This window comes from Mauremys reevesii, linkage group 9, assembly GCF_016161935.1.
Source record: "Mauremys reevesii isolate NIE-2019 linkage group 9, ASM1616193v1, whole genome shotgun sequence".
NCBI lineage: Eukaryota > Metazoa > Chordata > Testudines > Geoemydidae > Mauremys > Mauremys reevesii.
The window spans coordinates 27,667,914-27,779,040 of record NC_052631.1 but is presented as its reverse complement, the minus strand read 5'-3'; the positions used below and the strand labels follow the sequence as shown (position 1 = coordinate 27,779,040).

Here is a 111,127-nt window from a genome sequence, read left to right as displayed (position 1 = left end):
TTGCACCTTGGGCTATAGGAACCCACCCCTCATGGATTAGATTTTTAGTCTACTATGAACATAAAACAGTTAGATTAATGGGCCCAGCTGATTCCCTCCACTTAGGGGAATGGAGAAAATCCAACGTGGGTGGAATTAGGATGACCAGATAGCAAATGTGAAAAATCAGGACAGGAGGTGGGGGGTAATAGGTGCCTATATAAGAAAAATCCCCTAAAATCGGGACTGTCCCTATAAAACTGGGACATCTGGTCACCCTACGTGGAGTGGAGCCCCCTCACTGTTGGAGTTAGGGAGAATCATCTCCCCAGCATGGGACACGGTGGAAACTGTTACACTAGTGTACCGGGGGTGCTGAGCTCCTTGGGTTTTGGGAGGGAACAGCTGGGACAAAGATGCTTTCACCAACACCACTCTCTGTTGGCCCTGTGAATAACCACATGAATATCCCATTGAGAGTTAATGCTGCCTCAGGCAATGTAAGATTTCGGGGCTATTTTGGTTTGCGTTTGGTTGGTCGATGGAAGGGGAGCACTTCAAAAACAATGAGTAAACTGTATCAGCTTTGAGACACGCCCCCGCCTCCCTGCAGCTGTCCACCCAGCCTGGTGTCTGTGCTGGGGAGACAGAACAGTCACCCACATACAGGAAGCCAACACAAACACAAGAGTAAATGTAGAAGAAATCAGACCAAATGAGTACGGAGCATACAGCTCACTGCAGTGCTCTTTACCCTGGCACCCCAGGATCTCATCTAGTGGAGCAGGACGTGTGATATGCTAGGAACAAATCACTGAGCACATGCAGCCAAGTGCAGTAACAGCAGGGGGAGTTGCTCCCTCAGGTATGTCCATGTTTTCAGTTGCTTTGTTACTGAAGTATTAGCTATAAGAGAGAGACAAGGTGGGTGAGGTAATATCTTTTCTTGGAACAACTTCTGTTGGTGAGAGAGACCAGCTTTGGAGCTTACACAGAGCTCTTCTTCAGCCTGGGAAACTAACTCAAGTGAGGGAGGGCAGGTGGCTGCAGCCCCCCGAACCCCAGAGCACCGGGAGGGTGGGCGGCACGTGGCCCCCGTCTCCTCAGCCCCAGCTAGAGCACTGGGGGCTAGAAGATTAGAGCCAAAGGGAGCGGTGGTAAGCAGGGGATGGGGCTGCGCCTGGCTGTTTGGGGAGGAACAGCCTCCCCCGGCCTATGTGACCCGCTGCCCATGGCTGGGGGGTTGTTTGAATGTTCACCAGACACTGTCAGAACAACAGATGCAAAACCTGCAGACATAGCTCCACTGTTCAATGATCAACGCACACACCCCCAACACACCTTTCAAGATCCGTGGCTCCTACACACACCTAGAACAACATGTGGGGCACCTCATTCAGTGCACTAAATGCACCAATAGCAACTATGTGGGTGAAACCAGACAATCACTACGCTCTTGTCCCCCTTGTCTGTCTAATATCCTGGGACCAACAAAGCTACAACAACTCTCCATATTAGCTATAATAGCAGAATCGTGGCAACTGTATGATGGACAAGTTTACTTGCATATGTCATACAAGCACTTGATGGGCCTTATTCTGCAGCCACTGACCTCAGTGGGAGTTGTGCTCTCAAGTGCACATACAGCATCAAGCTTAATGAGATCTGGCAAATCTGTTACACAGCTATACACACCATTTTCATTAGAACACCGTTCTGGAAAGCCATAGGCTTTGAACAAGAAGAATTCTAAGGTGCTTATAATGGGGGAGCAGCACATTTGGGAACCAACGTTCAACAGACATTTATCACACAGAGTCCAAGAGGAGGTCTTGAGAGTTCAGGTGACGACTGACACAAGAAATATTTCATAATTTTGCTTCTACTTATATATCTTCCACTGCCAGAGAATAGTCTAAATTGGATCAACAGTGACACTCTGTGGGCAGGTTTTGCCACAACAGCCTAAGTTGTTAGGAATGGTGCTCTCTCAGATGCTTTCAGACATGTATATATACTGAAGACCAGTTACTATAATTCCAAGGCTAACGAAGGCCCACTTCCTCTGTTTTCATGCTCAGATACCATGACAACCTACTGTGCCATAAATACATAGAGATAAAAAAAATAAACAGGTAAATTATTCATGGGGCTGAAGCTGCATAGAGGTGTCACCAGCTATGAGTATACAAGTTCAGTGATTTTTGCAGTCAGGATTCAATCATCCAAATCCTTCTTATGATTTATTACATTTTAATCTAATACATGGATTTAAATTTTAGATTTACACCCAGTATAGACTTCTGCCCTTCCTCTTTAGCACCGTTTCATGTCTCCTTCTGCTATGGCCCTTACCCCTAGCTGCCCCAGATGTTACAGGTTAGATTTTTCCAAAGCCCCAAAATTTACTTGATTGCCGCATCAGCTCTAAGCTCCCTCTTGCGGTGATGGCTGCCACTTCAGAATACCTCTCAGCCCCTGTTCTCAAATCTTTTATAGGCTGGCATGAAAATGCAGCAAAGGAGGTGGTGAGGAAGCCATTGGGTGGCGAGACAACTCTACGGCTGGCTGACTTGAGTCCTAGTCTCTTGTGAGCTGTAATATTTTGGTCTAATTTCAGTTGTCGGATTTACTGTGCAGGCGTTGGGTAGTGTTGGTGTTCTGTGATATATAGGAAGTCGGGCTAGATGATCTGGTAGTCCCTCTTGGCCTTAAAGTCCTTGACTCTATGTGCAGAAGTGAAGCAGGCAACTTCTCCCCTATTCTTGGGCTACAGGAAATAGTGGTTGCCCATTATATTAAAGTAAGGGAGACAACAGTGTTCCCTCAGCAACAAGGGATGGTCTACCCTGGCTGGACATCACTGAAATAGTTGGTTTGAAATTACTTCAGTTGGCAGGAAGCAGCAAAGCTGCAGTGGGGAGAGAGTGTGGGATCTAGAAGTAGAAAGGACAAAATAGTCTGCTTTCCTGCCCTGCCTGTTCTCATGGACTAGAAAATGGTTGGAGACAGAAGTAGACCAGGGAAAAAAGGGAACATACAGCTCAATCAGGCCAGCTGAGTCCAGGAAGTCTAGGCAAGAGAAGAGTTAGCAAGTGAAACTATTTGTATTCTGGCTTATCAAAAAGAAGGGGCCAAGACAGATCTGGTACAGAAATTTAGCTAATAGACAGTGGGTCCAGATGGGCTAACATCGATCAGATGTCTGGCCTCAGGAGAAGGGGCCCTCTGAATACAGACAGCGAGTAGCACACAGCCCACAGCCAGGCCTAATCTTGACTTTCAGAAGAGGATCCAGACAATAGGTCTAACTGGCAATGGAATCTAGAGCATTGCAGACTAATCAGATAGAGCAGAATCTTAGATACAGCAACCAATTTACCTGAGACCAAAATCAGCTGCAAAACCCCAGCAAGTTTCTGCTCCAGAATTCATCAAAACCCCTAAGGGTAGATGTACCAGTACTAGGGACTGTGACTGGAAGAGCAGTTTGGACTGTATTTGTGATATGAGTTGGAGTCCTTGCTTGTTAGATAAGAATCTAAAGTCAATTATGTTTATCCTGTTCTATTATGACGGCGCCACCTCTGTATGTGTGTCTGACATGAACTTCCCTTGAGAGCATGTTACATACGCAATCAGATGGGTGTCAGTAAACTCCTCAATGGTCATTAGTGCATAGAGCTAGTCAAAAACAAAAGGAAAGGGATTTGCAAGAAAAATAAAATAAAAGTGTTTTAACATTCAAAATTTCAAAATCTGAAAAAAATTGACCAGCACCATAGTGGGTTAAAAATGAAGGGAGAAATTTTTCGTTTTTTATTTTTCTCTTCAAAATTTCAACATTTTGAAGTTCTGAAATTTTGACTCTCTCTGTTACTGATAATCCCTCATCATCATACATGTGTAATTTCCTCATTGTTCACTAGATACCTCACAGAAGAGCTTGACCACATCCCTTGGGTTGTAAGAGACTGTCTCTTCCAAAGGGAGAGAAGGGGCCCAAGTAGGTTAAGTAGAATACAGAAACATTTCTCACTCCTTAAGTTTGGTGAGTGGGAGACAGCCAATGATGACAGCCAGGGGAGCCCCCATCATAAGTCAAGTCACAGTGCTCTCAAGTTTTAATGGGATATTTTTAATAGTCAGACTCTTAGTGAGTTAAGTGCCTTCAGGACATTATACAAACCAGCAGTCTCAACTCATGATAAGACAATAGAAGCCACCAGCATTAGCCTGGTTAAATGACAGACAGTCATATGCAGGTTTGAGAGTTATAAATTAGGTTATTTCAGCATCAGAGAGGTAGCCGTGTTAGTCTGGTTCTGTAGAAGCAGCAAAGAATCCTGTGGCACCTTATACGTTTTGCAGCATGAGCTTTCGTGGGTGAATGCCCACTTCGTCGGAAGTGCTCTTCCTATCATTGTGAAGCAGAATTCACCAAGCGTTGGATTGTTCACCCACTAATAGGGAACGTGAGCTGGGTTTAGACCGTCATGAGACAGGTTAGTTTTACCCTACTGATGATGTGTTGTTGCAATAGTAATCCTGCTCAGTATGAGAGGAACCGCAGGTTCAGACATTTGGTGTATGTGCTTGGCTGAGGAGCCAATGGGGTGAAGCTACCATCTGTGGGATTATGACTGAACGCCTCTAAGTCAGAATCCCCCCTAAACGTAACGATACGGCAGCGCCGCGGAGCAGGTGCTGAAAGCAAAGCAAATCGTAAGTTCCTGGTTTGGCTGGAAGATTTAAAGATAAACTCTGGCTCTTGGCTTTAGGGATCAGCAAACAGAGACTTCTTCATGTTAGTAGAGATGTTCTGCATCTCATCAGAAGAAGCCCAGCCCCACCAGGGACTTCTCTATTGCTAACAATTTTACGTGGAAGGTGCTCAGATACTATGATGATTGATGGGCAGTAGCATAAAACCCTAAGATAGTAATCATCTCTGCTTTTATACCTGATCCTTAATAGCTCCCATTTAAGTATGCTCTTTCCAGGGCTGGCAACTCAAGGAGATTCTTCAGGATGGGGCAAATTGTCTTGCAATCTCCAGACACAAATTTTATCCCCAGCCTTGCTCTGCTGCTATGGAGTATGTACACTCCATCACTGCAGACTTCCCCATGCTGCCCTGCCTCTACTCTGATCCAGGACTCGTCTACCACACAAACACTCATGGCAAACTGGAGTGTAAATCTCCCGCACACTAAGTGTCCATGCAGACCCTGTTGCCAGTCATTAAAAGTTCTTTCGTGCGCTTAGATCTACCCTGCTTTGAAATTACGGGGACAAATTAAAGCACAGTAGGAAACTTTCAGTGCATGGCAGCAGAGTCCACATGGACACTTGGCACACAGCAGGTTAGTGCAGGGTAGATTTAAACCCCAGCTTGCTGCAACTATTTGTGTAGCCAAGCCTCCAGAGGAATCAGCTCATGGACTGAGAAGATAGGTTGGTCACTACTGACCTTTCAGTCCTGGGTTAAATCTTCCTGCGAGTGGTTAGTAATAGTGTTTTGATGCTGTTATCTAGGAGTTGGACAGAGACCCCTCAGCTCTGTTTGCACAGCCAGGAGATAGGAAAGGTTTTGCCAGTTTTGTTGATAACTATTATTTCAGCTTTATCTTGCTAAAGCAGCTTTGTGCATCACCTTCTACCATGACGTCAGCACAGCTCTGAGTAAAGTGCTTAGCTGCTGCTACACAGCCAGAAAGGGAGTAAAAAACATTATCAAATAGCAAAATTACTGGACTGTTTTCTGTTATTTCTCCACAGTGGGGTCCTGGTTTAAATATATATATGCTTAAATTAGAGGGCTCTTCCCATTCAATTAGTAATGAGACTGTAGGTCAGATCTGGAGCCAAAATCAACACAGTATCACATAAAAGAAGCAGGTTGCTTGCCTGGACCATTACTGAAAAAGCAAGACAGCATATATATGAAAAGAAGCCAGCAGAGCACACTCTTACTTCATACTGACCTCATCTCAACTTTTAGTCCCTGATCCTCAACAAAATCTCCACAGATTCCTTCCTAGACAGCTCACAGCTATTTCAGCCACACTGTGTGGGAAGAGGGGAGTGACTTAGAGAAAAAAAAATTAGAGCAATGGCCATATTAAGGGGATAGAAGGGCCTGTGCTTACAGTCACAGGCAGCTTTTGAAACTCAAAACACAGATCCAGGGATGGAAGACACCTGAATTTGTGGGAATAGCATTGAATTTAATGCCAAGCTGAGGGGTCTGCTCATCTGCTACCTATGTCTAGCCTAAAAGCACAACTAGGAAAGGCAAGCATGGGTGGCAGGTTTGTAGAAATGTTGGTGGTGACCAGAACCCACCCCCCCGTCTGCCCCCCCCCCAACTCCACCCCCCCACCTACCTAAGGCTCTGGGAGGAGGGTTGGGTGGGGGGAGGAGGTCTGGGGTGCAGGTCCTGGGCTGGGGATTAGGGTGCAGGAGGGGTGCAGGGTGCAGGCTCCGGGCTGGGGCAGGGGGTGGGTGTGCAGGAGGGGGTGAGGGGTGCAGGCTCTGGGATAGAGTTTGGGGGTGGGAGGTGGTGCTGGCTTTGGGAGGAAGTTTGGGGATAGGAGGAGGTGCAGGGGTGAGGGCTGTGGGGCTGAGGATGAGGGGTTCATGATGCAGGAGGAGGCTCAGGGCTGGAGCAGAGGATTAGGGTGCAGGGGGATGACATCTCTGGCTGGGGCTGAGGATGAGCGGTTCATGATGCAGGAGGGCGCTCAGGGCTGGGGCAGAGGATTAGGGTGCAGGGGGATGAGGGCTCTGGCTGGGAATGAGGGTTTGGGGCATTGGAGAGGCTCAGGGCTAGGGCGGAAGGGCAGGGGAAGGGCAGCCTGCCTTGCCATTAGTGAATGGGGGCACTAGGACTCTGGGGCAGCAGACAGCAGTTGCTGCCAGGAGCGGGGCTCCGGCTAGGAATGTGCTACTCCGGCAGCACAAGCAGGCACGGGAACGGCGCACGCTGCTTTCTTTCAGGCAGGGACGTGGGGGGGGAGCGGAGACCCACGATGGAGGGACGCACGGGGGGGTGGGGGGGAAGTTGGCAGGCGGAGGCCAGGACCCGCTCCAGGCAGGGACGCGGTGGAGCAGCGGGGGGAGAGCCACAGGGGCCGGGCCCGCTCCAGGCAGGGCCGGGGGAGAGACCCAGCTCCAAATATTATTGGAGCAGGGCCCCCAGCCCTGAATATTGCTGGAGCTTGGGCACCACAAAAGAATATAACCCGCCGCCTATGGAGGCAAGGTCAGGACACTCTATGCGAACCTACCTCCTTCTGCCCCCCTAAGGGGCACGATGCTTTATCATCACTCCCTCACCTGCTTAGGGAGTTGATGATGGTAAATAGAAGAGTGGGGATAAGGCAGAGGAGAGTGTGAGGGGAGTTATGGGAAGGAGTTTGAGCAGAATAACCTCTGGGGATGGGTAAGTAAAAGATAGCACAGTGTGCAGTGTGTACCAAGTGGGATTTGATGGTACTTCTAAAGGGCTTACAGCATCATTCTCAGTAGAGACTTTAAAATCGTAGATTAGCCAAACTCAGGAAGGCTGATCAAAGCAGTTATCACCATTTTTTAAAGTGTCACCTCCTGAATCCTCCGTTCCATACAGTCTTCCATTAATTATGTAATAATCAAAATATGGTGCAATCCTGTTCCTCAGGACTGGCCACTACAATGCTGGCTACTGGTGAAATTCCTGTAGGGGCCTTGATAAGAGCCAGGGAGTCTCTATTTGGCCCATCTCAACTCAAAGGACCAAATGGTCACATGACTGTGAGCGCCATGCCATTCAGCAGCATTGCTGAACACAGACCAGAAGCAACCCACTGACACAGAGCCTGAAGTCTGTTCAGGAGGCACAACGCAGCTGGAAAGGTAGATAGCTGTGTATCCAAGGGCTCCCATAGTTAAAGTGGAATCCCAGTGTGGCATATGAGCAGCACAGTGCCTGCCCCCAGCATAGGAGACATTTGCCAGGAGAAGGAGATGTGCAGCCCTGTGCCCCAGCAATCCCTCGCTGCTGAAATAGACACATTTGGCCATGGTGTACTTTAGAGCAGGATTGAGGCTGGATTGATCCCTGGCTGGCCCCAGAAGTGGGGAAGCATAAAGTGGCATACAGCCATATTTATATCTCCCCACACTCCTTGTAAACTAAAGTCAGTGCAGCTTGGATGCAGCCCAGGATAAGGCCAAAGTTACTATGCTGAGGTGACTCTCCATCAAAATTGTAAGTGGGTCACTCTGGTTCTCCTTAGCTACCTTAGCCCCTCATCATCTGCTCTGGCTGGTGTGCTGTTCTCTGAATTACAGATATTCTCCCTGAGTTTCTGTTGTTGCTTTTATAGATTCATAGATTCCAAGGCCAGAAGGGACCATTATGATCATCTAGTCTGATCTGCTGCATAACAGGCCAGAGAACTTCCCCAAAATAATTCCTAGAAAAATATCCAATCTTGATTTTAAAATTGTCAGTGATGGAGACTCCACCATGACCCTTGGTAAATTGTTACAGTATTTACTCTCACCATTAAAAATTTACACCTTATTTCCAGTCTGAGTTTGTCTAGCTTCAGCTTCCAGCCATTGGATTGTGTTATACCTTTCACTGCGAGACTGAAGAACTCATTATTGAATATTTGTTCCCTATATAGATACTTATAGATTGAATCATGTCACCCTTTAACCTTCTCATTAAACTAAACAGATTGAGTATCATTATAAGGCATGTTTTCTAATCCCTTTAGAATTCTTGTGGCTCTTCTCTGAACCCTCTACAACAGTGGTTCTCAAAGCCGGTCCGCAGCTTGTTCAGGGAAAGCCCCTGGTGGGCCAGGCTGTTTTGTTTACTTGCCGCGTCCACAGGTGCAGCCAACCGCAGCTCCCACTGACCATGGTTCGCTGCTCCAGGCCAATGGGGGCTGCGGGAAGCAGCGTGGGATGTACTGGCCGCTGTTCCCGCAGTCCCCATTGGCCTGGAGCGGCGAACCACGGCCAGTGGAAGCCGCAATCGGCTGAACCTGCCGACGCGGCCAGTAAACAATCTAGCCCGGCCCGCCAGGGGCTTTCCCTGAACAAGTGGTGGACCGGCTTTGAGAATCACTGCTCTACAACATATCAGCATCCTTCTTGAATTGCAGGCACCAGAATTGGACACAGTATTCCAGCTGTGGTCACACCAGTGCCAATAGAGAGGAAAAATAACCTCTCTCCTCCTATTCGAGATTCCCCCATTTATCCCAGAATCGCATTCTCTCTTTTGGCCACAGCATCACGTTGGGAGCTCATATTCAGCTGATTATTCACTACAACTCCCAAGTTCTTTTCAGAGTCACTGCTTCCCAGAATAGAATGCCCCATCCTGTAAGTATGGCCTAGAGTCTTCTCCCCCCAGATGTATATATGGCACAGCATGCCATATTCTTCATAGTGATATTATTATATGATTGTGGCACAATTATGATGCATTTTATGCAAGATGGGTCATGTGAGAGGTCTTTGGAAAAGTTATGATTTGCCAAATATGATTATCCTATTTATGTGCATGTATCATTTTTGTATCTGAAGTGACGAATATTGACTATGTATCTGTATTTCAAATGTAGTTAAACCGGGATAACACCCACTAGACAAGATGATTTCAGTCTAGATAGCTGGTTGGGAAGGGCTTATTCAGGGCAATGAGCCATTAGGGAAAACAATAGGCCCTAGGAGAAGCTTATCTCCCACCTGGTGAGTCTTCCTGAGAATGCCACAAAAGCCTGTGAGTGATGGCTGCTATAACTCTACAAGGACATGTTGTAGTAAGAGGAGGCCCTAAGATATAAACCTTGGTATCAGAGGCCTGGTATAAAGTAATGATCAAGACTTTGCTAACATAAAGCAAAGTTAAGCTGTGAGCCAGAGGCAGGCCCTGCTCACAAAAGCTGGCAAGGAAAGGGCTGATGCTGCAAGAAGATACGTACCTAAAAAGGTACTGAACACTAGATATCAGAACATTCACATACTTGCACATTCCACACAGATAACAAAGAACAGGCTGGCCAATCCCAATGACAGGGGCAAAAGGGTAAAATGATGGATAGAGTTGTTTTGATCGAACCAACATGTACAAGGTAGAAGGCGGCACTTTAATACGTAGAGGGATTGTACCGTGCTACGTAGAGGGGTTGCACCTCAATACGTCAGGTGTGATGTGTAACTTGTTTGTATCTGTGTATAAGAATGCATCTCTGGGGCGGTGCCTTTGTCCAGCCGAAGGGGGAGTGGAAAGTCCCGCCACTGAGCCAGGTCCTTGCCAAGAAGCACTCTCTCGCAGTATGCCCGGTAGACTAAGTAATCTACGGGGACCCTGCACGGGTGTCCGAGGTCGCAATAAACCTAGCCGACGTGGCTTTGCATCTTACTGGACTCTGTGGTTATTGGGGGTTCTCGTCAGGTCTGCTGTGTCAGCTATCTGCAAAGCTGGGGCAGCACACAGAGGGAACTCACGCACACAGCCAAGTGATATCAACAAGGAGAAAGCAGAGCACCATACCGGTACTGCTCTGACAACACGTGACCAGGCCATATGATGCTGGACTCCATCTTGGGATGTCAGTATTTTTCCACAGACTGGTCTGGGAACCAAGCTTTGGAACAAAGAGTTCCCGCCCTATGCAAAAGCTATATAAGGCAGGGAGTGACATCTTCTGTGGTTCTTCACTCCCCACACTAGAAGACTCCTGGAAACACCTGAGGAACAAAGACTGAACTGGGGGAATTGTTGGACCCAGGCTAATGGGATTTCTAGCCTGTGTATCAAACACCTGGGGATTCCAAGCTGTAAAGCAAGTGAAGCTTACCCTTTAAGAATCTGCGGCCTGTTGTACCATCAGTTAGGGTGAGAATCTGCTATTCATATACAATCTATTGAGTATATTAAGCTTAGTTTATGTTTTTGTTTGTTTGCTAGGTAATCTGCTTTGATCTAGTTACTGTCACTTAAAATTTATCTTTTGTAGTTAATAAACTTGTTTTTGTTTTAATCAGTGAGCTTTGACTGGAGTGCTTGGGGGAAATCTCTGCTAAGTTACCACAAATGTGCATTGTCCTCATCACACTGAGGGAGAGGTAGACCAGGTATTAAACCCATATACTGGCCTGATTTGACCAGGATAGGACGGTACAGCTCTGGGGTCCTAAACTGGGCAGCTGGTGGTTACAGAGCCTGCATCTAATTGCAGCTGGGTATGTCCCTACCTGGGTGAATGCTGGTGAAAGCGCAGGCTGGAGGGCTTTGCAGCTTGTCACAGCAGTACAGTGTGATAGGGAGCCCAGGCTGGTGGGTCAGGGGGCATAGTGGTACCCAAGTTCCAGCTCACACCCCAGGGGGAACCAGTCACAGTGTATGTTTACATTTAGCCATATTAAAACACATTGTTTGCTTGCACCTAGTTTATCAAGTGATCCAGATCACTCTGAATCTGTGGCCTGTCACCTACATTATCTACCACTCTCCCAATTTTTGTGTCATCTGAAAACTTTATCAATGATGATTTTATGTTTTCTTCTAGATCATTGATAAAAATATTAAATAGCATAGGGTCAAGAACTAATCCGTGTGAGACCCCACTGGAAACACATCCATTCAATGACAATTCCCTGTTTACAAGTCCATTTTAAGACCTATCAATTAGCCAGTTTTAAATCCATTTAATGTCTTCCATGTTAATTTTATATTGTTCGAGGTTTTTTTTAATCAAAATGTCATGCAGTAGCACTCAAACGCCTTAGAGAAGTCTAGATAGATTACATCACCACTATTACTTTTTTCAGCCAAGCTTGTAATCTCATAAAAACAGGATAGCAATTTAGTTTTACATTACCCCCCCTTTAATTCTTTATTAATCAAGTCCTGTTTTAACTGCTCCATTATCTTGCCCAGGATCCAAGTCAGGCTGACAGGCCTATAAATTACATGGGTGATTCAGTTTACCATTTTTAAAAAACCGGAACAACATTAGCTTTCTTCCAGTCTTCTGGAATTTCCCCAGTGCTCCAAAATTTATTGAAAACCAACATTAATGATCCAGCAAGCTCAGACAGCTCTTCTAAAACTCTTGGATGTAAGTTATCTAGACCTCCTGATTTTAAAATGTCTAATGTTCATAGTGCTGTTTAATATCCCCCAGAGCTACTAGTGGAATGAAAAGAGTGTTATCAGCACGAGCTGTATCTCCCTGCTGGAACGTGTGCTACACAGTCTGGGGCACTGCATTGCTGCTGTCCCCAAATGGACACTTCTACATGGTTAAATAGCTGTGAATGATATATCGACTTGGGGAGTTAAAATAAAAGAAAACACATTTTGTTTCACTTAGTGGGAGAGGGCCCCAGGTGTTCTAAGGGAAGAACTGCCACTGGTTCTAGCAATGAACTTAGAAAAAAATATTTTACAAAAATTGGTACATCAAGATCAGAGACACCATTGAAAAGAGAGGCTGATGGTGTAAGATAATTTTACATGGCAAACAACCAGAGTGGTAATGATTGTGTAGATTACAGTGTACAGCACCAGTCATATACAAAGGAAGTGTGAAGTGCCTGGGGACAGTAACTCCTTTATTCTCCCACACTGTACCCCCATCATTCCTCTTACGCCCAGAAGCTCAACAAAAAAATGTTGCTTTATAGCTGCCTCTGGGGTACAATGTCAAAGGCTGGCATGTCCCTGGGACTGGCTCTGCTGCAAAGCACTGTAGAGTTAAGCTGTCCATTTTGAGCTTTAAACAAATAGGACTTGGTCCAAACTATATTGAGATTGTTCTGTTCTCATATAAGCAATGGCCGTATGCCAGTTCCCATCATCCGGTGCAAGCCAAGGATACCCTTTGTCATCTACGCCTTATGTTCTGTCTCCAAGATGTCTGAATTACCCTCCCCTGGGCTATATGCCTACAGTTTTCCAATCAATAAGGCAATGCAGTTTTTAAAAGAACAAAATAACTTTGTAGAGAACTACTATTAACTTTTAGCAAATCTGGTAGGAGGATCAGCACCGTTACTTTCCCTGATTATTAATTTACTGAGTGCCAACAGTGTGCATGGTGCTGTACAAGGCATGGTCCCTGACCTAAGAAATATACATTCTAAAATTACACAGAAAATACAGTTTAGATACAGTGCACCAGACTTCCCAGGAGATGCTGCAATCCCAAAGAAGTACTAATGTTTTTAACGTTCTTCTGACTTTGGTAGATTAAAGAGGGTAGGCTTTGAAGACAAATGTGTTAAGGAACAATTGGAATAAAAACAAGGTGGTCATTTGACCAATGAAAGGGAGAGAGTTCCAAGGGTAATGTGTGACATGGAAGAAGGCACCACGATGAGAATGGCAGAAGGAAACAAACAGTAAGTTAAGGAAGGAGGCATGGGTGAAACTGTGGCAGTGGGTGGGGAGAAGGAGGATATGAGAACTAGAAACTCCCCAACAGACTGCCTTTCCAAAGCAATTTTAACAATACTCAATGAAAGCAGGAAAGGCTTTCTTAGGACTCATCAAGCTTGAATGTAAGAAAGGGGTTGACTGGTGCAGCAAAACGCTACCCTGAGTTGGGGTGATGCAGACTCACACCCCCTCAGTAGAAACTCCAGAGGGGATTGAGCCTTGGGAAGGTACAGTCCCACCCAAAACACTCAGGTGCCCAGGGTAGTATGCTTATTGCATCATCCCGTAGTGCAGCATACTCCCATCTCCACAGCCAGATAGTGCTGCTGATCTCGAGGTGGGGAAGGGGCTCCCCTGCCCATTTTGGGATAACATGCTTCTAGAAGTGCTAGGACACACAGGGAGTGAAATTGCGCTAGGACACTGCACAAGGGGAACCGCATGGGGAAAAGCTTCTTCCCGCTTGTGCGGCTGGTGAGCAGCAAGCTACTTGACCCAAAGAATTTACACATGCCTTCTGGAGGGCTTTCACTGGAATAACAGCATACAAAATACACTAGTACTAGACTAGAGTACAAGCTGCAGAGCAGTTCTAGAAAGTGGGTGTGATGTCTCAATAAAGGGAGCTTTCAGGTTCTCAACCTAATTTAACAGAGAACATTCTTCAGGGACCAGTAGAGAAAGAACATACTACCTGCCGCACACACTCTTTAAAAGAGAAAATTAGAACATTAAATACTTGTGAGTGAACATATCTAAATCTCATAAGGAACTTTGGTCCCTTCATTATAAACCTCTCATAGCCCAAACTAAAGCCAATTTGTCAACAGAATTTATCCTTGCCCTGTCTGCAGTTGGCTGGCTTAGTGTGATAAAAATGAATGTGCTGCCAGTGTTTCTCCCTCTCTCGCCACTGATCTGCACAGACAATTTCTAATACACCTCTACTCCGATATAATGTGAGCTGATAGAACACAAATTAGGATATAACGCGGTATAGCAGTGCTCGGGGGAGGGGTGGGGCGGTGCACTCCAGTGGATCAAAGCAAGTTCGATATAACACGGTTTCACTTATAACGCAGTAAGATTTTTTGGCTCCCGAGGACAGCGTTATATCGGGGTAGAGGTATACAATTTTTTGGTCAGTTTTATTTGGAATAATTGAGCTCCTGTTCCAGAGAGACAAAGAGCAAGTCTCACATTTTTGAGGGGAGTCTCTGTTCATAGCTGGCTGTAGGAGCTGAAATCTAACTGGAGTTTGTGGGGCTTTACTCTGGGGGATGATACAAGTCTTCTGCAGTGAATAAAACCAAGAGTTTGTAAAAACTGAATCCTGAGGAAAAAAAATGTGACAATTGAGGATCTGATTCTGGCTATAAAGGGACCCACTCTACACCTACTTTACAGCTCCTTTACACTGCCAGTGCGGTATAAAGTAGCTAGGCTCTTTTTTGTACTGCTTTGCCAGTTAAAACATTTAATGTGCCTTTCTCTCCCCACCACCACTTGACCAACGTTAGAATTCACTACAGTTCACACCACTGGACACCAGACTGCAGTGCCCTGTTAGGATAAGGTCAGAAAAATAAAAAGATACACATATTGTGGGTTTTTGGTGTAAAATGTTTCTCTAAAACATTTTTGTAATAAATTAGCAATAGTCGGCACTAGGGCACTTTGTGTTGGCAGTGGGTCGCCAGATGTTGTTTTTTCTGTGTCTCAAAGGTGGCAGCCCTGACAGCAGCCTTAGTACAAATGAGAATCAGGACCTAGGTCTGCTGGAGAAAGTGTAGAGAAAGGGGAAGAAATACAGTTTTATCAACTGAGATCTATAGCAGGACCCTTAGCCCGGTTAACTAGTTTAAAGGATTTCACAAATGTCACTTCATTTATCTTTGGCCAGAAGATTATATATTCGAAATTTGTCTTAAAATGATTCAGCAAGTCACTGACCTCACTTCAGTGGAGTTACATCAGGGATGAATTTAGCCCACTGGGCTTAAGCAATTTTTACACAGTAAACCACAAGGGCATATAAATACTTCTCCATTAAAAAAAAAAAATTGGCAACATGTTCTGTTGCAACCCAAGAGTCATTTTCCATAAACAACACTAGTATACACAGTAACCACTGCATCAATGGCGCCCTTGATCCCTCCAAGCAAAACATTAACGTAAAAATATCCATTTATTTTTACGTTTTCTGAATGTCGATTATGGACAGAAAGGGCCTGTATTAATTTCTTAGAAAGTATAGACTTCACCGCTCCACCCCTCAGCAAACAGTGGGTGCATTTTACTTTATCCTGTTTGATGATTTCTTAAGTATTTACATGTTATCACCAATATCCCATAGGTATGATTTGGGGTTTTCTTTTACATACAGTGTCCAATGTTTAAATCTATAATCCTATAAAAAGATAGATAAAAAAAGAAATCCGAGCTGAATCCTCTTTTTGTATCACCCATACAAGACTCTTCCAGTGATGAAGACTCTCTGTGTATACATTTTCTAGTTTTCAACATGAACATGGCTCAGACAGTTTTAAATAATGTTATCATCCATGCAAAGGAGGCAGGACTATGGAAAAGATAAGATGACCGCAGCAAGAGAACACTTTGAATAAAATCACTTTTATATAATAAGATTTTTATTCTTTCAAATCTTCATACTAATCAAGGGGAGAAAAAAAGACCAGAAATCCAACAAGACATGTGCATTTTGAATGACTCTACTTTTGTGCACAACTTTGCAAATCTGACCCATCCTTAACGTTCTCCTGGATATTCAAAGCCAAGTCCCAGTCACTGAACAATTTACATTATTCATCATTTCAAAGGAAAACAAAGGGCAAAGAACACTAGTAGCAGATGAATATCTCAGACCCTGAGACAATGGCTCTGTTAAGGAAAGATGGTTTCACAAAAGTTGGACTGAACAAAGCCACTCTCGTGAAGCACCATTAAGACACACAAAACCACATGGAGGTTGCCAACACAAATTACTTCCTTCTCTCTTGCCTTCCACAAATTATTTGGGCTCACTTTGGTCTCTCCAGCTTCTCCTCCCAAAGAAGAGTCTTTGGCTGACTGCCATCCTTCCTTCACAGGTCTTTCCTGGCAGTTGTTTTTGGAAGCCACAACAAGTTTCCAGCCACTGGAAAAGCACTCCAGGCCTCCTCTTCTTCCCTTCTAGACTTCTCTCGGTTTAAAATCCCTTCCCCACCCCTACTTCCCTTGAATTTATCTAATTTCTCATTCCCCCAAACTTCTCTCTCTCTCTCTCTGCCCTCAGCACCCATCTCTTTTCTGAAATTCACCTAATTCCCTCCCTTCCCCCAAACACCTAGTTCTCTCCTCCCTAGCTCTCTAAATAAGTCTCTCCTTCCCCAACGGCCCTTTCCCATTTCTCACCTTCTCCAGCCCCAACCCCTCCCCACTTTCTCTCTTCTATTTCTGCATATTCCCCAGGCCTAAAATGTTGCCACTTTCTCCTTCCCCTCCTTTATAATCTTCCTTAGTCTCTTCTCTCAATTGCTAGTGCCTATGCCCTCTCCCAAAAATCTAGTCTCCTGCATCTCACTAAATTCCCCCATTCCCTCCCTTTCCCAAACTCACCTCATTTTCTCTCACCCCAAATCACTTCAGAACTTGTGTTTTCCTTCCTGTATGCATTCTCCCTTCCCCTAAGGCTCTTCCTGCAATGGCAGAAAAGTTGGCTACAGACCTGGCAGCTGAATACATCTCCTCTCAATTCACTCCCTTACTGGCCTAGTTGCTCTCTCTGTTCTGTCCTGTAATAGAGCAGAATACACCCTATTGCCACCGTTTGGGCCTCCAGCAGCAGCCAGCCAAACACTGCCTTTGCACAAGTGCTCGTGGGTGCACGCACCCCCCACCCTTCCCTGGACTGACCCCTTCCCCTCTGCAACAGGCCCCCTAGCTTTGCCCCTTGTTGCCCGCCCCATTTGCCCCTCCTAGCCTGTGTTCCCCCCGCCCCAAAAAAAAAAAAAAAGGCAGAATGCTGCAGTGTGGCCCAGAGAGGTTGCTGTCTGAAGACAGACCTAGCTGCCTCTCTTTGCCCAGCCAGCAGGGGACCAGAGTGGACTATAATGGCTTGATGGAGGTCACTCAGAAATCTAAAAAACAGTCAGCATCAGCTGAGAATGGAAAAATGGGAGCTATCAGGTAACAATTAGAGTTGGGCAAATAAGGGGTTTTTCAGTTTGCTGGCAATTCCAGAAAGAAAAACTAAAAAACATTTTGTTTTAGATTGAACTGAAATCGTTTTTTTTTTTTAATTTTGGCAACAAAAGGTTACACAAAAAATCAAGTGAGGCTGAACAAAATGTTTTGTTTGACGCAACACAAACATTTTCATTTTGATTTTGGGTATTTTAACAAAAGCAAACAAGGACTAGGTTCACAAAACGGCTGCAGGAAGAGTTTAAAGTTTCCCTGTAACTTTTAGGCCAGTGGTTAGGGTACTCACCTGGGAGGCAGAAGACCAAGGTTTAGTTCTCCCTTTGCCTGATATGGAGAATGGAGATGAACTTAAGTCTCCTACATGGCAAAAGGGCATGTTAGTCACTGAGCTATGGAATATTTTGAGGTGTGCTTTTTCTCTCAAGCTCCCCACAACCTATAAACTTGGGTCTCCAATTTACTGGGTAGGTGCCTGAACCACCAGGCTACAGCATCAGTCTTAGTACTGCTCTCTGGCCCAATGACTAATCATTGTCACTATGAATTACAGTACTATGATTTGTAATGATGAATGACTATGAAGTACCACTATGAAAGACAATGAATAGCTATTGAGTGAGAGAGAAAGAGTAACAATTGTTATAATTCAAGGGTGTTACGATGCTTACCTAGAATGTGAGGTACCCAAGTTTATAGCTTGTGAGGATGAATGTTTGTGAAGTACTCAGATACTACGGTGATGACCACCACAGAAAGGCCTGAAGATATGGGCCAAATTCTATGATCCTTTATTAAGAAAAACTCCCACTAACTTCAGTTTTCAAGCTGGCAGTTTTGTTCAATGAAGGACTATTAAATTTGACCCTAAATATATACTGCAAATACAGATGGGGGCATGACATTCCTCTTACAAATACAGTATAGGTATTTTTAATCAATATCAGAACATAACAAGGGTGGGTTGGGTTTTTTTCCCCAAATCTTAACCAACTGACTAAATGGGGTCCAACCCCAACTTTCCAAAATATTGAAAATAAAATATTCTCACTCAACCCAGTGAAAGGCCTGCTCTGAACCTCAGGACATTAGCAAACTTTTCAACGTCACTGACCAGCTTTTCTAGAGAATACTCGGAACTCACTAGATCTTATAGGTAAGTAACCCTCCCTATGAACTCAGTATGATCTCAGTCTATTCAAATGTTCTCAGTGTTTCCCAATCTCTAAGAATTAAAAATATCATTTTGAAATCATCAGTAAGTATAGAATGCAAAGTCTTTCATAAATTTACCTTTTTCAGAGGCTGACTGTAATATGTTATTCATAGTCTGTAGGAAAAACTACCTTTAGCTCAGGGGTTCCCAAACTTGGCTCGTGGCTTGTTCAGGGGAAGACACTTTGTTTACCTGAGCATCCGCAGGTACGGCTGCTCACAGCTCCCAGTGGCCACGGTTCGCCGTGCCTGGCCAGTGGGAGCTGCGGGAAGCAGTGGCCTGGCCCGAGCTGCAAGCGGACGTACCTGTGGACGCTCAGGTAAACAAAGCATCTCATGGCCCGCCAGGGGCTTACACTGAACAAGCTGCAAACCAAGTTTGGGAACCCCTGCTTCAGCTAAGCTAAAGATGCATCTGACTCTGACCCACAAAGTTTGTTTAGCTTTGGATTTTGGTTTAGGCAATTTTAGAAATGAAGCAAATTTCAAATCAATATATAAATTTCTCCAATCTTCAGGGATATCAGATTTGGTATTTTGGCTGGGCTCAATTCTAATCTAATAGATTCTGAAAACATAACCATTTGAGCATGTAGCAGAGGGGTAGCCGTGTTAGTCTGGATCTGTAAAAGCAGCAAAGAGTCCTGTGGCACCTTATAGACTAACAGACATATTGGAGCATGAGCTTTCGTGGGTGAATACAATGCATCCGACGAAGTGGGTATTCACCCATGAAAGCTCATGCTCCAATACATCTGAGCATGACATTTTCTTTCATGAGTTGTCACTTTAATTTCCTTTGAAGACATACAGCTTTTTAAATGTGGGGTTAAATTCTTTGTCAAGAATAAGAAGCTGTAAGCCTGCCAAACAAAAGAAATACAGATCTGAACTGTAACAAGCATAAGTGTTTCCAATATTTTTTCTAAAGCTGCATTAATAATTTTCATTAAAGATTTCTTAAACCAGTGATCAGCCAAGAACATTTGCTTTGGGAATGAAACTGGATACCAGAGGGCCATGATTTTTTTTAATCTTCTTTTCTCTGCATCTGTACATCAAATGCTGCTTACTACCCAGCTCTGTACTAAGGTATGGAAACTGAATATATTTGCACTCTGTAAATGTTGGCTGTGTATAAAGTTGGTTTTCTGTTTCTCTGCCTTGTTATTCCCTCAAAAATAATAAAAAATATTTGTATTTTAATTACTTTTACATGTACATAACAAATACACTTTCCTTTCCACACATGTGACGTGGCACAATTAAAGTCTTTCCACGTGTAACTCAAATCTTAGCTGTGGCCCCCAAACCAACCTAAAATGTATCTATAATGAGGAAGGGAGGGAACAGCAGTAATTTAAATGGAGATACTGATATTAAAGGCAATTCCAGAACTAAAATATATCATCTTTCTTCAGAACTGTAGTTTTCTGGACCAACTGAAGTCGACTTTCTGTTTATTTTTACTGCTAGAACAAAACATTTCCCCAATCCATGTTCACGTAAGTGATGCTCAGCTCTATCTATCCAAATGGTCTTCCTGAATATAAGCCATATCAGAATTAAGTGCTTAATACAATACATGTTAAAATCTGTGCTCTCTCAGCTGGACAAGTATATCCATTAACATTTAATGAAACAGCTTTAACTTTATCTATAAATGTATTCCATCTTATTTTTCTAGCAACATTCATAACACAAATCAGCCAGTATTAGAAGCAATAAAATAAACTTAGATTTAAAATAATGGCTGTGAAACTTCCTAGCTATAAATTATTTTTATAAAGAACTTCAGTAAAGTAGGCATACTCTCAGTGGAAGATGGGATTATTTTAAAGACATTTTGATCTAAACTAGGCAGTGTGTACTTTGTAAACAAGACTGTTTCAAGGTTATAGAGCGCCCCCTCCAAATACCAAAACAGGGGCCTCTGAACCATTCAGAAGGCAGTGAAAACTATTCCCACTTTAAATGGTGCTTCTGTTGAGAGATACTGGAGAATTGTGAAGTGGGAGGATTTCTACAATCTATAGTTACTATTTTACACAATGTAAAATTAACCTTTAGAACTCACTATTACAAGACAGTACGGCGGCCAAGACTTTAGCAGGATTCCAAAATGGATTAGACATTTAATTTAAATAATAAAAACACTCACAGTTACAACAGACAGGATTCAAAAATTATCAAAGACTAAAAAATACTCAAAGCCACAGGCCTCAGAGAATAAGCACTGACTGCAGAACTTTTATGCAGAAACTTTCACAAAAAACATGGTCTTTGAAACTTGTCCATTATAGGATTTCTTGCATCTTCTTCTGAATCCCCTGGAACTGGCCAGATACAGGGTACTGGACTAGATGGACCACGAGTTTGATTTGGCACCAGATCCAAACTTCCACAGAGTTTGTATTCAGGTTTTGGTTCATTCCATTATAGAGCTATGGCCCAGCCATCTAAGGTTAACCAAACCTTCACGCAAAATTCACTGTGTTCAGATCTGAGGGTTTGCTTTAGGCCCATCTAGGATTTTGACATTGTTCAAAGCAGGAAACAAAACATGTTGTGAAAGACATTGTCTTGAACTTCAACAAATAATTCATAAATTTCAGTAAATATATATGCATAGAACAACATGTGGAACTACCATTCAGCAACATGTATGTTACCACTGATCCTCTCACACCTACACTATTCCCAAGCAAACTGTTTCTCTCCATAACTCTATGAAAAACTGCACAAATCAGTTTCTTGAAGTATGTTACAACTGTGAAGTTTATTTCACAATTTGGTGATATCAAAATAATATTTATAAAGCCTCTACTCAACCACTTCGGACACTGTGCAATACTGTAACTACACTATGAAACATAAAAAAACATGGTATTAAAGAAAAACTTTATCAAAATTCAACGGAGTCAAAAAAAAAAAAAGGACTAAAAATGGGGAAAATATGCAGGGAGTAAGATTAGAACCATGGGGCCAACAGCAGTCAACATAAATAACATCTCAGAAAAGAAAAAAGTGAAGGAGGGGTTTTTTTTTGTTTGTTTGTTTTTTTAAGCGGGGCGATATGAACTGAAACAGAGGAGTGAGTTACATTCATTATGGGCCTGTCACTTTACGCATGGCAAAGAAAGGTCACATAAGCGTGCAAATAGCCATCAAGCCAAGTCATGAAAGAGAGTGCAAATGTAGGCTAGGTCTACACCATTAAGGGATTTAAAAATCAACAACTTAAATTCAATCTGCCACTTTATAAACAGCTAATGCAGAGGAAAGAGGGCAGGTGTAATATGACTGCAATTGCTCACCCCAGTGAGAAAACACACTGCTTCATTCTGAACAATATGCGAGCAATAGAGATGCTGAAAACCTGATAAGAAGGAATTAAGTCGTGCAGCGAAAAGGGCATGAGCTGCTGTTGTGAGGTTGTCATGAGATAAACAATTGTGTGGTCTGCGCAAACCATGTGGAAAAACACCTTTACACCATCTCTGACACATGGGGGCTAATCGGTGGAAAGGGCATGGTCAAAAATGATACCAACTTTCTTAACTTGACTCACTATTTTAAAGAGACAAGGTGGGTGAGGTAATATCTTTTATTGGACCAACTTCTGTTGGTGAGAGAGACCAGCTAAGGAGCTGCACAGAATTCTGAAGAAGAAGAAGAGTTCTACATAGCTCAAAAGCTTGTCTCTTTCACCAAAAGAAATTCACCCAATAAAAGATCTTCTCTCACCCACTTTGTCGCTCTAATATCCTGGGACCAACACCACTACAACATTGCTATCTTGAAAGCGTTTTTAAAATTGCATTGGATGTATGCAAGACTCTTAACTACAGCTAACAGATGTGAGGACTGTGACACAGGGAGTAAATTTAGATATTGCACAGTTAATGTAGGGGGAATTATTTGGAGTGATACAGCTGAGATGGCAAAGATACTTGGTACAGCTATTATGGAAGCTGTAAATGTGACAGTCCGAAGTTGTTTTCTATATTTTGAAGCAAAAGAACAATTATTTATCTTATAAGAGCTATACTACTACTATAATCTGATTTAGGAGGGAATCCTTGGGGCCTGGTTTAGTTAACATTTGCTTCTGACCCATGTAGTCATCACTATGGCAGGACATCTTCCCTTCAGTGTATATGTGCTGCTTACATAGTAGGCTTTAAATTCCATCTGTGCAGCCCGTTTGCACTGCTATACAGATGATAAAAGGGATCTCTCTCCAATCATCACTCTAGTTTAAGCCTTGACTAATGAATGGCAGCTTTTATGTGCAGACCTGCAGGTCCTAGAGATTTCAACTTTATGAAACTGAACTCCTATAAAAAGGAAGCCTTATTAATCTGCCTCCATGCAGACACACCTAGGTCAAGAACCCAGGAGTATCTACCTGCAGGCTCACACTACGTCTACTGTGTTATATGATGAATAAAGGCTTGATGACGGAGTACAGATCAGGGAGTGGGTTCTTCTGAATTCTGATTCTAGCTGTGCCACTGATTTGCTGTATAGTCTCGGGCAAATCACTTAGGGCCAATGCCGCTCTAATTTACACCCGTATAAGACTGAAGTAACTCCCTTAAAGTCAATTAAGGAAAACTCCAGATTAATGCCACTGTATTTTTACACTACCATAAATGAGTAAAAATTATGCTCTTTAATCTCTATGAGCCTCATTTGCTTCCTCTATAAAATAGGGGTGATAATACCTGCCTCATAGCTCTGAGGATTAACTGATTAATGTTTATAGAGCCCTTTGAAAAAGGTAACTGCTAAGCACTATTCTTACTGTACTCTCGATCTTGCAACACTGAAGCTGTTTGCACTTTTGGGGCATGAAATGAGTGGACGTCTCTCGACTTGACTACAGTAAATGAGTTTTCTCAGTGGGGTGCAACTGACAGAGTCAAATTAGTACAGTCAGAAACAAAACTGCTCAAACCTTCATTGGGTCAATCATTTCCAGCATGTCACCCCTTTTCTCAATCACTGCACCAGCCCTTAGTAAAATCCAGGAATGGCCAAACTGGGTAGGGAAAAAAAAAACAAGAAAGTCTCAGCACAAATATTAAATCAAAGCCTTTTCTTAGGTTTGATAACTATGGGTAAGTATCACTCCTGCTTCTTCCCAAACCTTAGCAAGATGCCTACACTTCCTGATCTTGAAATTTCAGAGAATCTCACCACTTTCTGTGCTGTCTGTTGTCTTCAAATCTTGTGAATTTCAGGGCTTCCTGGCAGGAGGGGTGCAATACATTCTAAAATGCAGGATGCTTTACAGTTCATTCAATGCTAAGACAACAGCACAACAATGCTCACCAGAGAGAATATAAGACTTTAATATTATTATTCGTAGCACCTAGAGACCACAACTAAAGGAGAGGATAAACTAAAGCTTGCTGAGTAGTCTGGGGCAAAGTTGGTTCAGATTATAAATGGTGGTTAAAATAAAGCATAAAAGTACAACTAAACCATACAATATGACTCTTTAACAATCACAGCTGATTATGGAACAGAATAGCTCATACTCCCTTCAGGATCAGAAAGTAAAATACTGAAGAGAAAATATTTGCATTTTAAATACAAAGAACTACATTATGGTAGCCCCAGTGCAGGGGAAGTGCAAGGTTCAGCAACTGTGGAACAAAGTTACTAAAGATTTGAAATAAAAAAAATTTGTTGAACATTGTGCGCACTCTGTAGTAAGGACAAATTGTTATAGCAGTTGCACGGTTGTAAAATCTGGAGGAATAGCAGTGAAGTCAGTAGAGTTACTCCAGATTACACTTGTGTAAACTTTAGCAAAATCAAGGGAGTTACTCCAGATCTAGATTTACATCAGCGTAAAACTCCAGTGGTATCACTGGAACTATTCCACATTTTACATATTTCAGGTGCAACTGAAATAAGAACCTTGCCCATAGAAAATAGGCTGTGGTGGACTGAAGTGAATAGTTGTGAACATAGAAAGACCAAATAAATAGTTTGAACATTTATTACTTAAAAGTTTAGTGTGCACAGAAAACTTAAATCAGTGCACTACTTTAACTCTGATAGGGTTTCAAGTTTGGATGAGTCTATGGGAGATCTGAAAAAAAAAAGTCAAAAAATTCTGTTTAGACAGTCAAAAAATTTAGATGCTTATTCTCTCTTATTCAAACATTTTTAAGGCTCCCTTCTTCTACCAATGAACCTTCTCCCTCCCTCCTTCAAAGTCAGTTATATTCTTCTCATTCCCTTCAAAAACCCCATCCTTCCCCAGAACTCTACTATCTCCTTCCCAACAGCCACAGTTCCCTCTCCAAGGCCTTGTTTTCATTCGGAAAACAGATGGGTTTTTTTTTACTACGTTAGCTAACATGTGATAACTGAAACATGGTAGAATATTAGCGTGGACAAGTCAGGTACAGTTTTAACATAAGTTAGCACATTGAGGTAAACATTAGGCTGTCTCCAACTAATGTGGTTTAAAAAATTACCTTTTTTCTTAGTATGGATCTACCCCAACTCTGCCAAGCCCCTCTGTATAATCCCTACCTTTGGTGATGCTCCAAATGGGTGATAGTATAATCCAGTTCAGAGATGGACAAACCGTGGCTCACAAGCCACATGCGGCTCTTTTACAGTTCAAGTATGGCTCATGGAGCTCCCCCTCTCCCCATTCCATTCTCCACCAGACTGGGGTAGGGGGAACTCAGGGATTCTGTCCTGTGGCAGGGTGGTGGGGCGGCTTCTGCCCTGCGGAGAGGGCGGTCTTGGGCCTTCAGACCTGAGGGAGGCACCTGAAGCCCCAAACCCCAGCTGCCACACCCCATAAGGCTGAAGCCCTAAGCCCCATCTGCCATGCCCAGCTCTCAAAACTTCTAAAGATTATCATATGCAGCTCAGCAAGTCAATAAGTTTGGCCACCCCAATCTAGCAGCTAGGTCACTTGGGTAGGACCCAGAAGACCTGCATTCTAAACCCAGCTATGCCACTGATTTGCTATGTGGCCTTGGGCAAGTTGCTTCACTTTTCTCTGTCTTTGTTTCTTCTCATCTTATATATTTAGACTATAAATGATTTGGGGAAGGAACTATCTCTCACTATGTGTCTGAACATCACCTAGCAGTGTATCAGTGCTCATCCCTAGCCTAAAAAAAAAGTTTTTCCATCCTCAGTACAGTGTCTGTGGGTTAGCTGATCTGAGCAATTTCATCAGGCTCCTGTGGAAATTTATTGTACTTCTAGTCAGAAAAATGACTGTAAAAATGTTAGGCAAATTTACTTACTGTAGCTGCTCACCTTACTGAATCAAATAAGATTGTATTTGTGTTATCCCTGCAGAGCCAACACAGCTTTGGGATAGGCCGCTGGATTCTCTCTCTCATATACACCATCAACAGAATCTTTTAGTGGAGAGTTGTGATTGCTGAATATTTATTAGCAGCAGTGATGCAAGCAACAGGCAAAATCCAGCTTGACTCTCAGATCCCAGGTGGAGATTGCAGCACTCGGAAGTAGAAAACATTTTATTTGTAAGGTGAACAAACTGGACCTGGAAGTTGCTGAGAAAGAACAATACAAAAAATTTTCACGGGGTCACTTATCAGAACATAACCCCTGGCTGGCCATAAGCACAAGCAAAGTGCAGAAGCTGCTTGGGGTCACATCCTCTGTGGGAGTCTTGCACCCCACACAAACCCAGCAACTTAGGCTACAAAACTCTTCCTAGCAGTGGGAAAGGAAGAGGCGGCAATGCCACATTCACCACCACCCCCCTTCAGCAAAGCAGGCGGCAACCCTGTCAGCTACGCCAGCAACGAACGCCGCCTAACACTCTTCATAGCCGAGAATCCCCAGCGAGGCCGTCGGGGCGGCTTTCCGGCAGCACAGCGCACCGGGGAAGGGAAGGGAGGATCTGGCTTACAGCACACGGTACCCAGAGACCACGGGGCGGGGTGCGTGCGAAGCAGACACAGGGAATGGAAGGAAGGAAGGAATTAGCCCGAGGAAAGGCTGGTCTCAGGCAGCCCTGGCCCGGGGGCCACCCCTGGCCACTCCTCGCCCCGCGCCGGGAGCCCCAGCCCGGCGAGTCTCCCCGCGCCGGCGCTAGCGGGAGGCTGCGGACAGCGTACGTGCCCCGCGTGACTCCGCCCGCCCGCCCGCCCGCATATAAACGGCGGCTCCGGCAGCGGCTCACGAGTAGCCGGCGGCCGCAGCACCTGTCCGGGGCGGAGGGACCAGCAGCAGCAGCAGCACCGGCACCATGGCTGGTAAGTGCGCCCTGCCCGAGCCGGGCCCGCCCGCCCGCGGGCGCTGAGCGGCGCAGCCCCTGCCCGGCTGGGCGATGCTGACGGAGCTGCGGGAGCGTGACCGGGGGCGGCTCCTGCGGCCGGGGCTGCGCCGAGGCCCCTGCCCGCACTGCCGCTGCCCCCGGCTCGGGCCGGCTAGCGGGACAGCCGCCCTCCCCCAGAGCGGGAGCTGCCGCCGGAGGCTCGCGGAGCAGGAAGGAAGCGGAGCTCGGCCTAGCGCGGACCCCGGCGCTCGCTTGCTTATGGCGGCTCCTATTTTTAGGTAGCTGTGCTGCCTGCCTGGCCCGGTGCCCCCCGGCCGAGGGGCGCGTCTCCTGCCCGGCTGGACAAGCCGCGCGCCCCCACTTGCATCTCCTCCCCGCCCGGGCCCTGCAGCGCCACTGCCCGTCACCCCGGGCCACCCCCAGGAGGAGGTCTAGGAGCTGGGGCGACCCCTACCCCGTGTGCACGCAGCTGGTTCAGCTTCCCGGGCACGGTACTTACAGAGCAGATGGGCCTGGCCCTGAACTTTGGGGGTGGGAAGTCAGGTCTGGACCTGACGCCTATGCCTTGAAGTAGAATCCAGGGGGAGCATCTCCAGGAAGTGAAAGTCCTGTTCGGCTTCTTGATCGGGGCTTGTCAAACAGCTCAAGTTTAAATGTAAAAAAAAAAAAGACAACTCGAAATCTAGTTGCCCTAAAACGACTTAAAGCCACCTTCTAGTGCTGTGCCTGTCCCTGGGGTCCTTGGCAAATTCCTTGTGTTGTGCTCTTAAAGACCGCGCCGCCGCCGCCCAGCGTAACACCCCTATACATGGTGGAAACTGACAAGACCAGGTACTCTCAACTGCATGAAATTTAACAACTCTGATCCTTCAGCTATAATAATATTAGCTCTCCTAATAGCAGGTATCTCTGAGAAGTGCAACTAACAAAAAACGGAGATCCTTCTAAATAGGTCGAAAGATGTTCCTTTGACTGCCTTTCAAATGCTGAAGGGACGCTGTCCATTCAAAACCTCTATTAATCGTTCCTAGTAACACTTGTCATCCCAAGAATTTTCTTAAAACTTGCCACGTATAGATGATCTTCTGTCATCTCTGATGGCCCAGGCCAAGAGAAGTGGAATGAGGAAGTCAGTTTTGCTTTCAGAGTACTAGTACTGCTATGTCTGAGTTAAATACACTTCTTGGTAATTATTTAAACAACTTTCCTTGCATTTTTTCCAACAGCTCATACAGATGCCCCTATTGCTCTTACATAGATTCTAATGGAACTTTTATTTGCAGAATTAAAACTTGCTACTGTCTGAAACTCAGTCTGAACTCCTCCCTCTCAAAAAGAAATTACCTAGAATGGAAACAAAGGGCAAGCATAGACTTGTAAATATAGTGCCCTCAGGCATATGTGGAAGGTGTTGGGCCAGTCACAATTGCTTAGTAACAGGTCAGTCACACACAAGACAACCTTTTGGTAGGAGTCAGAAGCTTTATGTTCAGGCAAGTAAAGCAGGTGGCCCAGGCTATAGATTTGCACGTGTCCACAGTACCTCTCTGACAGGTGTGTGAAGGGTACTCCCCTGTTCAGCGGCTGTAGCCTATAAATAGAACAAAGTGGGGGGGAGGAGGGTGGTAGAAATGATAGCTAGGGGATGGAGTTAATGGAAGGATGTTACCAAAAAGTCAATTGACAACGCTGACAGCACAGTTTGGAGCAACTTCATTGTTTCTGATAACTGTTGTGTGTTCAAATTTAAAAGAAGTGGCCTGAATCTTCCACACCAATACAAAGCATAATAACCATCTAGGCTCGGTGCTCGGTAGTGTTAATAAGGAATGTACCCTCCCTAACATGTCCTGTTTCATACTGCATAGACTTGAACCATGTCAAATGACCCTCCTCTGAAGGGGTTGCCAGCACCACACTTCCCTTAAGCAAAAGTAAATAAAGCCTTGCTGTCCCAAGGGAACAAAACTATCAAGTAACTCAGAAGGGATTTGCCTTATATTTCTAGCTTTCCCCATGCTTTCTCTGTTGCTCATCCTCAACCTTAATTTAATGTTTCAGTCTGACCATAAACCCTCATACATGTTACATTGGCCACTCTAAGAATTTCCTGTCTTGCTCAGTGGTGTTAGGCTAGTAAATCCAGCAATGTGGTACTTGAAAATGCAGTTTCAAAAAGGTCATGCAAAGGTCTTAACAAGTAAACAACAAGGGTGTTAGATCACTGGAAGAGCCTTGTACCCTAGAAAACATCTGGACAAAGACTTTAGTTTGAATGATGGCACAAGCGATGCAGTCACTAGTTTGTAAGACTAGTATTGTCTGTACAATCTCTGTTTTTAAGTGTAATAGACTAGTGGCTCACTGAGTCAGGCCTAGTGAATTCTTAGCTTTTCAAGGCAAAACTCTTCATTCAGTTGGAAAGTGAGAAGAGTAACTTGCAAATCCAGGGACAAGAACACAAGTGTTTGCTACTAGAGGAATGTTTACACTGCTTAAGACACTAACAACTTGCTTGTCTGATACAGTTCATGCAAGCCATTTATATAACTTCTGCATTCATACTGGCTCCTTGGGGACAGAATGGAAAAATAGTTCTTCAGAGCCAGGCAGTGTGAGTGCCACTGAAAATCAGCTCATGTGCTGCCTTCGGCACGCGTGCCATAGGTTGCCTACCCCTGGCTTACAGTTTGCCATATAGACAACTGCTGCTGTAGTTGGAAAAAAAATTAATATGTATGCCTTAAAGAGGACCCTTTAACATCTCACTTGTAATATTAAAGATGTGGCCCACCCTTATGAGATTAATACCAGTTTCTTCATCTACAGCAACTTGGTTACACTAGTCAAGATTGACTCCACATAAAATTTTAATGCAAAAATATAAATAGTTGCAATATTAGATAGAAGCTAAATGTGAACTCTCATTTCAGGTGCAAGGGCTGGCTTTGATTGCAATAAGAATCTTAATTTGCTTCATAACTAATGTGGCCAATTTACTATAACTTTCCACTAAAATTTTAAGGCGTGGTGGTGGTTGCAGGGAAGAAGTGGGGGGAAGAATCCCCGGTTGCTATTTTGAGGCTAAGACATAGCTGCAGACCTCAGGTTCTAATTCAACCATTCTTGCATAAGAACTATCACAGCAATATGCACTACACACTCCGGCAACTCTCTGGATGGCTCCATAAATCGGCAGTTTGCATTGTGGACTGCGGAAAGTGAATGATACCTGCCACAGGGTTGCTCCACGTGGCACTCCAAAAGCATGGCCTCTCTGTGCAGAACTAACTCCTGCAAGACTGTGGCCCTTTGACAGCGTTAGTCTACCTCAGCTTGTTGCACCTTAGAGGTTTGTGTCAAAGCTGTTGCCCTGGCAAATTTCTTAAATATAGAATAAAATAAATGGTGACCACTTAAGTAAAATGTGCAATCACCTGAGGTGCTCAGAAGTCTCTGGTTACTAAAAAGACACGAAGAACAGCTCTGTGAATGCTTGTCTCTCACCAACATAAGTTGGTCCAATAAAAGATATTACTTCACCCACCTTGTTGCTCTAAAAATACCTGCAGTATCATTCAAAATATGAACTAAATTGATATAATCTAGCTAAATCTCCTCAAAGCAAAATAAAAATTCTGAAACTTGTTTCAGTAAACACAGTTCTCAGCACAGCTACCCATCTTCCTTGGAAGCAACCAGGGTGGACTTGAAATTGGTGGTTTAAACTGATTTAAATCAGTGGTTTGATCATTGGCCTGCTAAACCCAGGGTTGTGAGTTCAGTCCTTGAGGGGGCCATTTAGGGATTGGTCCTGCTTTGAGCAGGGGGTTGGACTAGATGACCTCTTGAGGTCCCTTCCAACCCTAATTATGTATGATTCTGTGAAGAGCTGGTTTGGCATGTGATACCCTGGTTACATGTGCTTGTTTTTAGGCAGTGATTTTCACCAGTTCAATGCATTTTTTCTTTAAAACTTGGCAGCAAATATGTACTAATTAAGATTTTTTTAATTTAATTTTAATTTTAGGCTGTTTTAGGTTGTCTCTTATTTCAAATTTAATTTTAAATAGGTTTATTTCCAAAACTTTAATGTTGATTTAAAATCTGATTTATTCATCCACCTTGGAAACAACTTTCGTAGAAATCTGTGAGCATGCTTCTTTGCAAAGCATCTTAACCTTCAAAGGATAGGTCAACTGCACAAACATGACTAAATTGCAAAATTTGTTTGGTCAATAGTGATTCTATGGTAGGATTGGTAGAGATAGCTTGGCAGCTAAAATATGCATTAGCTAAACATCACTTTTAAATTAAGTTCTTGTTGCTGAGTCACCTGACTTGATATAGGGTAAATGACAGGGGTATGTTAGTGTATTTAAGATGGTTGGGGCACCAGAGTGATGGATAGATGGATGGTCTTACTGTAGTTTATAATAATCCAGATATTGTTCATGGTAGAGAACAATGTGAAATACAACACTGTAAGTAACTCCTACAAGCTTAACTGTTGCCACAATTCAAGTTGTAATTCACTCCTTTTCATATTACTAGATAGAAGCTAACAAGACACTTCCCATTAAAAGCTTGCATTCTCATTGTAGTTTTGCAACAGTCTTGCTAAACAAATCTGCAAGTTCTTATAGAATTTCAGAATACTGTTACTCAATATGTAGATCTCCCATGTTACAGCAGGAGTGAAATATCAAATGTACTAACACAACTCCCTGAATATTCAGTTTTAAACACCTTACTGAGAGACTGACACTAAAACTAAAGTAGTACTATCTGGCAGACAGATACTGCAGGCTGGCCAGTACAAAAACACCTTACATTTGCAACTGATACCTACTTACCCAGTTAGCAGTCCATGGTGTAGATTTTGAGTTCCTTCTGGATGAGGAACTTGCATCCAGGTCTTAGCTGAGTTGTATCCAAAGTGTAAACTAGAATGAAGCTTCTACTTGATAAAAACTAGAGGGTTGGATGTGGCAGTTGGATTTCTCTCCACACAATATGGAATGTGCTTCCTTCTACATTTAGGACCATGTCTGTCAATACACTGGCTGATCTAATCAGGACATGTTGCTGTAGCATACCTCAACTGTGCCAACCTCTTCCATAAATGTTGTGCATGCCTACTAATGTACAAGGGATCTTAAACACAGTGAGTGGTTTATTTACTCTTTTGAGGCTCCTCAACATAACTCTCTGCCTAGCACCTTCTGGCGTGAAATGCTATGGTGGAGCTGAATAATTTTAGCAAGCACACTTCGATTTAAAACTAAATGTGAATACTAACACAACTTCTCTTCCTTTTCAAGATCAGTCTTTTGTGACTCTAGCTACGAATGACTCATATGTTAAAGGAGCACTGGTCTTGGGTTCATCTCTGCAACACCACAGAACAATAAAGAAACTAACTGTGCTCATAACGCCTCAAGTCTCTGCTCCCATGAGGTATGTCACTTCATGAATATTTTCACCTAGTTGTTCATTGAATGCTTCTGTTGCAATAATTTTTAACCCCCAAATGAAAGCTCTCTGTAGTGACCTTCTAAAGCTGGTCAGAATATTACAAAATGCTAAGGACAGTAGATGCCAATCGGTATTCCATGAGCTTCTATACACTTGCTGCTTTCAGCAATAAACTATCCAGTCAGAGCATACTGGTTGACAAATCGTACACTGAAGAGACTGACAAATAGCTAAATTTAATCCACTAGCCAACGAGAGAAAGGATGGTCTTGTGGTTAAGGCACTGGTCTGGGACTCAGATGAAAGTTCAATGTCTGGATCTACCACAGACTTTCTGGGCAAGTCGTATAATCTTTCTCTGCATCCCTTCATCAGTAAAATAGAGAGAACGCTTCCTCTCCTACCCCTTGTCTGTGTTGTATTTTAAGGCGCTGTCTATGCTACCACTTATGTTGATATAACGTATGTTGCTCGAGGCTGTGAATAAACCACCCCTGAGTGACATAAGCTACACCGACATAAACGCCAGCGTGAACAGCACTATGTCCACAGGAAAGTTTCTCCCACCAACACAGCTACCACCACTCATTGGGGGTGGATTAATTATGTTGACAGGAGAGCGCGCTCCCATTGGCATAGAGCAGCTACATTAGAGAGCTAACAACAGTGCAGCTGCGCTACTGTAAGATCTCCAGTGTAGACATAGCCTTAGACTACAGGTTCTTCAAGATAGGTTCTCTTTTGCTGCCTAGCACAATGGCACAGTAGTTTAGGGCACTAGCCTGACACTCAGATCAAGGCTGAGTACCCTGCTCTTCTACAAGGCTTCTTGTGACCTTGTTCAAGTCTTAATCTCTCTGCCTTTGTTACCCATGTGTAAAATGGGGGAAACTAGACTCTCTAACTCATAGGTGTTTTGAGGATAAATGCATCAAAAGCTGAGGCACCTGGATAATCTAGTAACAGAGGTCATAAGTAAATTAGATAGCATTTCAAATTTGAAACAACTCATCCATCCCTGCAAACTTTAATACTTATCTTTCATATTAAATTCCCCATGAAGGCAGGAAATAGGCAAGCTATAGCTCATCCTTTGAGCTTCTCAGTCTTATCTGTCATTGAATATACTAATGTAACAAGCCTTTGCTACAAAAAAACCTAAACTTCGGCATGGAACAGAGCTTCAAAGTCTTTGACTAGATGAGAGTTTAACTTCAGGCCATGACTTCCCTTTGAACTTGGGAGTGGGAAGTAACTAGCTGAACTAGTTACATGATCCTTGTTATCTAATCCACAGGAAGCTGTCTTGGCCAAATACTGCTTGCTATAATGACAGGTGATTCCAGGTTTATCTCTACTATCTAACACAAAATGGGCTACTTAATCAGTCTCAAGGCTCTCAACTCTAGTGCCTCACTTATACAACAGCATTCTATTCAGATGAATAGTCTTCCTGTCCACCAGGCTAGCAGTTTCCTTCTGAAGAGGAGGGCGTGAAAGTACAAACTCCAACATAACAATTAAAACAAATCTATTTGGACAGCCACTGGAATGTGGCATGAATAGAACTTGCAGATTTTATTATTGATCTGCAATATTCGTGTATATTTTAGAAGTAATTTTTTTTAACTTCCCCTGGGACTATAATAGTATTGAATATCACTTAAAGTACAACCATTGACAATCTAGAGGGTAAGGTTGTAGTTCAAGACCATTCAACTTGTAGAAATATACAATTTAACTCCCTGATAGCAGCTCAAAATACTCAGGACACTTATGGGTTGTCCAGCCCAACCTGCACTACTGGTATTAAACGTAAAATGTCAAGAAATCTGAAACCATAAGCATTAGTCCCTCAAAGTAGTCTGTAGAAATCAAGATACCTCTACGGATACTGATGTTTAATTTTAGTGGGTAGACTAAACGATGATAAAAACTGGAGTTGCATAACTGCCAAGAGCTTTAAGAACTCATAGTATATCTTATTTCAGTTTAGCTCTTCAGAGTTAATATGATGCTTTTCACTTACAGTGGACACAACATTGCTCCAAGAGACCATTTCCAACTAAAAGGAAGTAAACTAAACTACCTAGAAGTCTACTGCACTCAGTGCCACATGAAGAGCCATGGCTAAGTAAACACTCTCTTGATGAGCTAGATAAACTAGCAGCAGTTGGGTCTGTTCCTTGTGGCTTTAAAAGGTCAACAAGAACTGTTCAGGATTCAGCTGCTGTCCAGAGTCCTGCACAGACCAGTCTAATAGCTTCTTGTTTCTTAGCTATAAGCTTAAAATAGTCTGTCACCTCACCAAGAGGCAGTGTTCTCAGGTCTGGCTGAGACAAACTCTGTGGGAGGCTCAAACTACAAGACCTGATCTGCCTGACTTGTGTATATACACAGGGTTTCAGTTTTCATTGCTACTACTCCAGCACCAGTCAGGAGCACTAACTGGTAACTAAGGTATTTCTATGCTAGAAACTTGACAAGACTCTTGCACACCTGTTTAAATAAAAGACTAAATACAAGACAGTCTAGGCTTCAACTCCTTATTGTGCACTAAGAGTCTAGGCAATACAAAACTATCTTGGGGTTGGGGATATTGGAAAGACTATCTTGCAAAAATAAATCAACAATTACTACTTTCCACAGGAAAGTGCTAGAAAAAGTCTTCGATGAAATCTTATTGGTAGATGTCTTGGACAGTGGAGATTCAGCCCATCTAGCACTAATGAAAAGACCAGAGCTGGGTGTCACACTAACAAAACTCCACTGCTGGGAACTGACTCAGTATTCAAAATGTGTGTTCATGGATGCAGACACAATGGTAAGTTATATATTTGCTATTCAGAATACAGTTCCTTCTTGTGGCTTGCAATAGAAATCTTTTCTTATTGGGGACCTGTAACTTGGTATGCAGGGAAGTGCTCTTAAGCCTACAAAACAACTTGTAAATGGCATATCCATGTCAAAGCTGTCCTCCATAAAATGAGACCTTTGATATGAACACTTACCTTCATATCTTGGGGTGGATGGCAAAATCAACAAAACATAATGCTATGAAGCATTGGAAAGCCTAGAAAACAGAAAGCAATTTTTCCCCCCCTACAACTAGGTTTTATCAAATATTGATGAGCTTTTTGAGAAAGAAGAGCTATCCGCAGCACCAGATCCAGGCTGGCCAGACTGTTTTAATTCTGGAGTTTTTGTTTATCGACCTTCCATTGAAACATACAATCATCTGTTACAACTTGCCACAGAGAAAGGCAGCTTTGATGGTATGTATTGACTCCAACTCCAATATTTGACTTTAGATTGTTTAAAATGCTGAGGAGGGGAGGAATGTCTCAGATGAGCATGCCTTAGGGGACACCACTTACATTAGAATTCTAAAATTCCAGCACCTCATTGGAAAGAGTACTCATGTTTACAGGAAACGCATATGCATGGACTCCTATAGATTGAGTCTGACTTCATTATAGTCAGAAATCTAACATCAAACATTAATAAGCTTATCTTGTATTAAAAGCCTAGATGGACTTCAGAGGGACTTTCGTTTGGCCTACCTTTCCCACTTAAGACTCATTAAACAGCCATTTCCAAAACTTTCTCTGTAGCTCTCAACTAAAAAAATTTTCATTCTTCAGATTATAATCCAGTATCCTGCATTTTAGATACAAACTAGTCACTAATGGATTGATTATATTGGTCATTACTGATTAAATCAGTGAAAATAAGCTCCCATCAACTCAACTTTTCACAAAAATCATTTGTGGATATCCTTAGAGATAAAGTGAACATGATGTTTCCAAAGTTGGATTGTTCTAAGTGGCTTTTTGAAATGATTTATTCTGAAACATATTCTTCTACTCTCAGTAGCTAGACAAATAGCTGAGTAAAATTAGGTGTTTTTATTAATCAGTAGCATCATTTCCTCAAAAAGAAAAGGGTTGGGGGGGGGGATTTGTCTCTATGGAGACAACAGTGGTATTACTCAGAGGCAATGCGTGTGGGGAAGCATGTAGGGTCATGTGCTCCTCCCCCTTCCCTATTCCCCCCATTTGCTGCTTGGCTTGTACTGAGCATGCTTGGTAACACACATACACGCTATTGGCAAGCACGGGTTATCTCTGGTGTTACTAACTAGTTTTAACAACCTTGTTTATGCTGATTGAGTAGCAAACTGTCTTGCAGGCTTCTTATCTCCAAAGAGAGTTCAGACCTAATAGTCCCAGGAGTAAATTTCCTGGCCCAGGCAGTTACTTGCTTTTTTATATTCATTCTGGCAAGTACTGCTAATGGGCCCCTTAGTCTAGAATGGTGGCTAAATGAGATTCTACAAGTGGCCTTCTGATTGTAGATGACCTCTGTGTTAACTTCCTTTGAAGCACCATTTTCAAGTAAGTTGGTAGTACAGTTGAATTTGCTGCCTCACTGAATAACTGGACATGCCAAAAAAAGGGCCTCTGGTTCAGTCCAGAAATCCCATACAGTTGCTACATTGTGGACCAGCAAACTAAACTGGACTATCACCATGAGGGTTACAAGGTAAGACTTGCCATAGGTAGTACTTAATGGTGAAGAAACTCTGCCCGTACTCAGGTTTTAGCCCTCAACAGCAATAAAAAGCAGGAATTTAGCCTTTGAATTAGTCAGTGGTAATCCCTATTAGAATTCTAGTAAAAAGAAACTTTACAGACTGAAGATGTATTAATCACAGCCAGTGCTAATGAGTATAGAACTTGGTTACAAGATACGCAAGTACACAATTACCTGATTTATCAGCCATACAAGAATACACTGAAGTTAGACTAATCAGCTACTAGAAACTGCTTTTAGTATTTATGTAGGACTCATGTGGCTGCATTAAGTTCATGTTCATGAGGAAAATAGCATATCAAAAAGGATAACTTCAAGGCTGTGGGTTGAATAACCCCATGTTGTCACTTGGCTCTACTTTAGGTCCTACTGCATTGATGTTTTTACATATGCCATAGGCATTTTGTTTGACATGGTTATAAAATGGCAGTCAAGCAATATGCCTGTGGCATATGTAAAAACATGAGTAAACAGGCTTTTGATCTAATTTAGTATCAAGAAATACCTCTCAAATCTAGTTGGGACAAATTCCTGACAACTGGTCTCCCACTAACTTGGTAGTACCTTTTAAAACCTTAGAGGAGCTGTGGTTCACTTTAAGCATAAGACTCTTCCTGAGAATAGTATAGCTTCCTAATCTACAGATATCATAAAATACTATTTCAAATTAGGTTAGCTTGACAAACTGGTGTCAGACAGGAAGTTTATGACTTCAGTCTCGATCATGCAAACTCCCCAGTGTAGCCATAAAGAGCTTGATAAAGCAACTAGTGTAGCACATAATAAACTTAACAGAATAAATCATGTTTGTGCTTCTTTGGGGTCAGACAATAACTTCATCTGATGGCACTGACAATGATACAATGGCCAAGGATCTAAAAGTGCTACTAACCAGCCTGTCTGTCCCAAATTATTTCAGTGAGTGCTAAACTCAAGCATTCTTCCAACATGCAGCTAGTCCCATGTTTATAAAGAAGCGGTTCTCAACCCGCGGCCCATGAGCCACTTGCAGCTCAATCAGCACGCAGCTGCAGCCCATGTGACAGCCTCAGGGCCATACAGGTAGTATTTGTTGTGTTATGTGGGCCGCATCCACACAACACAGACTAGAGAGCTGCATATGGGGCCCTCAATGGTAAATAAGTTGAGGAGCAGTGTTATAAAGCAAAACCTACATTATTGCTATGATAAGGACTCTAATGTGGTTGTCAAAAATCTCACTCCTAAACATGGGAAACAAATTGTTAGTACACCGCTACCCCGATATAACGCGGTTGTGGGGAGCCAAAAATCCCTACTGCGTTATAAGTGAAATGCCGTTATATCTGGGCAGCGGTGATTTAAAGAGCCCAGGGCTCCTCGCAGCAGCCAGGGCCCCGGACCCTTTAAAGCACTGCCTGAGCCCCACTGCAGCAGCCCCAGGGTAGCAGCAGCAGGGCTCCAGCACTGATTTAAAGGGCCCGGGGCTCCCTGCAGCAGCCGGAGCCCCGTACCCTTTAAAGCGCTGGCTGAGCCCCACTGCCGGAGCCCCGGGGTAGCAGCAGCAGGGCTCCAGCACTGATTTAAAGAGCTCCAGGCTCTGGCCGCTGCAGGGAGCCCAGGCCCTTTAAATCGCCGGCCGAGCCCTGCTGCCACAGCCCTGGGGTAGCAGCAGTAGGGCTCCGGCGGTGATTTAAAGAGCTCCGGGCTTCCTGCAACAGCTGGAGCCCAGGACCCTTTAAAGTGCCGCCGGAGCCCCGCTGCTATCGCGCTATATGCGAACCCGTGTTATATCGGGTCGTGTTACAGCGGGGTAGTGGTGTATGTCATTGTACCATCTTAAACTTTGTGCATAAGCATTATTAGATCAGTAGGTTTTGATGTAATTGTATAATGTATAAAAAAAAAAAGCTGTTTTTTTTGCAGACCTAGTTATAAGAATTGAATCTAGTAACAAAAAAAGAAGCAAGCCTAAGGCTGACCTATAAGGATAGTGGACAAGCACTGTTCATGTTTTAACTCTATTCATACTGTTTCCACCACTGGGTCTGTTATACTCCTAGACCAGTCACTATCTAAAACAGGAGCCTTTATTAAATTTCTGTCATCCTAAAAAAGCTTGCACGTGCCCACTGCTAAAGTCTTACAGTAGCATGCCATTCTGCTGTGATCATATCTGCTCACCAGAGCTATCGTCAGCAGAACACCAATCCTTAAGGGATAGGGTACAAGAAAATATAGCTCAGGCATTCCACCCTGGTAAACAAGATTCACACTACATTTTAACTCTGTGCCACTTTCTACAGTAAGAAAGCAATTGTCAGTGGCCATAAGACTTGCTGAATATTTTAATACAGCACACAGTGGTCACAACTCTTGGATACTAATTCTTTCTTAGGCTCCCAAGAAGTTTGTGAAAATATCTTCCACTATAATACTGCTTGCCTCAAATATTGGTATACATGACTACAAAGTAGTCAAAATGTCTATTTTGTAAGACTGACTAAAAATGTCTACTAGTTTGTCATTTCCCAGAAATGGAAAACAAATTGATCTTATCTGTGAACTCAGCTGCCCTAAAGGTTTAGGATAACATGATGCAGTAATCTTGGTCCACGCTACTGTATCTAATGGGGAGGGAGAAGGGAAACTGAACTTCGTAACTGGAATGTCTGATGCTTGCCTTAGACAAGACTTCAGTGTTTCTAGCAAACTTCTAAATTTAAAAGCAAGACTAGCTAGAATAAAAAGTCTGCCTATTTTATAGTTTAGAAGAGTGCAAGGGAAACTGGTTCCGTAGGTTACATAATCTACTAGACTTTCTTCTAGCCTGGAATTCAAGCTGGTATTCTAGCAGTTAATAGTTTTAGATCTAAACCAACATGTATATGTAAAATATTGATTATACCTGCAACTATAGTAGCATGTTGCACAATTATTATACAATACTAACTTGAACTGGCATTCCACTTTGGTGGGATTGGAGGGGCTCTTGGTTTTCGGTAAGACTAGGACACAAACAGTCCATAACATAAGGAGTGAAGAACATGCAGTGGAGGGGAAGTATTGGATGATGGTGTTTGGGAAGAATATAGTAACCTGTACTATGCAGGAGAACTAGTTTTATGATGCAAAACATACAGCTGTTCTTTATGCCTACATGCAAATCTATTCCAAACAATCACTCAGGATAGTAGAATCACTTAGTCTAAACTTACAGACAAACACAAAACATGAGAGGTCTGGCTCCTCTACTTCAAACTGTTTTTGTAACAGAACTGTATTAAGATGTGTTCAGTTGGTAGAACACCATAGGAATATGGAGAGAGACTTTCTAATACGGTAGAAGTCTTACAAAATAAAGACATGCAAGTTCCCAATATATAGTAATAGTTGCATCTCTCTTGACTTGGAAGAGCTTTCTTAACATCAGATGACAAATTCACTTAGTTTCTGTGCTCTCTCAAATTTATCCCACATGTCTGGGGTCCTACCAAATTCATAGCTATGAAAAATGCGTCACGGACCATGAAATCTGGTCTCCCCCTGTGAAATCTGGCCTTTTGTGGGCTTTACCCTATACTATACAGATTTCACAGAGAAGACCAGTGTCTCTCAAATTGGGGGTCCTGAGTCTCTAGCCCAAAAGGGAGTTGTGGGGAGGGTCGCAAGGTTATTTTAGGGGGGGCTGCAGTATTGCTACTCTTACTTTTGCGCTGCCTTCAGAGCGGGCAGCCAGAGTATGGCAGCTGTTGGCTGGGCACCCAGTTCTGAAGGCAGTGCCCCATCAGCAGCAGCGCAGAATGGTGGCAGTACTATACCAGGTCACCCTTACTTCTGCATTGCTGCCTTCAGCGCTGGGAGGCTGGAGAGTGGCAGCTTCTGACTGAGGGCCCAGCTCTGCAGGCAGCAGCGCAGAAGTAAGCGGGGCAATACCATACCAAGCCATTTTGCTTCTGCTGGTGGCGATAGTTCTGCCTTCAGAGCTGAACTTCCGGCCAGCAGCCGCCGCTCTCCGGCTGCCCAGTTCTCAAGGCAGTGCCACCACCAGCACAAAAGTAAGGGTAGCAGTTCCACCCGTCATCCCCTCACAATAACCTTGGGATCCCCCACAACTCCTTCTTGGGTCAGGACTCCTAAATTACAACACTGAAATTTCAGATTTCAATAGCTGAAATCATGAAATTTACTATTTTTAAAATCCTATGACTGTGAAATTGATCAAAATGGACCCTGAATTTGGTAGGGCCTTATACCTGTCACTTCTAACTTACTGCTCTATCAATTGGCTGCTTGGCAAAAAGCTAATAGTAAAACACTGCCCTGATGTCTTCAGAATTGTTATATATTACCTCTTGGCTCTGCTAGTGGTGATTTCATTCTGACAAGTGATAGTCTGGTTTCTCATACACCTTTTTTGCCCTGGCTGGTTGGAATAAATATAGTGGAATTGTTAGTCATACTAACAGTGGGGGGGAGAATAATAATGTAGTAATTTTAATACTACCTTAATCCAAAAGCATACATCAGGAATCTCACTTGTGTGTCAAAGCTGTCTACTCTTTACCAACATTATAAGATCAAATTCAGAATAGTACTATCATGTCCTAAAACAGAAATGGCCCAGTTAGAGGGGGGCTTGCATAGTTCTTGGTCTGGAAAAGTGCTGAGGCTGTTTCTGTAAGTAGAGAACAAATGTCAAAGTGAACAACACAAGCAAAGCCAGTTTCTCTAACTAATCCACTTTCTTGTCAAATTCCTACATTCTGTTCAGCATTCCAAGTCTCTTAGGAAAACACACATCATAATGGCTCTGCATCCAGGCTATTGTTCACTGACTTCTGCTGTTGTAAACTAGCCTACATTGAAAATGGGTGTCTGAACACTTTTTGCAGGCATCAACTGAAACACACAACTTCTAGTTTCACATAAGCTTATGAAGCTAACTAGGTGCTTTAATATAGTTGACTTCTAGTATGACATCTCTCAGAAAATGTAATTAAGGCCTAGACTGCTTCTAACAAACCAATCAGTCCTTGAGTCAAAAAAGCAGCCTCATTATGTACAGGATTGCTGAGCCACATGTGGGCCTCTGATAATCAACCAGCGGTCAGAGTTGTCTTGGTTACATGTGTAAATCTGGAATGACAGATCGTAATCTAGTCTACTGTATTTGCCTCACTGCAACTGGAATAACAAATCTGACACTTCCAATGTTTACTACTCCAATTTAACTCAACTTCAAGTTGTGAATGGAAACTGAGTTGCATCATGCAAGACCAAATGCATGTTCACGTGTAAATTATACCAGTAGGGATTCTAAGCTTTTGGCAGTCTTCTGATAAGTCATACTTTAGGCTATTTTACCTAAGTTTACAAATCTATAGCTGCCCCTGGCGAGAGGAAGAGGGCTAATGTGCCCTCCCAAGGGTGAAAATGTTATAGTTTAAGAATTCTAACTTCTATAAATAGAATGCTACTGTATTGCTGGTTCCTACTAGGTATGCTAGCTCACATGATTAAACTCAGTCTTGAATCAGTGATTTAGTGAAGAAACTTAAAACAGGAATACTGATCATTTTCATGCAACCTGCTAACTCTCCATCTTTCCCTTTCAGGTGGGGACCAGGGCTTATTAAACACCTTCTTCAGCAGCTGGGCAACAACAGATATCAACAAACACTTGCCATTTATTTATAACTTAAGCAGCATTTCTCTATACTCCTACCTTCCAGCATTTAAAGCGTAAGTTCAACATTCTTTCCTGTAGAAAAATTATTCATCATCTAGTGTAGCTATTATAGGGGCCAAATTTACTAGAGCTTTTGTGAAGCTGACCCATCTCTTACTAGATGATGATGATAAGGCTGTATAAAATCAGTTCTTTGACTCAATTTCAGTGTGGAGATCCAAGGTTAGGCCAAATGAAGGCTATGTGATAGCTAGTGCAAGCTCTTATTTCACTTTGAACCAGGTAATGGTTTAATTTCAATTAAAAAACTAAAATAGAAGTATTCTTTACACATCTGTGGCCTAAACTACCTCGGTCAGTGGCAGCAGCTCATTCTTTGAATTAATTTACCTAGGATAGGTGCATTTGCCAAGGACCTGTTCTATTGCAAGAGTACAACTCAACACACTTTTAATCACAGGTATACTACTGTGACCAAAGAGGCATTATCTGCACTGCAGTTGTCCTTGCTAAAGAGTTTGGTTGAGTGAGGTTTAGCCCAAGACAATGTGGGCTGGGTATGGTGACAACATCTATATAGATTATAATTTCTCTCCTCCTTTTTTGACCTTCCTGTTACTAAAACTAATCACGATACAAACATGGTTATTGGGTTGCCCCTTTTTTGGGGCTGTCATCGGTGGCATAAATATTTGACTCAAAACAAAAGTGCTGCAGAGACAATCATGTTATGTATCCTGCAAATAAACAGACCTGGGTGTCATCAGACATGAGGTTTTTCCTCTGTTGCTTACACTCGACCTCACAGCAATCTTCCTAAACCTGCAATAGCCAGCTCCTAGGGCAGCAAGTAACAAAGTTTGTTTTTGTCCTTCTGAGCACAACGCCTCCGCAGTTCCCTGCCATTTCAGGTAACGTTTTTCCCATGTAATGGTACTTTGCGTTGTTACCAGCCTAATTCTGATCTAAACTCTAGGACTGTTACAGCATAAAGTGTGTAAAACTATTCAAATATGGTTGCAGTTTACAATCTTTTTATTACAACTGGGCCATGTTAACTGCTAGCTTCAAAAGCAAGTGAGGAGCAATTGCATGAAAACGCCAACTGATCTTTAGATGACGTCAAGTTGCTAGAGATTAATGGAGCAGCTAACATAAGCAGTATTGTTGCTGGCTCAAGTTCAAACCATGTCTTGTGATCTGAACGTCTGAAATATTGTCAGGTTAAAATTAGAACACTTATTTTAAGAAGAAATACATGCAAGCCAGAGTGAATACTCACTACTGAGTAGTCAGAATAAACAGCATTCAGTAAGCTGAAAGTTATTGTGATGTACACCATAGTCTCCTCGGCTACTCCCTTCCTGAGATTAGTCATGTCGCAAAAAAAAACCTTTTATAATTGACCTTGTTTTGCCATGAGAGGTCAGCTGGATCTGCCTGGCCCAGGCAAAAACTTCCTTCAGACTGAACGGAGTTAGATGCACATAATGAGCTGTTAAAGCTAGTGGTATTTGGATTTTGCAAGTAACACATGGGCTGTCAGAGTAGGCATTCTAGATGAACATCTTTTTGATGTAGATGCCTATATCCACTAGACACAGTTCAATAGTTGTAATGAACCAAACTTTAAACCTACTCTGACATCAATATCTAACCCTTCAGAGTCTCCGTACCATGAGGCTAAGATTCACACCTGCATAGAAAGTCTTACATGCTGGGTACCCCTGCTTTTGAGGGGTGGGGGGAGGAATACAACTAGTGATTGCAATTCATTTGAACATACTTAACAGTTTTTTATAGAAAATAAAGGCACTTTCATCCTGACTGATTCCAGAATGAGTGGCAGCAGAGAACAATCCAGGAATGCATAGAATGTGCTAGTTACACTATTGTAGAAGACCAGTTTCCTTTACAAGTCTAATCTTATTCACACAACAGAAAGGATCAGCCTAAACCAGCATTTCTCAAATGTGGCCACCATAGCTACATGTAGCCACTTTTTGTGCAGCCACAGCCTCCTGGGTAGTGATTGAGGGGGCAAAGCAGTGTTAACAAACAAATATCAGTTTTCACAGAAACAGATTTGCTAGCTAGCAAGTCTTATCTTAAAAAAAAAAAAAAAAAAAAAAAAAAGAAATCCACCAAAAAAGCAAAAGAAACAACAAAAGACAAGAATGTGCAAAGCGCATTATTTGTTTCTATTCTCTTTAGGTCCGATGTAGTGCTGTAGTGTAGACTTGCTCTGAAACAGATCCAATTGAGGGAAGATTGTCCTCAAGAGGACAAAATGGAATTGCTTAATTCCATTAAAGTGATCTTGACTAGCTTAAAAACTAAACTTGGCCATCTATTCTGATCCCTTTAGCCTCTCAGGCACTGCACTTAAAGCCTGAAAACAACGTTCTTCAAAGCAATCTCTTGTATGTTCCTTGTATTTAACAGCGAATTTGACCTAAACTCTGGCAGCAAGATTCCTCCTGCTGATCATACAGCCTCACATCACTTTCAGACATATATGTTGACACATGAAAACATACAATTTAATAAAATTTAGTTTTAAACTACCACACAACACTAAACTTTTAAAATGCTGCATATTTTCTCAATGGAGTTATGTTTACCCCAAGAGCTGAGGAAACTGGGAGCATTTCCCAGCTGCCGAGGAGAGAGCCAGGGCATCTGGCACGGTAACCTGGGCTTGTTGAATGATCTGATTTCCGCTGACATGATCAGAAGTGAAATGGGGAATATCGATATCAAAAACCACTGATTTAAAGTTTTCACTAAAATGAAAATGAGGCAGTTCACTGTTGGGAAGATTTCTGCCTGCAGACTTGATAAGACAGTGTACTACTTGATTAGGTTCCTGATAGAAAGCTTCTTCTGCAACCAGAAGGGCTAGAAACTCTAAGGGCTTGTCTACACTGGCACTTCACAGTGCTGCAACTTTCTTGCTCAGGGGTGTGAAAAAACACCCCCCTGAGCACAGCAAGTTTCAGTGCTGTAAAGCGCCAATGTAAACAGTGCCCCAGAGCTGGAAGCCACGCCCCTTGTGGAGGTGTTTTGTTTTTTTTAAGAGCGCTGGGAGACCTCTCTCCCAGCGCTCTGCCTTGACTACACTACGTTGCCAGTGTAGACTAGCCCTAACTCATACTTTGAGTGGAGGCAAACTCTATAGCAGTGGTCCCCAAACTTTTTCATCTGGCGGGCACCAGACGACGAGCCACGGAGGACCATGGGGGCGGACGAGCATCCGCCGAAATTCCGCTGACAAGCGGCAACATCGATAGGCGTCACGGCTGAAATGCTGCCGACAAGCTGCATCATCCAGAGGTGTCACCGCTGAAAATCAGCGGCATTTCGGTGGCGACGCCTCTGGATGACGCAGCTTGTCGGCAGCATTTGGGTGGATGCTCGTCTGCCGGCCAGTACACGGGTGTCATGGTGCCTGCGGGCACCGCGTTGGGGACCTCTGCTCTATAGCAGTGCAACACCAAGAGTTCACTGGGGTGGGGTCTCTGATCCTACTAGACTACTACTAGCAAGGTAAAGGGACTTTAAAAAGTACACCCACTGTAGCTGCATGATGATTTATGTAGCCCTTCCATAAAAACTAAGTGTAATCAGACACTCTTGATCTACCTGGAGAGCTGAGATTTTAAAGGGTTCTGAACAGCCATGTAATTGAAGAAAGAAATTTGTCGAGGCAGCGGTGGCGTGGGGGTGAGGGAGAATCGTTAAAACACTTCCATGCAGTCTCACCATGGCAGGTGAGACCGACTATCCTTCTAGGATGCCTGAACTACCCGCTGCAGTGGCAGAAGCTTTCTGAAGCTGGATATTCTGACCAACTCGAACGTCCCCTTCTGTAGGGCTGAAGACTAAAAAACCAGTGATCGTGTCACTGATGGCTGATTAGGCTAAGTGTATATGGTGTCTAGCTATTTGGATCATTGAATCTGTAGTGGAAACTCTCACTCTTAAAACTTGTTCTGATTGCAACTGCTGCTTGAGACTGTTCGATCCTGAGCTCTCATGGACACCAACTACCAAGAGACTGTCTGCTGTAAGTACTGAAATGGCCCAAACCACTAGGTTTTGGCTATTTTCAATCTGAATAAGCTATTTGAGGTAGAATTCTATCTGCATTCTCCTGTTGCATAGTGATGCTTTCAGTGCCAGTAGGCAGTTGCAATTTCTTAGCTTTTTCTTTAGGAGATGGAACGCTATCATGTATGTTCTTTTCCTGGACATCTAGTATCTAATTCAAATTCCCTTTTTTGGCAGGTTTGGTTCAAATGCTAAAGTAGTGCATTTCCTAGGAAGAATGAAACCATGGAATTACACATATGACTCTAAAACCAAAAGCATAAAAGGTGACACAAGTGATCCCACAATGGTTCACCCAGAATTCCTCAACATGTGGTGGCATACCTTCATCACCAACATCTTACCACTACTAGAACAACATGGAATTGTTAAAGACGCCACTACAGGTGTAAAGGCGGTATGTCATCTTATCTCTTAAATACCTGCATTGAAACATCCTAAATGCAGATGTTCTGTACTTCCCCCATCCCAGATGTCAAATTACTGAAGGCTTCAGGGATAATCCATTGAATTGAAGCATAGCTTTCTTCAACTCCTTGTTTAAGGCTTGAAATAAAGTAGAACAGAGGAAATAACTGGGTTAGTCTGGTCACTGGTGTACTATTTACCCACCTCCCTTTCTAAATAACTACTGTGAACTGCAAAGAATTACTGAAAAAGTGACTACTAACAATGGTGTAGAAACCAAATTGGGTAAAAAAAATTTCCCCAACTACATACAGAGGCCTGACTCTCACTGGCTTCAAGTGAACAGACTTCGTCTTCTAGCTCAAGCAGTAAAGGCTCATTGTTTTGGGGGTCAGTCCCCACAGATGATACCCAAACGTTGTATGACAAAACAAGGAGTCAGGATCCTGAAGTCCTTAAGTAATTTGTAGCAACCTAACATTTGTACTAACTAATAGGAATTACCTGGCTGTTAACCAGCTTGCAGCTCACCAGATTAAATTCGAATAGTTCTACAACAGGTGTTCCCAAATATGCTGAACTAAGTGTCTCTAACTTTCCAAAGTCAGCACATCCCAAGTTGGAAAGTGCTTGAACCTATTTATGAGACTAAACTTTGTCTCAGTTTACTTCTAGTACTGAAGTTCTGCTAATGCTGCAGAAATATTAACCCACTTATCTTTTTTAAAAGGATTTTTGTCTTGTAACAAAATACCGAATTTTTACTGAATATCAAGACTTACTCCAGATATTCTGGAAATGATTCTATTCAGTAGAAAAGACCATACAGAAATATCTTGCAACCCACCCTTTACTGGCCAGAGCAAACCCCCATTTTATGCTCCCTAAAGACTGATGAAGAGCAAAATGTCGATGCTGAATGGCCTAAAATTAAAACTAGGATTGAGCAGAGACCTCCTGTGTTAGAGGTTCCCCCTTATCACAAAACTGAATTCTGAACATTAGGTGAGAACAAGCAATCTCATACAGTGGTTAAGATCTCTCCCTGGATGACTGTGTGCGCAATGATGGTCACCACTACAGTGATATTATATATGGGTGTGATCAGCCTTGCAGTTCAGAAGCTACTCTGTAGAAGTAACGTAACTGCACTAATATTCATGCATCTCAGATTGAGGCTGCAGATAGTTATAAGCATAACTAAAAGAGTACTTGGCATACTAGAAGTGCTCCTGCGACACTCCACAAGCTGGTATTGACAGTCTCTATAGGAGGGAGGGGAGAGAAAGTGAATCCTATATCTCTAGGGATTCAGTCAGACTCATCTACAAGAAGCCAGAAAAGCTAGTCTAGGAAGATTCCATCTGTAGAGTAAGTGGAAAGTATAGGTTAAGGCAACTTTTTATCTTTATTTTAACCTTATACATGGAGTTTAATAGCATGTATGGAATGCAGCTTTGCAGTAACTTTATACTAAATTTAGTATAACAGAAAATATAGTAGTTTTAAGTTCTCAACCTTTCAAAGCCCAAAGTTACTGATCTATTTTAGAGTATGCTTTCTCTTGTCCATTTACACCTTTCTAATGAACTATTTGCAGCTATCGGGCTTGGTCTATTCTCTGGCTTTCTCTTGTGGCTTCTGTAGAGAGGTATGAAGAACTTAAACCAATATTGACCAGTACTTTCCTGTGCGTTCTCCATTGATTTCTCAATTTGTTCATTTTTATTTTTGGCTAGGAAAGTTGTATAACCCTGCTTTTTTTTTTTTTTCCAAACTGTGCTTGCTGCTTTGCATGAGAACATCTCATTGGTTCTCCCACCCTCTACTGCTTGCTTAGAAATAGGCTCTATAACTCTTATACAGTCTACTTACTATGCTCTCCTTCCAGGAAGAGGTTACGGAGGCAGTGTCCCACATGTCACTTTCAGCAGCAGCACCAACTTCGCCACTATCTCCCCCACCAGCTGAATCTTCAGAAGAACGGAAGGAGAGGTGGGAGCAAGGCCAGGCTGACTACATGGGAGCAGACTCCTTTGACAATATCAAGAAAAAACTTGACACTTACCTCCAATAGAAGCACTTCTATTGCCGATGTTCACAGAGATACAAGGACTTGTTCCAGAGCTATCGCAGCTAGGAAAGTGTTGAATATGGTCAGTTAAGCTTGCCTAGTAGCTTGATAACTCATCAGGCTGAAGATCTTTGCAGTACTACAGGTGAGAACTGAGCAAAAGCTATAAAGTAGAAATCCTTGTGCTGGCTGTACCTGCACAATCATGAAGTCTTCCCTTTTAAGTAAGACTGCTGGATATGCCTATTTAAAAATAAAAACAAAACTGGGGAACAGGGCACTAAACTGGCTTGACACTTATTCCTTTAAACCTGTAGGGCTGTGCTTTACCTCTTAAAAGTTGAATGGCATTACTCCTTTTGCTTGCTATCTTATATAGGAGACCCTATATTTTTTGGGATTGTTTAGAAGTTGAAGTGGTTGCAACACTGCCTTACTGTAAATGTTAGTACTAAACTGTTAGCATACATACAAACTTGATACAACTTCTAACAGCAAGGGCACTGCTTTACGGTATTAGTCTCACACTGAAGATCTTGACCAGGTTTTTATGTACAGTACATACAGCATGGTAGAATGTCTTAGTTCTGTGTACTAGAGGACTAGTAAAACTGAGTTTTACCTGTAATATTGCACTCATTGCAAAATAAAAAACTCGTGATGCATTTCTGGCTTCCCTACCTCATAATCTTGAGCCATTCCAAGTAAAATATTGGAGAAATCTGCAGTGGTTTCAAAGTTCTGACTGTTAGAGATGGGTGACTACTAAACTGTACGGTTAGTGATACACCTATTCCAAATCTTAAATTCACAAGCTATTCTATGAGCCTACAACTTAATGGACATCTTTATTTTGGGGACACTGTAAGAGTGTTCCAAAAAAAGTGAGTCCACTAGCCAGCTGCCTGGGGCAAGCTCCCTAGTTAGTTTCCAGGTAGCACACATCTGGTGTAGTTGCTACTGGATGGAGAGATAGTGATGAGTAAAGACACTCACATTTCTGCTCATCAGACTAGGAGCAGAGGAGTCCTGTAGGGAGTACCTCTTGAAACAAACTAGTCAGCTAAGCAGACCTGAGATCCAGAGGATCTCATCCCTCAAAGATCAACCAAAAGTGCTTCAAGGAGATGGAACATACAGGAGCTCTGCCTGCTGGAGGGGAGGGGGGGGGCAAATAAGCAATCTAGTATACAGCAGCTGGGAGAGACTAGACAGGTTTACTCCCCAGCTTTCAAAAAAAAAAATCTCTCTAACCCTACAGCAACCTTAAAGGGTGATCTAAGGAACACTTTCAGTAGAAGTTGACATCTCTGCCTTGAGCAAACCCATGGCTTAAAAGTCCAATACACCAGGTTCCAGCATAGCACCCTGGTACTTAATGTACTGCCGATGGGGAAGAAGGGTTACGTAATAATCATGCATGGAGTAAGACAAGGTACTGTGGCTTGCCTCCTCACCTACTCCATTGTTAGTTGCTGGCCTGAATAGCAAGGCAACAAGAGGTGAGGCAGTATGTGGCAGGAGCACAGGCACTGCAATAAAGCCTAGTATAGCTCCAAATACATGCCAGCTTCATGAAGTGTGTAGCAGGGGTAGGGTGAGGAGGATATTCTACATCTGTGATAAAAGAATCACACTCATTGTGAAGGTTCAAGGGTTTAACCATCACTCCCAGAACTTTCCATTGCCTACCCTTCAGCTAGTCCATATCAGCCTGTATCTTTGGATGCAGCCAATGGCATTAACTTGCAGTCACCAATTCATCCTACTATGCTAGTGCCTGATCACTGCTCTAATATTGCCTGTGCACATGTTTAAAGGGGCATGTTATCTTACTCAAGATGTAATGAAGAGTCCATGCTAATAACTGTATTGACAGGGTTCCAGCTGCTAGTTCTGAGTTTAACATCCTACTTAGCAGGACTAGCAAGCCTGGAGTTTGCCATTGTATGTAGCAGGACTAGCATCATTACCACCACTCCCCTACTACCAGTAAACAGTCCTCCAGAGGATCTTCCATGGAGGCACACAATCAGTAGTATTGCAACAGCATCCATCTCTGCACACTAATTCATTTACTGCCTGAATACCGCAACACTGACATACTGGGCCTGTGCATACAGCTTGTGGTAGCATGTTTGTCAAATGTACTCTTGCCCAACTATGGGTGCACAGTAGCTAGAGCAATTGGTCTGCTTTTAAATAGAACACTCTCTACCAAGACTGTTTACATAGCTTTCATTACATGAATCTGAAATGACTTAAAACTCAGCCAGTGCTTTATGACATAGTATTATGCTCCCTTTTTAATGGCAGTCTGGTTTGGGCCCTAGTGGTATATGAAGGTCTGTACAAAAGCATCTAGATGTTCAGTTAAGAAAGATTTCCCATATCCTCTGAAAAACAAGGGCCAGATAGCTGAGCGGACTGTATGCATTTTAATTTAATTTTTCTTTTTTCAGTATAAGGAAACTGCCAGTTAAAATGAACTTGATATAAATGAATCTCAGCACTCCTTGGGGATCCAATTCACTGAGGGCAAGGTGTTTTTCCTTCCAAAGGAGTTAACAAAGAGCTGCACTCTCACTTCTCTAGCTGTGTTCATGCTACATTTACTATAGATCTCAATACCACCTTTGCTAAGAAAGCTGAGGCTTCACTCGTTTTCCACAGAAAAGACAGTCGCCATTTTCTGTTAAGTGCTTCCACTGTTTGGAAGAGAAAAAAAATATCCCTAACCCTGTTAGGTGGAGGATATACAATCAGAATTAAGATTGTACATGAAACCATACTACTGAATTAACAGTTTAAGGACCTCATCTTTTAGTGAGAGTTTAAAGTGTATTATTTCCAACTGGATAACTAATGAAGCTTTTGGCGTAAAAGCTAACATGGAGTTCTAAATTTAGGAGAGATTCTTCCCTGAAAAATATTTAGTGGCTACAACTATTTTAAGTAAATGTTTTATTAAGCAGAAAGGCTATACATCACTGCTCGAGAGAGCTGGGGAGCAGAAGCAGTCTGTTTAATTGCCTCCATTTGTACCTGAGAGAAGATACAGTCAGTTCAGGAGAGTAGTCTGAAAATTTCTTAGGTATGAGCTAGTTTGATCTCAGAACTTACAAGCATCCGCTACCATTGCTGTAGACTGCAACTTCTTCAATCCATAGTTATAGTTCAGTGAAACTTAAAAGGTCTATTGGGCCAGCCTTGGAAGAAAACCATAGCTATTTAGCATGTAGAGCTTAAATTCCATACAACATGCCAATAAAACAATTTTCAATTCTTTAAAAGTAGGGGAAGGTCATTCAAAATTGACACTTGCTACAAACTTTTATCTCGACTACCATGGTTTTAGTTTGACCAACCACACCATGTGAGCAGACAGCTACATTCCCAACCTCTGCTGGTTCATTAAATATTTCCAAGCTGCAGAGAGATGAAGAAAATACCTATTCCCACTACTCTGATCTTTTGGGTGTTACTAAAGTTACACCCTTCCTATCTCTACTTCAATTTCTGCAGTGAGATAGGGTCTCAAAATACAATGCAAGTATCAAATTTTAACAACTCCTTAGTAAAGGTGTAAGGTATAGGTAAGAGCAGAATTAAGGCGCAACACATGGCAAGAAACAGTGTAAAAGCTGAACAAAGCTTAACTGCAGTAGTATAAGTTGACCAGTATGTGCAGTGATCATTCTTATAGCATTTTCCAAGTTTTAATATTGCATGGTCAAATTCAATCTTCCTGTCATACTCTAATGCTGAAGTTAATGGTTCACCATAGCAACAGAAAAAAGGATACACCACCTCTGTGTGCTCTGTTGCATGTTTTCATGCACCTGTATGGTCTCTGCTCTTAGATTTAACATATGCACACCTCCTTCCCAAGTGATGTCTTTGCAGAACATATGCTACTTTTGCTAATAAATCTTATTGATCCATGCTGTAGGTTAGTACCGCTTCTGCATTATCAACATGTACTAGTTTAGTGTGTTTTCATGTGCCTGAAATAAAAGTGTAATCAAAGATGAAAAGATCACTAGTGTGTAACATTAGTGCCCCAAGAATCTCAGAATCTTGGATATGGTCAGTGATTCAAGCAGTAAGGCTCCACCTGCTAGAGTAACTGCTTTTATAAAGCACAATATTTGAACTGTTTATGCTAGAACAGCTGTAACATAGTGGAGAGAGCACTAACATACTCCTGGGGAAATTCTGCACCTCTGCACAGGCGCAGAATTTGTGTCCCCTGCAGCTTTCTTGGCTTCCCTGCAGAAAAATGACTCTTGACAGAGGAAGCAAAGGGAAGCCACAAGAGCAGTCATGAGACTCTGCCCAGCAGTATGTTTGGGTGCCCACAGCAGCCAGCGGAGAGGTAGGGATGGGACTGGAGAAGACCCATCTGGTGGCTCCTACCCTGTGCCAGGCTCAGCTGCTAGTCCCAGCTGGACTGGGGCGTATGGGACTTCCTCTTCCCCTGCACAGCATCCAGGGCTGGGTCAGATCCACCCCCAGATTTCTCCCTCAGCTGTTGGAAGCGGAATCACTGTGCAGGTAGCCATTTACCAATCCACCCAACTTCTGTGCATCCAGACCCCCTCATACTCAGACCCTCCCATTTAGCCTCACCCCCCCTGCACCCAGAACCCGCCCACCCCCAATGAACCCCACTCCCCTTACACCAGGACCACTCCAACAAGCCACCTGTACCTGGATCCCCACCCTACCAAGCCCTCACCTGCTGCTCCTGGATCCCCACCCCACTCCCCCAGCATCTGGACACCCCGAGCTCTGCCCACCTAGACCCCACATCCACCCCACCCACCACTGAGCCCCAACTATCTTCACCTGGACCCCCCTGCAGAATCCCATTACCGTTGCACCCAGAACCCGCCCACCAACAAGCCCCTGTGCAGCCAGATCCCCCACTGAGCCACCCACACCCAAATTACCTCACACAGAACCCCCTCAACCCACACCTGGTTTCCCAACACTAAGCCCCTCTACACTTGGATCCTACCTTGGTTCACCTAGCATAGAGGGGTAGGCCTGGTCCTTGCGCTGTGTCAGGGATGGGTGCAGCCTCACCGCTGAGTCCATGTCCCAGGAAGGAGCTTCACCATGATCTCCCATCTCTGTGCAGCCAGTGGCTTGTGCTCCTCAATGCCATGCTGGAGCCACCACATTTATTTGACAAAATGTGCAGAATTTTAAAATATTGTGCACAGAATTAAGTTTTTGGCACAGAATGCCCTCAGGAGTAACTAACAGAAGGAGAAGCCCCTGGCAAGGGGCATTTTAAATTGGTATTTAATGTTGCCCACATTTACACCCCAGTTTTTCCCCTATGAATTACTGATACACTTTCTTCCAGAATCAGACAAAAGCTTCATTACTCATTTCTTGGCATCCAGGGGCACTTCCAATGGAAAAGTTAGTAGTCCCAAAACTCATTTTAAGAGCAAAGACTGAAGCACATTGTTACATTCCCCCCAAGAGGGATAGCCACTTAGAACCCATTCCCCCCAATCAATCCCCTAGTCTTTCATTGCTCAGCCCCCTTTATAAGTGGGAAGCCAACTCAACACACAGCCAACCACAATTAAGACAAGTACCTATCTTAGCTAGATATACTGAAGGAAATACAGGCCCAGAAAAGAAAACCCTCATCCTGAACTTTAACCATTCTCTTCTCCTAAACAATATACGAATACGTAGGTGAGATCTTCCACTGGTGGTTTATAAAGTTTCCCAGCACCATTGTATCGGAACACTTCAGTAGAGTGGGGAAGTAAATTCATGCTGCAACATGGAGGTGTCAACGGGGAGGCAGAACTGGATCAGGACTAGGGTGGAGCAAGTCTCGCCATAATTTACCCTCCCCCACTCCCATGCCACTTTGCTCAAAACAAGCAGCACAATAGATTAACGTTAATATTAGGTAGCCATATTCAAAATGGTACTATGAAGACGACATGCTCAACTGGAGTAGAAGTAGCAGACAAAATTTCATATCCACCTATGGTATAATGGTCAGGTAGATTACAGGCAAATTACTTAAAGTAGCCTTTTTGACGCCATCTGTATCCCTAAATTATTTCTACTGAAAGCTGCCTTCATTGTGCAGCATGTGGTAAAAGCACAATCACTTTAGAATCAAATACTTTTTTGGGTTCCAGAGAAATGCCATTCTGCATTAGACTAAAGGGATGAGAGCGCCTAGTATCTCATCTTCAACAGTGAGCAGTATGGTACTGGATTTTTAAGAGGAAGGTGCAAAATTCCCCATCATGTACCTAACCCTGCAATAGTTTATCACAAAGAGATTTGAATGTCAGTTTGTGAGCAGGTTTTGTTACAAAGTCTGAGGATTAAGCTTCATTGTAGTTGTGCCTAGTATAACAACAGATGTTTTTATTTATCTAAATATCTAGTCCTTTTAGATTTATTAAACTATTGTTCTTGACTTTTAGGTAAGGGGGCAAATCAGTGACTTGTAGGTTTGCTCCAGCATGACACCTCATTCATATCTCTGGGACATGCTATTTCCCAGCTCGGTTTAGGCAATACTGATATAATCAATGTATCCTCCTAGGGCTAGACCTGTGGTTTCAATCCTTCAGCATCAGAGCAGCAGCAGCTGATGATGAATTAGCAGGTTCAGAAGGAAGTCAGAGGCCTAAGGCTAAACTGCAGTTTCTAGTCATTACAAAATATATACTGCCCCCTTGAAGAGCAGCAATAAAGGGCAAAACCACTCAACACCCCGCCAGCCAGAATTAATTTTATTCTGCTTCACTCCAGTAAGGAGGAACAATAGGTATGTCTACACAGCAAAGAAAAATCTATGGCTAGCCCATGCCAGCCGACTTGAGCTCACAGGGCTTGGGCTGCAGGGCTGTTTCATTGCTGTGTAGACTTCCGGGCTTAGGCTGGAGCCTGAGCTCTAGGACCCTCCCAACCCACACAGGGTCCTAGAGGCAGGAGTCCCAGCCCAAGCCCCAAATCTGGACAGCAATGAAACAGCCCTGCAGCCCAAGCCCCACGAGCCCAAGTCAGCTAGGCCAGGCCAGTCATGGGTGTCTAGTTGCTGTGTAGACATACCCAATGAGGCTACTAGTCATTTCATAATCTAATGTCCAGAACAGTCATAATTCTACCTTAGCATTGTACGGTCAACATATCTCAGGATAAATTAAAGGTTAAAAGACTGATCAAGAAGAGCGTACAATAGCACCAGTTGATGTGTAACCTGGTGATGTTTTCTTGGGAGTGGGAGGAGGAAAGTTAGGCGGGGAAGATTCAATGCTAAACCCACCTCTGATCCATAAGCAAAAATAATTTCCTACTTCTAACCACACTAATTGGATCCACAAAGATATCAAGGAAAACTTAACTTGCCAAGGGGCATAACTGCATAAGGGTGACCTGCTTGTATACACCTGCTCTACATTTGTTACAGCATGAGGTTTAATGCACTGAGTTTATACAGTGGGCATATGGGATTCCTGCTTGTGGCTGACTGGGGTCATACAAGCTATTTAAAATGATAATACTAAGAGTAATCACTCCTGAAGCTATTTTCTTAGGCTTTGTTACTGGCGGTGGTAGAACTAGCTACTATGACTCCTCCCTCTGTCTTGCCCCACACATCAAGGCAGCATCCAAATCTTGTCAGTTCTTCCTCTACAACATCTCTAAAATCTTGCCTTTTCTTTCGCACCACACAGCTTAAACTCTTACCCAGGCCATCATCTCCTCAACCACCTTCTCCCTAACAACCTGTATTAAGCCATACAAGTCAATTCAAAACAAAGCTGTTAAAGATCATGCTTTTTTTGCCTGCCTTCACCATATCACGCCAAGTTCCTCAACTGGCTCCCCATTTTACAGAGTTCAAGAATTTTGTCCTCATCATCAAGGCCCTTCCAACTTATCTGCACGTGTATCTTATGTCATGCTCTCATCTAGTTCTTCCCCTCCATCCATCCTTTGTGCATAAAACGTCCACCCCACCCTAATTCATGAAAGTCCTACCCTCTTCTCCCTAAAACACATTTGTACAGTAAGACCTGCATGAAGTCATCACCTGATAATAGCTAGGTAGAAGGTAATTCATGCAAATAACTAGGTAAATGTGAATGACCAGTTAGCTTCATCCTCCCTCCCCATTCCATACTATTGTTTCTCAAACACACTTGTTGCATCTTGTTTTAAATTACATTTGTAATCTGCTGGGGCAAAAATCATGTTTTGCTACCTATTTATGCAGCACCTAGCACAACGGGACCCTGATTTTGATTGAGTGCCTTTGGGCACTATGATAATAGACTAAATAAACATTGCCAGCACTGTGGAATTATCCAGTCATGTTAAGTAGCCCTTCCTATTAGGATCATTAAACCAGAAGGAAAAATATAAATATAATGGATTTGGATCTGTTATTTTATATCTGAACAGAATAGGAACTTCTACCCTTTATATTTAATTTTAAGAATTTAAACTATTCACCCAAAACTAATCTCATTGGATGTGCAGTTGCTGTTCAGTTACAATTTTGCACTAACAGCTAGAATACTGACCAGCTGATGGTAAATGGAAAGAGGAACATGTCAAAAGCAAATTTTGACCCACTTCCCTGTTACTAGAAACCCTTCTTGAATTTCCCCAGACACAAGTCCCTGCTTCTGATTCTGAGCCCATGCTAGTTGAGCCAGATGTCAGTTATCACACTGGAGGGCAGAATGGAGCAGTAAGGAAGCACATGTCTGGGGATAGAGGCAACTGGGAGGAGGTAGATGGGAGAGGTGATACCCAACTTCAGCTCTTGGGTGCTACTTACTACGTTTGAAAGAACAGAACCATAGATTCTCAACTAACATTTGAGTAATTTTAATTAAATTGCTCCTTCCCCTGTAAATCAAGTTCTAGACAGATCAGTGTTCCACATGGCATCTTCCAACTTATATATATATATCTAAAAAAGTATTTTGTGATGGGGAAAAAAATTATAAAGCTTCTAACCACTTAAAAAGGAAATTTTAGTTATTTTCCAAGTGGGGGTTACAAAAAATGCACAACATACTTGTATACTGCATACAGCAAAACTATATATAGTGGCATATTCCAAACTCCAAACACATGGATTGGTTATATACAATAGTACTAATGCCATAACTAGAATGTATATGTTCTTTCCCACATAGTGCAAAAAAAAGTCATATAGAATTACAATTTTTATACATTTAAATGGAATTCTATTTAACAGAAGGAAAACATTAAATGTAAGTATTTTATATTTACAGTTAAAATAGTTCACTTTGATACAATCCTGGAGACTCTTGAGCATTCATTTCCTGTTGCAACTGTACATTATACACAAAAGTGTCTTCCTCTGTTTTACTTATAAAATATTTTATAACTACCTATACTGATTGACAGAAAATAAATCCATAATTAAATATTAGTCTTGACAAGGAGTTACACATTTTTAGTTTTGCAATTACTATAAACTATCAGTCCTGAAACACAATAGAACAAGACCTGACTGGTTAAAAGAAAGTTTTATGTTCTAGTCTGCATTTTATTTACATTTTTTAATGTTTCTATTCGGGGGGCAGGGGGCCAGGCGCAGATGGTCATATTTTCAAAGAGTGCCAGAAAAATTTACAATTTTCATGCTAGAAATAGGTCAGAAATTTACAAATAAGAATGCACAGTGAAATAAGTTATATAGTTATGTTTTGATATTTTTGGTCCACTTCTCAAATAAAACTACTTGTATGCAGAAATGCTGTAATGTTTGAAATATGACTTTTTATAAAAGTTTAATGAGTACAAAAATATTTAAAGAGTTTAATTAACATTTAAATAGTCAAACCAATTTTATCCTTGTCAGCTGATTTCACAGTCTATATTCTATCCACCAAAGTATTTTAACAGCATAATTATAAACACACATGGAGTGTGTGCACATAAAAACTAATGCCACATCAAATATAGTACTATATCCTTTATTCAGAAAGAATGACTGACCTACCCTCTTACAAAATTATAAATCAATCAGAGTCTTAATTTCATTGATCTTGGTTTGTTTTACTTCACTAACAGTAAGCTTTTTAGCTGCAAAGGCTCCTGCTGCAAGTTCCCTCTTCTTGTTCTGGATTTGCAGCATATTTTCTTCCACTGAGTTCTTCACAATGAACTAACAAACATTAAAAAGAAAAACAACAAACAAAGTAAAAGGTGGACATTTTCAAAAATGGGTGCCTAAATTTAGGCACTTAAGTGATTAATTAGAATTACTCTGTACTTAGCACATTTGAAGTCAGGAAACTTCTTTAAGTGCCTATGTATGGATTTAGAAATATAGGCCTATGTTTCTGGAAATTTTGCCAAATATGGTAACACTCTGAATGAAGTGCGGCTCTATCATTCACTTACTTTGCCAAAAGAGTAAGTGACAAAGTAAACAGACAAATCTTAGGTCTTGGGGGAAAAGGAGTAATCTCTCTTTTGCCTCCATTTTGATTATTGGAATAACCAATTCTTCCTACTTGCTGCTGACATCGGAAGAGGAACAACTCCAATTTCCTAAATGAGATTCCCCCGGTGGGTGGAGGAGGAGGAGGGAAGAGACAACTGGCTGGTGAAGAACAGATCAGCAGCTAGGAGACCTACAGTGACGTAAGGAAGAGCACGTGGGTCCCTCCCAAAAAAGACCAACACCCTGGCTGGCTGGATAATAATAGCATGCCTAGGGACCTACAGACTGGGGTAGTGGCTAGATTCCATTCAAGCTTCTGGAGCTTGAAACACCCTGGGAATCCAGAGCACAGAAGCTCAGATTCCCCTCACAGCAGTCCTAGTGGGTGGCCAGGCAGGGGAGCTTTCTAGGATCTGTGACAGAATGGTGGCAGTGCAGTATTACGTGAAGATTTTTACAACACTGTTGCAAAGGCTTATACTTTTGCTCTTTAAACTGAAAGCAAGAGCAGGTCTGTTTGTCTGTCTCAGGTAAAAAGCTATTTAGCAAGCACAAATTACAAGCAGTTCATGAAGAGTGGCTTCTGGGCCTGTATGCACAGTGAAGTCTACCTGCTGCTGATCAGCAGAAATTGGAGTTGGTGGCCAGGGTGCACTCATGTGCCATGAGGCACAATGGGTCACCTGCTCCAAACCAGCAGCCAGAGGGGATCCCTTTTTCTCCTATAAGGCATGCAGTGACTAAGGAGATGGGGCCATAGATGATCCAGCAGAGGTATCTACAGTGAAAAGATCCACAGCTGTGGAGGATGGAGGAGACATGGATGGAGCGGGAAGCCAGACATCAGAGTGAGGAGACAGAGCTGGAGCAACAGAAGCTTGCTGACCTGGACAAAACGCAGGCAGCTCAAACAAGAGATGAGGGTCAAGTCACACCCATGGGACCCAGAAGGAAGGACATAAGTGTGTGCCTCATCAGGGGCTAGCATACAAATAGATGAGGGAATGGACGCCATCACTCTTCCTGCAGCTGAATCACTATGGACACTAACGTTTGTTCTGGGATTCTGACTGTGGAAAATTATTTATCTTGATGTGTTTTCCATAATAGTGTACCAGGGTCAAATTATGAGGGTTCAGGTACAAGCCCGTCATGACCAGACTCAGTGGTTGAGGGGGAGAGCTTGACATCTACCTTCACTGGGGAACTGAGTCAGTGCTGAGTCTCTCTGTGGCACAGCTAAAAGGTGCTGTGGCTCAGAATCGGCTGCGAGCAGTGAGATAGTGGTACAGCTAGGAAATGCTGTGGCCCAGAAATTCACTAGAAGTAGGGAAGATTACTGGGGATGGTGAGACACTGGCGCAGCTAGAAGGTGCTGTGGACCAGAATGGCGCTGGGAGAAGGGAAACTAGGTATGGCTGTAAGGTGATGTGTCTCCGAGCTCCCCTGGAACGAGGCAGACTCTGGGTGCTAAAAATGCTGGCAAATCCATGCTACCCAGTAAAGATGGGAAAAGCCCAGACAGGTTATAACCACTGTGGCAAGTGAAGATGTTAAAGAGAGGGAAAGGTGCCCTTTAATCTGTGGGTTTAGCGTGGTCATGAGAGATATGATTAAACCTATGGAGGATGAGAGAAGGAAACACCTCACTTCTCCCCAAGGGGGAATTAACATGGGAACTAACCTATGACTGTATTTTAGTTTGATTATTGGAACAGTTTACTAGCTGAATGAATGTATGAAGTTCAAATTAATAAGCGGATACCCTGTCCAGGCAGAGGGACTTTAAACCAAGATCTGTGGAGTAGCCAGCAGCTAATCCTACTGAGTCTATATCAGGGGAAAGCTGTGACACAGAGGGCCATTGGTACCAGCTGACAAAGGATTCACTGTCCTGTAACAGCAACTCCTAAGCCTGACAAATTCACTACAGCTAAACACACTGCTTTCATGGTATTTATCCATAAATTATATCCTGTAAGGTCTCTAATAAAAGCTTATATCATACTAATCCTCACAGTCATTGCATCATGTATGGATGGATGGATATTTAAGGAGTTGTGTACATGTAGTGAAAATATAAAGACTGTCACCAACCAAAGAGAAAAACAGGTTTCTTCCAGACAGGAAATAGGATGTATATTCACCTATCTCAGTTCACAGGTAAATTAAGCATTGTAAACCAACACAATAGGAGCCAAATTTTTATTTTATATAAAATCAAGTGAACAGAGGAATGGTAAGTCACTGGAGACTAACCCACAGGGCTTGTCCTGCCCTGAGGAGATTGTAAGGATTGCTAACAGACTGGTGGTGTCAGGGAGCAGCTGACACCCAGTTAGGCATCAGCAAATCTTGCTCTGACTGGAGACAGTGAGGAGTAAGAAGGTGACTCACAGTCCTGGGCACCTTGAGAAAGCATCACACCTACCCACCTTAAGATCTCAGCCAGGAACAAGCAAACTCTGCTCCAAAAATTAATATCATCTCTTCAGAGAAAGGGGTCATACTCCATTATTTTTGCAAAACTTTCACAAATTTTCACATTTCTGTAAGTGAGGAAAACGTAGCCCAAGCGAATGTTTAAAAAAATGGTATCCCTACTAAAGTTATAGTTGTGTTATACTATAGCTATATCCTCTGCCCGATTCTTTTAAATAAAGAGTTGTTTAAAAGAACATCACTCCTATATCAAAATCATAGTAGTTCAGACGGCTCACCTTAGTGATAACCACATCTTGCTTCTGGCCAAGTCTGTGACATCTGTCAAAACACTGGTCTTCTGCAGCAGGATTCCAAGCCTATCAATGATACATGATCATCAATCTAAACCTTATGGTGAACAATTAGTTTTTCAAAACTACACTTCCAGTACATTAAGACACGAAGAAATTTAAAAAATGAATTCACTAAAACATGTTACCATAACAGTATGGCCTATGATAAAAGTAGCCAAGTGATTAGCATTGTTTATTTTCATCAATAACTGTTATTCTTAGGGAATGTGACACGATCACACTATTCTGTACAAGGATGTAGGGTGGATTAAAAAAAATGTTTTTAAGTAAAAAAATCATTTATATTTTCAGTAAAACCAAGGATGAGTTTGTAATCAGGACCAGCAAATTCCAGCAAGACTCCATAGATGAAAAGTTCGCTCAGTTCATTTATGCAGCCAGTTCTCCCTTTTGTTTTGTTCAGAACAAACATTCCATTGACATGGTTCAGTCATTACAACCAGACTACACTCCACCCAGCAGAACAGACATTTCTGGAAGGTTGCTGGATACAGTGAATGAGAAGGAAACTGAACAGTGTACAAAAAACATTGATGAGAAATTTGTTAATGTGAGGCTTGATGGGTGCAGCAATGTACACAATGATTTAGTAATATGTGCTTGTGTGACAGAAAATGGGTTTGTCTATCTTTCAGAAAAAAATGATACATCAGGAAACGTCCACGCAGCAGAGGACTTAAAAAACAGGCAGTAAAAGCTATAACAAAAACTGAACAAAAATTCAAGTGTCAAGCACATAGCTTTGTCACCAACAATGCTGCAAATGTAGCAAAGATGAGCAGAAATCTAAAAGAGGGAACCTGGAATGCATCAGACGAGCACTGCACCTATATACATCTTTTATCCAGACTTAAAGTACCACTCCAGGAATAAATGAAAAATGTTGCTGAAATTGCAAAATACTTCACTTTTCGTCAGCTTCACTAAAGAGAGCAAGATCCAAACTAATTACCCCCCAATGCTGTACAATTGAATTCAGTGGTTGACTGCTTTGAGCTATTTATTAAAAAAACTTGCCTAATCAGACTAAAGGGAAATGTAGAAGAAATGCCGAATGTCAAAAAATCCATTTTCATTGCCTTAGACAAACTGCAGAGAAATTACTGCTGTATTGCTGATACAGTTGACTGAAGAAAGACTCCACACAAATGTTAAATTGCAGGTAGTAAAGAAGCGATGGATCAAGCACTTACTCCACCTCAATTTCTTGCCAATATTACCAACTCAAAATACTAGAGTAGATATCTCACTACTGAAGAAGATGCTGCTGCTATGACATGACATGGCATCTAATCTCATCAATCATGCCAACCATAATAGATTTCAGAGCTGGAGGTGAACCATTCAAGTAATACATGTTTGCTGAAGATATTTTAAAAGAACATCACACCACCAAACTTGTGGTAAGTCCCTAGCTAAGCACCTGAACCAGTTTGTTGAAGTGCTAAATCAGCTTTTGACAGCAATAGCCTCTTCTGCAGGCACAGAAAGAACATTTTCTTCATTTGGACTAATTTATTCAAAAGTTGAGAAATCGAATGGGAGTTGAAAAAAAAGCAGGAAAATGTCTCTCTCTTCCAGTCTATGAATAAAAACGATGAAGGAGAGGATGAGATCTACTAATTTTAAAAGTATGAAGAACAGCCTAAGTGATTTAGGAGACTGTGCTCTCATTTTCAAGATACTTAGGTGAGTAGGAACTTGAGCTCCAGTCTAAGCTAATCCTAAAAATATAAGGTGAATCACATCGTGCACAACCGAAGCAAATACTGCTAAGGAGTTCATCTTGCAGCCATGGTCATCAAAAAGGAATATGGGGCAGGTGAGCCTGCTCCACCCTTTATGCCCTCAGTGGGGGACACGAGAGGGTATAGAAGCGGTCCCAAAAGAAACTGCTGGCCACAAAAAAAAAAAAAAAAAAATATCTGATCTCATGACATGGGGTGTATGTGCTCCAAGAGCAGAATCTGTGTGGACAACACAGAAAGAATAACCTTCTGTTTCTCCATCTGCAGTCACTTCATAAACAGGAGTGCTAAACTCAAACAAAGATGTTTAGACTGAAAATGGCTCATGCGCAACCCCAGTCAGCTGCACTCTGCAACCTGGTACAAAAAGTACAGGACTTTTGAATTCAAACACAGTGCTGTCCCACTCTTTGATGCCTCTCAAAGAAGAGAAAAATAGAGAGCAGGACACAAAGAACAACAGATAGAGAAGAGGATTAAAATGTATGAAAACCAACAGTGGTAGTTTTTAATGTCAGTACCTCACATGATGTTCCACTAAATTTGACTTTTAGCAGCCAGCTCTACTACTATTGCACAAGTAGTTCTGCCTTTTCCAATTTTTTTTTTAAGAATACCTAAAGAGTGCTACATTACCAAAGAAAGACACAAGATATTCTTTTCTTCCTCTATCTGCCCCTCACCCAGATAGCACTGATGTCATTAATTCTTAGGGTACGTCTACACTGCAATTAGACATCTGCAGATGACTCTGGCTAAGGGGCTATATAAATGCAGTGTAGATGTTCAGGCTCAGGCTGCAGCCCACACTCTGGGCCCTCCCCCACCTCAGAGTCCTAGAGCTCAGGCTCCAGCCCGAGTCAGAATGTCTATACACAATTAAACAGCCCTTTAGCAGAAGCCCTGTGAGCCCAAGTCAGCTGGCAGAGTCCAGGGTTGGGTTTTTAATTGTAGTATAGGCTTTACACCCACCCCTTCCTAAAATCCTGAGGGAACTACAACTAGTTTTGCACAGATCACTGTCAACATATCAGTGTTAAGTCTATTACTTACAGGATCCATTAAAAACACTCGTGAAGCAGCTGTCAGATTTAAACCAACTCCACCAGCTTTTAGGGATAGCAGCATTATGGTCGGGGACCCTGTTTGGCTGTCTTGGAAGCTCTGAATTGCTTGTACCCTCTTCTTCTGTGCCATGGACCCATTCAAACGAGTAAACACAAACCCTGATTCTCTGCAGTAAAAAAACAACAACAGCATTTATCAAGTTACTATGACAACAGGAAATACATCTACACCTCTACCCCAATATAACGCTGTCCTCGGGAGCCAAAAATTCTTACCGTGTTATAGGTGAAACCGCATTATATCAAACTTGCTTTTATCCACCGGAGTGCGCAGCTCCCCCCCACCCCCCGAGCACTGCTTTACCGCGTTATATCCAAATTCATGTTATATTGGGTCACGTTACATGAGGATAGAGGTGTATTTAAAATCCTGACCTCTGCTGTGAATGTTTAAAAGATTATGCTTCTAGTCAAAACAGAAATTAAGATACATGGGATCTATACCATTAAACAAAGAGTAATATGATTCTCTAACATTCTAAAAGAAAAAGCATATTTTGTCCAATTTATTTGAAATGGACATTTCACAGACATTTTAGTCACTAAGAAGTACAAAATTATAATTAGTTCAACTTACTTCAGTGGAGTTTCTATTAGAGACAGGAAAGTGGTGAACTGAGAAACAATCAGACACTTTACAGCTGGATTCTGCTTCCTTAGGTCTATCAAAGCATGCATTAGAGCATTGATCTGAAATGCCAAAAAATAAGATTTATGCAATAGGATTATGATCCCAATCTTATGGATACTTCAAAAGCTTTGTGCTTAGGTACTGTGCTAATGGCTGATAATTTATCATATTAGCCTGTAATAAAACAGGGTAATCCTAAAGACATTTTTTTAGAACAACTCCTGAAAAGAAAATAACTGGCCAGTTTTTATGGTCATAAAGGTGGCTATTGGGAGGTTGGCAACATTTGGAGAAAGTTTCCTGGAGGAATTAATATCAATCTAATCTGTGTATCCAATGCACTTTTCTTCTACTGACAAGTGTCAACAACCTTCTTCAGGCCAGAAAGCATGCAAAGACGAAGGACGTGGAGGTGGAACTCAAAGCAGTGAGACTGAGGTAGGGGCTCGGGGGTGGAAACCAGTGCTACAGAACATCAGAGGAGGAAAAGGAAGATCAAAGATTCCTTCTGGAGCTGAGAAGACTATAGAGTGACCTCCCTCCACCTTTGAGCCCAAAGGCCAAATATATTTGTTCTTCAGCTTCTATAACTGTCAAGATAGAGATTTTTAAGGGCTCAATATATACTGACTTTGAAAGGGCAGTAACCTTCTTGAAAATTTCAATTAAGTTTGTTGAGAAACAGTCAAATTCTGCAATTAAAACCAAAAAAGGAAATCAAATGAAGACAGGAAAATTTCAGATTTGGCAGTAAGACCTTGTACACTGATGAGGTTGAGGCTAAACAAAAGAAGATAAACTTTAAAAACAGACATAATCAGCTACATAAACTAGTGAAATAATGTTTCTTAATAAAACATTTGTGAAATATAATGTGAGAAGCTCATTTATTTGATTTTAATGTATGAACCTCAGGAATTTTAAGAATTTTCTAAACAAATTTATTCATTCATTTCTGATCAATTAAAGATGATTTACTTACATTTAGTTACAAAATATATCTTCAAAAGAAAAAAACATTAGGATTTCTGCTTTTACTGAAACAATATTTTAATTAGTACACTCCACAAACAGCCCTTCACTAAGGAAGTTCTAGGTCAACATTACTTAGACAAAAGTAGTGCAAATTGCAGCTGTTTCCTTGTTGCAACCAAGGCTTGTGGTAGGATTTAATGGTTTTAGTAGTATTGTATTAACTTGATGTATACACTGAAAATTCAATTTTAAAGCTTAGAAAAATATTTCTATATAACATGCTACTACACAAAAGACAGTGGGAAATTACTTTTGAACTGGATATCCATTCCCGATCACCCTTCTTCTCAATGCTAGAATCCGACTCCTCTGGAGGACATTCTACCAAATGTTCTACTCGAAGTTCGTTTCTACAAAGAGGACATTTGGCATTTGGCTATAAAATAAAAAAAAAGTGAATTGAAACATTAGGAAAAGCACTATCTTCATTTTAGATCAGATAAAGAGCATTTTCCCCCTGAATGCTACTTGCGCATCAAAGAGTTCCAAGATTGCCCTTATGAAGTACATTCAGTGAAATTGAGGACTGCATTCTCATCAGGCTAATTCACACATGGTACATTTTTCCACAAGATATATAACTCCTCCAAACCACACCTGACAGACACTGCAAAAACAATATGATTGTATGTGCTACACCATTAAGACTATACTGACATTTCCATTTTAATACTATTTTATTCACACTTCTTAAAAAAAATTGAAAATATTTGTTTGAAACAACCCAAACATTTGTTTATTTTAAACTTTGAGCTATATATGGTATATCATTCAGGTCCTCTGGAAAAGGGAGGGAAGAGAAAACCTCTTTGTCTTCAAAATATTAGAAGCAGAAAAATAAACCTTTTTTTTTTTTAAATCTGAATTCTTGAATCAAGGATAGTCTTCTCTCTTTGCAGTTAATCTTTCACATTTCATTTTTAAAGTTAAGGGTAGGGATGTGCTTATGCTATATTTAGGGGCAGATATTCGGACACTGGCGGTCATTTTTTTAAAGCTGCAAATAACTGCAGACATATATATCTGCAAATATTTGCTCTCACTGAAATGGAGACCCGGTTAAGGCAGAGCCAGGAATTTCTCTATTAATATTTCCATGGGGTTGTATTCGACAAACATAGTATGGATTGTCTGTGCTGCAGGGATGGAGAAGGGCAAGAGTTCTAGTCTACCAGCTCTACAGAAAGGAAAGGGAAACTTTTTTTTTTGGGGGGGGGGGGTAAAACACCACATCTAACAGTGGCCTTAACAAAAAAACTTCTGGTTTGAGGTTTTGACTGCTGAATTATGACAAGAGAGAATGACATCCATGTAAGAAATAAAGTGTGACAATTTTGAAATAATTCTTCTCCCCTGGCAGTTGACTAATACAAGACTACTCAAAAATGTAGAGTTTGTTTGCAGTGTTGAAGCTGTGTTGGTCCCAAGGAATATATATATATATTTTTTTAGTACATCAGAAGCAGGAAGCCTGCCAAACTGGCAGTGGGGCCACTACACAACAAAAGGTGTTAAAAGGAGCACTCAGGGAAGACAAGGCCAGTGCAGAGAAGCTAAATGAATACTTTGCATCAATATTCACTACAGAGGATGTAGGAGAGATACAGATGCTCCCCAACTTACGCAACTGTTCCGTCCCGAACACTTTGCATAAGTCAAATTTTGCATAAGTTGGGGATACCTGACAATTACAGGGAGAAAAAAAAACACACCCCGCTTACAGAACTTTTTCCGTAAGTGCAGGTTTACGTAACCCGGGGAGCGTCTGTACCCACATCAGAGCTATTCTTTTGGGGCAATGTATCTGAAGGACTGTCCCAAACTGATGTGTTAATAGAAGAGGTTTTAGAACAAGTTAATAAACTAAACAGTATTAATTCACAAATACCCAAGAACTTTCTGCAGCACAGAAAACAAACCCACAGACAGCACACCCTTAGTTGTCACCTACCATCCCCATACTGGAACCCATACAAGGTATCATTAAACAATTACAACTCATACTTGATGGGCACCACACAATTAAATAAATCTTTACTAAACACCCTATTCTGGCCTTCAACCACCACCCAACCTCAGCAAGCTCATCAAGCAGGCTCCCCAGAGGCCAGGATATACCAACTCAAAGCAGCATGAGACCAGGACAAAACAGATGTAAAACATGAAGACATATCAATACCCCCATACACACACACCTTTCAAGATGAATGGATCTTACACATGCCTAACCCAACACGTAGTGCACCAAATGCCCCAACCACTGAGGGTTGAAAATGGACAATCAATATACTCTCGAATGAACACGCCGAAAAATTTAAAAAACAAAAAACACCCTATCACTCCTGGGTGAACACTTTTCACAATCACCATCACCTCAAATCTTGACCTCTCAGTCCCCTCTCTCAAAGGAAACCTGCATAATACCTTCAAAAAATGAGCCTGGGAACTTAAATTCATAAGTCAGCTCAACATTAAAAATCATGCACTTAACAGAGACTTATCTGTCAAACCTTGTATTTAGCTCAGTTGCCTTCAAGACCTGAGGAAGATCTCTGTAGCTTGAGAGCGGTCCCTTCCACCAACAGAAATTGGTCCAATAAAAAAATATATACATTACCTAACCTACTTTTGCTCTCTCAGTTTTTACTATCTCATGCTATCATTCCCCACCCTTCCACTCAGTTTACTATGGGGATAGACAATAGCTTCACCAATGTCAATGTAGTGTAGATAACCTCAGAGTGATCTATTATAAAATGATTACCACTGATCTCTGGTGACAAATCTAGAGTACACACAGTTCCTCTGCTCAGTGCATAAGTATACAACAGGGGTAGGCAACCTATGGCACGCGTGCCGAAGGCGCCACGCAAGCTGATTTTCAGTGGCACTCACACTGCCCGGGTAATGGCCACCAGTCCAGGGGGGGCTCTGCATTTTAAATTTAATTTTAAATTAAGCTTCTTAAACATTTTAAAAACCTTATTTACTTTACATATAATAATAGTTTAGTTATATAACTTTCTAGAAGTCTATAATATATATTATAGACCTTCTAAAAACATTAAAATGTATTACTGGCACACAAAACCTTAAATTAGAGTGAATAAATGAAGACTTGGCACACCACTTCTGAAAGGTTGCCGACCCCTGGCATACAGTTTGAACAGATGAGAGCTAGCGTACAAAGGGGTTGGTGGGTCTACATGCTGTAGGGGAAATTACAAGACTGCTGGGGCTTCCAAATGATCTTTTTTTACTCAGTTGCACAAATTATAAACAGAACTGCTAAAAAGGATCAGTTTTCATTAGGATCTCCCATATGATGCTAGTGACTGCTTCAGTCACTGAATAATTTTTGAAAATTCCAGTTATTTTAAGTGCTGTTAAACAGTACAATAGAAAGATCGCAGTCGAATAGTAGAGAGAGGTGTTTTTGTCCTCATTGGGAAAAAACACACACCTTGCTTTTTAGATTCACTATTAATTGGTCATCTTCAAACACAAAGTAATTTTGATTTCTTTTAAATGCAGATGGAGAACATGCTAGCCAAAGGCTTGAACAAAGTATGCATACAGCATATCCACAGTGATAGTCCTGTGGATGTACACAGTACTATACATGATGCTAACATATTCACTTCAAAGACTAAAATGGAGTGACCTGGTATAGCACAGCAGTAATCTCAAAAAATTATTCCCTTTTTATCATGAGAAAAAGTGAACAATGACTGGTAAAATCTGCACCAGAAACAGTTGTGAGGCTCTCATCAAAGCTTATGGGATATGCGGGTGCACATCCAAAGACAAAATTTGGACCTTAGGCTATTACAGTAGACTTAGCATCCATCATACACTCTTTAGCCTGACAGCTGCTCTCTGTTTATTAATCCCAAAGAAAAGAAAACACTGAACCAACGGCTGCATCAGCATTTCAACTCAAAAACAAATGTTAAATGTTTCCATTTTTGAAAATATATTAATTCTGATGGGGGCTTATGAAAAGGGCTCCTAGAGAGCAATTTAATATAAAAATATACCAGTATGATTTGTCATCTGGAATGCAACGTTACCTCCACTCTGGTGGAAATTGACATCAACAGAGTTACAACAGGGATGACTATGGCCCACTGCCTCAACAAATGCTATGTAGTTTATCAACACAATGGGCAGATAACCTTCTGGCTGTCCAGATTCAATCCATGTTGCTTTGGGATTGGTCACTACGATTAAATGCAATACCAAAATAGCAAACCTGTTCACTTTGGATGACTTCACAAATGCATGGTTTACAAAACACATGTGCGCAGTGTGTTATCACAGGAAGGTTCAGAGAATCCAAGCAAATTGCACATTCTTCATCTGAGCCAGAGCTGAGAACCAACTTCATTTTATTTACTAACTTCTCACGTAATTCTTCAGGAGTACTCTCACCTAATATGTACAGAAAACATAGTTTTGTTAAAAAACAAAAAAAGATTTTACACATAGGGCCAGATCAGCAGCATGGTTCCATTGAATCCAACTGAACCATGTTGATTTACACCAGGTTAGGATCTGGCCTACAATTTATAAACACACTTAAAAATGGCAGAATCATCAAGAATAATTCTGTATTACTATCTAAAAACATTTTTAAGAATATTCAATTTGAGTCACTCAGACTAAAAGCTCAAGAAACCCTAACTGACTATGGGCACACTGATCAGTACATGGTGCAACGTGCTCAGTGACTGGGGGGGAAAAGAGCACTGTTTACGCAACAGCAGTTTTGGACAGTGATTCTATTATGGAGATATTGGTAGCTACTCTATAGTTGAGATTGCACTGTGATTTCTGCTTAAAAAGGAGGAACAAATCTATCTGTTTCACACTAATTGAATGTAGTGTCCAAATTTAGCACAGTAAAACTCTACAGGGAAAATTTATGTCCTATGAATTTTTTTTTTTTTTAGGAATAATGTTTAGCAATATTTTAAAATGCTTTCTTTGAAGTTTTGCCCCATTTTTTCAAATTTGTTTCCAGCAGCTCAAAACTTCATACTGATCCTGATGACATCTCAGACATATGATCATTTTGAAATTTTAGAACTGGGCATGAGAAGTTATTCCTTATATTCAAGATATCTTAAACTGGACTGTGCTAAATGCAGTCAATGGACCTACTCAGATCCAGCAGCTACTTTCCATTTTCTGAAGTTACAGGAGCATCTGCCTCTGCAGTGGAGCTGCACACTCTTGGATTCCAAAAACTTGGCCTTCAACAACTCTCACCCTTGCCCCCACCCTGCCCTAGCCCCTGTAATGGCAAAGGATCACGGGGAAAGAAAAACCCACAGTTTGCAACTCCCCTGCAGAGGCAGTTTCTTCTTCTGATAAAGCTACACCTCCTCCCACACCTCACTCATCCTCTTGTCCTCAGAAGGGGAGAAGTGGGCCCAAGACATCTAGCACTAGGGAGTAGGCCAGGGGACAGGGAGAAGGCAGAGGGGCAGGGTAGGGAAAGGTGGTCATGGTAAACATTAGGGCTTTGCAAAGGGCTTACATGGGATAATATGTATTAATGTCAAATAGCTAATCACGTGTATTAAAAGAACACTGTCAACGCTGATACATACTCATTAAACCCTGGTAATTTCCCCCACCATAAAAACCAAAACATGTACCTTAAAGTTAAGTTTGCTACACTGTACATCCAAAATTTATTTAAGGGCAAAAAACATGCAGTTAAGTCATTCAACACCCTCCTCCTATCTACATGCCGCTCCTTATTCCTCCACTCATAATATACATAGGTCCATTTTCATCCTTCAAATCAACATGAAGTTATAACTTAGTCCAAATATAAAATTCACTAGTGCATGCACATGCAGACTTTACATAGCAATTACAGAACTGATATCAAACTCAGAATGACATCACCCATTCACAAATTTTCATAAGCATTACAGAAGGGGAAAAAAAACAAAAAAAAAACCACAACAATCTCACAGCCACCATTTACAGAGACAGCATACCTCATTTATTTACACACTAATACAAAATCATGTATGATACTACAGTACAATTTATAAAAGCCACCCTAACCCTATATTAATGATTAAAATACACGAGCATTTGAACACTCAGAATGGTTGTTCAGGAAAAATATAGTGGAAGGGAGATATTTAAGGATGACAATGGGAACCAATGAGTAAACTGTAGATGGGTTGTTGAATGACTCAGCTAGATATTTCATGCTTTTTTTAGGGCTTGCCTTTGGTGGGATATGAAGACTAGCATATATAACTATAAGTTAAGGGGAGCGGGTAAGTGGGGAGGGATGTTTTAAAGATCAATCTGAAATTCCAAATATTGTAGGTAGAACACATTAATACACCCAATTAAAGACTAATTGTTTTTGTCCATAATACAGCAGGTAAAAAGTCTACCAACAACATTTATATTTTTGGGACTTGAACTAAAATGCTGTTACAGTTTTTAGAACAATATACAGAAAGTACATCTACTCACCTATTTGACAACTGGAAGACGATGTATTTGTGCAAAGATGAGGATGGCAACACAGCTGCCTCAATCTGAGCAAGACACCAAGGACATCTGCATAATGTGCCAGAACAGTTCCTTCATTAAAATACCTGAAGAACAATTTTAACATAGTGTGAAAAACATTATGCCCTAAATACATGGTCTCAGTGGGTCACGTTCAGCAATATAAAATCGTGTCCTATTCTTACAGTCACCTTTTACCTGTTTTTCCATGCAAAACATGCCCTTTCATGTTTTTTTGTTTTGTTTTTTTTTGAATGCATACACACCCGAATGGCAAAACTGGAGCACTACCACTAACCTAAGCAGCGGTAGTCCTGAACATTAGTGTTACCCTGGAATCTGACCCAGACTTTAATAAAATTGCAGCCGATTACACTCTACACTTTAACTCACAGAAACCAGGGACTTCTGAATATCTGAACTTTCTCAGCTATTAAAACTTTTTGTGGTGTAGATTTTCAAAGAGGTACATGAACTTTTAGTCACCTATTTTACATTGGCCCTGGTTCTCCACTCACCCACACTAGTGTAACTTCACTGAAGTATGTGAGCCACCAGCTAAAATAAATCATGTGACTGAAATCTTGTGCAATGCTTTGAAAAAAATTACTGCTATGTGTAAGGTGTGCGTGCCACGGTTTCTTTGTCCTTAGTTTTGTTAAAGCTGTGAAATGCAAAAGCAAAACTGAAAATCCTTCAAGGTTATCTAAACTTACTAAGCTATATATAGGCACTTCCCATACAGGTCAAAGTAGGAAGTTCCATATACCATCAGTAACTAGTTCCTAAGACTCATTTAAATTTAAGTTAGACCATTTCAGAAAAAACGTAGATGAGAATGTATGTAATGTTCTCCAGAAACAAGTTTTTCAAGTGCTAAAGAATTATTTTTAAGACCACTGTTAGTGTATTTTGTATTCTTTTTGCTTCTTTCAAAAAGACAGTTAGGCTCATTTATGGCATATGTTAAACCATTCTTCATTTTCTTCCTCATGTTAACAATTGAACAGATGCTACAGTCATTTGCAATTATTAATTCAGGGCATACGAAGAGTGAAAGGGGGGGAGAAAAAGAGTTTGGCATATTTTAGATACATTCTGCTATTACAGCTAATATGCTTGAAACATCTGGACCAGTAGTTTTCAGAAGTCAGACTACAAAGAAAACTAACAACTTTAATAGTAACTGCACAGTCTATCTACCTGCTAATAGCAGCTTTGCCTTCGTTCTTCACAGACTGATAGATTTTTCTCTCTTCCTCTGTAAGCGTAACATGCTGAATAAATACCTTACGTTCTGGTAACTCCAAAACAGGCTTTCCTTTAATTTTGCTTGTTTTTGTTCGCCTAAGGGTGATGTTTTTAATTAGGGACTGTAAACGCCTAGAAAAACACATGAACCAGTCTTTAGTACACAAACACAAATTACTAACCATTTTTTTAATTCAGTTTACTGTATAACTGATTCTTTTGCATAAAATATAAGCTTGATAGTATGCTACACACTAAAATTAAGTTATATACAATATATTGCATTTTACAACCAAAGTGTAAATAAATCTCATGAACCAAAAATGTACATTATGTTTAAACAAAGTACAAATGTGTAAGTTTGTCATGACTCACTGGCAACCAAAGATCAGATTTATTATCCACAAACATTTTACAAGCTCTTCATACCTTAGTCCCCCTTGCTCTCCCAGCATGACAGGGCGCTGGATTGTTCTGTGCCACCACTCTCTATCAGTAAAAGGTTTCAGTTTTAAAAAGGAGAGAAGAGACCACAAATCCTTTAAGGAATTCTGGATAGGAGTGCCTAAAATAAGAAAGAGACTATGGAAAACCTTAAGAACCAAAAATATAAATTTGATTTAAAGTAGTCCACTCTCCAGAAAAATACACACTAGCCCTCCACAAATAACACAGAGCAAAGCTTTAAAACCCAGAGCACAGAAATATTTTTTTCAGATTGAGTCACAGATCCATTATATGAAACAAAGTATTAGTTTTCACAAACAAGGCACCATTCAACTAGCATACACTTTCAGGGGAGTCTTTCTGCAGCTATTTTAATCTCATATTTTAAAATGTATTAGTTTTCCCATATAGTTCCACTTTAAAGAAACAGGCAGGACTGAGGAAGAGAGAGAATTGGCTGACAAAGATTCTAACCCATATAATAATGGGACAACATATGAAAATCCATCAGATAAACCCAAGGGAAAGGGAAGAGCTGTCCAAAAAAAGAAGTGTTAGGACTCTAAATGATCTTAAAGAAATAATCTATTTTAAATGAATTTTTAAATACACCCCAACAGCTGATAATAAAATGACTAGTTTTCTGCCCAAAGTGGCAGTCTCAGCACCTACTACAGAAAACCCCTGAAGTAGCCATACACTTGGCTGAAGCTATGTCTGCAATTTAGAAGAAACTGGTGGTTTGGAAGAGTTGGGAGAATTCCAGCCTGCTCATAGCAGTTTTGACACAAAAGGGCTTTGTTAAGATCGATAGGCATAAAATGTTACTCTGTATTTGTTCATTTTTCATAGATCATCATCATCTTGTCAGACTTCTCATCTTTTAGTCTAGTTGCAAAGGTCATTACAAATCCTTTAGTCTTTAAAAAAAAAAGTTTTCAGAACTAAAGCTTCAATGCTTCTCCCCTCCTTTTAAAATAAGCAGCTGAGTACTAATAGGAATTCAAAAACAAAACAAAACCACACACAGTAGTTTGTTAAGTAAAGAAAAGCAAGTACAGTGAAAGTTTTCAGTTTCAAGGGTTATTCTTAAAACAAGCCATTTTTAAATACTGAAGAGTTCACACTACTTGCATGCAAATCTGAAAGGATATATCCAAAGTCCTCTCCACCAACAATATTTTCTGTCAGATGCAAAGATAGCTTCAGCCCAAACTGAGCACATAGTACAGTAACTCCTCACTTAAAGTCATCCCAGTTAATGTTGTTTCGTTGTTACGTTGCCGGTCAATTAGGGAACATGCTCGTTTAAAGTTGTGCAACGCTCCCCGCTCCCCTAAGTTCCCTATCAATTTCCAGCAGTTCAGCTGTCCCTCCCCCCACTGCCATGTGCTGCTCCTGCCCTCAGCCTTGGAGCTGCTTCCTGAGACTCCTGCTTGCTGTGCGGGGAGGGGGGGGGGGGAGAGGAAGAGGGGGACTAATGTCAGGGTGTCCCCTTCCCCCCTGCACCCCGCTTACCCCATCTTCCATAGAGCGGGGGGACACATGACAGGGTCTCAGCAAGCTGATCTGATTAACAAGGCAGTGTACTTAAGAGTAGGGTCAATTAAGGGGGAAAATGCGTGCATTTCTCTCTCTCTCACACACACACACACACACACACACACACACGGTGTGTGTGTCTGTCTGGGACACAGTCTCCCCTCCCTCCATTCCTGCTGCCTCGTAGAGTGAGAGAGTTAACCCTTGAGGGCTCAGCCAATTGCTAATTCATCATTTAGCAGTAAGGCATTTTCTGGGAAATATCCCACCCTCTGATTCCTTCACCTCAACCAAGCTTCACAATCATCATCACTGTGTACCAGAATTAAATTGTTTGTTTAAAACTTATTTTGTGTGAGTGTGGGTGGGTGTGCGCGCACGCACGCACGCACATGTGTGTGTGGTCTTTTGTCTGGTGAAAAAAATTCCCTGGAACCCAACCCCCTCATTAATTCTTATGGGGAAACTGGATTCGCTTAACATCGTTTTGCTTAAAGTCGCATTTTTCAGGAATATAACTACAACGTTAAGTGAGGATTTACTGTACCAGAAAACAAAAAAACCCTCCATTTAAAAAAAGGGCAAATATAACTTCTTAAGAATGAGTGAAAACCAAATAAAATGATTGAGTCTTCTTTTTCTAAGAGGAATATTTCAAAATACTCTGAAATGCTAGACTGTTGTGAGAAATCTAAACTTTGCAGGCACTAGAGAAACTTGGCCAGTGATCTTGTGATTTGATACTATGAATGACAAAGAATAATTTTTGGGCCTAGGAAAGAGAATGAGAAAGACTATATAGGCTGGTGCTTAGAGTACTTGCCTAGGATGTGGGAGACCCACATTCAAGTTCCTGCTCCAAATGACTTTTTAAATTTATAAAAAGTGGAACAGGAGAGACAAACAGATCCATACCAGAATCCCTCATAGTCCAGTGTTAGGGCACACTCCTGCAATGTGGAAAACTCAAGTTCAAATCCCTTCTCCACACCAGGCGGAGATCTCCCACAACACAAGAGAACACCCTAGCCACTGAGCTAAAGGTTTAAGAGAGGCTTTCCTCCTTCCCTCGCAGCTGTTTTGTGAATCTAGACATCCAAATACCCAAAATTAAAACCAAAAATCATTCTGACTGGTTTTTTTTTTTTTTTTTTTTTTTTTACTTTTTGATTCAATAATTCAACCCAAACAAAATTGTGTTTGGTTTTTCAGAATTGACAACAAACGGGAAAAAATCCATTATTCACCCAGCTCTATTCATAATACATGCCTTTTGGGCGTTATTCCTTAGACAGCACGAGTTTGCAAGTTGTTGTAGATGGTTTGCAGTTCACTTAGGCCCCAGTTCAGGAAAGCATCCCTACTCAGGCCAACACTTAAGCAGATGATTAAGTGCCATTGATTTAAGCCAAGCACGCGCTTATGTGTTGTCCTGAACAAGGATTTTTCCTGAATCAAGGACTAAGTGAACAAAAAATCTGGGTGTCAAAGAAATCAAACATGTTGGTTGGTAAGTCAGTCCCTTCCTTATTTGCTGATCATGTAAAATGAAGCTGGGATAATAGCATTATTTTAAATAGTTTGATTTGGTTGCATTCTCATCAACTTTTATAAAGATGATAGCAGCAGCAGTTTTCTATGGACTTCTAATTTGCTACTGAGGACTTATGAAAAACTCTGACATTACATTTTCAAAACCATTTTGAGATCTTCTTTCTGAACTAAGATTAATTTAAGAGCATTCTAAAATAAGTCTGAATTTAGAGCCCAGCATCCAAAATAGATGTTAGGTTTTCTGGATAAAGCCAAAATGAAAATACATTTTTTAATAAAATGTAGTGTCCTTGTAGTACAAAAATAAAGGTTAAAACTGCAATTACTGTGATGTAAAATATTTTACCTGTCAGTATCCATCTTCTCTGTGCCTCCAAATTTAATGCAGCTTTAGTTTGCTGAGCATTTGGGTTTCGAATAGTGTGTCCTTCATCCAACACCACTCTTAGCCACTTTAATCTGTGTAACAGGCTATCACCTCTGCTCTGAAATACAATTTTATTTTTGATCCTGTAACTCAAAATAGACCTTTTTGCAACTATGATAAATTAAGTCATAGACCTAACACACAAAGCACAAGTGAGGTAGATTCATTAAGACAGATTTCTAATAGTAGAAAGTATATTCATTTTTATCTTGCTTACTCAAAGAACAGTAAAACAAGGAATGTGAGGAACCCACTCTTTTGGATTTAAAGAATCCCTGGAAATGTATATCAAGTGCCTAGGGCTAAGAGGATGCAAAAGGGTGACCAGAGTGAAGGCATGGAAGCCAGAGCAGAAAGCAGAGGAGTGGGAAGGGTGCTACATGATGCTAAATTAAATAGGAGGGACCATTTCAAAGATCTGATACCCAGATATTTTAAAAGGACTGAGATTTGTATGAAAACAAACCTAGCCAAATGCATGGATTCACATATAACAGCTATCTTATTCAGGAAATTAATACATCCCTCAATAAAACAATCAGTTTTTACATACTTTCATAGACTATACATAGGGCCCTACCAAATTCATGGCCATGAAAAAAACGCATCACGGACCATGAAATCTGGTCTTGTGTGCCTTTACCCTATACTATATAGATTTCATGGCGGTTCTGCGTTCAAAGCTGGGATCCCAGCCAGCAGCCACCGCTCTTCACCTGCCCATCTCTGAAGGCCGTGGTGGGGCCAGCAGCAGCGCAGAAATAAGGGTAGCAGTATCGCAACCCCCTCCACAACTTCTTTTTAGGTAAGGACCCCTACAATTACAACACAGTGAAATTCAGATTTAAAAATAGCTGAAATCATGAAATTTATTATTTTTTAAATCCTATGACCATGACATTGACCAAAATGGACTGTGAATTTGGTAGGGCCCTAACTATGCAATTCAAAAAGCTTTACTGAAGTGCCATGGCTGTGTAAAATTAAAGCAGCAGACAGGGTTGGAACCTTTAGATCCACTGCAGAGAGCTCTCCAAATTGAGCTAACAGAGAGTAACTAATAGCAGTAGTATGTGGTCATCCTTAGTGTGGATCAGCACTAGAAGGGGATGGGGCATTTTGCCGGAGGGTTTCACAGATTTTTTACTGACATCAGAGGAAAGGTGAGACTCAGGAATCTTGGGTTCCATTCCAAGCTCCTGAGGGGAGTATGCTATGTACTGAGAACAAACACTTCTGCCTAATCCCCTCCCTCCCCCCACCACTGCCCTTCAACCTCAACCTCTTCTGCCCTGTCCCAGTCCGGTCTCTTTTCCATCATGGCTCCTTGCCCCAGTCCCATTCTCCTTTTCTACCCAATCCCAGTCCCCTTGCCCAGAAAATCCTTGCCTCACCCCTCAGGGCTTCCCATCGGTTATTCCCCTCCCCCACTTTCATTTCCCCTGCCCAACCCTAGTTCCCACTCATCCCCTAGCTTCCTGTCCCCAGTCTCCTTGCTTACACAATCCTGTCTCTTTTCTACCCCAGTCTCCACCTTCCCCTTCCCCAACATTCCCCATCCTGACTGGCCTCCAGGGCTCCTCATTCAGTTTTACTGTCTCCCATACCCCCAGCTCTTTGTCCCAGGTCTCTTTTCCCAACCAGTCCTTGTTCTACCTTTGTCCCCTAGTTCCTTGTCAGATCAGTCTTCCCTCCCATCTTAGAACCAGTGGGGGAAGGAGATAAGTCCCAGTCTCTCCCTCAAGCTCTTCATCCAATCTCAGTCTCTACCCACACCTATCTGCTCCACTCCTAGTCCCAGTCTCCTTGCAAAACTAGTCCCAAATTATCAATTGCCCACCTCACCCCAAGTCCCAGTTTTCGCCTTCCCTCCAGTTGACTGTCCTAACCTGCTCTCCGCTCAAGTCTGACTTTTGTCCCCCTCTGCAGCTGAATCAGGCAGCTTCCTCCTCCATGCTGCCAGAGGACTGAGGGTTCACTGACAGCACTAAAGATACACACTCCCTGCTCTCAGTTCAGGTGCCTAGATCTAGCACAGCCCACTGCTACCCTGAACTGAAATTGTAAGGAAAACCCTGCTCAGCCCCAGGCTAGATCAAACCCAATGCAGTCAGAATCTGTGGGGAATTTAATTGCTAAAAATAATACAGTAGACACATTCAAAGAATGCCTCCCACTCTTCATAAATGGCCATTTTGGGTTTGCTTGGTTTTATATCATCGGATACAAAAAGTTGCTATACAGACATTTAGTATTTTACTTACTCCATAATCGCTGGCTAAAATGTTGTAGGTTGTTAGTACTATATCTTGTTTTGAAAGAAATGCTGGGTCTTTGCTGCGGTCAGGACCATAATAAACATATATATTCAAGTGAACATCTGGCCTGATATGTTGTTCAAACTGATCCTGAAAGAAAAGTCATTAGAGAAACTGCGATTAATCAAATGTTGCCACATAGCTATATTCCTTAAGGACGGCTTACAAAAACAACTGTAGGTTCTGTTTTGACTCAGTGGCACACTGCAACTACCAATGGTGGAACACAGGACAGACATATAACCAAGTCAATTTTGTTGGGGTAAGAGAGGCAGAGGGAACTGTAGCAGCTAACTTAGTTACAGCAAAAACAGAACCAAAACCAAAGCAAAGCTTCATAGTCACAAGTAACTGTACTGCAATGGAGTTGAGGAAAGGGATGGAGGGAGATTTTTTTTTTTTTTTTTTAAACCACACGTAAAATAAAGCTACAATGGCATTTCTGAATAAATAAGAAAAAATAAAATGAAAGAATGACAGGTTAAAAATTATTAGTATTTCTTGTGTTACTAACAACATTTTATTTAAAATGAAAGATTTTCAAGATCTACTTTTCATCATTAGTGTTTAATTTTTGCACCTCTTTTAAATAAAATAGTTAATCTTCACTTGTCACTTTCATTTTTGTTTCTAAAGTGTTTCACCTTTGTCGCTATCCAGCACTAACACCATGTTGCAGAATTTGAGCTGCTGACAAAAAGAAGGTGTAAAGTCTATAGATAAACTGATTTCAATAAAAAGTATCACAGTTCTAGGACGCAAATATAATATATGGAGGAGTACTTTAATCTCCCTCACTCTAAGTTCTCCACACGAAGCTTCATTTGTTGAGTTTTCTGCAAGTTTCTTCATTACTGAGTAAGTATTAGGCAGCATTTTTTCTGGTAACTTTATTACAGTAACTTCACGAATCACCAGAATCTGGAGAAGGAATTATAGCTAGAGCTAGGCAAGATTTTTCAGATAAATAGTTTATTCCCCCCACAAAAACTGCAGTTTCAGTTGATTCAAAACTATTTGCGAATTTGTCTCAATTTCAAACAATGAAATGAAAACTGTAGTTTCAAATACCAAGTCCAATTTTGTAGTTTTACAAAAAAAATTTAAACAGACCCACAAAAAAAACCTGAAAAAGCAAGAGTATTTTCTCTCAGCTCTTTTCAGTTTTAATTATCTTTGTGTTGTAAAATCCACTGGCATAAAGCTTCGATAAAGGCATGATTTTTAAGCTTAGTGTCCCTTTAACATGTTTACAAACAACGAACTCCTCTCCTGCAATAAAAAAGGAACCTGTGTGGAACCCATTTGCTCAATAATGACTCTCCTCACAGGGTGCCCAATATTTGTAGCTCTTTAATGAACATGAAATCAGTGAATAAAAGCTATTTAGTCTCATGGCACTACTATGTCACTTCAATTTGTTCTAGTATCAAAAATTACTAGGGCTGTCAAGTGATTTAAAAAATTAATCGCAATTAATCACCCTGTTAAACAATAGAATGCCATTTATATAAATATTTTTGGATGTTTTCCACATTTTCAAATATATTGATTTCAACTCCAACCCAGAATACAAAGTTTACAGTAACACTTTATATTTATTTTTTATTATAAATATTTGCACTAAAAATAAAATAGAATTTTTTCAATTTACTTAATACAAGTACAGTAGTGCAATCTCTTTATCATGAAAGTTGAATTTACAAATGTAGAGTTATGTACAAAAAAAACTGCATTCAAAAATAAAACAATGTCAAACTTTAAAGCCTACAGGTCCAACTCAGTCCTACTTCTTGTTCAGCCAATCACTCAGACAAACAAGTTTGTTTATATATGCAGGAGATAATGCTGCCTGTTTCTTGTTTACAATGTCACCTGAAAGTGATAACAGGCATTCGCATGGCACTGTTGTAGCCGGCGTTGCAAGATATTTATGTGCCAGATGCGCTAAAGATTCATATCTCCCTTCATGCTTCAACCACCATTCCAGAGGACGTGTTTTCATGCTGATGATGGATTCTGCTAGATAATGATTGAGAGCAGTGCAGACCAACGCATGTTCATTTTCATCATCATGAGTCAGATGTCACCAGTAGAAGGTTGATTTTCTTTTTTGGTGGTTTGGGTTCTGTAGTTTCCACATTGGAGTGTTGCTCTTTTAGACTTCTGAAAGTATGAGCCACACCCCGTTCCTCTCCGATTTTGGAAGGTGCTTCAAATTCTTAAATCTTGTGTTGAGTGCTGTAGTTATCTCTAGAAATCTCACATTGGTACCTTCTTTACATTTTGTCAAATCTGCAGTTAAAGTGTTCTTAAAACAAACAACATGCTGGGTCATCATCGGAGACTGCTATAACATGAAATATATGGCAGAAAGCGGGTAAAACACAGAACAGGAGACATACAATTCTGCCCCAAGTTCAGTCACAAATTTAATTAATGCTTTTTTTTTTTTTTTTTTTTTTTAAAACAGGCGTCATCAGAATGAAAGCATGTCCTCTGGAATGGTGGCCAAAGCATGAAGGGGCATACAAATGTTTAGCATATCTGGCACATAAATACCCTGCAATGCTGGCTACAAAAGTGCCATGCGAACATCTGTTCTCACTTGCAGGTGACATTGTAAATAAGAAGTGAGCAGCATATCTCCTGTAAATGTAAACAAATGTGTTTCTCATAGCAATTGGCTGCACAAATAGTAGGACTGAGTGGACCTGTAGGCGCTAAAGTTTTGCACTATTCTGTTTTTGAGTGCAGTTATATAAAAAAAAAATCTCCATTTGTAAGTTGTGCTTTCATGATAAAAAGACTGCACTACAGTACTTATATAAGGTGAATTGAAAAATACTATTTCTTTTATCATTTTTACAGTGCAAATATTTGAAATAAAAACATATTAAAGTGAGCATTGTGCATGTTGTATTCTGTGTTTTAATTGAAATAAATATATTTGAAAATGTAGAAAACATTCAAAATATTTAATACATTTAAATTGGAATTCTATTGTTTAACAGTGTGATTAAAACGGTGATAAATCGCGATTCATTTTTTTGAGTTAACCAAGTGAGTTAACTGCAATAAATCAACAACACTAAAAGTTACCTATTTTTTGAATAACTGCCTTATTTCAAAATTAGGAAAAGCAGTAATTTTTAGTCAAATTACATGTTACTGGAGCAATGTTATTTGTACTGTCATAATTAAGAGTCACAACATATTCAAGAATTAACATGATAATGTAAAACCTACAATCCAGTTGCTTAGGACAGAGAGCGGACAAATGATCAGTGTTGTTCTGGGACCCTCTTCAGAATCATTTTTCTTAACAGACTGTACACTTGCAGTACCTGAGAAAATAGAAGTGACACTTAGCAGGATAATCATTTACCTTAATCCTTTATTTTGAAAGATTATAACAAATACAACACTAAAAAAAAAATTGAGTAGTTCCCTGTAGTCCTTTTGGAGGTCCCCATCAAAATAATGTAAGCTTCACAGGATAAAAAAACATCTGTATAGTTTTTCAGTTTGAAAAGAAACTGAAATTCATAAGGCTTGTGTTTATTTCTTCATTACCTTTTTTCTTTGCTTTCTTTTTTAATGGAGCAGATGGAGATGCAAGAGCAGATGCAAAGCCTGTGTCTTCTTGGATAATACGAGCAGCTGCTGCCAAAAGACCACATCCAAATGCAAGACATTTGAAAAATGTGTGCATGGGTAGATATTTTGTTACATTTATGTCACACTAAGTGAAACCCGTTAACCAAATAAACTGATTTTCTCACTGTTTTACATGTAGCTACTAACATGGAGTAACTCTCAAAGGGACAGAATCTATTGGCCATTAGGACAAACAATTTAGCACAAGTTTCATTCCAGGAATACATACACACATAAAATGCTTTAGACTTGTTTACACAAACACTTAGCTCACATCAAGCTCCAGTGTAAACCTACCCTCCGCTAGCCTGCCATGCACTAAGTGCCTATGTGGACCCTGCTGCCGAGCACTAAAAGTTCCCTAGTGTGCTGTGATTTACTCGTTTCAAAGCAGCATAGATCAAAGCGCACTACGGAACTTTTAGTGCACGCCAGCTGTGTCCTCACAGTCACATAGTGCAGGCAAGGTAGCATGGGGTAGATTTACATCCCAGCTTGCTGCAAAGTGTTTGTGTAAACAAGCCCTCAATGCAGAGTACCTATAGTCTTTCGGATTTTCTTCCATGCGGGGTATTTAGTTTGACAGATAATATATGTTCTTGTACATTTAGATTAACATCTAAGCATTTTATCTTGTAATACAGCTTTGCCTTTCAAATGCACTTTTTCCATCTCTGTGCCTACATACTACCACATGCTTGTCAGAATCTAAAGCATCTCATGTTTCCTCACTACACCTTCCAACATCCCCTCCCTTTTACCACTGAGGAAAGGATTCTCTTCAAAGCCTGTCACATCATCATTACTTACTTCTTCAGCTAGAAAAGCTGTTAAGAAATATAAGCCCAGGGAAGGAGTGCATCATTACTAGGCTAGCTCAATAGCCCTTTCTTAAATAAGAGTTCAAGGTTCTACTTCTAATAGATAAATTTACTCTTATAGATGGCTAAACCGAGTTACATGCTCACAGGATTAAACACATGTCTGCAGGAGTTTTACTGAAACATTTGTAATATAGATTATTTTCTTGATAAGAAGTTGGTCTGAAATATCTTCTAGTGTACAATTTCTGCTTAAATTTCTGGTATGGAAACATACTTATACTCCAAAGAAACATACTTTTACTTCTCTTTCTGGTTACTGGGAGATCTTTTTCACATTTGGCTGAAAAGAAAAAACAACAATTGATTTTTAAAAACTGAATTAAATTAATTCTATTTTAACCCAAGTATTTAAATACAGCTTACTTCTTGTTTGTTGTGGTAGCCACTCTTCAGATTCTTCTGAGTCACTGCTTACTGTATATTTGGGTTTCTCAGCTTTAGCTCTAAAATATTAAAATAAAAACACCTTGCAGCCGTACTAAAATGTAAAGAGCGTGTTTTAGCCACACAGACTAACATGCAATAGATATGGCCAATATGCTTTGAAAAGTTCCTCTGAGGGTGGGGGACAAAACAAAACATACTCTGTTCATTGTTGTACTTCAACAGGCAAAAAAATAGTCTGCAGACAGACTATTTTCTCATAAATGTAAAAAAAAAACAAAAAACCCCAGATCTTTACACTAACCAATAAAAAGAACAAGCTGTGCCATGATGAAATGGCATGAACACATTAATGTTTCAAACACAAATCAAGCCAAAAGCTGTCCCTTTTGTCTACAGAACAATGCATCTAAAGCAGCGGTTCTCAAACTTTATTGCACCATGACCCCTTCTGACAACAAAAACTACTACACGATCCCAGGAATGGGGACCAAAGACTGAGTCCACTCGAGCCCCACCGTGAAGAGGTGGAGGCCAAAGCTGAAGCTCAAGAGCGTCTGCCTTGGGTAAGGGGCATGTAATCTTAGCCCCGGATGGTGGGACTCAGGCTTCGGCTTCAGCCAAGGACGGTAGGACTCAGGCTCTGGCTTCGGCCCTGGGCCCCAGCAACTCTATCACCATCCTTGACAACCCCATTAAAATGATATTGTGACCCACTTGGGAGGTCCCAACCCAGTTTGAGAACCCCTGATCTAAAAGTATATTTGAAACACTGACAAAAACTATTGGAATTTAGCCCATCAGAATTTTATGTCACGTTTTTTAAATAATAAATACAGAATTTCGGATTCATTTTAATTGTGAAGTCAATACCTGGCACTGCTATCATGCCTGTCGCTCAGTCTCAGTTAGTGGTCTTTGATACTTCCCACCTTATAATATACACTACAGCGTATTTCTGACAACTGTAAGCTGCAGCTTGGGAAAGAAAAAGGAATATTGCTGCTATGGACACTGGCAGATAAACGAAGCAATCTAACCTTGTTGTTTACATTCTTTTAAAAAAATTCAAGAATGGGTATCAAAACAGCATTACTACAAAAATGGATTATAGTTACCACCTCTGATACTATTATACTGACAAGATGGACAAAAACAATTGAGAATGTAGACAAGAGTCTCTTAGGAAAAAAAGTTCATGATGGGCAGAGGAGAGGACACCAAACACTTACCACCTAGATAAGATCATCCTTACTCCAATCCGACAGATGTAAAAACCAGGAAGGGACTGCATCTTCTAGAGTCTTGATAATCTCTTTAACTTTATTCAAATGTCATGCAGCAGGCCAGCAAAGAGAAAAAAAGGTGTGTTTCAGGATATTACCTTTTTGGTCGGGATCTAGAATATTGTGACTGAATAGTTTCACTCTTCTTCTTTACATTAGAAATGTTGGGCTCCACATTACAGCTGGTCTCTTCAGGAGAGGAAAAAAAAAAGTTATGAAAAGGAAAATACGGTCTTTTTGCCTGAAAGCCAAGCTACCTGAGAGCTACTTGATGAATAAAACTAGTACAAAATTTAGATCACAAATGTCCTAAATTCCTCAGAGTGAAATTTGCATAACTGGCATTTTGAGTCTCGACTGTAAATGTGAACTAAAAATACTATGAAGATCTTCCTAATATATTTCCAGCCATCTAAAATGCTGACATAGTAAAACAACCACTCACCATCTTGCCCAGCTAAATTTGCATACAAAAAAGTTTTTAAAAGTGTTAACGGCCGTGTGATGGAATACACCCCTGCATTCACACCCTACACACGATTGTAATAATCTTCATAATAGGTGTGCCTTTGTACAATATCATTTGAAAACTCATACTTTGCTGGTCAATAATGACCTAATAAAATACATGTGGGAACATTGTATGTGAAGTTAGACTACTGTGTATGATGTTCAAAAATCACGTTCCACCAAAGTGGTCAAAAAGTCCTGTCTTGAACAAAGGAGTGTATGTTTGCCTTACTTTGCATTTAAGTAGTAAACAGAGTCATCAAGTAGGAAGGGAAAACAAGTTCCCAACTGGAAAAAAATTTCAAGAGAAGGGTGGGGAATTGAAATTTCAAAAGAAGGGGCAAACACCCCAAGGCTCCCACTCTCTCTCCCTGTCTGTCTCTGACATCACACCTAAGTTGACAAAGGATGGGCCTGTATTTAGATACTATTTAATATTTTTTTAAATCATAATTTAAAATGTCCAAGAATAATGTGTTATTTAAGTATTATATAGACAATCATGTAAGTTCATACTTAAATACAAAGCACTTTGAGAGAAACTCAACTTGTCCCAACAGACTGATGACCAAAAAGGACTCAGTCCACATAACAAGAAACAATTAAACATTATTTGAACAAGTACAGTATCAGAATGTGGCTCTATCCAAAGCAGGTTTATTATATTAGGAATGGTAGTTAGTACAGATTTGGTATATCCTTGTTACAAGCACTGTTTACACCGAGAGGAGAACAAATATTGTGAAATGGAGAAATATGAGACCAACACTGAGCTGATGAAGAGCTAGGGAGAAGAAATAACTAGAAATGATTTACAACAGAAAAAAGTCTTTCTTTCTTCTATAGCAGGATACAGTGACCTTTACCTTGTATTAAAGTAGATTTCAGTATTTGGTATGGAATGAAGCCAAAATTATCAATATTGCTCACAAACTAGAAATTCTAAAAAGATATTGGTTTTTGGAAACACTGCCTTACAATGTTTCTGAAACAAAATTTGCTCTCGGGGACCACAGCAGAGGTAAAACTGAGAGGAATAGCGATTTCATCCAGAAGCTGCCAGAGTTACCAGGATCTGTGGCTCCAGGGTAACCACACCATACTTACTGCCAAGGAGCAGGGACCCCAGGGCTTCCAAACTCCTGGGGAGCCAGCTAACCCATGAGTTTGGGGTCTCTGATCCAAGGCATTATGCATGGCAGGGTTACCCTGGAGCTACAGACCCTCAGAACCCAACCCACAACTTCCAAGCTCCCAGTTCTGTGGCAATAATCCTGGGATCTCTCATGTCTTCCCAGCTCCCTACCGCAGACCTGGGAACCTAGGCTGAGAGCCCTGGCAAAACCCCAGTTTCTGAGGGCTTCCAGACTCTGTGCTGCAGAACCAGGACCCAAGCCCCAGTTAGAGTCAGGACTTCCAGGTCTGCCAGGCTCTTCGCTGCGTAGGAGCCTGGAAACTCTGGCATAGCAGAGCTGCCCCAGAGCCATGGACCTTGCAAACCCCAGGGCAGCCCACATGGTGGGGCTCCTCAACAGCCTGCCAGGCAAGCTTGCAGGGTTTCATTGGGCTCTGCCAGAACCTGCTTGTGATCTGGCAAAAGTTCATCGAACTTGACTCATTTTTGTGAGCAATTTCAAGTTTGATGAACCAACATTTTCCAGTTTGGTTGGAAAATTTCCAACTAACTCTAATTGTAATTGCATATTGCTATTCTAATAGTGTTGTTGTATACTACTGAGTTAACAGATCTAGCGCTAGCATGTATTATTCATAATTCAAGTACTGTTGTGACCTTTCACATTTTCACTGTTACCTTTCAAAAGTTCATGTCCTTCATTTTTCACACCAGTGACAACAGATTCCTAAGGAAAAACAACAGTTTATTCTGTAATGTGGTAACAACTAATAGTGTAATATGGTAGCTATGGGTTTCATCTGTCTACTTTTTTTTGCATTCAAAAGGATTGATTTAGTGGCAATACATTTACATTAATCAAAAACTTTAAAAAAAGTTATGAGTTTAACACATTCATATAGTAAAAAAGAGCAGATTCACCAAAAGGGAACTGTACACAGGTAGAAAGAGAACTTCAAATTACACAGGTATATTGGAAGGAAAATAAACCACTAAGCTTTTCGGACTATTCTGAGCCCAGACACAAAGCATTACCAAATAATTTTAATGCAATCATGATAAAAAAAAATCCTAATTCTTGTACAGATTACAATAAAATAATCAGACAATGCTCATACTTACTTTTTCCACCGCATAGTTAAATCAATGTATGGGAAAGGGAGTGAGTGCAGCAAAACTGACATTTGGATTAGATGATCCAAGAAGACCTTTTCAATCCTCCCTCCCTCCCTCCCCTTTTTTTTAAACTATAGAGTAAGAAGGTGTTCCACAAAGTAAATAAATCGGAGGCGTTTCCCCCCCCACATTCAGACCCTCTGCTTCATATTTTTAGATATAGCCTCTGCAATGCATGGGAACTATATATGTGAGTCCTTAGAAGAAAACATACTTATTTGTGTATTCATGAGAAAAAGTAAAAATTTTTAAAAAACAGGACCTTTATATTTTATTTTATATGCATTAACCTAATAGAACTTGAATAAAGTACATATTCATGATCTCTAAATTTAAATCTTCCCTGGAGTACATCGTTTCAAAGTTCAAACACACAGACTATTTTGTTTTAAAAAATTATTAAAATAAGTCCTCTAATTATATCTGACCTGGCGGTGTAACAAAGTAAGAAGCAGAATGGTATTATATCACTGGATATTATAAGCATAAAAAGCTCATATCAACTATAAAAATGATATGAGGTAAGGATTTTTTATTACTTGCTAAAAGAAATTATTTCACACAAAAACCAATAGTCATGGCGTGCCATCCTTTTTTTTTTTTTAATACATCTCACCTTATGCAACTGATCGCTTTTAATCTTTTCAACAGGAAGAGGTTTGCCATCATGAAAGTTGGTAAGAATCAATGCGATTGTTGCAAGTGTTTTACCCTAGATAAAATGCAAAGGATAGAATTTATGTTTTTTCCAGAGATAAGTCAAACTGTATTCAAATTCACTAAAGCACTACACATAGTTACCAATCCCATATCATCAGCCAGTATTCCTCCAAGAACAGTTTCTGGTCGTTCTTTTTCAGCGAAATTCGTAAGTGTATTATAGTAGAAGTTATTTTTCTCTTCCCAAAACAGTGGCAACTCCTTACTGTTCTCACGTGAAACCATCCAAGCTAAAGCCTGCTTTTGGTGTGGAAGTAATGGTGTTCCAACAGCCTGTAAGTCAAAAAAGTAATGTTATACATCTTTTACATGAAATAACCCTTTTCCCTTTGGGAATGGGGAGGGGAAATAACGTTTGATTAATTGCTCTCTTAAAACTTTATTTAAATGAACTGATATTTAGGACAACTCATTATTCTAGCATGACACTGCTAAACTCTGAAGATATGTATAGATGTTTATATACAAAGTTTGTAACAGAATTTAAAAACCTACATAAAAGACTTTTTCAATAGAACAAATACCTCTGCTCCTTCCATTTCATGAGTTTTATCATCTTCTTTCAGATCTTCAAACAATTTGTCAAACTCACTTTTAAGCTGCAATGCATAAACACAGAAGCTGCAATTAAATTAAACTTCTACATTAAATAAATACTTGATGACATAACAGATGCCAGTCACATGGCCATATGGATACCCAGATCTCCAAATGACTCCTCGAGCCACTAGAATCTGTAACTGCTGCTACTGGGGAGGTAGGCAACAAAGAACATGTGATAATGTGAAAAAGCAGAAGTAGTGGGGGAACAGCCCCATTCAGATCCCAGGTTGGCACTAAAACGTGCATTAAAATAGGGTGATGTATACTGGTACAGCTATGTGAAAAAATCTTCACAGTGCTGGATACACCTGACCAAATTTAGACTTGAAATGGGTGCAATTCAAATTATCTCTGTGAAACTCTTTAGCTCAAACCAAGGCTTTTCATGGCTTGATAAATGGACAAAGTCAAGTAAAAAACAACAATAGTGAGCAAAATATTGACAAATAGCTAAGATTACTACACATTGTATGTTTCTTTTAATTTTAATTTGTGCATTTGACAGCCCTTTGTGTCCAATTGGTTTCACTGTTGCCATATGTAAAGCCCACTGAAACAAGGTATAAAAAAGACATTCAAGAAATGGCTTTAAAACCATAAAAACTGGCAAATGGACTCTGGAGCAGGTGTAGTAGCTGAACCTATAGTGGTTTAAAAAAAAAAAAAAAACAGATTTCAAGTTGACTGTGCCCTCTAAAAGATTTGTTTCAGAGGGGAGAAAAAAACAAAATACTTCAGTGCTCATGAAAAAGGACTAATCCTCACTTTCATGGGTACCAAGTTCACTTTTTTTAAAGTATATATTTTCAACATAACTATGTACCAAAAAAAACCACCACACACCTGCTCTGTTGTCATCTGCACAGCAGCATGTCCTGGAGCACTATAGCTTGGTCCAGCTCTCCCAGAAACCCAGCTAGATCCAAAACCAAATTCTGAACCTGTGTTCCATTTAGAAAAAACACAAACACAGCAGTTAGAGACTTGGCTTGCTCAGATGACTGATAACAGGATATGGTGCCTTTTTCTCTCCGTTTGTTTTTTATTCAACGATGTGCAGTAGAAACCAAAAGTTTTTACCAACTAATGGCTATTTGTGACATATGGGAAATGACTACGAGCGTAGTCCCTATTGCTTACCAGTTAGGTATTTTTATTCTTACATTTTGTAATGTTTTAGTAGTCTAACAATTCAATGCACGATTAGATCAACAAAAAAAGGAAAGTGCTGCATAAGGTTATGCAAGTATAACATATCAAGCATGACTTGTTGATTTCAAGAACCCTAGTACAAGGGGTTGGCAGGAGGGGGAGGGGGAATGTTGACATGATTACATTTCTATTATAACATGGTTTGATTTTTCACCATGCAAAAAGATGAAACTCTGTTCCACTCACATTAAGATCACGATTATAGTAGTTTCTTTCATCTTTGTTTTAAATATATTAAAGCACTTAATTATATCTACATGCTCAACAATTTTACAAAAACACAATTTTACTAATGTCAACATTGTCTGTTCATCAACCTTTAAATTATATAACCAACTCTATGATTTATCCCAGTCAGGAACAAGGAAAAGAAATGGGCCTAATACTATGCCAAAAGTCAACAGGCTCTCTTTTGCACACCTGCAGGGGAAGCAATATTTTGGGTCAACACTATGGGTACGTCTACACTACAGGATTATTCCGATTTTACAGAAACCGGTTTTGTAAAATAGATTGTATAAAGTCGAGTGCACGCGACCACACAACGCACATTAATTCGGCGATGTGCGTCCATGGTCCGAGGCTAGCGTTGATTTCCAGAGCGTTGCACTGTGGGTAGCTATCCCATAGCTATCCCATAGTTCCTGCAGTCTCCCCAACCCCTTGGAATTCTGGGTTGAGGTACCAGTGCCTGATGGGGCAAAAATCATTGTTGCGGGTGGTTCTGGGTACAGCCTCACCGCTCCCTCCGTGAAAGCAGCAGACAACCGTTTCGCGACTTTTTTCCTGGGTGAACTGTGCATACGCCATAGCACAGCAAGCATGGACCCTGCTCAGCTCAATACCGCAATCGTGGATGTTTTAAACACCTCGCACATTCTCATGCAGTCTATGCTGAACCAGGACCTACAAAGCCAGGCGAGGAGGCGGTGGCTACGGCAGCGCAGCGATGAGAGTGATGAGGACATAGACACTGAATTCTCTCAAACCGCGGGCCCCTGCGCTTTGGAGATCCTGATGGTAATGGGGCAGGTTCTAGCCATTGAACGCCGATTTTGGGCCCGGGAAACAAGCACAGACTGGTGTGACCGCATAGTTTTGCGGGTGTGGGACGATTCGCAGTGGCTGCGAAACTTTCGCATGCCTAAGGGCACTTTCATGGAACTTTGTGACTTGCTTTCCCCTGCCCTGAAACGCCATAATACCAAGATGAGAGCAGCCCTCACAGTGGAAAAGCGAGTGGCAATAGCCCTCTGGAAGCTTGCAACGCCAGACAGCTACCGGTCAGTCAGGAATCAATTTGGAATTGGAAAAATCTACTGTGGTGGCTGCTGTGATGCAAGTAGCCAAAGCAATCATTAAGCTGCTACTACGAAAGGTTGTGACTCTGGGAAACATGCAGGCCATAGTGGATGGCTTTGCTGCAATGGGATTCCCTAACTGTGGGGGGGCGATAGATGGAACCCATATCCCTATCTTGGCACCGGAGCACCAGGACACCCAGTACGTAAACCGCAAGGGGTACTTTTCAATGGTGCTGCAAGCACTGGTGGATCACAAGGGACGTTTCACCAACATCCACGTGGGATGGCCGGGAAGGGTTCATGACGCTCGCGTCTTCAGAAGCACTGCTCTGAATTCTTTCCCTGCTTCCACAGTTTAAACAGCTGCAGCAAGGGAATTACTTCCCAGACCAGAAATGCCTGTCGTTATCCTGGGGGACCCAGCCTACCCCTTGATGCCATGGCTCATGAAGCCATACAGAGGCAGCCTGGACAGTGGTCAGGAGCTGTTCAACTGCAGGCTGAGCAAGTGCAGAATGGTGGTAGAATGTGCCTTTGGCTGTTTAAAGGCGCGCTGGCGCACATTACTGACTCGCTCAGACCTCAGCCAAACCAATGTCCCCTTTGTTATTGCTGCTTGCTGTGTGCTCCACAATCTCTGTGAGAGTAAGGGGGAGACCTTTATGGTGGGGTAGGAGGCTGAGGCAAATCACCTGGCCGCTGATTACGCACAGCCAGACACCAGGGACATTAGAAGAGCACATCAGGAAGCGGTGCGCATCAGAGAAGCTTTGAAAACGAGCTTCATCACTGGCCAGGGTAGGGTGTGACTGCTGTGTTTGTTTCCCCTTGATGAACCCCCACCCCCCCTTGATTGACTCATTCCCTGTAAGCAACCCACCCTCCCACTTCGATTACAGCTTGCTTAAGGAAATAAAGTCACTATCGTTTAAAAATCATGTATTCTTTATTAATTCATTATAAAAAGAGGGAGAGAACTGAGAAGGTAGCCCGGGTGCAGTTTGGGAGGAGGATAGGAAGGAAGGAAAAGGCCACTAAAAAATTTTCACAGTAATGACAGCCTTTTGGTTGGGCTGTCCACGGGGGTGGAGTGGGCGGGTGCACGGAGCCTCCCCCCCCAACGCGTTCTTACACGTCTGGGTGAGGAGGATGTGGAACATGGTGAGGGTGGTCATACAGGGGCTGCAGCGGCACTCTGTGATCCTGCTGCTGCTGCTCCTGAAGCTCCACCAGACGCAGCAGCCCCAGAATTGCATCCCGCCACCGCTGATCTTCCTGCCGCCACCTCTGATCTCGAGCGTCCCTCCTGTCCTCACGTTCACTGGCATCTTTCCTGTAATTTGAAACCACCTCCTTCCACTCATTCAGATGAGCTCTTTCCTTGCGGGTTACTTCCATGATATCCGAGAACATTTCATCTCGCGTCTTCTTTTTCCTCCGCCTTATCTGAGCTAGCCTTTGGGATGGAGTAGGGAGGCTTGAAAAATTTGCAGCTGCATGAGAGAGGGGAAAAAAGGGAGATAAGTATTTAAAAAGATACATTTTACAGAATAATGGTTATACTCTTTCACAGTGAACAACACTATTCACCTTACATAGCACATGTGATTTCACTACAAGGTCGCATTTTGCATCTTAATATTGAGTGCCTGCGGCTCTGGTGTTACAGATCTCACAGACGCAGGTCCGGGCATCAGAATTCAGCTTGCATGCAGCCATGGTAAGCCACTGTCTTTCGACTTCTGCAGTCTTCATATATACAGTGCTTTACCCCTCCCCTCACCGCATGGCTGGTATCATGAAAGCTCACTGCTAATCACCCCCCTTCCCTACTGCATGGCTGGTAGCTGGGAAGATCCCTGCTAGCCAAACGCGAAAAAGCTCATCGCTATTTCACTTTTGGAGTACCTCCAGAAGCGCTTCATGGAGATGTCCCTGGAGGATTTCCGCTCAATCCCCAGACATGTTAAACTTTTCTAAGTAACTTTACTGGCTGTGAATGCATCCCAAGTCCTCAGGGCAAATCAATCATTAAAAAACGCTTGCTTTTAAACCGTGTTTTATATTTACAAAGGTACACTCACCAGTGGTCGCTTCCATGGCTTCACCGTCTGGGCTAGTGGCTTGGGAGGGCTGGTAGGGTAATTCCATCTGGGTCAGAAAAAGCTCCTGGCTGTTGGGGCTAACGGCGTGCTGTGTGCTCTCTGCAAGCTCGTCCTCCTCTTCTTCATCGTCATCTTCCCCATACGCAGAATCCTCAGCCATGGCTGAGATTACAACCCCCACCTCGGAATCCACGGACAGGGGTGGGGTAGTTGTGGCGCAGCCCCCTAAAATTGCATGCAGCTCAGCGTAGAAGCGGCATGTGTTTGGCCTTGCACTGGACCTTCCGTTTGCTTCTTTGGTTTTCTGGTAGGCTTGTCTGATCTCCTTAACTTTCACTCTGCACTGCACTTAGTCGCTGCTGTGGCCTTTTTCCATCATAGCCTTGGAAATTTTTTCAAATACTTTTTCATTTCATCTTTTGGAACGCAGGTCTGTTAGCACTGAATCCTCTCCTCATACAGCGATCAGATCCAGTACCTCCCGTGCAGTCCATGCTGGAGCTCTTTTTCGATTCTCAGGAGACTGCACTGTTACCTGTGCTGATGAGCTCTCCACGCTGGGCAAGCAGGAAATGAAATTCAAAAGTTCGCGGGGCTTTTCCTGTCTATCTGGCCAGTGCATCCGAGTTCAGATTGCTGTCCAGAGCGGTCACAATGGTGCACTGTGGGATACCATCCGGAGGCCAATACCATCGATTTGCGGCCACACTAACCCTAATCCGATATGGTAATACCAATTTCAGCGCTACTCCTCTCGTCAGGGAGGAGTACAGAAACCGGTTTAAAGAGCCCTTTATATCGATATAAAGGGCCTCGTAGTGTGGACGGGTGCGGCGTTAAATCGGTTTAACGCTACTAAAATCGGTTTAAACGCATAGTGTAGACCAGGCCTATGAAAAGAATTAGCATGAACACTTGACCCCCTTTCTTTCACAAGGAGATTAGTGATACTAACACAATTTCCAGGTCATACCCAGGCTGAAAGACAGAAAAGGATTTAAAAAAAAAATCAAAAAATCCAGAGGATAACAAATCTGCTTTGCCACAACCTTCAATCACTTTTCATGTCTACAAAGTCAAGGAAAAACCTACATTACAGCACGGATGGAGCACAACTGCACATTCACTATGAACCCGGATCTGGCCAGTTTGGGGCTGGTGACGTTCCCAATGAATCCACAGGAATATTACCATTGACTTCACTATGAGCAGGATCAAGCCTTTAGAGTTTCTTCTAATGAACAAACAAATTTATAACTTACTTTTTGAAGGAGGAGCCAATTTAAATCCATGCATTTTCAATTTATCTAGAACAGCTTGCTTATTTTCTTCTTTTCCCCAAAAACTCATTTGTACAGGCATAGTAAAGGCATTCTTTGCTCCATAAGGGACAACCCTGAGAATAAAGAAAAAAGGAACATACCTCTCACTTAAAAAGTAAAACATTTCATAGCAGACTCCAATGGAGAAAATACATAATTAATACTCCCATGAAATAAAGAACTTGTTATAGTCATTAGAATATTGAAACAGTATGTCACAAGTTCCACCAAAGAAGCAGACTCCTAAGAAAACTATCAGGCAATAATCTATATAGTGAGATTCCATTATTGTCATTCTCTGTGTCATTATGGAACCCAGAATTTCCATTGTGTCAGTGTAAACGGTATAGAAACAGCTACAAGCATGGTTGAGAGTTCTTTTTGTTCAGACAATCATCAGGTTGAATCATCAATGAGATTGTGGTGTGCTACCAATTTGTTTTAAGTTCTCAGCCATTTTGACTTTATGAAGTATACCTATGTGACATACAGCTACAGTAAGGCAAGTATTTGTGCCATACCAAGAGTCCCTAGACCATGATGATATCCCATGGAACTCAACCAATCATTGTTCTACAGCTAATTTTCATGCAACAATTTCAATTGGCTATATGAGGCAAACTGCACAGATAGTGGATTACTTGGCCCAAGTGCTATACCCATGCAACAGCACAAGCTTTCAGCTTCTACTACAATATTAATACGCAATGGGCCAGGTTCTCATTTGTACAAAGGCCTGTTTTACACCACTATGGCAGCATATAACTGTGCTTAAACTAACTTTATGCTCATTTTAAGCCCCTTTACCCTACCAGAATAGTGTAAAGTGCCCTTAGCATAAGTAAGAATAAGGCTCATAATACAGTATTTTATATGATATTAATACATTAGAAATGGAGCAGTCAGTTCCACCAAAAGTTACAGTTGCCTATAGCTTTCAATTATAAGATCCTGTTTTAGCTACTTTTAACTTTTTGAAACTTTAACCACTCAGGCTGAAGTTTTCCATGCAAGATGTCTGCCTGGGGCTGAATTTTTCTGGAAAGTTTCAGCAAACACAGTTCAACTGCTCCTCAAATTAGTTTAGGGGAAAATACTACATTATTTTGTCCATGTTTTTAAAAAAAAAAATCTTACAAATATTTCATTGGGGCGCTCTAGCACTTCCATGTTTCGGAGCAGGGACTTGAGATTTAGCAGGAAGCAAAAACACCAGGGTGCCAAGAACAGAGCTAGGGATATTTCTAAATCAAAATTTTTTTTTTTTGGTGAGGGGCCAAAAAACAATACAGATTTGACAAAACCTTTTACAAATTCATATCAGTTCTGTCAAAGTTGGTCATGTTAAAAAAAAAAAAAAACCCGAAAACTGAGAAAAAAGTTAAAACCTTTATGACATTTTCTATGGGAAATTTTTCAACTTTTTTCGTTCAAAACAACTTTGTTTCAAAATTTCCTTTAGTTTTATAAAAATATCAAACATTAAAAATCTCTTGAAATCAAAACAAAAAGTTCTGTTTTAGGTTGTCCTAAACATTTTATTTGATCCAACACATTTTCTGGAATTGCCAGTGAACCAAAATAAATAAATAAATAAATCCATTGTTGGCACAGCATTGAAATGTTCCTTTTGCTATCCCCCATGACAAAATGTCCAAATTTAGCCAAGTCAGAAACCTACAAAAAAAAAATCTCAGTTCCCATAAGCTCAGCAGAGGTATGTTAGAGGCTGGCACCATTATTAACAAGGTATCCAGAGGATGCTATTCGTGAAGGACAAAAACAAAAAAGACACAAGAAGATGAGTCTGCAAAGAGAACAAAGCTGCAATTATTGTTAAAAATAGTGCTGGAATGGGAGCTGGGATGGGTGAGGAGAATGGAGAGCAATCACTTGTATAGGACAGTTTACACTTTGTCTTCAGATTTTGAACTCTTAATGTCCAAATTTAATAAAAACCTAAAAAACTATTTAAAAATTTTTAGGATTTTTCTACTCATCTCAGCACGTGTTCTGATTTTTGAATTCTTGAAGTTTGGCACTACAGTCATAGAAAGATGGGATTAGCAAGAGCTAGCCAGGACTGCCAAATTTGCATGACAATTTTACAAGAAAACTTTTACACCGGTTTAACATTATATAATTGCTACTTAACACTGAACATTTTTCTGATTGTTACTCCGAATTAAATCAGAAACTGATTCACAGCCACCTATAATTAAAATTTTGCAAAAAAAAAAAAAAAAAATCACAATTTTGACTGTGTTACAAATTGTCATTTTCCAATAAGACAGTTACTCAGAAGTACAAATTTTATTGTATGTACATGAGAAAATTTTTTGCCACATTCACTTTCAGGAAAAAAAAAAAAAAGGTTCTTCTTTTATAATAAGTCCGCATAATGTATTAGAATATAGAATTAGTTCAAAATTTTCCCACAAAAGCAAAAATGTCAATGAAAATTTTATCTTTTGTTTTTGTTGAAATTTTCCATGGAAATATTTTAATTTTCTGAAAATACTGAAAGATTTCAGCCAAAAACTTTCTGGTTTGGAACAAATATTTTGATGAACAAAAAAAAAAGTTTCCCATGGAAACGAGACTTTTGGGGGGGGGGGAGAATAATTTAGTCAAAAATCCAAATTTTCTATCAAAAACAGTTTCAAACAGAAAATTTTTCACCAGCCCTACTAGAATCCTTTAAGAAGAGCCAAACCAATGAGTAAAAATTACAAAGTAAGCTTTTGTCAATTCAACTCTCACTGATGCCTCTAGAACTTGTCATTTGCAGAGGAAAATGAACTGTAATCTGGATGGTTCATAAAGGGAGCCTATAGCCTGCAGCTATGACACTTCAATCCTGTTATGGCAGCCATCAGTGTTACTTCCAGTAATCTCAGCTAAAGGATATATACTTTCATTGTTGCTACATAAAATATACTAAAAATATTAAAATTGACATTACCTTATAAAAATGAAGCTAAATATTTCATCTGCCCACTTACCCTTCAACTATTGCTAGCTTGTTGTCCATGATGTATGCCAAGGGCGCTGCAAGTTCTTTTTTGATATGGCCTACCTGGTTTCCATTCACATTGTTTACTTTTACTGCATTTTTATCATAGAGGTTATTGGGCTCTCTCTGAAGTGCAACCATTTCATTATTGTTAACCTGCAAAAAAAAAAAAAAAAAGGAGCACAGACTTGTTTAGTTACAAGTTATTTACAGAAATACCTAAATGCCTTCTGAAGCTAAATTTAAAGATTATTTTAGCATAATAGGCTGTTTTTACCTCTAATAATTCTTTATTCAAAATACTAGAGACTTTAAAAATTAGTAAGAGGTGGGCTTCAGAGCCCAAGCTCCATCCTGAGCACCTACTTCAAAGTACTGTCTTCTACACAGCTATTTTTAGAGCACTAGCACAAACCCTGCTAGGCCAAGTCTCTCAACCTGGATTGGTAGGTTAGCTGCCTGTGGGCTGGTTAGACAGATCCTATAATACTTCGTACTTATTCAACAATTCTCATTTGTAGAATTCATGGCTCCTTACAAAAAGCTAGTAAATATCATTCCCTTTTTACCAGTAGAGAAACTGAGGGACAGGTATATTAAGTGACTTGCTTAAAATCATATGGGCCAGATATACAATTCATGTCTCCTGGCTTCCAGTCCTATTGAAATGCTGTATCATCAAAAGTCTGCTCCATCCACCAACACTGTAAAGACCGTGGCTAGCAGGACTGAGCTAGGATGTTTGCATAGTTCTAAATGAGTGTACAACTGGAGAAAGCAGGAAAGGCAGGGCACTTTGAGAAAGGAAAACACCTTCCCTTCCACTAAGGTCAACTTCCCGGGGCCTGCTCTTATCTTACCTCCAGCCAGCTCCTGAGTAAATAACTAAAGCAGATCTAAAAGATACCTTAACAAATCCTGAAATTTTAATTGCGGGTTTAAACTACTGAATTCTCTTAGAACTGTGTAGAATCTTAAATGCACTGATACGAACAAATGAATGAGAAAACCCTAGGACTTGTCAGAAAATACTGGAAAGCTGTGAAATTTTAACAACAAAAGGGCAAAATGTTCAATTTTTTCCCCCACTTTCCAACTACCTCTGCCTAGTAGCACTTTATTAATTCATACTGCACTTACAACCCCTGTGTAATAACGTAATCCAACCACATTTCCTCGCAAGGTTCCAAATAAAACAGCTGAATCTGTATCTTCATCTGTCCCAGGAATGTCATCTGTACATAGAAAGTCTTCTAACCCAAACTGGGAAGAAAAATCACGAGAGGTATAATGGGAATAGTTCCTATCTCCTCCAAGATGGGCAGACTGTAAGTATTTCCAGGCAGAATCTCTGCAGAAAGACAGAATAGAAGTTATTTGACATTATATTTTAAAATGTAGTCTGAATGTTTCAGTTACTCTTGATCCCCTTTTATAAGTGTCTATTTAATTTTCCCTTTTATAGCGTGAATATATATATTTCACATCTTTATGTGACCATTCTACCTTACCTGACAATTTACCCTTTTAAAAAAAACCACACACACACACCCCTACCTGTCTCCAGGACATTACAGTCTCACATAAACAGCACATTGTCAAATTATTTTTACTATTTAACTGACTAGAATATAATCTTCAAGCACTCAGAAAAAGAGTCAACACTGTAGAGTAGGAGGTATTAACTGCTTTTAGGGCAAGATTGAGCAGCAGGAGCTTGGTTGGTTTTATTGCTTCAGAATTTTTTCTGCTGAGTGGAGGATCAAAAGAGCAAGGGGCAGAAGAGAGAAATGTCTCACACAACAGAGCACCAGAATTCTGAGTTGGTCAGGGTTCCTCATGCTCAGAGGTTTATAATTTTCTGCTGAAAAAGGATACAGAGACTTTGCCATAGCAAAAATGCTTTTGTTTCATTCTCCAGAAAGGGCTGGAAAAAGGGCAACACTGGCATTTTTTAATAGAATACTGCCCTAAACTTCACTGGCCCCCCCATATTCCTAACTTTGTCAAATACGCAAAAAGATTATGTTTTTCCAACCTTAATATAGTCCCATATAATAAGTGCTTTACAAACAGTTTATTTCGCATGGGTTCTCTCTAAGAGCAGAGTGGCTCTTCTCATTGATAATACTGGATCACTTCTGCCTGACATCACATATATGGACTGTCAGAATCCACAAGACAGAGCAAGTGGGAAGTAATATAAACAAATTATCATCTGTATTAGAAATCTACACTTTTCAGGTGAGATACAATGAGGTACAAAGCCAAATTGTAATAAGTCACTTAAGTTGCTTTATTAAATATAGTACAGTTCAAGCAGTGAAGTTACCTTTATAACATACTTTATAACACTTCTGAGACAACTACTCAATCTTGGCATATATAGTCGTACTGGATACACCAACCAGATGAAGATTTTCTTATACGCCTTCTCTTTTATTATAAAGAGAAATCCTCAATTAACGCCTCAGTATATTGTACTTTTTGGCTAACTCATAAAAACATCTGTGACTGTGTATGTCAAATAGACGTAGTCACATCAATGCAAAGAAAAGCACTAACACTTGCTGATCTTTACAAAAGCAACACAAAAATGACTGCTCAGTGCTTTGGAAGGCGGTTAACAGTCAACAGCATAGCACATTATAACTTTGCACAGCAAGACCTTCCTGCACAGTCGTATTATTTATTTAAATTATCTTAAACTACTGTCAGTGAGCGTGACTAGGCTTCCAAATATTGCGTATTTGTCTGGATCAACTTTGGTTTCTTTTGCACGTCATTCTAAAATTAGAGTAATCCATGGTTGGGTAAGAACCACAGAATCAGACCCACAATTTAGCCAGGGTTTACCACAAAGTCATCTAAGCTTTGCCCACCTGAAGGCTATACTAGCACCTTGTCAATTCGAAAGTCACATCTATGTTGTGCCACATACTTCCTATGTTCTTATAGGACTAAACTGGCATTACATGGGTGTGTGACGGGGAAAGTGAAATAAGCGATCAACTCCACCAGCTACTGGCTTGACATGGAAGGGAACACATACCATACCCGTATAAAGGGTGGCTGAGCAACTGGTTCAAGATGTACTTGCTTCCTGTGGAACTCCAGGTGAATCATCCATAACTCCTGCTGGGACTCCTGAGGCAGCACTTTCCTCTCTATATACACCTCTACCTCCATAACACGCTGTCCTTGGGAGCCAAAAAATCTTACCGCATTATAGGTGAAACCGCGTTATATCAAACTCGCTTTGATCCACCAGACTGCGCAGCCCCGTCCCCCCATGAGCACTGCTTTACCATGTTATATCCAAATTCGTGTTATACCAGGTCACGTTGTATCGGGGTAGAGGTGTACTAATTCAAGTAAGAAGTGCTTTAAAGGAACAATCCTGCCCTGATTTGGAAATGTGGTGGTAGCGGAGAATAATGACCTAAATGCATTAATGTAATGTGTATAACTGAAGTGGGGTGCCGAGATTTAAGGTGCACTAGAGCCCAGCTAAGAAGAAACAACAGGATAGGTAAGGGAGGATGGAAGAGACAGGCATCTCACACCAGTGAGAACTGGTTGCTCTCTCTCCATTATAACTGTCACACGCTCTCAACACTACAAATTATAACTGCCTCCATAATAGCCCCACTAACCCATTCTGGCCCAGGGTGCCCAGCTCCACCAGCCCCACCCCAGCCCAGGGCATCCAACCCCAACCCACCCCCTCAGCTCCACCAGCTCCACCAGCCCCACCCCGGACCCGAGCGCCCAGCCCCAACCCACCCCCTCAGCTCCACCAACCCCACCCCGGACCCGAGCGCCCAGCCCCAACCCACCCCCTCAGCTCCACCATCCCCACCCCGGACCCGAGCGCACATCCCCTACCCTCCTCCTCACCTCCACCACCCCCTCCCCCCCCCCCAGGGCGCCCAGCCCCAACCCACCCCTCAGCTCCACCAACCCCTCCCCGGTCCAGGGCGCCCAGCCCCAACCCAACCCCTCCCCCCCGCAGCCGGCCACGCTGACCCCAGTTACACGAGCCCTGCCCCCCCTTCCCAGTCCCGCCCCACTCCGGGCCTCACCTCATGAACGTCCAAGCCATGGTGTTGCTGAGGGCCGCCGCACGGCGAGGGTGACAGAAGAACAGGCCCAGCGCCCGCCAAGAGACCGACAGACGCGCAGCCCACCGGCGACTTCAGTCCCAAGCCCACAGCCGCCAGGGCAGAGCTTAGCGCCACCAGCCTGACTGACAACAACAGCACCAATCCCACCCAGGATTTCACAGTCACCAGCCAATGAGAACAGGGCTGCGGAAAGGGGCGGGACTTTACCATGCGTTTTCTGTGCGACGAGAACAGAGCCGATGGAGAGCCGCCGGATGCTCCGTCCGCCGCCTCTGTGGTGTCCTTCCACCTCCGTTCCACCGCTGCCGCGAGGCGGCTCCCAACGGGCTGGTTGCAAACGAGTTCCCCTCACCGTAAGGGGCCACCCTGGTACTGACAGCTCTGCCCGAGGTGGCCTTCGGCTGCCTCCGTGTCCGACACAACACTCATGTTGCAAAGCGTGCAGAAAAGAGATGCTAGGAGGGGTCAAGGTCGCCTGGGTCACCTGCCTCCTAGTAAAACAAAAAGGAGTCCCACTTGTGGGGGAGTGGCACTGTATGTTAAAGAAAGTATAGCGTCAAATGTAGTAAAAATCTTAAATGAATCAAACAGTGCCAGAGAATCTCCATGGCTAGAAATTCCATGCTTGTGCCAGCAATGCCCCTCTGTCATGTACATTGGCCAAACCGGACAATCTCTACACAAAAGAATTAATGCACACAAATCTGACATCAGGAATCATAACACTCAAAAACCAGTAGGAGAACACTTTAACCTGTCTGGTTGTTCAATGACAGACCTGTGGGTGGCAAATTTGCAACAGAAAAGCTTCAAAAACAGACTTGAATGAGAAACTGCTGAGCTGGAATTGATATGCAAACTAGATACAATCACCTTAGGTTTAAATAGGGACTGGGAATGGCTGAGCCATTACAAACATTGACTCTATTTCCCCTTGTAAGTATTCTCACACCTTTTATCAAACTGTCTGTACTGGGCTATCTTGATTATCACTTCAAAAGTTTTTTTTCCTTACTTAATTGGCCTCTCAGAGTTGGTAAGACAACTCCCACCTTTTCATGCTCTCTGTATGTGTATATATATATCTCCTCAATATATGTTCCATTCCATGCATCCGATGAAGTGGGCTGTAGCCCACGAAAGCTTATGCTCAAATAAATTTGTTAGTCTCTAAGGTGCCACAAATACTCCTGTTCTTCGTGCTTGTATAGTAGGAGTATAGCAGTATGAATATACTACCAACTGCCTGACTAGGATGGTGATTGTGAAATCCTCAGGGAGATTAGAGAGGCTACAAAGAGAGAAACCCCAATAATAATGGAGGATTTCAATTACCCCCATATTGAGTAGGTACATGTCAGGAAGAAGAGGTGGATGAGGCTTTTTTAAAAAACAACTAACAAAATCATGCCAAGCACAGGACTTGGTGGTGATGGGTCAACTACCCAGACATCTGTTAGGAAAACACAGGATGACACAGATTATCCAACAAGTTCTTTCAATGCATTGGAGACAATTTTTTACTTCAGGAGTGGAGAAAGCAACTAGGGGAGAGGCTGTTATAGATTTGATTTTGACAGATAGGGAGGAACTGTTTGAGAGTTTGAATGTGGAAGGCAGCTTGGGTGAAAGTGATCGTGAAATGATGAGTTCTTGATTCTAAGAAATGGTGGGAGGGAAAACAGCAGAATAAAGATAATGGATTTCAAGAAGGCAGACTTTAGCAAACAGGGAGTTAGTTGGTAAGATCCCGTGGGAAGCAAGTCTAAGGGGAAAAAAATTGAGAGAGTTGGCAGATTTTCAAAGAGACATTATTAAGTGCACAAGAGCAAACTATCACACTGCATAGGAAAGATAGGAGGTATGGCAAGAGACCACTCTGGCTTAACCAGGAGATCTTCCATGAGCTGAAACTCAAAAAACAGTCCTTCAAAAAGTGGAAACTAGGTCAAATTACGAAGGATGAATATAAACAGAAGCATCTTGTTACCAGATTTGCCTGTTACTTTGGGGTGTGCTCATTTATTACTCTTCTGGGGGGTGGGGGGGTCTGTAATTCTATCAATGCACTGCTTGTGTTACTTGTGTTCTCATATGGAGCTCTACTTCTCCCTGCTGCAATTTCCTTCCCAATGGAGCTATCCTGCAGGACCTAGGTTCCCCAGGGCTGGGTTCTTCCTGCCCCAGAACCAGATGAATACACACACACACGTTAACAGAGCGTGTCTGAGAGGAGCAGGTTAATCAGCTCTCCCAAGCTCACCCCTTATATGTCCCTGGACTCAGTAGGCTGAGTCGAGCAGCACTTCCAAGCTGTCATCCTCATATGTCCCAGGTTCAGCATGTCTCTATCCCCACTTTCACGTTACAATTGTTCTGGTAGTAACCCACTTGATGAGCAAACCCCACAGGATTTTTGGGTGCTGAAAGGATCTTTAGCTTAGGTACAAGGAGCATTGCTGCAGACCGAATGAGGAAACCAAAAAACACCCATGAGGGGGGGAGAGAGAGAGAAGGAACCAGTTTAACTATGAAAGTTATTTATTGCCAGGTAATAACCATAGGGGAGCCAAACAAATAAAACAGTTATAATATTAAATCTAACTTACATTTGATTATAAAAGTCAGGTTTAGAAAGCTATAACTTATCACACGAGTCAGGGTCAGAAGGCTATAGCTAGAGAGAGAGTGGTGGGTTCTCACCACACTGTAAAGCTTGAATTGATTGGGGGTCCCAGCCCAGGTGGTGGTGGTAGCTGAGGGCCCAGAGTGCTAGAGACAGGCAGAGCCCCCAACATTATCATTCAGGAGAAGATGAAGTCCCAAGGAACTGATGCAGATTTTGGATCCAGGCATCACAACACTTAGTTAAGCATGGGTAGAGGTTTTTGTAGGGAAACAACAATGGTTCAAGGGAGAACACTAGATTTGTTTATGGGTAAACTGATGGCTCAAGGGAGTATACCAAAGTTGTTTTGTTTGGGCTAGACAATAGGAACTGATCATTCCTGGCTATGGGTGGTGTTCCTTGGAGGGAGCTCACAATGCAATTCGGGAGCTCATAGACTCATAGACTTTAAGGTCAGAAGGGACCATTATGATCATCTAGTCTGACCTCCTGCACAATGCAGGCCACAGAATCTCACCCATCCACTTCTATAACAAACCCCTAACCTATGTCTGAGTTATTGAAGTCCTCAAATTGTGGTTTGAAGACCTCAAGCTGCAGAGAATCCTCCAGCAATTGGCCTCTGCCAATCTGCCCTGGAGGAAAATTCCTTCCCGACCCCAAATATGCCGATCAGTTAAACCCTGAGCATGTGGGCAAGACTCACCAGCCAGCACCCAGGAAAGAATTCTCTGTAGTGATCCCAACCCATCTAACATCCCATCACAGACTACTGGGCATACTTACCTGCTGATAATCAAAGATCAATTGCCAAATTAATTGCCAAAATTAGGCTATACCATCCCCTCCATAAACTTATCAAGCTTAGTCTTGAAGCCAGATATGTCTTTTGCCCCACTACTCCTCTTGGAAGGCTGTTCCAGAACTTCACTCCTCTAATGGTTAGACTATTTTGGATACCAATAAAGGATTTATTACAAGAATTGGTCTGATAACTACTGAGCTGAGTGTGTGCAGGTGTGGGTTCATTAATAGCTGGAGCAGAGACTCCCCCATCACGCAGTGCTTTCCTGCTTTTCGTGTCCCAGAGTTCCATACAGTTCTTGCCTTGGAATCTCTGTTCTCCATTCTGTATGCTAATTGAGATGCCTCCCTTTCCACCTTCAACACAAATGAGGCTAGGGGAGTTTCCTTAATCCTGTCAACCTTGTCCCAGGAGTTTAGGTGTGTCTCCCACTGCCTTTTCATTGCTTTTTGTAAGTCTTTCTTCTGATCAGTTTTGGCTCAAGCAGAGGCTGGGGGCGGGGGAGGGGGAAGTCTTTTGTGAGTCAGACAGGCTGGGTACAGCGCCCTGGTTCCCCAAGAACACAGAGCTGATAGGTAACAATGTAGGGGGAAAATTAGAAAAGCTAAGGCACAAAATGAGATTCAACTGGCTAGAGACATCAAGAGCAAAAAAGAAACATTCTACAAATACATTAGAAGCAAGAGAAAGATCAATGACAAGTTAGGCCCATTACTCAATGACCCTATGGGGTGTGAGGGTCTGAGAGCCTGGGCTCCAGTCTGAGCCAGGAAGTCTACACAGCAATGAACCAGCCCTGCAGTCTGAGCCCCATGAACCCAAGTCAGCTGGCACAGGCCAGTTATGGGTTTTACTTTGCTGTGTAGACATACCCTAGACAATCAAGGTGCTAAAGGAATATCAGTGAAGACAAGGCCATTGCAGAGAAGCTAAATGAGTTCTTTGCATTGTCTTCACTGCAGAGGATATGAGGGAGATTCCCACACCTAAGCCGTTCTTTTTGGGTGATAAATCTGAGGAAGTGACCCAGATCGACGTGTCAGTAGCGGAGGCTTTGGAACAAATTGATAAACAATAATAAGCCAGAGGGTATTCACCTACAAGTTCTGAAGGAACTCAAATATGAAATTGCAGAACTAATAACTATGGTACATAATCTATGCTTAAAATCAGATTCCATACCAGATGACTGGAGGATAGCTAAAGTAATACAGATTTTTTTAAAAGGCTCTAAAGGCGATCCTAGAAATTACAGGCCAGTAAGCCTAAATTCAGTACCAGGCAAATTGGTTGAAACTGTAGTAAAGAACAGAAATATCTGAAACAGAGATAAACACGATTTGTTGGGGAAGAGACAACATGGCTTTTATAAAGGGAATCATGCTGTTGGTGTCACTAGGCCTAAGTAAACCAAAGTGGTAACCAAAGGTCTTCCATGCTGTGAAATGTTAACCAGCCTAAGATGCTAACAGACAGCAAGCAAAATGTGTAACTGTCAGCTGTCTCAGCTTGCAGCTGCAGGACAATTTGAAACAGCAAAAAGCGGCGGGGAGGACGGGGAGGAAAATCTGCATGCGTTTGTGCTGTGAAGGCCATAGATAAATATGCGAATGGGAACTTTTCTAACACGCTGAAATGTAATGTTTAAATTAACTGCTGTTGGGAAGGGAGGGGTGAGGGGGAAAACCAAACAAAAGGCTTACACAAACAAGGGGGGTATAAATGCTGGGACCCCGCCTGTGCGCGGGTGTGCAGGATTTGAGAATGCTTTTTCTCCCTGGCACCTTTTTTGAGCTCAAATAAACGTGGTTTGCTTCTCCACCCTGGTGTGTTAATTAGTGCGACGCACACCGGGCAACGAACCCTGCTGTTGCTCCGCCTCGGGCCCTTTGAGCCGGCAACAATGCCTCACCAATCTATTAGAATTCTTTGAGGGGATCAACAAGTGGACAAAGATGATCCAGTTGATACTGTGTATTTAGACTTTCAGAAAGCCTTTGACTAGGTTCACACCAAAGTCTCTTAAGCAAAGTAAATACTCATGGGATAAGAGGGGAGGGTCCTCTCATGGATCAGTAACTAGATAAAAGACAGGAAACAAAGGTTAGGAATAAATGGTCAGTTTTCACAATGTAGAGAGGTGAATAGCTGGGTTCCTCACAGATCTGTACTGGGACCTGTGCTGTACAGAATATTCATAAGTGATCTGGAAAAGGAGATAAACAGTAAGGTGCCAACATTTGCAAACAATACAAAATTATTCAAGATAGCTAAGACCAAAACTGACTGTGAAGAGTTACAAAGAAACCTCACAAAACTGGGAGACTGGGTGACAAAATATCAGAGGAAATTCAACATTGATAAGTGCAAAATAATGCACATTGGAAAACATAATCCCAACTATACATACAAAATGATGAGGTCTAAATAAGATGTTACCATTCATTCTTTGAAAAAATCTGCTCAATGTGTAGCAACAGTCAAACAAGCTAAGCAGAATGTTAGGGAGCATTAGGAATGGGACAGATAATTCAGAAAATATAATGCCATTATATAAATCCATGCTACACCCACACCTTGAATAGTGCATACAGTTCGGGTTGCCCCATCTCAATAAAAATATATTAGAATTGGAAAAGGTACAGAGAATGACAACAAAAATGATTATGGGTATGGAACAGCTTCCATATGAGGAGAGATCACAAAGACTGGGACCGTTTATCTTAGAAAAGGGACGAATGAGGGGGAACATGATAGAGCTCTATAAAATCATAAATGGTGTCAAGAAAATGAATAGGCAAGTATTATTTCCCCCATCACATAACATAAACCAGGGGTCAC

At 41.5% G+C, this 111,127-nt stretch overlaps 2 protein-coding genes and 1 long non-coding RNA gene across 9 annotated transcripts; 1 reads left to right on the top strand and 2 right to left on the bottom strand.

The window, feature by feature from the left end:
- Positions 1-20,972: 20,972 nt before the first annotated feature.
- On the bottom strand, positions 20,973-27,007 carry LOC120372008. 4 transcript variants are annotated; one of them, XR_005584692.1, is made up of 5 exons: positions 26,781-27,007; positions 26,156-26,418; positions 24,056-24,129; positions 23,814-23,897; positions 20,973-21,376 (listed from the first exon to the last, which is right to left on the bottom strand). It is a non-coding gene; the product is annotated as an uncharacterized LOC120372008 (long non-coding RNA). The 4 variants fall into 4 exon arrangements; XR_005584691.1 differs by lacking the exon at positions 24,056-24,129 and having other exon boundaries at positions 26,752-27,006; XR_005584690.1 differs by lacking the exon at positions 24,056-24,129 and having other exon boundaries at positions 26,781-27,006.
- Positions 27,008-27,013: 6 nt separating this feature from the next.
- On the top strand, positions 27,014-50,154 carry GYG1 (glycogenin 1). Of its 2 annotated transcripts, XM_039488643.1 has the most exons (9): positions 27,022-27,126; positions 32,193-32,316; positions 32,474-32,609; positions 34,659-34,761; positions 35,277-35,451; positions 35,740-35,902; positions 42,821-42,947; positions 47,185-47,404; positions 49,307-50,154. In XM_039488643.1, exons 4-9 carry the CDS (start codon positions 34,754-34,756, stop codon positions 49,490-49,492), a joined length of 879 nt encoding a protein of 292 aa, XP_039344577.1. In that variant the 5' UTR covers positions 27,022-27,126; positions 32,193-32,316; positions 32,474-32,609; positions 34,659-34,753; the 3' UTR covers positions 49,493-50,154. The 2 variants fall into 2 exon arrangements, with proteins under 2 accessions (XP_039344575.1, XP_039344577.1); XM_039488641.1 differs by lacking the exons at positions 32,193-32,316; positions 34,659-34,761 and having other exon boundaries at positions 27,014-27,126.
- Positions 50,155-58,368: 8,214 nt separating this feature from the next.
- Positions 58,369-104,988, bottom strand: HLTF (helicase like transcription factor). 3 transcript variants are annotated; one of them, XM_039489344.1, is made up of 25 exons: positions 104,811-104,988; positions 101,866-102,076; positions 100,715-100,881; positions 97,650-97,783; positions 92,610-92,707; positions 91,688-91,762; positions 91,245-91,436; positions 91,060-91,155; positions 89,946-89,994; positions 87,721-87,811; positions 86,316-86,395; positions 86,188-86,232; positions 84,985-85,071; positions 84,658-84,755; positions 81,355-81,498; positions 79,010-79,148; positions 75,550-75,685; positions 75,073-75,252; positions 73,831-73,955; positions 71,573-71,751; positions 67,568-67,693; positions 66,229-66,341; positions 65,578-65,758; positions 62,699-62,779; positions 58,369-59,696 (listed from the first exon to the last, which is right to left on the bottom strand). In XM_039489344.1, exons 1-25 carry the CDS (start codon positions 104,828-104,830, stop codon positions 59,544-59,546), a joined length of 3,000 nt encoding a protein of 999 aa, XP_039345278.1. In that variant the 5' UTR covers positions 104,831-104,988; the 3' UTR covers positions 58,369-59,543. The 3 variants fall into 3 exon arrangements, with proteins under 3 accessions (XP_039345278.1, XP_039345277.1, XP_039345279.1); XM_039489343.1 differs by having other exon boundaries at positions 84,985-85,074; positions 104,811-104,987; XM_039489345.1 differs by lacking the exons at positions 58,369-59,696; positions 62,699-62,779; positions 65,578-65,758; positions 66,229-66,341 and adding an exon at positions 66,472-66,974 and having other exon boundaries at positions 84,985-85,074.
- Between the last annotated feature and the right edge of the window lie 6,139 nt (positions 104,989-111,127).

Coding starts and splice junctions, on each gene's coding strand:
- HLTF (XM_039489343.1), bottom strand. CDS start 104,830: ATGGCTTGGACGTTCATGAG. Junction 91,437..91,687: donor ATGAAATGGAAGGAGCAGAG/GTATTTGTTCTA, acceptor TTTGACTTACAG/GCTGTTGGAACACCATTACT. Junction 87,812..89,945: donor AGGACATGAACTTTTGAAAG/GTAACAGTGAAA, acceptor CCTCTCCTGAAG/AGACCAGCTGTAATGTGGAG.
- GYG1 (XM_039488641.1), top strand. Junction 32,610..35,276: donor CAAGTCTCTGCTCCCATGAG/GTATGTCACTTC, acceptor TACTTTCCACAG/GAAAGTGCTAGAAAAAGTCT. Junction 35,452..35,739: donor TCATGGATGCAGACACAATG/GTAAGTTATATA, acceptor CCCTACAACTAG/GTTTTATCAAATATTGATGA.